Consider the following 105,832-nt stretch of genomic DNA (forward strand, 5'->3'; position numbering starts at 1 on the left):
GATACAGTAGTAACTTCCCGAATTGGGACTTCCACAAAATTTTTATGATTCTGAGTCATACCCTTGGTCGGTTCACTTTTGCTTGAATTCAACTAATTCTGCAGTTTGGTCTTTGTTTATTTATTAGGAAAAAGGGATTGAACTTTCCCTGGTTGGCATTGGTAATATTTGGTCAACTGGGCTAATCTGTTGTGTTGCTAAAACGCGTTATACCTAAATGCGTCACGGCATATCTTTGTTGACAGAGAGTATATTTGTTTATCAGAAAATCTTATATATACTGACAGTGTATACACTATCATAGTTGAATATATGATATATATGTAAAATTTGAGTTTCAATTTTAAATTCGGATTATACTATCACGGTTAGATATACGATACATGTGTAAAATTTGAGTTTCAAACTCAAATTCGGATTATGTGTTTTGTATCTAATGGTGAAAGTGTATACACTGTCAGTATATATTTATTGTGATTTTTTTTTTGTGTGTGTGTGAATGTAATTTAAAATTAATGACAGGCACATCAAATATTTGTTCTTTCTTTTTGGTTATAGAAGACAAGACATCATCAAGTTTAAGCCCTGTGGTCTGTTTGGCTTTGGAACTTTATACGTATGACGCAGTCAAGCATTAACCACACAGGTGTCCCTTTTCTTGCGAAACTATCAAGGAGGATCCAGAAACCATTGGCTGATTAATGAAATCATCTAATTGAAAGCCTATATCAAAGGAGGATTGAGTGTCTGATGAGTTTTGGTTTGGTAGGTGTGACTCATACTACGATTAAGGAGGGCAACGGGGCCGGGTTGGGGCGGGAGACCCGTTGCCTACAAATTCCCCCCGGCCGCGCCTCGTCCCCGTCCCATCCCCACCCCGCCCCACTTCTCCCGTGATTGTACCCGTCGAACTAATAAAAATTTGTTATATAATTTTATTATAATTAAATTTTAACAAATAATCAAGTACTAAAATATCAACACATCATCAAATTATTATTCGTTGTAATTTCACAATTGAAACTTATAAAAACAAACAAACAGAAGTTATTTGAATACAATCCAACATGATGAAATAAATACAACTAAAGTAGTCGAGTTTTCACTTTTGGCACAAATTCAATCACTAATTCATTATTGTGCTTGTGCTTTTTTTTTTTGAGAAAAAAATGTTATTGTATTAAGTATAATTAGAGATTTAGTATAAATGTATTAGTAAATTTAGTATAACCAATTAATAATTTGTATTAGTATATATATATAATTATTAGTATAATTGATAATATCAATTACATTACATATACTAATATACATTATATAATATATATAACTAATAATATCATTATCATAAGTTTGTAACTAATTAAATTATATATTATATTTATTTTTTTTAAAGCGGGTGGCGTTTCTAAGCGGCGGGGAAAAAATTTCCCTTGCCCCCTCCCCATTAGCCCTCCATGGGGCGGGTGGCCGTGCCATTGCCATCCTTAACTACGATAAAGGACCTATATCTATCATTATGAAGATCAATAAAGATGCATTCATTTTTTTTTTCTTGATGGTCGGTTGCTGGATTATTTGGTAGTTGACCGTTTGTGTATTATAAGAATAGACAAAATTTTGTGTATTAATAAATAAACAATATCTCGATGATCGATTGCTGTATTAATAAACAACATTTGTGTACTGCAAAAAAATAGATATGTGGAAAATTCAGAAAAAAAAAATGCAAATGCAGCCTCATTTATATTCTTATAATTGGCTTAACACTCGTGTACAAAAGAATAACAATCAACTCCTGAGATTACTAGTCTTATATTGCTGAGACAACATAATGCAGAGCAAAATAGTCTACATGCTTCCATGATCATTGTACTCAGAGAAGTATGAGAGAAAAAAACCCTTTTTTTCCTTCACGAAATTATAAATTTGCTCCGAGTCTGAGCATAATGGTGTTTACAAACATCGCATGCATGCCAACAATTAGTTACAAATTCCATATGTATGGGAGCTGTTGGCAAAGCAACTGATTTGAATGGTTCTTCTTTCACTTAACGGTTCATTGGTGCATCAATTTGTAAGTATATGTGTACTGAAAATGGGCCTGGCGTATGCCATTACCAAACTTGTTTGTTAAAGAGCAGTAGTGCTAATGATCAACTCAAATCCACCGGGCTATACTCAGCCAGCCCAGTGGGTAACTACACCAGAGAGACCGACGAGAGGGCCATTAAGGAGCTCAATGGCCTCCAATAAGAAATAAACCCTTTTAGAGTCCATCCAGTGATAGGGTAGAAAGCTCAAGCCTCCAAGCAGATCTAGCCTTCCTCTTCTTTCACTTAAAACAAGAGGAAAGAAATTTGGTAGTCGGGCCTTTCAGATGAGATTTTGGGCAGGGTTGTCAAATTCAAACTGTGCATGGTAATGGTAAAGTTTTTTTAATGCGAAAGTAAGTGTGTGTGTGTGTGTGTATATATATATATATATATTCAAGTAAGAACGTTTTAACAGATTATAAACTGATCAATTCTTAAGGTTCTTTTCAGCTTATGGTTCGTTAGTGTAACAAATTTTTGATCGAGTAGCTAATAAATGTTCCAAAACGTTGTATGGTATGTTTGTCTTTCTCAAAAGAACATTGCTGTTGCACTAAATTTCTAGCTATTATATTGTCTTTCACAAGGAACAAGTAATTCCCAGGGCCTTTTTTTTAAAAATTTTTCTGTAAGGTGAACTAAGAAGGAGAAAATTCGTAATTATGAAGCAAATTCGTCTATTATATTTGTCATTTGAAATAATGCCATGATTTAACCCAAAAAAAAAAAATTATGGGTGACTAGTATGCAATGAATGCTATATTTTTCACGTAGTATACAACTACCATCGAGGTTTGTAGTGGCATGCATCGAGTTGTACATGACTAGACTACGTGAGATGGTAACGAGAACAATTCATGAGTTCTTTATTTATTTATTTATTTTGGTATAAACCACAGGTGCTCGCATCCGTTTTACGGTCTGCGATTAATCCTGTTCGAACCGGGTCGAACCCCATAGGAGGGTAGCTCTCCCAACGTCATTTTTTCCATTCCCATGGAAGTTCTTTATTAGCTTGCTTTAAACAATTAACTAATATATAAGCATCTAAAGAATAAATTTATCAGGTATGGATACGGAATCAATCCATCTGAAACGATCTATTGAGTAGAAGCATGTTCTGAATTGGAAGGAGATTGAGCATTGAAAGTTAAATGTCATCACTTTCGGGTTAGGTGTCCAATGACGACGCTCGTTAATATACCCATATTACATATAACTTACTATTGAAAAAACGTACAAGTAATTATTAATTATTATATTTATACATTTTTTCTTTTTTCAATCAGCAAATTAGCAATAATTGCAAGATAAAGTGGCAGTAGAAGTCACTAATTCAATCTTCAGAAAGGTGAAAGATAAACGAAGAACGCCTTTGGAGAAGAAGGAATTCTGGTATTATTCAGTAATGATCAAGAATGATCAAGAGTGCAGACTGATCAAGGACTGATAGCAACAGCGAACTCGCATCTTTTTTGAACTTATTTTACACGGGGAGGACAGATAACAGGCTTTGCCACTCGCTGAAGCCTAACTAGCACAGTAACTCTCTTGTCACTGACTTTTTTTTTTTGACTAATTAACTTGTAACAATCAATCAAGAAAATGAAGATCACTGACATAATGTAACATTGCATGAGTTAGTTCATCTATCTTACTTATTTCATAAGGACTAGCTGATGCATTTAAGTATTTTACATGATTTTTTTTGAGCAATTGCCAATATACACCACACACACGGATATATATATATATGTATGTATTGCGATTGATCTTTTTGACTTATAGATGATGATCAGGCAATGAAATAATGATACTATGCATTACCATTACTGTGCTTGATTTTAGGAAGACTAAACTTGACTCAACTTTTTTGCAGGGTCTCACTACAATGATAGTTTATATACAATAAGAATAGAAAGGAAAAAAAAAATCAATTACTTAAACCTGAAATCAATATAACCAATGAAAAAATTTCAAATCGAACCGATGACCGATTTTTTTCATTATATACGCGTTTAGAACATTTATATATACTCTGGGAATTTGTAGATTACTTTGCCTGATAATTTAGATTAAACTTCTTGCAAAACTAACATTAATGTTCTAAAGCTCCATATGATCATACACTACACGAAAATTGATCATTAGTATGAAATAACACAAAGCATGCAATATTGCTATTGGTATGAAATAACTCCTTTTTATGGAGTATGTATAATGCAATGAAATGATACAAGGAAGGAATGGCCACTGGCCATTTGGTCCAGTGGTCATCACCTTCCCTGCCTCCCACAAATTTGCCACAATTTGTGGTGGTCTTAATTGACCTTCATCGATGGAGTCTGTACTCACATCGAACCCCCTTCCCTTCCCCTTAGACTAGGCTAAATTAGGTTATAGGACATCTATCGTTGCGACAAAAAAAAAAAAAAAGATACAAGGAAGGAATGGATACAATGGGGTTTCTGTAATTTGCATGTGCTTTTGGTCTCTTGCCTTCAAGGGCTACCACTTATCACCCAGACCTGTGACGGAGGCAGAGAGACCGTCAGCGACGGAGCTTGGATTTGTTGCTGTGGGGTGGAGAAAATTATCATTTTCCGTGTAATTCAAAGCTATGACTTTTATATTATTTTGTCTAATGGATAACTATCTAATCTTGATATGTGATTGCATCTCAAAGTAATGAATATTAAATCAAATTTCTGTCACAACAAGTTTTTTGTATCGATATATTATTTTCAAAAACTAATTTAATTTAGCTGCATGAAACACAAGAACAAAGCTGCTTATTCATTATTAGTTCTAGACCTGCACAAGTTATTTGTTGATGTAGATAGCTACTATGTCCCTGTCCTCACATTCTTACAATCTATAGGGAAACAATTACAAACTTTGAAAAGCAATCATCTTTCAAAAAACAAATTGAAAATACACAAAAAAAATGCAAATTTTGATTATTTTCTAATTTCAGACTTTCAAAAACAGTCATATCCCAAAATGTAAATTGAAAATTTAGAGATAATATTGCTCAGTAGATGTACATGTTGGTTTTGTGTTTTTGGAAGAGAACTCTAGCAAATATACAAATTTTTTAGTTTCAACTTCGTATACACAGCATAATTAATCTTATAGACATTAACAACATATAGAATATCATGGCTAGATACACAATACATATACAAAAGTATATTTCAAATTTAAATTCAAATTAGTTGTCATCATCCAATAATGATACTGTATACGCTGTTAGTATATAAAAGATTAATCCTATGTATTTGAAACTAAGTACTTAAATTTGAAATTTTGTAAATAAAAGGTGAAGATTTAAATGAAATAATTAACTAATAGGTGGATGGATGCAGTTTAGCTTTAAACAAATTTTTTTCTTGATGTAATGTACAAAGCTTAACATGTCAATATGGGACCAACTCTACTTTGCATGTTTGAATTTATATCATTTTTTAACTTTACACCCTAAAATTTAATTTTGGACACCTTGTTCCTTAAACTCTCAATTTTGGACACTTTGCACCCTACATTCTTAAATTTGTCCCATTTAAATCCAATCAATAACAATTTTAACAAAATTAACAGCATAGAGGACCCAACAAATCAATGTCAATTTATAGAAAGTGGTCAAAATTGCCAAGCTATTGCAGGAAAAATAAAACAATATATTTCATTAATTTGGACCATCTTTTATCTCATTAATTTTACCAATAATATTAGTGATTATGATCATATAAATCAATAAAAATGTATTTAAAATGGTTAAAAAGCCAAGGAATCGTGCTTGGGTCATGACATTATCATTAATTTTCACCTTCCTTTATTTTGTTAATTTTGGGAATGTAATTATTGATTGTACTTAAATATGAAAAATTTGAGAGTAGAAGGTGGAAAATGTCTAAAATTGAAATTTAGGGTGCAAAGTAAGAGAGTAATACAAGTTTAGGGGTGCAAAGTGGAGTTAGACTTGTCAATATATAATGCTAATGCAATTAATGACATTAACTTTATGGATTAATTGGTGAAATGGCTAGGTCAAAAATATCAAAGAAAATTAAAAGTTTATATTTTCCATAGAGAAAAGCCAGGTCAAAAAAAATATCAAAGAAAACTTGCAGTTAATACTTAATAACACTTTTAATGACATTAACCTTATGGAAGGGGGCAAATGAAATTTTATCAGGATCCCCCGTGGGTTGGAGGAGAGGGGGAGGGGGTGGAGGGAGTGAAAGACTTTCAAAGAAAATTCTTAAAATTTCTTAGGGACTAAAGAAAAATTCTCAAAACTTGGTTTAGGGGGCATAACCTAATAAGCTATTCCTATTATCTTTGACTCATATGTAGTACATATTCATTCGTAACGGATCTTCTGTCCCACATCCTATGGCATTCTCTGTCCCACTTTTTATTATATTGCTATTTCTCCTATATAAACATCATGCTTTAGTTCTTTTTTATTTCCTTAAGATTCAATAACTATTAATTGAGTAATACAAAAAATTTGACAAACTCAAAAAATCAAAATTCATAAAAAATGAGATTTTTTATTGGATTTTAAAGAAACAAAAAAGAACTAAAACATGATATTTATGTAGAAGAAATAGCAATCTAATAAAAAATGTGACAGAGAATGGCATAGGATGTGGGACGGAAGATCTGTATGCCTATTCATCATTCATTAGTAAAAAGGAAATCTACATGAATCGCGGTGTACCATTTGGTTTTTTGTTTTTATTTTGGGAAGATAATCCCCAATAGATTAATATCAAAAATAAAATTTTTAACAAGTGTTTTCGGTGCATTTGTTAAAACACATTAATTACTATGTTTTATTAGCCATTACATTAAGTTTATAGTTTAAACATCCAAAGAAAATTACTTATAGGTTAGGAGTTCATTGTTCAATGACACTTAGTAACATACACATATTACATATAACTTACTATTGAAAAAAACGCATAAGTAATTATTACCTTCTCCTTATATTTATACATTTTTTTTAATTTACTTTCTTAAAAAAAAAAAAAAAATCAACCACCTGAACTATTCCATCTCAACATGTATCCATTGGATACCTGTTGAACATTACCATTTTTTAAAAAATGAGGGAAATCTGTCAAAAAACTGCAGGATCATCTTAGCCCGTGGCGAAGCAAGGACCAGGAATGATGCTCTACTGCCCCATTAGCCCAGAAACCGGGCTACAAGAGTTGTAAATTACACTCAAGTCAGTCATTTTTCATCCACCAGACTTGGTTCCTGTATCCTTATAGAACTCAAGGACACACAAGTACAAGATTATGGAACAGATCATGTTCAATTAAATAAGGTCTGTAGGCAGACCCATCAATTATATAGGGTTTGCACGAGACGGTGTCAACTTTCGCTTGGACTACTATGATTGGTTCACTTTGTGTGGAATTTTTTGTTTCCAAATTGCAGGTTTCTTGACAGCAGGAGAGAAATACAAGCTAATTCCTTTCGTTGTGGTTTTTGCTGGTGTTACTTTTTACTGATATATATATCCTGGTCTCCTTCAGAGCTTCCTGATTCTCTCCCAGTTTCTGTAAAGGAGGGCAACAAGGAGCCACCTCCTGAGCTCCCTGGTTGTGCTAAGGAGTGTAACGAGAAGGCACCATGTTGAATCTGCTGATTAAAAAGCCTCATTGCTTGGATACACCTGCTCATAATACTCAGTTTTTTGTATTGTAAATTACATTTTTTTTTCTTTTTTTTTTGTTGCTGACGTATTTCGGAATTTATTGTTTAGCCTATCGTGAAGAAAAAGTTTATTTTTTTTATATATTCTCATACTCTTTTTGAATACTGAGTGAAAAAGTAGTTTATATATTAAATGAACATTTAGATTTTCAAAATTTGTGTTATAATTTTTAATTGTGCTATTGAATGCAAAATGACCCGTGCAAATGCACAGGAAGAAACTAGTTAAGCCATTAATTAAAGACCACCAATGGTGGACTGCCTACCTTCGGAGTCCTAGCTCACTTTGTTGTTTTTGTCGCAAAAGAAGAATAAAAGTCTTAATTAAACATTGAAATTGCATGATTAAACGACGCTGGCAAGACATCAGGACCAGCAATTTCAATTCCACTAGTTCTAAAGTGAAGCATGCAGAACCTCTGCATTCAAGCTTCGTATCACTTCAAAAATGCCTTGATAGAGTTTAAAAGTAATATGCTTTTTTGGGCTCATTTGGCAATATGTGCATCGGTTCCTTGTTGAATTCAACAATCTCTCACAAGATATTTTTGAGCTGTGTGGCAGTAGAATTAAGTTGACTCGAAATGAATGGTTGAACCATCATTTTTTGAGAAGTAGAATGCTCCTTCAGGGTTCCTAACAAACATCATGATGTGTAGTGATCATGTTGACGGCTTTTTCTATACTAAGAAAAAGTTTTGGGCCTTTTTGCGTTATCCCTTGTCAAGTTCTTCTGTAGCGGGTGTCACTCATGAGGTCTGTTCTTGCCAAATGAGACTGCATCGCATGGCAATGTAGCTAATTACGTAGACCAAGAACCCTTGCTGATTTTAAAAGGAAATTTTGTAGCTAACAAAAAAAGAACTTCAATGGAAATTATAGTTGTGCTATACATGATACTCTAAACATTTTCTAGTTCTTCTACGATATATGAAGGTGATCAAATTGACGGAAGAACCTATAAGTCACCTCCTGGCAACCTTTTTTGAATGAGGAAGACAGATTTTGCGATTTGATTTGTCAATTCTGTTCTATTGTTTTATGAAGCCTTGATGTTACGGGAGGATCATTCGGAACCTTAGAAATACAGAGGTAGGTTCTTTCTGACGTGTATGTCACGTAAAACTTACGTTGTTAGGAGCACTAAGATATTGGAAACTATTTTTTCAAATTTATGAATCATGAGGTTAGAGGGAATCATTTGGAACCTTAAATGAGAAGAAAGAAAAGAGTAGGGCACTTGGCCAATAATAATACTTCTAACTTCCCCCTTTTCTGTTGGTTTTAATTGGAGGTAGCAAAATGGACAGGATGAATGGGATTTGCTTAGATTTGAGATAGAACTGAGTAATATGAGTTTGGATCCAACCTTATTCATATGTGTTTTGGGACTAATTTGAGCGAAATCATTTTGAGATGGGCTTAGATTGATCTCACCTAATATCCAAGTCTATTTGCTATATTCTTTTTTCCTTTAATTCTTTTTTACATAACTTTAATATTTTTTATTTATTAAATTTCATTTAGTCTTATTGTGAATAAATATTTTCTTGAATTCTTTTTTCCCTCAAATTTTCTTTTATTTATTTTCTATGTGTATATATTTTTTAATCTTTGATTTCCAATGTTGCTAAATTTTAGTTGAGGAAAAAATAAATCCTATAAAAACTTAAAAGGACTTGTATTTATGAGTATAATGAAATGGCGTTTAGAATGAGCCATCATAAACTACCAAAAATGGACAAAGTATTTTAATAAAATTACAAATTAATGACTTCCATATTACTTCCAATATTCATTTTGATCAATATTCTACTAGAAAAGGAGTTCAAAACCATTTACAGGCCTAAAAGAGCCCCCAACAACTCCATTTAAGCCTTCTCCAACCTGACTACGCAACCATTGAATTCCCGTCTCAAAATAAGAAGTTTCTTTCAACATTTTTCAAAAAGCACTTATTTCTAAGGGACAAAAGAGTTCAGGAAACTAGATGGGGGTTTAAGCATAATTACAAGGAAAAAACTGAAGGACCTCACTTGGATCATTAAAAGATATACAACAATTGATGGAGTAAATTTTTGGTGAGACTCTCGAGCCCCAATGGGTACCCAAAAATTTCCATCAATTAATGGGTATAAATGGGGTTAGTCCCATTTCAAACCCAGACATGAAGATAAAAATATCCATCCAGTTCAAAGTCCCTTTAGGCATGATAGCCCATTGTGATTTGGAACATATTGTCACCTCTAGTTTTTATTCTTAAAAAAGAAAATTTCAAGATCAGCGTAATACTGTTTGATCCATCCGTCAATGATCTCAACCTCCAATTTCCTCTGAGCAACCAACCAGGACGGATCACTTTTTTGTGCTGCCAGTATGTCCAAGCAATGAGATCCTGCAAAAAATGACTTCGAAATGGCCATCACAAATCATTTAACGGAAGCCCACAAACTATAGATTCAAAAAATATGTGGCTCGTGTTTTTCTAGTACGTGTCATTAGCACTTATTTGGTTATGCTCGTGAGGGAAATAATCTTTGAGAAGACGCAAAAGGAAATAGTGGATCGAACTGAGTTTACTTGGAATGGAAAGAGCTGAAAAAACGAACCTTTAGCTGTGTAAACAGCAAGAAGGCTGTCGGATAAGTTCTCTCGCACCCTGCGATTAAGAAATTAAATGATTAATTAGTTTAAGAAGCCATGAGTATTAATTTCAATATAATATATAAAAAGAAATCAATAAAAAAAATGTCTTATTCAATTACCCGGCACTACTATAAGGATCCTTCAAGCCATTGGAGAATATGATATTGCTTCCAAATCTTTGGAAAATCAATTTTATGTCCTACAATTTGTTGGATTTACATATGAGGATCGGATCAACAATGGAAAAGTGAAAATGATCATATCAAAGACTGTGTTAGAAGTTTCTATTTGGAAAAATATGAAGACACGATAGAGAAAATAACCAAGAAAACATACATGGCCACCATAATAAGTTGTGATCCAATGAGGCCGAGGTGAGACCCCATATGAACTTTTGCAGCCCTTAATGAAATCCGGTAGGTTGAAAGGTGACGATGGGAATATTGTACCATTGCTGCCATGCCCCATGGGCATCACCATCTCGCTACAAGTCTATTGAAAAAAAGAAAAGAAGCCCTTTTCAATCGAAATTGATTTCAAACTCAAGTACAACAATTAATTATCTTTCTATCACCATTAATCAGGTCCTAGCTTAGTCCAAAAATAATAATAATAATAATAATACTAATAAGGGAAACATGAGACAGACTAGAGATCTGGATTGCCATTTTTTTCCTAAAAAAATTTTTACATTTTCGATGAACTTATTTTTTAATTATTTTTTTACTTCACGTGTATCAAATTATTATAATATATATTTTTTTTAACAAAAACTTCAGAAAATAATAATCCAAACGGGCTCTTACTTGCCATTGCCATCCGATATCTGTTTCACTGGGTATGGTATTTTCCAACACATCATAGCATGACTCGTCTTTCCTGAAAGAAACAACACCAGCAAAAATGCGGCCAAGAATATCAGTTCCTTCGGGTGCTTTGTCTATTCCACTACACAACTCAGCGACGGGATACATCGGCGGTGCGTTGTACTGAGCAGCCATTGTGAACATGGAAGCCAAGTAATCCGCAAGCTCAGACGGACTACTCAAAGGCCTGAAATAATTAAAAAGAAAAGATAGATAAAGGATGTTTCACTTAACAGTTCTTTGGCTGCGTCATCATCATATAACGTCCCAAATTTAATTCACTATTAGTTATGTTTTACTAGATTGATACTATATATGTAGGGTTGGGTACATAAATTAATGTACATGTGCAAAAGATTTACCTTTAAAATTTAAGTAATCTGCCTTAATAAAGTGTCTTAAAGTCGTGTTAAGTCTACCACTCAAAACTCAAAAGAGAAAAGAAAATAAAATTTATACTAGAAAATAGTACTTATAACCAAAGAAAATGGCTCTTAACTGGGGATCAAATGACCAAACTATCGACAGATATAAGTCAACTTAAGCTGGTGAGGTGACTGCTTGGACTAAAATGATTAATACACGAGTGAGAAGTTTCTTTTGAATCATCGGACTTTATATCTCGTAAATAAAGCCCATCATAAATGATCATCAACAAAGCAAATTAGTAGCACATATATATATATATATATGTTGATGACTAGGGCATTGACTTGACTTTTAAAAAAAATGACTAGTATATTGACTTGGCTATTTCTACTTTACACCCTAATTAAATAGAATAAATATTATATACACTGACAGTGTATACAGTATCACTGTTCGATTCATGATACATGTGTAAAAGTTGAATTTCAAATTCAAATTTTGCATAGTTGTCATTCGTCCAACATTGACAGTGACAGTGTATATACTGTCAGTGTAGGAAAAATTAATCCAATTAAATATCAGTACATCTTGATTGGTAAAATGAGAGAAAGCAAAGAGACAGAAGAATTGTTACGCGCAAGTCTTGAATCTTTTGCTGAGAATGGAGAGACCATTTGGTTTAGAAGCAACTTCGTCAATCTCAGACCATGATTTTCGTATAGTTTGGTAACAGTGCTCACTCTCCTCCTGTAATTTAACATAACAAAAATATTCTCAAATCTCTTTAACATTTAATAATTCCAATAATATATGATTAGAAAACATGAAACCATTAGCAGCTTTTTCATTACTTTATAGTCCTTGGTCACAATGGAATCGTAACCATTTTGTGGAGTGATGTCATCAAAGTAAAGAACGGGAGCTGATGATGCTACAGCACCAAGTGCAATATGAGGATATTTGAGGCGAAACCACGAAGCTAGCACTGTCAAGTTGAAGTATTTAGAGATATGTCACCACCAAAAGGGAAAAAAAATGGGTGAACAAAATTATAAGATAAAGAAAAAAAAACAGCGTGGAAAAGTACATACTTCCTCCATATGATCCACCAACAACGATAATCGGAGCATTTTTAGCAGAAAATTTATGTTTTACATGCATTAAAACTTCTGCGTAATCAGCTAAAGCTTGAGCCGAGTTGAAATAACCACGAATAGCTTTATTTTTCATTGCTTTTTCCATTGATCCATGCGGTACAGATTTTCCGTAAAACCTATGCTGCAAAAGAAAATTAAGATCCCCGGAAGATGGTTAGCATTTACAAGTTTGTTAAGTATGTAGTATAAATCAAGAAAGAAGAATAAAACGATGTTATGATAATCTTATACCTCTATGTAGACAAGGAGAGCTTTAAACCGAGGGGCATTATCAGGGAGAAAACCAATAGTCTCTATATCTCCAGCCAATGGAGCTTCGGCTCCAAGATATGCAAAGATTGGAGAGTTCGACTTGGCACCACCCCAGAATTTTGAATTGATCACATAACTTTGGTTGAATTTGGTATAGCTTTTTGGGTTATAATTGAAGTGGTCTAGTGTCTGTTCGTAAAAGTATGATTTGAAATCTTCTGAACGAGAAGCTTTAGTTAGAGTATCGTCAGGGTCTCGAAGATTTGTTCTCCGTATTGGACTGAGCCTTGGGATTTTGTGGGGGTGATATACAGCTGATGAAATGGAAGTTGAGAAGCACAGGAGAAGAAGGAGAGGCAACCATAGAGATAATAGACTGCCAAGAAGATCCATGGCCAATGAATTTGAGTTTCTTGGTCGAGGATTGGTTTTTTGTGCACTTCTTTTAGTTTATGATGTTCCAAGTTCCAGTGTGTGGATTTATATAGAGATATATGCTTAGAGCACATCATTTTCATTTGGTTTTATTAGGACTGCAAATTCAAGTTGATTGATTCTTAATTTGCTGCCATCATGCCATTGCTTGACCACATTTCCAGCCCCTATGTGCTCATGCTAATTCGGAAAATTAGCAGCTGCTGAAAGTAGGGTTACTATTTCTTAAGCATAATTGACTGAGACAAGTCACGATGGAGACTTTAGAATAAGATCGCCCCCCCCCCCCCTCTTATCATTAATTACTTGATTTTTTTTCACATACAACTTTATATTCTTGAATTTATACTCGTATATATTGTTTAATTACTACGAAATTCCTCATGATCTAAATATTTCGTCAATTAGGGATGTGGCAACATCACTCTAGTTCGACAAAAGATCAAAACAGGGGAAAAATTGTGGCTCTAACCAAATATTTTTTATTCGGCATAATTTCAGAAACCTTCCCTAAAGTTTTTGACAATTTCACTAAGTAGTTTTGAGGTTTAAAAAATTATACATACCTTTATTGTTCATTTAAAATCACAATACTAGTTATAATATTTTAATGAAACTTCCTTGTTTGGTATGCTTGTACCGACAATGGGTTTTAAACTACTTTTTTCATTTTTCATTTTTCCTTGTTATTCCTCCTGCAAAACCATGGAATGATCAACATTGCACATAGCTACTATTGCGACCAAATATCAAACTAGTGATTTTTTGGAACAAATCAACTTTGAATATCATTCAATGTGTTTCCCAATTTTTTTTCCTTTTTTTTGGGTAACAATAACTCAAAAAGAAACTATTCAAAACGACTACCAAATAATAGTAATTCCACTACTCCTAAACATCCACAAACTCTAAAAGTATGATGGCAATACTTTCTTTTCAATCTTAAAAATCTAAATCCCCAATAAAGTATTTTTAAAAATAGTCTATCATAGCGTGATAGAGTCATTGTTATATTTGCTTATCAAACAGTAAGTATATGCATTAAAATATTGGCTTCAACTCCCTATATTTGTGCTAAATTATGTTTCAATTCTTTAGGAAAGCAATTAAATTAAACTTCATTACGTTAGGACATTTTAGGGTATTTATCTAAATATTGGACCAACTAATGCTATTTTGAGGAACTATCTAATGTTATTTTAAGGTTTGGTTACTAAAACTATCAAATCAGGGGAGGTTGGTGTAATTTTTGAAATATAAAGATAAATCGATGAAATTGATAAAAACTTTGAGGTTTCTAAAACTGTTCCTTTGTATTATAACAAACTCTCAACCCACCATGCCATGAAACAAAGTTATTTTGGTTCTTAAAGTTGAACGGTTATCATATTTTGATTTTTGTCATTTCTGTGCCTTTTTTTTTTCCTTGGCTTAATTATTTTTTTTTTCTATAGGTATCCAATTAGAGAAAGATGTGCAATATTTTTGCCAAAATGATATCTGATAGAATTGGCTAGAAATACTTGGCCAATTGGACACCTAAATTATACATCTCTTCCCATTATATTGTTGTTCTTTTTGGTGATTTGCAAAGTGTGGATGTGGATATACATCAACTCTTCCAAGTCCTCGTACGAATGATAGCTTACTTCCTTTTTGAAATCTCGGTTTTCATCAAGAAATATGATTACCTTTCTAATAAAGATAATTTCTAGGGGATCAAATTTCAAACGTATAAGAATACAAATTGTACCTAGTTGCTTTTGTTTCTATCTTGGAGTCGTCAAAAGAGGTAATTGTGAAAAGAAAGCCACACCACTAGTACCATCAATCACACTGAAATTTGTCTACCACTCTTATATTATCTACGATGAATAATTTAAGTGATAGACGTTTTCTGAGACCAACACCCAAATGGGAGCTAATGGGTCTAATAGATCGTGTCTCACGGATTCTGATATTGAGTCAGTCCACGCGTCTTTTTTGTATATGTCCCCGGCTGCACTATATTTTTGCAGTTGAATCGCATATCATTCAGTTCCCAGGTAGAAAGCGTTTCTAGAAGATCTTAAGCGCAACTCACGAAGAAACGTGACACACGCTCGGGAAGAATATGGGTAAGTTTCGCTTTGAATCCTTAAACTATAGATGTACTCTCGCTTTAGTCCTAAAACTTTAATTGTTAACGTTTTATCCCTTAGAGTATGAAATTCATCTCATTTTAATGAGAGTGCGTATATAATTTAAGGGTCCAAAATGAAATTTAGTCACTCTGATACATCCTATATGTTCCTGTCATCCCACTCAACAAGCAACGATGATCACATGAAGTGATTATTTTGATCGAATATAATAGTATCGCAGACGCTGCAATTATAAAAATATAGATAAAAATTCTCCCAATCCTTATTTTGCATTGTTTTGAATTTTAAATATTCGTAAAGTGTCCAAAAATCAAGGATTAAAAATGTCTAAATATAGGAATAAAAAATAGAATAAAGATGAAATTGAGTGAATTAATAGTTACAAGTGGCCTGTAGCCTTTAAAATCACAGTATTAATTTTCCTATTTCGACTTTGATCACTCATCATTCAAAGAGCAAACCGTTTCATATAACGTTGCATGTGTTGCAGTGACTCAACACTGACAGACTACAAATGTCTCGCAAATGATAGGTTTAACATTAATTGATTATTGAGATTTTAGAACTTTTAATTCTTTGGATTTTTATCCTTTCTTGTTTCACCACTATAGAGTCCAAGACTTCATTGATGAAAAACAAACGGCTATGATCTATCATTTTTTTTTTATTTTTGCTTCTTGGGTTATTAACTTTGATTGATTGATTGATGAAATTGAGAAAAAACCACCAAACTAATTGAAAAATTTTGAAATGTTCTCCAACTAATCTGTGAAAATTAGAACACAAGAATCAAACAAGTTGGTCAGATTGCAAATACATATGAAGCAACAAATAACTCAATATTGAAACTTATGCAAATCTGAAAGCAAAAAAAAAAAATGTTCTACCCTAACTATAGGGGATTAGAATGAAAATTATGTCGTTGATTATGAAAGAAAAATGAATGTTAGAGATGGAAAGCTTATTGAAGGCTCATCATGTTATTTCTTCCCCAAATACACGGGGCCTTGCACTCACTTAGCGAACCTCTCTTCTTCTTGGACGTTTTGGCAACGATTGGTTGCCCTCCTTGGCCTAAGGCACTTTCCCCCAAGTTTAGGACAAAACCAATATTTCAGAGGTTAACACTGAATTGAACACAAACTTCTGACTGAAAACTACAAAGTGATTGCTGGTTTCACCATGATTAGTTAACTAATTAAATGGGGTGTTCTAATCTAACTGGGTGTGTGAGTTTCTACCACTTTGGGAGAAAAAAACTATTCATTTGGCGAGGGTGTGCTCGAGAGGGGGGAGGGGCATCCCTCCCACATCGGTTGGATGTGGGTCAGTTAACCTGGGTTTAAGGTCCATAGGGGTCTCGTTCAGACACCAATTGGGTGGACGTGAGTTCTTTGTGGGTCCTCCTTAGATTAATACTCTTTACTGGATCGTTTGGCCGCTGCCTTCCTGAATGTTTTTAATCTAACTGGGTGTGTGAGTTTCTACCACTTTGGGAGAAAAAAAATTAAATAGGGTGTTCAAGCTTAAATGAGTTCCATTGTTGTCAAATTATCTCTCTATAAACTTAAAATTTTTATGGTGAAGGCATTAATTAGTTATCATAGTTTAATTTGAATAGGTCTCGTGTCTAGATTCTATAGAGGACTTAGATAATAACTTGACAAAGTAGAGATTGAACACAATTTTCAATATTCACACAAGTGTTCATGGGTGGAGGCCATAATTTGTGTATGAGAAAACATTCATGCCTTGAAATGACACAACAACCATTCCAACTCCTCCTCCACTCCGAGCGCTGGTGCTACCATGGACCATGGTCACTATCTCCTCCTCTTCTTTTTCTCATACAAATTCGATTAAAAAATTGACCAACTCAGAACTTATTTACCATGTTTTGCACTAAAAGCCCCTATATATGCACCAAATCCTTTTCAAGTTTAGTCTTCTTTATCAAAAGACAATTGAGCCCAATATAATCAATCTATATATAGCAACTCTAGAAAATTGAAGGACCATCTCCACAGTCCACTCAAGGGCAGTCTTATAAATTTTTTTTTTTTTACCTTCCACTCCTCCCCGCACCCTTTCCACCACTACAAGAAATTTGGCATTTCATGACTTGCCAGATTAATGCAAGTCACAAAAAAAAAAAAAAAAACTTACTTTTTATGACATGACATTGGTGCATGTAGCAATAAGTTGGTTTTAATTAAGTCACAAAATACATGACCTAAATTCATTTACGAATCACAATTGGTCTTTCAAGTCACAAGATCAATTGTGACTAGTGAAATTTAAAAACTCTCTCCCAGCCAATGGACAATCCCATAATTTCTTTATGGTTGGCTTTTACAAGTGATATAGCCTTACTAGTCAACTTCAAGCAAAGCTGAGAAGCGCGCATGCGTCAAGATTCAATGCTGCACGTTTAGGTCTCTCCTTCATACGTGCTTTCGGCCGCCAGCGACAATGAAGTAGTAGTCTGTATGCTTAAGCATCAGTCAGATACAGACCCATACATGCTTAACTAACCAGCCACGAGACCCTGCAAATTGACAACTCATGATTTGCAAAACAATCCAGGATAAAATATACTTGCTTCTCAAGACAATATGAATATCAATTCTTACTAAATTTACAAAATTTTTCGCAATAACAAAATTAAACGGAGACCATTGGTTGTGTAGATTGCACGAACGGTGTCCCATAGGTCTTCAAGAGCCCTTAAATTGAAGAATGAAAACCATTGGAAAACTCTATATATGTATAACTTGATGGAAGATAATAAAGAATATTCTTAAATTATTTGTTACTGGCCATTACTATATCGAATTCTTACACCATTGTAAAGTATGATTTTGCTTGCGAATCTGCTAGGAACCAATCTTATATCCTGCAACATTTGCACGAAATATCAATTGATGGAACTGGAAGCTTTTTTTTTTTTCCCTCAAAAAACCGGAAGTCATGTTAATGTCTCAGCCATGAAGAAACACCTTTTTTGTAGTAATCTGGTGCTTATGTCGAGGATATTAGATAAGAGTTGTAACCTGTCCAATCAGGGCACCATATATATATATATATATATCTGCTAGTGCAGTTCTTCATAAATTGCTTTAAGTCCAAGGATTGAGGAGGGCTATGATCGGCAGATGATGATTGACGGCTAAGCATTTCTGTGCAAGACTAACAGGTAATCTGACTTGATACATATAATTTTAATCATTAATATTGTATGAGAAAAAAAAAAAAAGAGAAACAAGTAATAAGTACGAAAAATGCATGAAAAAGTTTAAAGTGGCCAAATTTCAATTTAACAATCTATTATGGGCAAGTCAAAGTTACCGAAGAATATCGCGTCGTTGTCACGAACTTTGTCACGATTCAATACCACGCCTCAGTCAAGAATGAAGGCCAAGTAAACGATGAAGAAGAGATATAATGCTGCCGTAATTCATTAGAGAACAAAATTGGAGATGAGAATTTAGAAATAAAGGACATTTCCATTTACTTGATCATCTTCCAGTAACAAAACATTGCATGCAATGCAAGTTATTTCAAATCGGACTTGGATACATAGCCTTGCTCATGCATTCTGTCTTTTTGGAAAAATTATAGGCTCTTTTCAATTGATTTTCTGTCTTTAATTAATGGAAGAAAGATCAGCATAATACGCTTTGATCCATCCTTCGATGATTCGAACCTCCATCTTCCGTTGCATGACTAACCACTCTGGATCCGTACTTTGGTTTGCTGGATATAAGTCTAAGCCATGACACCCTGAAAAGTGAAAATAATATGTTTTTGAACTTATAAACTAGTAAATGTAAGACGACAAGTGTTAGATAACATACAGGAGAAAAACTCTGTACAAACCATTTGTCAAATGCTCCAAGAAATGTATCTAATCTTTTTTCTTGTTTCAAACTGAGACGTTGTCCAACGGATTGTAGGTCAGGCCCTGTCTCTGAAATATTTAAATTTTTTTTGGGAATTTATTTTCCATTTTTTTTGGGTAGATTGAGAATGTATCTATATATGTCCTTTCTAGGAATAGTAATAAAATTTTCTACAATAAAATGGTGAAAATAATGAAGGAAAAATTAATAGCCAAACCAATTTTTAACTTCAAAAGAAAAAGGGCGCAGAATGGAACGAGAACATGCTTGAGCTTCAATGTTGCTGCCATTAATTGATTTCTACTGTTTTATTCTCTTTTTCTTTTCTTTTTTTTATTTTCTCTTTGATTCTCAGAAAAAAAAAGGAAAAAAAAAAGAATTGATAATGTCCAGTCCAAACCATGAGCGGTAGATATAGCCAAAAGACTGTCAGATAAGTCCTCGAGCACCCTATAAATAAGCCAGAAAACCATTACAAGATGATCCAGTACAGGCATGACTTCAAAGCTCAAACAAAAGACAATAATTTTTTTGATAGTAAATATGACATACCCGCCACTGCTATAAGGATCTTTTCGACCATTAGAAAAAATGATGTTGCTGGCAAACTTCTGAAGGGTAAGTTTTATGTCCTGCACAATATTGCAAACATCACGTGCAACTATACTGTTAGGCATGTAGTGGCTACATCGAGGAAGATAGAAAGGATACGAAGGAATTTGGAACTGTGCATGTTATGGGACTTTACTCAACAAATTTTTACTTTTACATAGGTTACTATATAGTCAGGTATTTCTGATTTTATAGACATATTTGGCATTTTGTATAGAGCAGATTCCTTCTGTTTGAGAAATTTCTATTCTGATTGATAAAAGTTTATATTTCACGTAAAAAAAAAAATCATATGCCACCCCTTTCTCGAATTTTGTGTGTGTGTGGAGTTTTTTTTTTTTTTTTTGGGGGGGGGTTTGTGGTGGTGTGTTGTCATCTTATGTGTATTTTGGACATGATTTAAATGTTCAAGATTCTGTCGGCTTCGAATCTTCTGTCTCCAAATTAGTCTCTATCCCCTTTGTCCCTTCTTTATACTGTTGCCACGTGTCTCTAAATTTTTAATGACCCAAACAAATCGATAATAATTGATTGACAAGTTTACTCAAAACCAATTAAAACAGATAGGTCAAAACTTTTTTTTTATTTTTATTTTAACAAAAAAGAGTCTTGTTGATCTTAAATGTAGAAATCAACTAAAACTCTTCTTTAATTTTTACCCCAAATCAACTAAAATTAAATGTAGAAATCAACTAAAATTCTTCAATTATTATTGGTTTTGAGTTTAGGTTATCAAAGAGTTAGAGACACTTGGAAACTGTACAAAGAAAGGATAGAGAGGATAGAGACTAATTTGAAGACAGAAGATTCGAAGCGGATTCTGTGAAAGCAATAAAGAAGAATTGCCTACTAGCATAATTTGGACTCGTGAAATGCAGGGTATAAAATGAAAAACATACATGGCCTCCGTAGTAGGTTGTGATCCAATGAGGTCGAGGCGGGACGCCATAAACAAGTTTACAGTATTGGGTGAACTCCGTCAAATTAAAAGGGGCTGGCTGGAACATATGAGCTTCAACAGTCCGTCCAATGGGCATTACCATTTCACTACATCTCTAAGAACCAAGACATTAATGTTATCCCAATCCAGAGAAAATAAGAAAAGGAAATTAAAGGGCCATTTTGACCTGAAGAGCCAAAATCCAAACACTAGTGTACTGTCATGAAAATCCAAATTTAGAAAAAATTGTTTTCAAAAGCATATATACTTGCCAACCCCATCCCTCGTTTGTTTCAGTGGGACGATGAAAGTAGTTGACATCATAGCAGGATGAATTCTTTCCAAATGCAGACTCAACACCAGCAAATATTTGGCCAATAATATCAGTCTGGCTTCCAGCTCGATCAATGGCTTCACAGAGCACTGTAAGAGGATAATCAGGCGGATGATTATATTGAGCATGGGATGCATACATTGACACTAAAAAATTCTTGAGCTCAACGCCACTGTTCAAGTGCCTGAAAATACAAAAAGGGTTTTATTATACAAGCTGTTCTATTTTGCTTCAAGGTCACATGCCAAAGAGAAGTCCTCAAGGAAGCATGAAGGGCTTACGAGCAAGTCTTGAATCTCTGACTCAGAATGGAGAGACCACCTGGTTGAGAGGCGATATTGTCAACTATATCCCACGAATCTTTGATTGTCCGGTAACAACTTGCGCTAGTCGCCTGCAAGATCAATCATCAAGGGTGAGAATGTCTGAATTTTTTCCACGCAAGGTGATTTGAGATACTTTGAAAGACCATTATGTAAATACATTAGATAGATAGATTAAAACATATTAATTTTTCTTGGATAAATGAATACATTATTATTCCAAGTTGCTTCTGCTTGTTCTCTTGCTTTTCTCGATGCAAACAAGAATGTACTACTTGAAATCTTGTTAAATTAGTAGTACATTACAAGAAAATCTTTGGTCACGATCCAGTAATATCCATCTTGCGGAGTGATGTTGTCGAAATAAAGAACGGGTGCTGATGAGGCTAAAGCTCCAATAGCAATGTGTGGATACTTGAGCCGGAACCATGCTGCTGCTGCCAGCACTGGAAATTTTGTGAAGAAGAAACTGCTGTAAGATAATAATAACAATAATAATAGCAAGTTGATACAATCTATAAAAGAAAAAGTATACACATGGAATTTAGGAAAGGCATTATTCTACTCTTCTTACTTCCTCCATATGACCCCCCAAAGACAATAACTGGAGAATTTGGAGAAGAAAATCTCTCCTTCACGTATAGCAAGACCTCTGCATAATCAGCTATAGCCTGAGCTGAGTTAAAGAATCCGCGAGTGGTCTCATTTTTTAATGCTTCTTCCATTGAACCAAATGGAACTGATTCTCCATAATATCGATGCTGGAAAAATCAAGAATTAACCAAGTCCTGACACCAGACAACGTCAAACCATGAAGAATAATTTTAATCTTAACTTAGGGCACCTCTACATAAACAACAAGAGCATTAAAGAAGGGAGCATGATCAACAGGAAAACCAACACGGAGGAAATCATGATCAAGTGGGCTTTCTGCTCCAAGATGTGCAAATATTGGTGAGCTTGAATTTGCACCACCCCAGTACTTAGTGTTGATGGCATATTTCTGCTTGAAAGTGGCATAACTTGGAGGTCTATAATTAAAGTGGTCTAGAGTTTGTTCGTAAAAGTACGTTTCGAAATCATGTAGTGATACAGGAGATGATGATGGAGAGATGGATTCAAGATATTGGGGAATTGATCCGTGAAGAGTTAGCCTCGGAATATTATATGGTGCTCCTGAATTGGAATAAATTGAGAAGAGCAAGAGAATAAGAGGGACTCCATAAGATTTTGGTGTTGGAGGTTTCATGGCAAAGGATTTTGAAACTTTGAATTACTTCGTTCAACTATGACTCTACTCTTTTTAAATATAAAAGCTTTCGACAAAGTAAGGTCATTTTCTTTCCCTTCTCCTTGGAGTACGATTTTTGTATCCATCAGATTAACTCGTGCACATGCTTAAACACGAAAATTACTTTAGAGACGTCAACAAAAAAGAAAAAAAATTACTTCTCCGAAGAAGTTCTAATCAAGCCAGTCAAGGCGGCCAAAATAACATTGCATCCAATTCCCATATGTTGTAAAGGAATATTCGATACCCAAAGCTTGTTTTTTTGTGTACTCCGAGGCTTCATTGTGGTTTCCACTTTTGGAGTATTTGCTTAGGAGTTTGCTCTCAACGATTAAATGCCCCTTGATAATATCTAAAGAAACGCGGAAAATCCATGTAAAAGGAATAAACAAGATTTCTTCAACTGGTTCAAAGCTTCAGTCCAGATTTTTTTTTTTTTCTTTTTCTCTTTGGTTTTTGTGCAGAAGACAATTTTAAGTACAGCTGGTGTTTTAGTATAACAAACTCCTAATCAACACCAAAATGTATCATCTGTCTGAATTATTTCGTAAAAATGTTCTGATCTACACAAATAAAACGTCTACCAGTAACGTAATTGTAATAATGTATCCTGAACCCATGGATTCTGTTCTACGGGCTTCTAACCGTGAAAGCCCCCTCTTCCTTCTCGTTTACAGCTTGGTCATACCATCCCTCTTCCCCTCTTTCAATTTTTATACAGAGAATTCGCAATTGTTAAATATTTTCTCTTTGTGATTTTTTCCTCTATTATGCCATGCAGAAAGGATTCAAAACTTCAGCCATCAGTCCTATTTCCTTTTCAATATGTAAAACATCAAAGCGGATAGTTCCAATTCGTGAAACTGGAAGAACTCTGAAAATTAATCGAACAACAAAAATTGCTTTGCCGTGTGCAGCGGAAGGAACTCTGACACCAACAAAATAAAAATATACAAAAGAGAGAGGAAGAAATTTGTATGTATTTGGGTTCCCAAACTTCCAACTGAATGACTGATGCCAAAGAGCCAACTAATATACAAGATCAGCATGACAATATATGAATATATTCAGTACATGCAATGCAAGTTAATGCGCTTGTTACCCCAGGTTGTTCAATAGCATGAAATTCCAACATTGGTCAACCAATGCCTTTCAACCTTCCCCAGTTGCATTATTCAACACAACTGCAAGCGGCGCCCCGAAATCCGTCTATACTACATCCATTCCCACTCCACCCTCATCTCAAGGGCCACTAAAACAGCCCCAAAAAATTGATAACTATTGTACAGAAAGAAGGGGAAAAAAAAAAGAACAGAATTGATGAAGAAAGTATACTCATGCTATATGCACACAAACCGCAGCAAAAACAATCACAGACACACAACAAGGAGAATTGGAACTCGCTACCTATTCAACCTGCTGCTGTGGTACACAAGATACATCGCATTTGAGGAGCACCTGAAGAAGATGCGTCATCTTCGTCCTCATCTACATCACCATTCTCATATTCATAGTATGCTAACACCTCCTTGGGACTTGTTTTTGGCTCTTTCTTGCTAGTGACGGAATTTAGGGATTCCATGAGACAAGTAGTATGATAGGCATGACAACAAAAAAATGCAACAATGGATGCTTCCTGTATTGGGAAGGGATCAAAACACATGCAACACCTTGCACCTCCCCTGGTTTTTGACTTAACCTCCATGGATTTCATGCCCGCAACTCTCTCTCCCAAGTAAGAAGCTTTAGTCTCATCCCTTTTAGCACGGATTTCATTTTCTTCATTGCTGAAGTATATGGCACGCCTTGCTTCCTTGTAATACTTGATTAAGAGGTTGACACAATCAGCCTGTCAGTTCACAGTCACAATATAGCATCAAGAGGAGTCAGAGATTGACACCACTGCAAAAGAGAGATGCAGTTAATTTGCAAACCTTCAGGATATCATTACAACCATGTCTGAGAGAAGTTTCTGTCCGGTAGTCCGTGATGATTTTAACAAGACGGTCCCTCAGCCTGAAAAGAAGGGCAGAACACAAGATCCCATGGACATTACACTAAAGGAATGTGAAATTTTTGGCTACAAGGATGAATAGTTTTGACACAGTCAGCATTGGAAAAAGATGTGATAATTTCTTTTAGGAAAAAAAAGAGTCCGTTAAATACTACTGTAAAAATAAGGAACCATCAAGTCTGCTTCAATAGGTCCCACTATTGTATGTTACGGCGTATAAAGAGAATTATCTTGATAACAATCGTTAGGTTAGAGGAAAAGGAAAAGCTTTAAAATTTCTTGTAGAATTGGAACTTCAGAGGAACATCCAGTGTCATTCCAGAACACAGGGAAGAGAAAATGAAGAATGTTAGCTGCATATATCAGTGTCCTTAATGGAGTATCACCCAATCAACTATGACACAGTAGCTGCATAAATAGCAGCTGAGAACATTAATGAAGTTCTATTAATCTCCTTTCAGCATGTGGAAATCATGCTGCATCACATCACGTCCTCCAAATGCACCTACTAATTTTGACTATGAAATTCATAGAATGTGAAAAACCAAGAAGCATGGAAAGGTATCTCCAAGTAACAAGGTTTAAAATGAAAACCAGCTCATGTTATCAGGAGGTCTCTAACTTGTGTCATGGAAGCAAATAATTCCTCCACGATGGTAGGAAGGTTGCAATATGAAGTGATTAGCTGGTAGTCAAGCAACTATAAACAATTCTGCTGGTATTTTAGTCCAGCTGTTCACCATATATTTCATACAAAGGAAAAATTAATACAGGGAAAAGTTAAAGAACAAGAAAAACTAATCCATAAGAAGCTCACCTAGGAATCTCCAACCCATCCGGTAACATGCTAACTATATGCAGAGGATCAAGATTGCCAACTGTATGCTCCAAAAGAACACCTACCTGCCGAGAAAAATATTAAATGCTTAAAAATGCAAGCATGGAACTACAATACATAATGAGGCATCAACAAACACTTTGATTAGCCCAAAAATAAAATAAAGTAAAAAAAAAATATATACCATTTCTGGTTTATCGAGACATTGCTTTATTAGCTCTTCCCAAAGTTCATCATCATGCTGCATACTCACAAATTCTACAGCCTGCAGAAATCATGAAGTTAATCCCATGACTAAAAACTTTCAAAGTAGTATTAACAAATTCATAAATTAGCTGGAAGAATTGATAATTACCTCTTCAATGTCACCAAGGTTATTTATGATAAGTGCAAGAGCTTGCTTTGAATTTCCCATTCTTCCAAGAATGAAAACTTGCTGTCGTAACAACCCTCTTTGGGCACAAATTTCATAAGCCTAACAGAAATTTCACTACTGTCACAGAAAAGAAACATCACAAAAAGATTGTGAGATATGAGGCATATTTAGTCAAACCTTTTCAAGTGTATAATGCTGACTACTGCGTAGAAAGGGAAGCAGCATCTTTGGATCATAATCTGCATAGAGCTCAACCTATTAAAAGCATCAAGGAAATAATGATGTTAGGAGCCGCTGCAAACAAGCAATTACATATATCCACATGTAAGAACAACCTGAACAGAAGAAATAATATGTAGAGCAAACTTAGAAATAGTATGTAAAGCAAACTTAAACTGAAGTCCCCAAATAGAAGAAAGCATCTGAAAACTGACCAAAGAGCTCATCTAGAAGATTCATACAAATAAAAAAGACAGCATTGAAAATGGTACTCGTGATTTCCCAAGGCCAAAATAATGGATTATGAGGCTATTCGCAGAAGAAGAAGACAAAAAGGTTCTCAATGCCAGCTAAGATCATCTAGTGATACCATAGGATTCCCATATTCAATAATACTCATCACATTCATTCAGGAAATAAGCATGAACAGAAAACTAGAAAAGGGGAAAGAAATGAAAGAGTAGTCCTAGTAGACTCGAGACATCTTAAGGTACTTATGGCAAAAATATCGAAACTAGCAGGAAATGAAGGGGAGCACACTTGAATCAGAAGAGGATCTCAAGGTATTAAAGTTGATCAATTTACACCAACCTGCATGTCATGGTAATCTCTTCCAGCAACAGGATTTGCCACAAATAGTGCATCAAGATACAGATGCAAAAAGTATCGCCAATCACACTTGTCCCTTGCAGCTATAAGCTGTGAGACAACGTCTGGAGGAGGTATTAGGTTGATGTGTTGTATCAACAATGAAGTTGCACGTTTGCAGTCTATCATCATAAGTTGGGCAACCTGAGACCATCGTTGAGGACAGTGTTAGGAAAAATGTAATAGAGAAACGAAAGCAGGCTTCAATTAAGCTGCTCAATGTGACTTCACTAAGACCTTCATCTTCCTTTTCCATAGACTACCATAATATGAGGAAACAACAAGGTCAACAGAAATTCTTGTTTTATCAGGAGAATATTAAATCTCATTGAGTGGGGATGTTATTTAAACATACCTTTTCACGAATTGAATCATGTAAATTGTGCTTCTCAATGAAATCAAATATGTCCGGCTTCATAGTCTGAAATGATGGAAGGACAAATCAATATGGAATAAAACAGCAGCTCAAAGCATGCTTCTACAGAGCAAAACTTCTTTAATCAAAATCTGCAGCATTTAGTAGCAACAACTAGATGTTTTTATCAAAAAGACCAGACATATAAATAGAAACAGCAGTAGCAAATCCTGAATGGGCACTTACATCAGCATAAAGCGAACAAGCTTTCTCATACTGCCCGTCTATCACGTACAACTCAGCCAACGCCTAATACAGTAAAATAGCATATCTTAGCAAGAAGCATAATTTAAAGTAAAAGAAAAGACCTTCAGAACTAACCTCTTTGAGAGGATCAGTTGCTGATGAAGTGTTAAGTTGAGATTCTATGGCAGAGATAACAGGCGATGCAGAATATATTACAGGCGGCCAAGATTTAACAGTTGACAGAAGGTCCTTGTGGAAAGACGGATTTGTTGCCAGAGCTACTAAAGCAACCTATATTACAATAACTACTACTATGACTGAATTTAAAAAAAAATAATAATTTACTAAGCAAAACCAAATTCTAGCCACTATATGTGCAGACCTCATAAACAGTATCACGTAATCTTGGATTTTCTGTTGGTATATATGGCACCAATACAGGAAGCTGACGGAGATGAGCAAAATGGAAAACCCATCTGTGTCAAGTAACCAAGCTCAGTAATCAAAGATGAAAATTCAAGAAATTCAAGATTACCATCAGTGTTATCAAGTACCTTTCCCATGCTGATGCTGATCCCCTCAATAATTTGGGACATAAAGATGCAGCTTCGGCATACTTTCTTTCCACAATTAGATGGTCGAGATATCTTGTACCTACCTGATAAGGGGTAACAAAAGCAGAAAAAAGAAAAAAAACAACAACAACAACAAAAGTTCTGTTAATACAATCCTACAAGTAGGGCTACATTTTGAACATGTGAATAGCTATTCAATTCAATGTCAACAAAATACAAATAAGTACAATGCACAAACTGCAGTAAATTGACCTGAAACACAAGCACAACCCATAGTAAACATCTCCCTATTCCTTTTCTTCAATCTTAGACTTCATTCATAGATCAGAAAAGCCTTTAAACTATCAATACTAGTTTTTAACCTTTAACTTCAATTAAAGAAACAAATATTATGGCTATATAATCACTAGTTGCAGTAGATTCATCATATTATTCATGATAAACTAAAGAAGCTTCCTTGACAGGAAGGACCAGATGGAACAAAGGAAAGCTACAGTAGTGGGAATCTAAACTCAAGGATGAAGAAAATGAGATATCAAATAGTATGTGATAGCCAACAATACCAACAGATGCACAGAGAGGTCAAACTGCCTATTGGTCCTATCTGAAACAGTTGGTGATAGGTATAATAGAAGGATAGGGGCAACAAAACCCACAAATTCTTAATTGCAAACACTACTTCTCCAACAAATGTTCTATAATCAAACTCGTTAACTGTTTTGTTGTCATAGTAGTCAACTGGTTCTTGCAATACCCAAAAAAAGTCTACCATTTATGAAGAAACAATTACCCAAAAAACTAAAGTGGAGGACAAAAGCACAATGAAACAATTGTTTCTTAAAAATCTATTAAATGAAATCCATTTTCCATGTAGAGTTGCAGTTAATTTGGCATGAATATATATATTCAAGAGTAACATTGGCAAAACATGGCATTCCTAAAGGTGTGGAACATATAATGTCAAGATTATTTCATTGCTGACTAAATCACAATAAAAAAAGATAACTCAGAAGACTATGTTGAACCAGTCAGCACAGGACAAGGTTTTGAAGTGTGATATCATCAGAGGAGCAAGGGAGAAACTATTCAAACATAATACCTCATCAAGAAGTTCACTACGACCCTGACCAGCTTCAACAGCAGCCAAGGCTTTTTCATGCCATCCATGTTGAAGAAGCCAAGAAATGTGATCTTCAGTATCCCTGTAACCCACCAATGGAACAAATTTGCAAATTGAGTTGAGAACATCTACATATATAACCCAACAAGCTATCACATACAACCTACAGTATATAATCTAACAGCCCAAGATCAAAGCAAAGAAAAAGAAAGAAGACATGTAGGAACGGCATCGCACAACACTTGTTTCTAATTATTCTATTTCTTTTCCAAAAACAACCGAGAGTGGGGAGGTAGAGGTGCCATCACATTCGAACTAACAAACAGAATGGTAAGAACAAATCCAAAAGGACTAGCTTGAGAAAACAACAAAAATAAGAACAGTAAGACAATCTCCAGAGGCCTCTATTAAATGATGGCGCTGCTCATAGAATTGACACAATCAATATGTTCCCTGTTCTAAAGTAGTGTTTCAAACAGCGTGATAAAAACAATGCAAAATCCATGACCTCAAGCAACTTATTTGGTTGTTTAATGATGAAAGCTAGTACACGTATAACAATCACTAAAAGGCACTTAGCAACAACCTTATCGGGTCTGTTGGAAATTGCGGGTCTGTTGGAAATTGCAAAAGAACATAACAAATAATTGATCAAAAAAAGAATATTAATATGCTTTTCTTTAGCTATTATAGCAATTAAATGGCAAGCAGATCGATTTATGTCTTCTACTTGGAGCTGGAAAAGTCATATAGACTGTGAAAAGAAATTCCATCTCGGAAGCTCAAATAGTTTCTGAAGTCCACTTGACAGATAACCATAGAGAGAAGAAAGCTAATTAGACAATATAAATTCGCTCAACTTTGTTATTTGGTTTGTACGTTGTTAGGCCAATGGCTTGTTACTTTATTTTTGGACTCATTATGAAGCTGTCTTTATGAAACTAATTAAAATTCATCATCAACAGATGGTAACAGGGGCTAAAATCTGTCCATACATGCCAGGATGCTATAGCTGATGGTCTGACAAAGACAAATGCCACAATTACCCGAAGAAACCAAAAAGGTTATTTATGTAACATCTCTTGGTCACCTAATCATAAATACATTATAAAATGTCTTCACATGAAACATGCCCCTCTAAAATAGAAAATGCAGACAGAATAGCTTTGTCTTCTTTTCAATCTGGTTGTATACATCAGTTTGATGGATGTTTTGATGTGAAACCATTTTGAAGGAAAAATGGTAACATAAACACTAACCTAGGCTTTGCAATAACAACATCCTTTGGGGACACAATATAGTACAATGGTTCATCACCAGCAGCCCATTGACCCCCGGCATAGCTGCTACCTTTGGTCAAAAGCACAAATGTCATCTCAATTCAACCACAAATTTCATAAATACATATAACATACAAAAATATGGTGCAAGAAAACTAGTCTACAATGTGTATGGCAAATAAAATTTACCTGAGAAAGGAGCATGAGCAAGAGAATAGTCTTTTGCCTTGTAATGTTCATAGCCATGTACAGGTAAAGCATCTGTTGCAAGCTCATCATTATTCCATGTCACAACTCGCACTTCAGGTCTCTGAGCATTTCCCTGATTGTAAAAGTTCAGAAATCTTAGAGAATGCCATGTATCTTGAACAGGATTCTATATCATATGGTTCAAGTCATTTAAGAAGCTTATAACCACATGCCGGAACAAATACTGGAAAGCAGGAAGAAAAGGGGTACAGATGTCATTAAAAGAAAAACAAAAAGCTTAAAAGACAAGCAACAAAATGCTTGAGGATTATGCTTCTAAGGATATTTGACATAATAACACAATAACCTGTGCCCTCGGACACTGTTGGCAGAACAGTAAATCAAAACAATGCTAAGGTAATAACATGTTGGCCAATTATTGCTCAAAACAAAACATTGGACAATTATAATTGGTTAGGACCAATCAAATCTTCCAGGATGAAATGAACTTTACAATACTTAACTGTCAGTTAATCCTCTTAAGTGGGTCATACTGTCCATTTTTTAGGACAGAGCAACATGTAATTGACTTATAACTCTGCCACATAACCTTAAGGCATTCCACCAAACAATTTTGTATCCATCATAATTAGTTTCTAGAGTGCTTATCTATAACTAGAAATTTGCTTTGCAACAGCTGTCTAATAATCACCATAAAAGGGGTAATGCAAAGATCTACATTGCTAAATATAGAAAAGCATATACAAAGGTCGATAATAGAACACCAAAGCTATGCTGGCAAAAGGCGGACTAAGTTAACTCAAATGGCTTAGAATGAGTTAACTAGAACATTGGAGATTGTGAGACTTTAAAAAAAAGGATAAAGTCACACCATTTAGAGAAGCAGAATGGTCAACAATTACCTGGCGAGATGGAACACTGCTACTAAACTCATTCTCTCCATCTTCTTTTCCAGGAATATATGCAAGAACGACCAAAGTATCACCAAATGGAGCAAGTCCTGAAATGAAATAGGTGGTCTGGAAAGAAGCGACAATATCCACCTGATTAATACTGGACATAGTGATATGCCTATATGCCCCATTAATTCCCTTGTTTTCATTTGCCCTTATGGATGCAATTTTTACATAAGTTCCCCAACCAATCACCAGGAGTGTATCATCCTGAAAGCAACCAACCAACTATAAGGTACTGGATTTTGTAACAAATAGCACCACATTACCAGAATATGTAAGAATTAGCATAGACATAGCAGAAAATAGACAGGATAATTCTTTCTTCTCTTTTTCCTGCTCTTCCCTCAGAGAAAGCAAAGTTTAAAGTGGAGGCAGTGGAACAACCTCAAAGTGTATTGTTCTTTACTGACCTGCCATACTAAGTGGGGGCGCAGAATCTCAGCGCGAGGACTTCCTCGTGGTCTTTCAATAAATGTGATACGTTGATCATTAGCAGCATCATAGACTTTTACACCAGCATCATTAGCCCAGGCAATAAGACTACTTCTCCACTTCACTGCGTGAATAGGACCCTCACCAGAGTGTAGAACCTACAAAAGAAAAGCAAATTTTAGTAAAGAAATCAAAAACCTTGGAAATAATTTTAAATCATTTGAACCATGAGAGATACTTCAATGCATAAGGAAAGCGCACCTGGTCACGAAAACCAATCCACTTTTTCACATTAAAATACAAATGACCTGCTAGCCCACCAGCTACAAATCTTCTTGATGATTTTCTTGAATAATCTGGATCTAAAGCAATGGCCTTCATGGGGCGATGATAGTCAAACTTCAATCTCTCATCAGAGAATAGGCTATTTATTACAACTGACCCATCATCTGAGCAGCTTCCAACAAATTCACCTTCTATATCAAAGCAAAGGTCATTGACAGCAGCTGTGTGAGCAGGGAATTCCTTTACCTGTCCATGAGAGATATAACTCTTCAGTACAAACTTCAAGCAGTTGACATCTCAACATTCACCAGGGTCTCAATAAGTAGATAATTGCATCTTCCAAGGTGGAAGCAATTTCCCAGATTTAGCTCAATTTGAGGCCACAAAAATTAATTCAAGTATTTAGAAACACATTTCTTTTGACAGCAAGTCATATGCTAGCTAATCAAAAGCAAGTCCCTACATAAGACCAAAGACCAAATTCTTAGACAAAGTAGATTTTTGAGAACATGGTGATCTCTGAAAGCTTTTCCTTGCGTTGAGAAAAATGACCCTGCACGGACTTAGATTTGATTAATCACAGAAAAGGATTTGTACCTCCACTGAACTCCTCTAAGTTTCAATCACAGGACAATCAGTTTTTCATGCCAGTGATTTAGAAGCTGAAAGCAGAAGAATATTTTCACCAAGCATTAACTCAGTCAGCTCAATAAAGATTGTTTTCTCTATAATTTGGTTATAAAGCATTCTACAGCTAAAGCCACAAAGTACCAACTAATTATCAGCTCTGATCTAAAAGCCATGAGCACACCGCCGGGAGGACATTATAATATCCAAAAGAAATTCAAATTGCACGAATTATACCACCATCTAACTAAATTCTCCAAAAAGTTCAGCTGAATTTTAGCTCAAACAACAAAAATAAAACTCAAATAAATCAATTCAGCAGAAGAGAAAGAGAAATAACCAAAATTAAACGACATATTTACTTGATTGCCAAGAAAATCAAGAATGTAAACTAATCCAGCATGAGTGCCGAGGGCGATCATACGCTCAGCGACAGCGATACAAGAAGCGGCGTCGCTGGAGAGAAGCGACGGCACACTACCTCCCATTCTCTGATACTTTAACCTAGGCTCCTCCTCCTCCTCCTCCTCTTCTCCATCTTCAACCTCTTCCGAATCCTCCTCTTCTTCTTCCTCTTCCTCTCTCTCATCATCACCTTCGACTCCATTCTCCGACGGTTTGGCAGCCATACCTACACCAAATCAATGGAGTTTAACTAAGTAATCGCGGCGGGGGAGAACGGAGGACAGCAGATGACAACGGTGGTGAAAGGTGAAAGAAATGAGAAAGGCAAGATTTTCTGGCGAGGCAAGAGTGGTTTAATTTAATTTAATTAATTTAAATGGGGGGTAATAATGAAAATAAAGAAAATTTATGAGCTAAAAAACAAAAGAGCCGAGACGCCTACTGTAGGACTGAGTGACACTTGGCTTTGGGTTCTTGTGTTTGGCTTGGGACTGGGGATTGGGGAGTGGGGAATGGGTTTTCAATTGTTTTCTTCATCTTTTTTTGTTGGCAAATAGTTATTGGCTTTTATGTCATTATCCCTTTATTGTCAAATTATTATTCGAGTGGGGTAAGATTAATTTTTTATGTAGGGTTTCAATAATTTGAATTTGTTGTGACGAGGTGATACTTTTCTTCTTTTTTTTTTCAAAGGAAAGGAGAAAAAAATGCGACTATGGCGTAAAGGGAGAAAATTAACAAATAAATATTATTAAAAACAATCAAATAAGTATAATGTACCTGAGTCCTACAACCTGAAGACTGTACAACCCCAACCGAAAGAATGCTTTTTGAAATATTATTTGGAATAATTACTGTAGCACTTTTTGTGATTTGATGTATGTGAGATAAAAAAGTAAATTGAGAAATGAGCTTATGATGCAAGCGAAATATTATATAAAATAATTCAGCAATCCAAACACACTCCGTGATTTTATGCCTAAAAGCAAAGTGCTACCAATAGATTATGCATTTCCGTACATAGATGCACAGAGAAAAATCTGAAATATGCTAAAATAGATCATCATCATTTACCAAAAGAGGCAGTTAAAATAATCAAAGTCAAAAGATTGACAAAAACTGAAAGAAGAAAGATGAGAAGAACTGTACTGATGCAATGAGCTTTGGATAGAAAAGGGATCTGGAATGGATTAGGAGGTAAGAGGGAAAGACTATGAATTCATTTAGATTGCTATTTTAAAGTGTTTTTACAGAAAATATACTGCAGCGATTTGATGCATATAAAGTAAAGAATAATTAAAAAATATGTTTACGGGAAATGTAAAATTTTTCTTATAGAAAACAGCAATGCAAACAAGAAATTGATGTCCTTGGACTTTCTGTGGTTCAATCTTAACGCTTTTGGAACCTTGAATATGAAGTTCACAAAGGGCTAAGTAGTAAGACTAGTACATAAATGCTGCAATGCTGCTAAGTACCAAGGACTGAAGTCTTGGAAGGGAAAACGAAGCTTCGCATAAAAATACAAAAATATCAAAGCAGACGAACTGAATATTAATTTAGTATGTTTGGATGGTGGATTATTTGGAATATTATTTGAAATAATTATAATAATATTTTTTATGATGTGGTTATCTCTCCACATCTCTCTTGTTTTTTTTTTCTCTATTTTCTAGAATTCATCACAAAGCCCAGTTTATCCAATTTCTCCAGAAGCTCAAACAGTTTCCCTCCTATCCTTGCCTCTTCATGTCTTGAGCCCAGCTGAAACTTCTAATTGATACCCAGAAATGGAGTGAAGGATACTGACAGGCCATAAGATAGCAAGAAACTTCGAAATTCCAACAAAGCTCAGTAGAAAGGAAATATGATACTATATTAACCGCAGACTGATTCCGCTAATGTTTGGATTGCTGTTCTCTACCAAAAAAAAAAAAAAAAATCACAAATTCATTTCCGAATCACTTTTTTACTTCATATATATCAAATCGTTACGATATATTTCTTTTACAAAAGCTCTTAAAGATTCTAAGTAATTATCAAACTATGCACCCAGATTTTGTAAACCGGAAAGCAACTAATATTGTCAAGTTTGCAACTAATGTCGTCACTAAATGGATTTCTAGTGACGCAAATTGCACCTTGAACCTTAACACTCCCTCTGATTTCGGGCATGTCTTCCAAGTAAGATTGATACACGTACACTCTGCAAGAAAAACTCAAAATCAGTCACATCAATTGCTTTTCTTAGGGGTTAATTCCACTTTGTCCCCCCAAACTTTGGACGATTACCCACTTAAGTCCCTAAACTTCAAAATGGGACACTTAAGTCCCTAAACTTATAAATACCTCCCACTTAAGAAAAATTGTTAACAAATCCTGAATGCCATTGGTGGTCGAAGTGTCCCATTTTATAAGGGTTTAGGAATTAAAGTGTCCCATTTTATAAGTTCAGGGACTTAAGTGGGAGGTATTTATAAGTTTAGGGACTTAAGTGTCCCATTTTGAAGTTTAGGGACTTAAGTGGATAATCGTCCAAAGTTTGGGGGGACAAAGTGGAATTAACCCTTTTCTTAGTGGCTAGTTTGCGAGTTTGGGATATAAAAAGAAAAGATAGAAAATGTTAAATTACGAAAGAAAAAAGATAAGAGAAAACAAGAGAACAGTGTGTTATTTGAGAGTTTAAAAAAGAAATAGAAGGATTTTAGATACACACGCCATTAAAATTTTATTCACTATACATTTAAGGACGGGAGTGATATTTTGGAAAATGTTATGAAGCTTTATTCAGCTTTCTTTCATTTTCTGCCCAAAGTTTTTTTACATTGCTGTAGAATAGATTCTTACCTAATTTTTCGATTTCGTTCTTTTGTGTCCCTTACAAACTCTCATACAGCAGCAACCACTTGCTTCTCTCAATTTCTCTTCTTTTCCCATCAAATCTCAACTCCCAAAATGGACTATAAAAGCAATGACATATGTTTGGATAGCAAGTTATTTGGAAAGATTTTTTTTATTACATCATAAATACATCTTCTTTTTTAATTTTCAAAGCACCAATGTAATAAGCTACCTATTAGAAGCGTTTTTGATAGTTTAAATCCATAAACTTGAGATTGATTGACACATTTTATTACATTTTCTAGAAGAATTTGATCATATCTTGTCAATTTATAATGAAAGATTAGAAATGTTTTCGATAGTTTATAATTTATAAACTTGAGTTTGATTGACACGTTATATTATACTTGCTAGAAGAACTTGATCATATCTTTGTCAATTTATAATGAAATATCACATTCAACCTAACTTAAGATGTATTTTAACACCATCGTCACTATTTTCTTTCTTCATGTAACATTGTGGAATGTAGAAATTTTGATTTTTTAAACAGTTTCTTTCGTTAATTTTTAAACAGTTTTCTTAGTAACTGTTGGATCATTCAGTTTTTCAAAAACTAGTTTTTCAAATATTATAAAATTTTTTTAAAAATATACTAAAAAGTAGTCTAAATTTTTTTAATGTTTAAAAAAATCTCAAAATATATTTTAAAAATTCTCCTACTCTTAAATATTTCAAATTTATCCAAAATATACTCCAAAAACTCTGGTATAGTAAACTTTTTCAAAAGCACCCCAAAAAACAGTTAATCCAAACGGAGACATACAAGTCAATGTTTCATGGGGAAGGGAACAGGATGGATTGAATAGGATGAGTGAGAGGGAGTCTAAGTGAAAAATTAAAAGAATTATAAACCTCGCACTTATCAAAAAAAAAAAAAGTAAATGTTTTTTAAATAGAGAAAAATAAGGTAAATTGTCAGAAAATAAATGCGAACAAAAAGCGTAGAACCAGAACAACCAAAAGCGTAAAAACCAAAACAAGCCGACTGAATATCCTTCTCAGGCGCAGAGCCCAAAAGTCCACTCCCCTGCCACTTTTCCACTGAACAATCAACCAAACAGCCTCCAAACGGACTGCAATTACATTCACTGCGGATTACTAAACACCAAATCGTTGATCTGCACAATTTACGCACACGCACCACACACACTGAATACTCCAGCATCTCGATCACTTGCGAACTGGCAATCCGTCGGCGGCAACCGGATCGGATCTAGCTTCCACAGGGGATCCGCAATGCTGGATTATTTTGGGGCCCCGAATTGAGATGCAGTCGAACTCACTGCCATTCCCCTTGAGTCCATTCATACTATTCAATGGCGGCGAATTGAGCGAAGAAGGATTCGAATTATCTAGATTTTTGTTCTTGGGCTCGCTGCTCTTCTCCCAAGGAGGCAGCATGGATTTTTCCAAAGTCGGAGAGAAGTTTCTCAGCTCCGTCCGCTCTGCTCGATCCCTCGGCCTCCTCCCTTCCTCCTCCGATCGCCCCGAGGTATTTTTCCCACCTAGACCGAATATTCAATTGCTTATAATTACGAGATGTGTATATGTTTATACTCATATGATGTTCGTGTAGTTGATGGAATGGAGTTAGCTACTCTTTTCCGATTGTGCAATGTATGATGCTTTATAGGTTTAATTTTAAGTATTTAAATTTTCTTTGTATGGGCTATCAGGTTTGTTTTTTCGAAGTACAGGGTAGGCAGTGGTAGTATTGAGCAATTTTGGTGATTCTTTATTTTGTGTTGCAATGTATACTTGTTGAACGGATAAGCATTTGATTGATGTTTACTGTGCTGCGGAAGTGAGGAGATATAAAAGTGGGTGATGAGTATCTTTCTAACTGAGCAACTTTCACATTTGTCTGTTGCTTATATATAAAAGTGGGTGTTAGGTTGACAATCGCGTACTATGATTGTTTTGTAGGTCAATGCTCTTTGTGTTTGGCTTACTTGGTTATGCTAGAACATGTGACAAACCTGTTTCCCTGCTGGTGAAAACCTATTTAATTGGTTATGCTAGACTGGGATGACAATGAGACTAGAAACGTTGGGATGTGGTTCATTAAGCTTTAAGCATATGGAGATTAAGAATTAAGTGAGTTTCATTAGTTAGAATTCCCTTTAGAAACTTGAGCATTAGTTTGTGTTCCTACTAGTTTTCCCCGTGGATTTAAAGAAGTTAAATTGATTTGGACTTCCTGAGTATGAGTATATGTGTTTGCATGATTCTGATATTTTCCATCTTTGACATGATTAGGAATATGAATTGCAAGATGATGAAAAAGATCAGATAATGGAGTAGTAGGTTTATGCTGCCGTACGTGAAATTTATATTTGTTAGTGTCTCATGTGAAACCACCCATATACACATTATTTCTACTTGTTTGAAGAGATTAGTTTTTTTTTTTTGGCGTAATGGAATGAAACAAAATTTTGCTATATCTCAATAGAATGATTCATCATGGTCAACTGAAATTGAAAATCCCCGTCAGTTAAATCGACACCTATAGCAGTCTTGCTCTTCATGTGATGTGGTTTAGAGTTCTAGAAATGTGTATACAAATGAGCATGTCTATCTGCATCAGCATTGACATGTGCTTGTGTTTGTATCTATAGCCTAAGAACACCTTACTATTTAGACAACGAGTGTTGTTTTTCATCATTTTGGTATGGTAGGGTCACTGTAGTTTTGACCTGGGAATGAAGGGTCCTAGACAGAAAGTACTGTGCCCGTTTCTTTTCTTTTTTTGTTTTTTGGTTTTTGTTCTTTTTTGGGTCTTTATACGCATTGTATTTTACAAGTGTGGATTCGCATGGCTTATAGGTTCCTGAACGAGCTGCAGCAGCAGCTGTTGCTGCTCGAGTTCTTGCTTCACTTCCCCCGCACCAGAGATATAGTCTTGCATCTAGTTCTGAAGAATTGAGTTCAATCTATGGAAGTAAACCTGATGGTCAAGTTATTGAGGAACTTGAAGAAGAATTCTACGAAGAGGTAGATTCTATTGTTTTAGCTAGATCTGAATTCTGTTATGTATCTTAGAAATTTAATCTGATGCAAGAGATATCCATCATTGTATTACATTTATCAATTTGATCTGGTTGACTTTTAGTTTGGGGTTGTGACATGGTTTTCTTTCTGTAGCAAAACAACAGTACAATAGGAGCTTATTTCTATAGATCATTTAAAATTTTGGTAGATTAATAGTGTAGATGTGGATTACAACAGTACATGAAGGAAAAAGAGTCGTTTGGCTTGTAATTTGCTACAAATTTGAAATTCATTGCCTCAGGCCCTCAATATTTGTGGAGTACCAAACTGCTTCATCTGTTGAATTGGTCTCTTTATGTGGATTTTTGTCAAAACGTCTTTTGAATCCTCTCTCTTTATTTGGAAAGATTTTGTCTATTGCTTGAATATTTTGTTATCACCAGAATCAATTTTGAGTAGAAAGTAACTGTTGCTCCTCAGCCTCGAGTTACATCCTTCAGTTGTATTTTTTATGGACAATGTTAATGCTAATGAGAGGTAGGACCTACTGGACAACATGAATGGTAATGAAAGGTTGGACCTAACTGGCTTAAAGAAAATGAATGGCATGACTAACCAATGAATGAGGGATAACTCTATGTATGGAGAACAGGAAAGGTTCACTTCAATGTCAAAAAGTCATTGTTGCCTAATCCTTTTTCTTTACTGCACTGTTGAAAAGTGAAAGCAATTTCATAAATCACGTTGTATTCTGAAAATTGCCTTGGACATTCAAATTTGGCCGTGGTTTACATCAAAGACTGGTATTACTGGAGTTTAATTGTTCAAAGTGCCTAGAAATTTCTCATATTCCTTTTTCACGCTCAATGTTCCGAATATGATGCAATCGCATTTGTTCATCATGTTTAGCAATATGTTACTGACTGCACTTGTTCTTGTGGACGCTAGGAGTTTGATCCAGTAAGATATGTATTAGAGCATATTCCCTGTGAAGAGAATGAGCTTGCATATTTCGAGGAAAAGGTGACACCTGCATCTCTCTCACCATATTGAGCTTGTATTGCAATTTGCATTTCCTTCTTTCAAGAATTGATATGTTGAATGCTGACGAAAATACAGTTGTTCAAAGCATAACAATCATGATCACACAACAAAAATCATAATAATTGCATTGTTAGTTATCGTCATTATCATGACAGTGGTCGAGAATTACCTGATCCTTGAGTTCGTGCTTTGACTTGCCCTACTTTCCAATGCCATTAATATGATCATAACTTCTTTTGGGCCAGTTTCAAATTATTGTACTTACCATGTATTTAGTGGTGCATAGGGTAGAATTTTTGTTTATTAATTGGTTATGAGTCTAGTGTAAGTAGTGTGCCCTTGCGAGCGTTAAATGCAATGATGCTTAATGTTGGAACTTAGGTGTGTTTTACCTCTTTATGGAGTCCTGATTTTAACACCCTTGCTTCTTGGAAATATTATTCTTTTAGCTCTTGAAAAATGATACTTGTAGAGACGAACTGAATTGAGCCATCATATTATCTTAAAAAAGCAATAAGCCCAAATCGGCAGGGCATGGGAAGCTTCATTTCTGACAGAATGCTGACTAGCTAAGCTTGTTAATTTTATGAAACCCGTTTTAATGTACAATTTGAACAACAGACTGCTCAATGCCACTAATTTTAGCATATGGTCTTCTTGTGATTAAAAACTCTTTTGCAATCACTCTCGTTTATCACCATCTTTCTTGTCATTAGCTGCCCTTGTGTTTCTGGCCTTGTTGATGCTTTCTGGTTTTTAAACCACCGTTGCAGATGTGCTAACAATTTTTAGAATATCTGCATATCTTTATGTTGACTATTAACTTTTGTGTATGCTTTTCTTACGTATAGGCTGCTCTTAGATTAGCACAGTTGGATAGAATTTCTGAGCGTTTATCACGCCATGTAATGGAGCATCATGAAGAAATGGGTATGTTTATTCTTGCTTTCTGGATAATTATGAAAAGAAGTGGATAATTTGAGTGTGCTATTGTTGTATAGACTATAAGCTATGGCATTTTTAAGGTGCTTTCTTAATGCATGTTATTTGTGAGTATCAGAATCTATGCTTCTAACTTTAGTTAGGTTTATACAACCCATTCAATATCATTACCTGTAATTTTTTTCTCATGTTTATTTTTATCGTTGAAGATTCCATCTCATTACGCTATCTCCCCTTTTATTAATTTTCTTTGACAGTGGCATGGAACATCTGCTTCCTGACTTTTTGTGTGCTTTGTTTCCAGCCTTACCTGTTAAATACTTTACTTTGTACTTGCAAAATTTGTCCGCTAAATCTGATAGCTTAACATTGTGTGATGCATTTCCTAGTGAAGGGAATGAATTTGGTACGAGAATTGGAGAAAGATTTAAAGGTTGCAAATGTTATTTGCATGGTAAGCAGGTGATATTGTTGCCTTTAACTCTGTCTTATCTAAATAGCTCAGAATAGTGCAACATCTTGAAGTTGTTATGCATATAAGGTGCTTCTAGTCTGGGTTAGTAATGTGTTCTTGAATTTTATATCTTTCATGGTACTTTATCCTTTGTAATCCCTGCAGAATGGGCGAAGGCACCTTGTTTCATCAAGGAATGAGGTATCCAGAGATCTCATTGTTACCAAAAGTTCGAGGAAGAAACAAGCACTTCTGGTACCTCCTACATTTTAGTTTTGACACAATCAGTTGATCTCGTTCTTTCCTTTTACACACGGAGATACATGTAGAATGAGTTGATTTATTTGGCCAAGGTTTCTACTTTCTACTCTTTTTCTGTCAGTGTCCTTTATGAAATGCTTTTTTTTTCCATTATTTTTTCAGGAGGTTTATTCTGTATCTATGATACAATTGTAACCATTTTCAGTTTCATCAAAAGGAATGTGTGATTTTCTGTATGTTTCTCCATGTTTATGCATTTTCTGTTGTTTTTGACAAGTGCATATCAAGTGCATGCATATGCACTTTTCACATGGTTGCCTAGCAATTTTTCCTTATGCTTGTTTATTGGGAAATTAATTGTATGGTTGACTTGTGCGGTAGAAGTTGGTCTAGGATGTGAAATGTTCACATAAGGGGCATGTAATGAGCTTTACATGCATCAAAAAGATTTAATTTCTGAATTTCATGATTGAGACACGAAGCAAGTGGACATGCTTTTTCTTTGGATTTTTATCTCCTTTGCAACTAATGCTTACTAAGAGGTTGTTGCATTCTTATCCTTGTTGTTGCTATTGCATCTCTCTCTCTCTCTCTCTCTCTCTCTCTCTCTCAGTTCTCTCTGGCACATTTTGCACATGTGAAGCTTATAACTACAGCTGCTACCTGCAGGACATGCTTCCGATTGTGACTGAGCTTCGCCATGCATTAGACATGCAAGTTGTTCTTGAAACTCTTGTTGAGGAGGGGAACTTCTCTAAGGTGTCATTCCTGCTTCTAACACACTTTTGTGGTATCCTACCTTAGTTTTGAAGTAACTCTTTTTACTTCTTCTCAAGGAATGTGTCATTTTATCTAAATCCATCTAGAAAACTGCTGAATGTTTTACATGTGTGGACAGGCTTTCCAAGTGTTATCAGAGTATTTGCAACTTCTAGATAGTTTGTCAGAGCTTTCAGCTGTACAAGAGATGAGCCGTGGTGTTGAGGTGAATTGGCTAACTGCACTGGAACTCTTAGAAAATCCAGTCATGAACAGCTTGAGCCACAAATTTTTTTATTGGTTCAATTCGGAAAGTAGTTAAACATCTGCTTGCTTCCTTTCTTCTTTTTGCTAAGTACGGCTATATGATGTTCTTACGGTCAGCATTTCTCATGTATTTGTGATTTCTCTGCGAGTTTATTGCAGGTTTGGCTGGGAAAAACACTTCAAAAGCTGGATTCACTCCTAATAGAAGTTTGCCAGGACTTCAAAGAGGATTCCTATATCACTGTAAGTACCTCAGATTTGCTTATAAATGGAATATCAATTAAATTTTGTGTGCTATCGAGTACGTCAATCTTGTTCAAGGTTTTTTCATTCAGTTCAATTTCTTACTTTATAATTCTAACATCTTTATCTCTTCCATAAGTTATTTTCTCACTTTTCAAGTAGTATTTGTCATAGTTTAGTCTGTAAGTCAATTTCTTATTTTATGTTTCTCATAACTTGAACACTTGAGATTTGGAAACACTAGTTTTATGTTAAAATTGTGTTTGCTTTAATTAATTCTCATCCTTGGCTTATTTTCCTTTTCCATGTAATTTGATTGCTTGTAAGCGTGAGGCGGGCGCTGGGATTTCTTAATGCCCCATTATCTTTTTTTTTTTTTAAATTTTTTGGGTGCAGGTGCTTGATGCTTATGCTTTGATCGGGGATGTTGCTGGGCTTGCCGAGAAAATACAAAGCTTTTTTATGCAGGAGGTTATCTCTGAAACACATTCCGTATTGAAGACTATTGTGAAAGGGGTATATCCATGTGATTATAATTTTTAGATGGTGTTTTTTCTTTTTACATTTACATGGTGAACTTATGCATCTAAAATTACGTGCTCTGCTCATCATTCTAGATTGGAGTTGTATTAATATCAAAGCTACCATTTACATTGAAACAACCTTATATATGCCTACTTTGTATATGATGATGGAAATTCGGCCAACTGTTGTAAGCCTCCAGAACCAATGCATGCTATGCTACTCTCAACAACTCTGTACTATGAGTTAAATGCTGCTATGCTAGTTTAAAAAAAAAAAAAAAATTCTTGGTATTCTGAAAATTGTGATGCTATTCTTCATGATTCTTTTTAAGATTTGAATTGTCTGGAAATGAAAGAATTCTAGAAGAGGATAAGTTCAGTAAGGCTTGAGTTGTAGTCATACCTGTTGTCCTTTTTCGTCATTGCTTTCTCTCAAATCGCTGCTGTATCTATCTATCCGTCTATATATCTATCTATCTCTGTTGCTCCTTCCCTTTAATCTATCTCCATCTCTATCTCTTCCTCCTCTTTGATCTATCTCCATCTCTATCTCTTCCTCCTTCCCTTGTTAACTTTTGTGGGACTGTTTCTTCAACTAGGATTTCAATAAAGTTGATTGTGCTTTAATAGACACAAATGTGCATACACAGTTTTGACCGATGTCAGCATAGGAAACTTTGATAAAAGACCTTTGGATGCAAATGTATGTCATAAGCTCTTCTGAATTGCATCTAGTTTTTTGCCGATTGCTTTCTTACATCTGAATAACTGCTTTTGATTTTTTCAGGATCTAGACAATCACGATGCACAAAGTTCTAGGTACAAGTAACATTCCCTGCTAGCTCTTGTTTAATTCATATAGCTGCTGCATTGGTTGTGGATGTCTTTATAACAGTTACAATACTCATTTCCAGGCTTACCTACAGCGACCTATGTATGCAAATACCTGAATCCAAATTCAGGGAGTGTTTACTAGCAACACTAGCTGTCCTGTTCAAGTTGATGTGTTTGTATTATGATGTTTTGCGCTTCCAGCTGGAGGATGCGGTAAAGATTTCTAATTTCCCTTGAGTTATGTAATGAGTATTCTTGAGCTATTGCGTTTGACTTTCTCTGCCTTCTAGTCTTCAGTGCTCTATGCATATGTGCTGTCTCTTGTACAAGTCTAGAAATTCTCCTTTTGGTGACACAATATTTAGGGTTGCGGGTGGGAGTGGGGAATTTAGTTTGCAATCTATGTCAAGATGTGTTAATGGATGGTAAAGGTATGGAAGAACCAGAATGCACTTCAAATAGTTATCAGAAGCAGCAAAGGAAGCTATTAGGATTTAGCTCTTAAACTTCCAAAGCAGATTAAGAAACTATTTTTTTTTTCCAGAATTTATCCATCTTTTGTATTCAGTGACATCACTTCTCAGTGCATGTGATGAAAGCTATGTCGTGTGTATGAGGTTTTATAAATTTTCCTTCAGCGAGAACCTAACCTTTGATTTACTGTAATTGGTTACCATTACAACATATAAGACAAACTTCAGAGATTGTGTCCAATTATGTTTCCTTGCAGAATAACTGTTTGTACAAAATTTCTGACATCAGCATCATTAGAAACCTTTAAGTAATTTTGCTTCCAGAACTATTTCCAAATTTTTATTACCACCAGAATGCCTATCCCGACCAACAGTTCATCACCCTCTATAGGCCATGGCAAACCGAATTTCTTCTAGGCTCAATGTCAGTGCTTAATGATTTTCCTTTTTGGTTAGTATTCTATAAAAATGTATTTTTATGTTGTCTCAAGGACTTTCAGCTCATATATTTACTTATGAAATGCTTGTACTTTTGAAGTTGGATATGCACCTCTACATTTTGATGCTATTGAGTTGCAGTTACTTTGCTTACCTGTATTCTAAAGGATCTTTTTCAGTCTTTTGATCTTACATGCAGTTTTTAACCTCAGAAACTTATTTGCTATCGTGTTGTATCCCGGTTGTAGCTATATGAGTTTGTTTTGAGTGTGTAGGAGTTTCTTTAGTTCCAGTAGGAATGTATATTGTCAGAAGAGGACTTTGCATACCTCTGAAAGTCATGGCATCCTTCAGTACTGGATCATGATTTTTTTTTTTTTTTGGGTTTCTGTCTCAGGTTTCTGCACATAAAATGTCAATTTCGGAGCAGAAACCAGATGATGTTCATGGACTTTCAAGTGACTTTCATTATGGGGATCCAAAATCATCATGTTCTTCAGATTCCTTGAAATATGATGAGAAGCTTTCTACAACAAACGATGACACAGAAATTTTGTCCTCTGTTCAAGAGCCAGCAATTACTTCTCCGACTCTGCCTGATACTGATGGAAGCAATGGCTTCAGGCATGCAGATTATGCAAATAATGAAAGGGATGATGGAAGTGCAGCTTCGAGCAGTGGATCTCCGTGGTTTCAGCTACGGAAAGATGCTACAACCTTGGTTTCACATACCTTACGAAGAGGTCGGAGGAATCTTTGGCAGCTTGCAACAAGCCGTGTCGCAGTTTTGCTTTCTTCTTCAGCTGTTTGTTCTACTAGCACTTATCAATTTTTGAAAAATTATGAAGATTTGAACACCTTTGTCTTGTCTGGGGAAGCTTTCTGTGGGATTGAAGCAGTTGAGTTCAGGCAGAAAGTCAAAACTGTTTGTGAAAATTACTTTGTTTCTTTCCATCGGCAAAGCATACATGTAAGTTTGACTCAGTTATAAACTCAGTTATACCAATTCTAGGCATGGGTTGTGAAATTTTCAAAGGGTAGCTTACCAAAGAGCCACAATTTGACCCAGATTTGAGAAATATTCCTACTATAAACTAAGAGACCCGTCAAATTGAAATCTCCCCTAATATTTACTTGTGTCAAAGCTTGCGTAATCAATAGTTGTTCAATTTCCTTTTACTGAAATGGGCCACAAAGGATGTTTATTATAGATTTCTTTTGAGTCCAAGATTAAGATGATGGTGGATGTTGCATATGGTAATGGCAAAAATTCTCATTACTTGATTTATATAGGTATCTGCTTTGCTGTCCACTGAAGAGTCTGATATCCATTATCACTAATTGTTGTCAACTACAAAGTTTTTTCCTATGTTTCCAATCGTACATGCTTCTGTATTTGAAATTTTTTACATTCATAGTTTGTATTAGCATATACATGTATTGCATGCTAGTAGGGCCTGATAATCATAGAGGCATATGTGACAGAAACAGTAGTAACTGCAATTATCTATGAGCTGGTTATGCAAAACTCCTTTTAATCTTTTATCATCCAAAATATATTTGTCGTTGATATCTAAATCCGCAGTGGCTCAATATGGAACCATTTAAGTGCACCTCAAATATATGAATATTAGATTTTATCTTGTTTCTTTTGGAAAAGCACAGGTTGATTCGACTTTTTACAGAAAGTTCTTCCGCTTTTTGTTTTCCTCGTGTGTTTTTGCACGTGTTAAAAATTTTTCATTTTCTCTTGCAGGCTTTGAAAATGGTGATGGAAAAAGAGAATTGGTTGACAATGCCACCTGAAACTATACAAGTAGTAAGCTTTGCTGGCCTTTTCGGTGATGGAGCAGCTCTTATTGTTTCATCCAATAGGACTTCCAATGTTCAATTGCTACGTGCTAATAAATCAGTAAATGAAGGTGAAACTGGTTCAAAGAGGAGTGGATTTGAGAATTGGCTTAAAAGTGGAAATCCATTTTCTCCAGAACTAAGTAATAGTCCTAAGGAGTACTCTGACTCCTTTTTACCTAATGGATCATCAGTGCCTGGAGAAGCTGGAACCACTCTTGAAAAATCTTTCCTCAATAAAGCTACATCAAAAACTGCTGGTGGACAAAATTTTAATGGGAATGCAGCCTTCTCAGAAGACGAAAATGAAGACCTTCTTGCTGATTTTATTGATGAAGATAGTCAACTCCCAAGCCGGATTTCCAAGCCCAATCATTCAAGAAGCCATTCTTCGCATTGGAACGATGAAGAAATGAGAGCACAAACTGGATCATCACTTAGTCTTCTAAGGTGTTATATTTGATTCAATGTTTTATAACTTTCACAGTCATGGGCCCGTTAACCTTAATGTGGTTTACTAAATAGGTCACAAACTGGATCATCACTTAAGTCTTCTAAGGTTAATTGATTCTATTCAGTGTTATATAACTTACACATTCCTGGATATGTTAACCTTAATGTGGTTTACTAAATAGGTTGATGGATAAATATGCAAGACTAATGCAGAAGTTAGAGGTAGTCAATGTTGAGTTTTTCAAGGTATCTTCATGGTTCACATTTACATCTGCTGCTTGTTTCTTTTTGCTTTTCTTTACATTTTTTTGTTGGTACATTTATCGGAAATTTTTACTTGTTAACAGGGAATCTGCCAATTGTTTGGGATCTTTTTCCACTGTATATTTGAGAACTTCTGTCAGATGAATATTCACCATAGCGGAAAAGGCCTGAATGACTTCCTATCTCGTAAGTTTCTTCTAATGCTAGTTCCTCCATACTGTTATCAAAGAATTTTTATTCCTTTTTTGTTCTTTGGTGAGCATTTATGTCATTAAGTTTTATTCCCCATTTATTTTCAATCTCGCGCGTTTAAAGTGTCTGTGAGGCTTCTTCTTATGAGGACCTTCGTCTCTTATTCCTCAGAGAGGTTAAAAACCGCTTTGTCCAGAATAACACAAGAGTGTGATCAGTGGATAAAACCACAGCCTGCGTCAGCTTCCTCCTCTTCTCCCACGTCGCCCAATACTGCATTCAGTCTTTCAGATGTTATGCCAGCTAGTCCACCCAGTAGCTTGCCAAGCACCTCATTTAGTCTCAAGGTATTTTTGTAGATTCTGGAGTAAGCCTTGGTAGCATTTCATGTTCAACTAATTGGTTTCTCATATAGAAAAAATGATTTTTTTAAAGGTACGTGTGCTAGCTGTTTTATCTGCACTTTATTTAATTGAGTCACATTTGAGGTCATGGGACCGCAATTGGGGATTTAGAACCAATCTAGGCTGTGTAACCAGTAACATTTGTAAATGCTAAAAGCTTATGTTGATTGCTGTAAATTGAAATATCTGATGGGGTGTAAATGCTAAAAGTGTAGGTTGATTACTGTAAAGTGGATTATTTGATGTAATGGTGGGACCAATATTTAGTACTCCGTCCCATTAAAGTGTCATGCTTTCCATTTTGGTCTGTCCCAAACTGTGTGTCATTGCCAAAAATGATTGTAACTTTATCAATAATTTCCATTGCTTACCCATGTCTCACCTAACTAAAAAGTAAGTATTATTGGGACCAGAAAGTCTTCCATCAAGACATGCAACTTTGGTGTTCAGTTGATTGATATGCACACACCAACCATTTTGAAATGATTGCCTTGCATGTCTTCACGCTCTAATTCTAACTGGAGTAACATATGCCAACCAATAAATATGTGGACCCCGCTGTCATGTTTTGTCCATTCATTGTCCACCTTTTGTATTCAAATGAAGGGCAAAATGGAAAATGAAGATGAATTCTTCAAAAGTTGGGCCCTGTTGATAACAAGTTGGAGTCTTGAAAGGCATCAAACTTTTCGGGATGGAGGGAGTATAAAATTAAAGTTCACATTTTAGGTTTCAAGCATTTGTGTAACAGCACTTGATATCCCGTATGTATGTCTGTCCATGTTTGTGATACACATACCCAGAGACATAGGAAAAATTACTGTTTCTTTTGTGAAATTGTTGTGACATGGATATGATATTTAAGTCCTAGTTCAAACAAAAGACTTATACTCTAATCTGTTTGTTACATTGTTTTTCTAATCCTTCCTTCGTAGTTTCCTTTTTTCGCACTCATCAACATGCTATCACCATTGCATATCTCATCTTGCTGATAGTGGATGTACTGTTTTACTGCTTGCTTACTGACTGAGTGCAACATCTGATTAGACCTGTGCATAATTTATATTTTTATCATGATGCAGGAAAGATGTACAGCTGCTGACACTATATCTCTTGTTGCTCATTTACTGCATAGATCAAAGACCCATCTTCAGTCAATGCTTCTGCAAAGAAATCCGGCAATTATCGAAGATTTCTATGCGCATCTGGTATATACGCAACTACATTAAATTGATGTACTACATGATCAGAATCACACAAAAGGAACATGTTATTGTGTTTGACGTAATGAGAAATATATGTGTTAAGAGTTTGAGTTGTATACAACTGACTGCTATGAATAAATGGAGAAACTCATTGCTAGTAGTTGCAATATCTGTATGAACTTTTTGCGCTTTTATCAGCTACATAAGCTGAAAAAATTATGAGCTGGGTCTAACATAGTTACTGATTTTTGTCAAAATTTACTTTTGGGTGGCTGGTAGCAGCCTTCCCTAATACCCAGAGTTGTTATCACCAACTTTTTGGTCACTTGAAAATTGTATGATGTGCATTGAAGAGGTTATGATTGGCTTTTCTCTTTTCAGGTGGATGCTGTGCCAGACCTCACGCAGCATGTTCACAAAACAACTGCAAGACTACTACTACACATAAATGGGTGAGTCATAGGGTAGATATTGCTTGTGCAGTTAGCCCTTGTTAAAAAGCTACATTCTGAAGCACAAATGACATCAATATAACAGCTCCATCATTGTTTTTCAGTTGCTAGTGGCATTGCATCTATAATTATTGTCACTTCACGAACAGGCAATTAAACATTTGAAAACTTTACAAAATGAAATAGTCTCCAATGTGTGTGACTTTTTTAAGTGTTAAAGCAGGTACATTGATAGGATAACCAATGCCAAATGGGAGGTGAGAGAGCTTGGAATGGAGCACAACGGGTATGTCATTGTAGACTCATCTATCATGAAATTTGACACAAAGGCAAGAGGGGGATGCATCAATCAGCATGAAGAATATACGGGCCATAAATTATTCAATTGTCATGGTTATCATACCAATCTTCTTGTTTCAGTGAACTAAATAACAATAATCAAAATGACAGTAATTTAGTTTGTTTGTGCAATGTTGAAATTCTGATGCTATAACAATATCTTGGGAAAACACATGTATTCAGTTGAATTTGTTTTATGCTTTGATTAAATATGACATGACAACTGGTGATTTCACATTTATAATGGCAGGAGTTTATGTATTGCTTAAAGAATTAGAATCTGTATAATTAAGTTCAGTGGGGGATAATCGTGTAGATTCTGTATTGCAAAAGAGAAATGTAGTTTAGTTGAGTCATTTTTTTCTTTTGAATTTTGTTGTTGTTTGGATAAGTCCTTCCATGGAAGGTCTAAGCTTTATCATATCATGGTTAGCGCGTAAGATGCATACTTGAGCAAATGTCTAATTTTGTGAAGGGCTGGAGTAAAGATGATAGGTTGCTTCTCAATGTTTCACTTCTTGACATTCAACTTACAAAAGTCATCTGTAAAAGATAAAATGAGAAAAAAAAATGTAAAGTAAGAATTACCATATTCTTCCTACCAAGTTTAAAGTCGAACTTCTGAGTGAATAAATATCCATATGATGCTTTTACATGATAAAATTATGGTATAGTTGCTTGTTAAAGGAGAGACTGAAAAGGATTAACCAGCAACTCAACTTGGCAAAGGTCTTGTTCCATGTGATACATAACTAGTGATGAGGTAAATAAAGCTCTTTGCACCAATTTATAATAGAAATGAAATCGATAGGTGAATGGTATACATCTCCTCAACCCAAGTAGTCTTAGTTTCTTTCTAATATGCATGCATGACATATTGAATTCTGTGCTGAAAAAGATTTGATTGTTAACATGTCTTTTGCCCATAGTTATGTTGATTTACTGCTGGGAGAGTTTAAGCACTACACGACACGACTTGCCCATGGCGGCATCCGGAAGGAGGTAAGAGCTAGTTCAATGTAGTCAAACATTTGCACGCTCTTTGTTTAGCTACAGGATATTTGCATTATAGTATAGAGGATTTTATTTTTATTTTTTTTTTGTTGGCATTAGTTCTAATTGTATTATATTGTTACTTAGAACTTAAATGCTACTGCATCCTTCTTAGATCACTGTATTCTTTAGAAATTTCTCCTAGAAGTATTGGGGATAAAGATCAGATGAATTGCATCCCTGCCAAGCATATTTGTGCAGCAGGAGTTTTTATTTATTTGATTCAATTATCAATAACTAATGTAATGAAATAAAATATCCTCTTTGTTCTATCTAGCTCTTCGTAAAACTCTGATGTCTACTTGATTTGTCTGTTTGGCTTGCCTCTGCCGGTTATCTGAAGTTTTGAATTGTATGGATGTATTTATGGTTAGAGAACTAAATATCTAGGTTTTTTTTTTCATAAAAAAAAAGTAACTAGTTTTCCTTGCATGAGAGGGAAACAAATAAATTGACTATATATTAATAACCGTATAATACTCAGGTTCAGGACCTTCTCTTAGAGTATGGAGTTGAAATTGTTGCTGAAGCTCTCATTGAAGGTCTTTCAAGGGTGAAGAAGTGTACTAATGAGGGACGGGCACTAATGTCGCTGGATCTTCAGGTTTACTTTTAGCCTGATGCATATCTGGTCGACTTGAAGTTTTTAATCTTCTTCCCTATGAAGTGAAGTGTGGTGATCTTCATTTTGTTTCAGGTTTTGATTAATGGCTTAAAGCATATAGTCTCTTTTGACGTGAGGCCAAAACTGCAGATAGTCGAAGCTTTTATCAAGGTAAGTATAAGATGGTTCTCACACTACTAAGATTTCTTGCGCTTGTATTTGTCACATATATCATATTCTATAGGTTGCGGTTACTAAGTATTATCTTGTCCCTCCACCCTTTGGGCAGGCCTTTTACCTTCCAGAAACTGAATATGTTCATTGGGCGCGTGCTCATCCGGTAAGAAGATTTTAACCACCTAAGCTAAATAATGAACCTCTCTAAAGGTCTACATACTTTTATTTCATGCCTTGGGTTTTTTGAACTTTTAGGAATACACGAAAAGTCAAATTGTGGGGCTAATCAACCTCGTTGCCACCATGAATGGCTGGAGGAGGAGGGCCAGATTAGAAGTGTTGGAAAGGATAGATTCACTGCCATGAGATTTCCATCACATGAAGCTTCAAAGCTTCTTTCATCAGCTTACATTTTTCCCCTGTATAATTGATGTAAAGGTGGATTTATTTTTTTATTTCCATTCTTACTTCGAGGTTGATGGTGTATATTTTACATCAATTATAAGTGTAATATATCCTTTTTCTAAAGGGAATAGCGAGTGTAATTTTGAGCTGCGAGATGTGTACCTTGCCCTGCTGTTCCACCCACTATTTATGGTCATGAATTTTGTCATTCAGAAGAAAGTGCATCACTTTATCTTTTTTATTTTGTATTGAATATACTTGTTCATGGTCTGCAAATAATGTGGCTGAAGTATAATAATGGTTAAGACTGACAAATATGCTCAAATGAAATGTACATATAATATATGATCAACCAACAACGCACCATACCCAATTATATATATGGTAGAGTCAAGAGTGGATTAATACATGGAGTACTTCTTATACACAAACAATTCAAGTCATGTAATTCGAAGGCCCATTTCCCGGCCGAATGCGCAATTTGTCTGCACAATTTATTTTGCAAAATGTAAAATAAACTATAAAATCTAACCCAAAAAAATAAAAAAAAAAGTAAAATAAACTGTTCAATGCTATGACCAGAGTCATTCAATAATAGCTAGTAACGTGAAATGTGAAATGGTACGCGTTGATCAGATGCAAAACTATGTCATAAATCGAAAACTGGAGCAATGACCAGATGGAAGAAGATAAAATCGAAATAATTTCTTTCTTTTTCACAATGAATATAGACATTATTGCTCTTCTTCTTTGGGGTTTTTTCTTTTCTTTTTTTGCCCTTTTTCTGGGTGGGCTTTTGGCTATCTCCTCTGTTCATATAGCTTCAGTGTCTGTGTTGTGTATGTGTTCTGTCAATGGTTGAAGGGATTTTTAAAACTGGGAAAGTATAAAAGTCTCTACTTCGAAGCAACAGGCGATTGCGTGATGTTTCCTATCATCGATAATGCTACACAAGGCTGCTCGGCAGGTACCTGCAAAAGAATACAACCAGGGAAACATATTATTTATTATTGAACATTTCAGGACATATAAGAAGAAAATTTTCTTGTAACTCTTAACAAATAATATGAAGTTTCTGCCAAAGAAATTTTTGAAGCTCTGGTGCTACATTGTCGGCCAGCCAATAATGGCAGTAAATGCTAGTCATATCATTTCAAGAACTCTCACACATCAAGTTTGTGTGGTTAATCAACTATGAAAAATTTGAATTTGAAAGTTAACTTTTGCACACATATCATGAATCAAACGGTGATAATGTATACACTGTTAGCGTATATAAAATTTACTCTAATCTATATATCATAACTTTACTTATTCACTTCCTTCATAAAACAAACAAAAATATATATATAAAGAAGAAAAATTAAGAGAAAGAATTATAGTTTGCCCTTTTTTTGGTTTTTTTTTGGGGAGTGGGATGGGGCGGGGGGTTAGGTACGAAGAGATTCGCTATGATATAAGGTACTAATATTATAGCGATTCAAGTCAATAGTGTGAGTTGTCAAGACTCATAATTTTATAACAGAGACAAAAGTTAGCAATAAATATGAGAATAGACAGTTTGACTTACAAAGTGGCCAGCTTTAAGAATCCAGTAGAAATGTAGATTTCTGTATGACTTGGTGAAACCCTTTGTGCTCTTTTCACCTCCACAATACAGAGGCGTTCTATCCGTGTTCAAGAAATTTGTGATCCCATCCCACCTGTGAAGATAACATAGAGAATTACTGACCAGAATGAAGAACCAAAAAACCTTTAACCCCTTTTTTTTTTGGGGTGAGGAGTTATGAGTTATGACTTCTTCTTACTTGAGCTTTTCAACCCATGCGTTGGTTCCCTTGGTTGCACAGATGAGGTCAAGCTACAAGCAAACAACAAAATAGTTGTAATACCTTTAATTGGACTACTTACCTTAATAAAAAAAAAAAGAGAGAAATGGACCAAGTTAAATGGTACTACTAGCATAGATGATCATAACACATCCCTGATCAAGATTGTGTTTCTTATTCTATTGGCACTGCTGCATAATTCAATTGCAGTCAATAAATCTCTCTCCCGCAAATATCTTTTACTTAGACTGAAGGTATGTACTTCTTTTGTTTAAATCTGATAGGAATCTTACTTGTCCGTTGTAGATAGACACATTCACTCCTTTTGCTAAGAGTTCATCCACCTGCAAAATACGGTTGAACAAATAAAAGTAAAATCAATGCATAAAAGTGACAATAATATTGGTCCTATCCTGTGTCAATTCGGATGCCAAAGGATGCTCTGCTTAGATTGGAAGGCAAGTACAATAATTAAGAAAGCAACAACTCATTTGTAAACTGTTCAGACAAAATATCAGCAGATCATCCTGAATTTATTGATCATGTTTTGTCCCGGAAAAGAAAAAAACAATCTGATTTAGTACCTCACTGATCCGTGGACTCATGAAATCACCTTGCAGTGCTGCAAAAACCTGATTGGACTGCTCTCCCCACCTGTTAAAACCCTTTTACAACGTTAATGACTATCCAGTACTGGAGCTCGGAGGGGATGTGTGAAGATTTTCGAATGATCAGAAAACTCACGTGAGATTTTGTGGTATGATCTTTAACTTCTTTTTAATCGGACCATTCATCAACTTATCAAGATCAGCTTCACCTCCAGGAGTGGACCTCAAGGTCTGAAGGTACCTTGAGTACCTTTTTAGAGAAATTTCTTGTTTTAGTTCTACTGATGCAGCTGTCAATGATAAAGGGTCCTCGTCTGAATCCAAGAGGAAATTGTAGAAATCCTGAATGTGATAGATAATCAACTTAGACAGGCATAAAAGTACAAATCTTTTTTTGATTGACTCTGAACTTGATTAAACTATGGAAACATTTACAACACACAGTCCCATACCACATTGTTACTATAGTGGGAAATCAAGCCTTCCAATGCGCTCCATGTGTCTGTGGCCTCTGACATCTTACCAGCTGCAATTTGCTGTTTGATTTGAAGAGCCAAACTGCATTATGAAATAGGCCTATTAGACAACTGAAAATTCTTCTAGCTCGATCCTGTTAAACAGTTCTAGCTGATAAAAGTATATGAAGGACCTGTCTGATTTTTGCAAACCATTGTTGTCAAGCCTCGAGACATCTCTCAAGAGAGGACCCCAAGAAGACTGCACGTTGATCACAGAGCTTGGTCAGCCGTTTTTAACTTCATAAACAAGCAAAATTGAGGGATCAGGAGATGAATGTAGAACTGAAACATGGTCAGTTACAGATTACTGAAACTGCTTACAGTGAAGTCTTCAGGTGAGATCCAGCTATCGCCCAATGCAACTCCTATATAAAAAAAAGGTAACAACTCAGAACTTTAGGATTGTTGAGAAAAGCAGTAGTAATCCTCAGTTTCAAGTATAGAAAAGCAATAATCACCTCCAAGATTTAGGTTTAACTTTCCAGCCTGAATAGCATTTAAAGCAGATAAAGCTAGAGTAACAGCAAATTTGCCACCATAAGACTCTGCTACAATATACAGAGGACTCTTTTGGAGGGTCTCATTCTTATTGAATACTTCAATCAACAATGTAGTTCCATCAGTTGCAGCCTCGACATCACTCTTCACAAATAATGTGGTGTCTTCCACAAAGCTGTATCCTGTCCCAACTGGATAGTCCTATAGACATTGTATTCGCGAAAACAAAATCAGATAAGAATGTAAAACAAATCCCTCCAGAAAAATCCCATTAAATTTGTAAAACAGCAATAATACTCGTGATAATTTACGGACATTATACTTCCCAGTACGTACCACAAACAGGAGATCAGCTTTCTGCAACCATGTTGAGTTTCTCGGCTTTAGGAACTCATCTAGAGGCCCAACCTCTTGAAAGTTACCAATTCCAACTCCTGAAGCGCCCTTGAGTTCGCAAGATACAGATAATTGTATCAGAAAAACAAAAGGCAGTAAAGATTGAAACTTGAGAGCATCGCACAAGTATTTTGATACTCACAGGACCACCCTGTAACCAAAGAATTATTGGCCAAGGCTTTTGTGGATCTTCAATCCTGTTTGGACTTCTGTAGTACCACCAGAACATGTGAGCCTCTGAAAGAAACGCAAGAATTCAAGATCAGCATTCTGAGATAAATCCAAATAATTCAGCACTACTAAATATCTGAATTGGGATGAAGATTGCAGCTGGGATTTAGCTTACTTGGCCTGACTTGAACATAGCCCCACGCTTCGGATCCATCTTGAGTTCTAACTGCGCTGTCTACTCCCTCATGAAACAGTAGAACCAGAAGAAGAGAAACAACAACGTGGGACTTTTTCATATCAGACACAAAAAAGAGAGAGAACCAATCCCCACAAAATCAGGCTATGAAAAGTTTTTATGTGCAGAGATTGATGAAAGCTGAAGGACTAAAGATAGTTTGATTATATGTGCAAAAAGAATGACCATATATATATGTTGTACCAGTCGCTATCTGCAACAGACACAACTAAAATAGTGGCAACAGCTAACAAAGGGAGCCAATAACTTTGACTTAACAGATCAATCTTCAAGATGAACGATTAGGGAAACTATTTGTTTAGAGCATCTGTCAACTGTCAATTCACAGGGTGAATAGATAAAAATAGGTTAATTTACAAGTCACTGAAGCTTGCAAGACATGCCAATCTAGGACCACCATTGGCCCATGTCATGCTGCAAGTCAATAATTGGATGCTCCAGTAACAAAACCTTCCCCATGTGAGATTAATTAAAACATGGGGTAATATTCCAAATTTGCAAAGATTACTTTATGTAAAAGGTAGGTGAATCTTGGATATATATATATTAAACTGGGTAATTTATGGATTATTAAAAGGTAGTAGTATTTGTTAATGATTTTTCTAACCGTTAAGACACATAAATCTCATTCGCACTATCATGGACACAGAACTAACAATTATTATTCTCTCTTACATTCATTTATATACTTTTCCAATCTAATACCTAAATATATCTTAATAAGTACTCAATGAACATTCGTCAGACAGGCTCTTTGTTAATTATGCAATTAGTGTACAAAAGGGCTAAGCGTAGTGTTACACATACTACTAATAGCTACCAGAAGGACATCCCATGTCTCCAAAAACTGGCACATACCATACCCAATTGATTTGATCCAAAGCAACAAGCCCAATTGCATTCAGAGTCGTTGATTGCCAAATTAATCGATCAAGATTAGGTTAAGTTTACGTATAAAGTGCATTCATGCAGAGATCTTTAATATTTCACTGTACAGTTGCTGTTTCTAAATGGATTGTCATACAAAAATTATAATTTATTTTCCTAAGGAAGCACAAAGAGTCAAGTTATTTTATAATTTGATTGGAATGAATTATAATCTTTATGAGTGTTTTCCACTCAAGATCAAACCGAAAATCACTGATTGGACCGGACCACTCGTTTTTTAGTTTTCATCATTTGGTGTGGTGAATTCAACATCAGAATACACACGCAAACCAAACTTGAATTAAATATTTCTAAATTCATTGGACTCCTCAATCAATCATACGCGCCAAACGAAGAGGATTAAAAGAAGAAGAAAATCCAAATCAACTACTCCTTGAAGACCACTTTTTGCAGGATATTTGACTGGGGACCATGAAGTCAACTGAATGCAAGCTGCTATTCGAGCACCTAAATATGACGAAAATTTATACGCTTCTTAATGCTGTTAATATCATTTATGTCCCATTTGTGTTAGTATAGACTTTTGTTCATTGTTGTCAATCACTGTAATTGGTAGGTATAATCCAAATTTGAATTTGAAATTTAAAGTTTGCATATGTGTCGTGTGTCTAATCATACTAATGTATATACTGTCAGTGTATATAAAATTTACTCTAAACATTATTGGTGTAAATTAGTTTTTGTCTACTTTGAAAATTTTATTTGTGAACATCAACTCAGTCTGAAATGTTTTGAATCTTGGGAAAATTGCACTAAACCAAAATTTAATTGTCCATTCCCCCCCCCCCCCGGGGAAACTGAATGCATTTTTTTTATGTCATTTTTGTTGTACTCCTACATGTCATTTTTGTCAATCACTCTAACTTTCTTGTTACTTAAAAATGTTTTCAACCAGTATGTATTTCTTAATCAAGGACAGAATTAATCTTGCTACTCTTTTTTCTTAATTAATTTACTGTTTAAAAACTTTAATTTGTATATTAATTACCACAACATATGCTGTACTATACTGATATCCTCCCTTATTAGGACTAACCAATTTATTTACCCTCATAATTTTATGTGTTGAACTGGTTATTTAATAGGACAACTCATGTCTTAAGTGCTAAGCTTAGCACTAACGTGTAAAATAAAAGAAAACTCACATCCAAGTGCTAAGCTGTATTAGATATGGGAATTCAAACATAATTATGAACGCCCCAAAAAGGACATAAATCGTAGATAATTTGTGAAATCGTTTGAAAAAAAAAAAAAGTTTGAAAATTAGGAACTCAAAAACGTCATTACCTCCGAATGGTTTGAAACCCAACATTTGAACCGAATCTTGTAATTTGTAAATGAACTATTCATAAACCTGGTCTGGTCTCTTTCTCCCAAAGAATAACAACATGGAATACAACAATAGGAGAGAATATATGGATTCTTCTTTTCTCTTTCTCTTTCCCCCTTCCACCTGTCCTCTTAGTTTCACTGCCAAATAGCTTTCCATACTTTTTTTTTTCTGTTCTAAATAATGATCATGCTGTTGTCCACTTTTTTTTTTTTTTTGGCTTCCTTTATCTTTTTCTACTTCTATTATTTTGGGAAACGTGCTAAATAGGTTGTCAACAGAAGTTCCACAGCTAACGTATACGCACAAGATGTATACCACTCTTTGGACAACATGGAATTTCTAGATTTATGATGTCCCATGTTCCATGCTGCAGTTTCCTGCTTTTCTTGCCTCCATAATATGCTATATAGACTCGACCCCACTATTTTATGATTGAATTGGTAACAACGAATTATTTCCTTTCAAAAGATCGCGTAATCTTGTAAATGACCTGTGATGCGAACAATAATTAATGTGTTTTGACTTATTTACGATAGCGATCGAAATCGAATTCACTCATACTCGGGTCTTGCAGAAAAAAAAATTTTTTGATAACTTTTTGATGATGCAATATATTACTCTGATCAAATAATAGAGAGTGAAATTATTATTGTGACATTTGTGATAACTCTTGGTGGTGGATGGAAGTGTTGATGGAAGTGCCCCATAAATCATTTCAACTAAAACGACAGACCAAACTACACGAGTGTTTTTCACTCCTTTCCTGCATTTTTTTTATTATCAATTGACCAACACTTTTTCCCCTCCTAATTTTCTTCTACATTTCTAGTCCATGAGTTTCTTTTCCCTTTCTTTCAATATGTTAGGTGCATGTGGTCCAAATTATTTGTTACAACATGGCAACGATGCAATGGAGAATGCAATATTCAACGATAATAATGTATATACAGGATTTTCTTAATAAAAAGAATTATTGAGATTAGAATCATATATTGGAAAAGTAATTTTACACGAGTTTATCATGAAAATACAGAGCTACTAATTGAAAAACAATTAAAATCATAATTGACTTTGTGAAGTTAACCAAAATGGTATCTTCGAATAAAGAATATCTACAGTTAGTTAATCAATCTCCATATGCATTACTAAGTTATATTTTTTGCATCAACAATCCAGTATAAAAATGACTAGTATAAAATCAGTGAAAAGATGTCGTGCTATTGTAAATCATGTCCTTTTTTTTTTTTGGTTTTCCCATTTCACAAACTACAACTCCTATGCTATCTTCCTCTAAAGGGAAAGGTGGACCGAACTGAGTCATGGGGTTAATTACTACTTGAGATCGCTACCTAAGGAAGAGCGAGTAGTATATATCTTTCTTGATTGATTTCATGTAAATTACCAAAACCAAAGGGCACCTGTATATTAACCATATTTTCGATACACATGTTACAAAAAAAAAAAAAAAAGCCGAAAAAGAATCCATAGGTAAATTTTTCAAGCATTAAGTGATCGATTATGCCATATTTTTATGAACATTTTCCACCAGAAGGGAGAGACAAGGAGAGATGACAGGGCAACCAACCCCCATCTGGGCTACTTATACAAGTGTAGTCAATGAGCATCATGTTTTGTGGGCATTGCCCACGATACTGTTTAAGAAAAATGGTAAGTGATGTTGTTATCTCTTGATATTGATTGCTCTACATCATGGCTTCATGTAGAGCAATAAATATCTTTTGGCAAAAAGTGGTCCAGTTAATTATCTTATCACAAGTATATGAATGGGAAGGAAGAGAGAATAATTTGTTTCGTTAGGTAAAAATTATGCACCTAAAGCAATGAATTGGCAGTAAACACAGTTAAGAGAAATGTATAACTGACTGATTATGATTTTAGTTTTCTATTTTTTATCCTAAATAGAAAAAGACGGTTCTTCTACATATTTTAACTTTTGACAATCTTTAGTATTTTCTGAGAAAGAAAAATGAAAGAGGAGTGTGGGAATATTAATCTTCGTGATAATTTTAGAAACCTCCTTTGAGGTTTCTGATAATTTTATCAAGTATTTTTGGGGTTTTCAATATTATACTTACTTCCCTTGATCCTATAAAATGACCATAATGATCTTAACATATTAATATTTTTCATGCAATTAAACAATCTATTTCTAAGTTTGCACATATGAATACATTTCACATAATTAGACATTTAATCGAAACAAAAACAACTTTCAAACATGGAATAATCAATTGTGTCCTAAACATAATTTTAACATATTACAAATCAATTTTAGCTTTACTTAGAGGATTTGGAGATGAATAGAAGAAGATGTAAGCTAAAAATTTTAAAAGGATAGAGCTAGTGTTAGTACTCTAACAGTTGAGGGATAGGATGTTATATTAATGTAGTTGGTGAAATTTTTTGAGCTTAACGGTGCTGATTTTTTTTTTCGGTTGAGGTGATGATGGTAGTAATTTGAGATGTGGGAACATGAAAGATTTAAAATAGTAAATATATGGTTGAAAATGAGTTTGAGATTTTGTGTATGTTCTAAATTTTTTAAAGAATTTTATAAGAAGGTAAAATAAACTTCATAATTTCATGAGGGCATTTTCTGTTATTCATTCATAAATTTGATTATTGAATAGTTTTTGTTACCAAAATGATAAACTCAAGGAAGATATGTATAATTTTTAAAATCTCAAGCAAATTAAGTGAAATTGTTAAAAATCTCAAGGGAGGTTCTAAAATTAACCCCTAATCTTGTCATTCTGTTGATATTTTTTGTGCAATGCACTGCCTGACACCTTGGGCTTTAGCTCGAACTCTGATAGAAGTGCAAAACCTAATTGGGCGCAGAAAGAAGATGAGGAAGCTCCATTATGAGCAATGATTGACATCAAAACAAACTATTTCTACTTTCTTTGTCATGTTAACTGTACCGGAGCTTAGAAATGGGCTTCTTTCAATAAGCCCAAGATAAAATTTTGCAAAATGTACGTTGGTGACGGGTCATTTTCCGAGTCAAACGACGCCCCAAGACCAACCTTGATGCTTCCTCAAATAATAGGCTTTTTCCCGAAAAGTTCTATTCATTCTGGCGTGGAGCATGGAATGTGGATAGCACAGGCAGCCTATATTTCTTAGTTTTAATAGAATTCCTTATGAGCGTTGCTTTGTCGTTAAGAGTAGGCAAAGCCGTTCCTTGTCTTTGCATTCTACCTCATCATATCACATCCTTCTATCTCATTGTCGTATCACACCCCACAAGATGTGAAAATCATCCCTATGTCTTAAAGAAAAAAAAGAGAATGGGAGGGAACCTACAATCTGAGCCACATAATGCGTATGTGCCCTAAAATTAGGTTAGGTTCCTCTCCTCTTAGGCTTTATTGTCCCAAAAAAATTTAAAAAATAAAAATAAAAAAGTACAAAGACAAATAGAAAGGATTAATCTTTTACTCCTTCCGTCTCACTTTGATAGTCCTGTTTTCCTTTTTCGTCTGTCCCAAATTGTAGTCCACTTTCCAATTGAAGAATATAGTTAACTTTTAATTTCTCTAAAATACCCTTATTCAATGTAAGTTGTTATTAGTATAAACTATCCTATTTCATGTAGATTGTTTCTTGACCATCAATTCAAGTTCTCATAAACCATTAATTCAAGTTTTCATGAATAATTAATATAAAGTTGTACTCTATTTAATGTAAGAGTATTTTAGGAAAATAGCAACTTAAATTTGTTTTTGTAGCAAAGTTAATTACTTTTTCTTAAACTGTGTGAAAAAAATTAGGACTATCAAAATGGGACAAAGCTGTTCCTTGTCTTTGCATTCTACCTCATCATATCACATCCTTCTATCTCATTATCGTATCACATCCCGCAAGATTTGAAAGTCATCCCTATGTCTTAAAGAAAAAAAAAAGAGAATGGGAGGGAACCTACAATCTGAGCCACATAATGTGTATGTGCCCTAAAATCAGGTTAGGTTCCTCTCCTCTTAGGCTTTATTGGCCCAAAAAATTTTAAAAATAAAAATAAAAAAGTACAAAGACAAATAGAAGGATTAATCTTTTACTCCTTCCGTACCACTTTGATAGTCCTGTTTTCCTTTTTCATGTGTTCCAAATTGTAATCCACTTTCCAATTGAAAAATATAGTTATCTTTTAATTTCTCTAAAATACCCTTATACAATATAAGTTGTTATTAGTATAAACTACCCTATTTAATGTACATTGTTTCTTGACCATTAATTCAAGTTCTTATAAACCATCAATTCGAGTTTCCATGAATAATTAATATAAAATTGTACTCTATTTAATGTAAGGGTATTTTAGAAAATTAGCAACTTAAATTTGTTTTTCTAACAAAGTTAACTACTTTTTCTTAAACTATGTGAAAAAAAAATTAGAACTATCAAAATGGGACAGAGGGGGTATATACTAACGAACAACGGTTAGTTTTAGATGAATGATAATTATGAAAAATTTGAATTTCAAATTCAATTTTTACACATGATCATAGATAGAACGGTCATAATGGATAAACTATCAGTACTGCATATAAAATTTACACAAATAGAAAACAATTTGTGAAAGCATTATGCATGAAAAATTTGTAGTAAATGATTTGAATAGCCTTGTAGTGATCATATGAACAAATAAATTTCATAACACAAATGTTTTTTATGAGATTCAATCAAAATTAGGTAGTGCTAACTTAGATCGACTTCCATAATTATGAACAACTGTTTCCAACAATTAATTACATATTGATACCAAAGAAAACCGTTATCCGGTAATTCAGATCAATCTTTACTAGGCTGCCTGAAACGTCTCCAGCAAAGGAAGGTTGATGCCCCATATCCGTATAACTACCAACCCAAGGATTTATATATTTTTATATGGATCCGTGCAACCAGTGCTGAATTAATTGATGGGACCTGGTAGCAGGGTATATTAGGTTAGATCAGGTGACTATCCCAAGGGGGGTTAGCATTGTTGGAGGTATCAATCTCAAAGGCTATCTATCTAAAAAATGTGTCAAATTTGTGCACGAAACAGCTGCAATTGCTAGTTAAGTCCGAAAACTGCAGCAAGGAAAATGATGGCAGCCTGGTGAGCTAACAACCGAACGTGGAATGTGGGGAGGAAAGTATGGTGGCTGCTAGCCCAAATAAAAGTCTTCAAATTCCTTTGTCCACATCAGACTTGGGATTTTCATTATACTCCAATTTCAAAACGGTATCCAATGCAGCTTTTTTTGTATTGCAATAACAATACAGACAAGTGTGAGAGAGATATGACTATGACAGGTGAAATGAGAGAGAGAGAGAGAAGATAAGGGTACATACAAACCAGACCATCGCTGCTACAGTTCCCGTGTGACCCGGAGGAGCCGAGGAGGAGGAGCAGGACTGCAGGGGCAGGAAGCGCAAGGTTTAATGTCAAGCAGGAGTGAACATCAAAGTCATTAATATATTGATATTAATGATTCGCTAATTATCGAAAAGACCAACGGGGCTTGGGTTGGAGGATGGCTTTCCACCACGTGCATTTCTCTTTCTCCCTTCAAATCATTCATTCTTCGACCACGTATTGATCGATTATTTGTATTGTTTTGTTTTCAAGTGTGAATTATTTTTGCGTAATAGACATGTAATTGCACATTTTTTGTGCTTTAGTTGAAGTAAGGGTACGTACACTGAATTGAGATGGAGGAACTATTTTTTTTTTCTTGTTGTCTTGCTTAGAAATTGCATATACACGGTACAATTTAAGAAAGAGAGCGAGTTTTGCGCTAATTACTGTGAAATTATTTAGCCCGTTTTAGCTCGCAATATATCAGCCTTGTTTGAATTATCATTTTTTTCAAAAAATTTTTTTTATATTTTTTATGAATATATTTTTCAATAATTTTTTTATTTTACATGTATCAAATTACTATAATATTATTTTTTTTTTGTGCAAAAATTTCAAAAAATAACAACCCAAATGAATTTCACACTTTTAATGCATTTTCCTATATTGTTAGTATGGAAACTCGTACCACGAGCACAAATGAGTTTTTTTTTTGGGGTACGACGTCATCCTTTTGTCTAAAAGGATTTGCATAACAAGAAGTGTCCTTGCACCGGTAATTAAGCTGCAATTTGACGTGGTTTCGGAATTCCAACGAATGACCCCTAAAGTGGGTGATATAATGTTCATTGGATGAAGTCAAAGTAAAAACCAAATGAAAGCAGATTAGGATGTAAAGTCAATAATGTCCAGATGTGCTTTTTGGCGAGCATTAAATACTATTAATCAAGGGTTTCCAAGGAGGTTTATCATTTAACTATTTGGATACTTCTACACCTTGGACTTATCAATTTTTTTTTTTTAATTATCATAGTCAACCAGCAAGGAAATTGTACCTGAGATAATCCCATCATCTAGAAACGTCTTTGATTAGCTACCTATGCAAATATAGTCAACATATATTGTAATCCACTTTCAAAGTCTGGAACGTACTATATGGTGGCCTAAAAGGGTTTTTCTTGTAAAATTTACCCCAGTGTTTCTTTCCACAAAGGAAACAATTACCAAAAAAAAAAAAAAAACCTAAGAATGGTAAAAAAAAAAAATTTATTACTGGTGAAAAATAGCTGTTACACTTTCTTTGTATTGCTTAGAAATTTTTTTTCACCAGGTAAAAGAAAGAAGAATGACCACTATAAATATGTTTACCTTGGTACCTCTGGTAATTGTTTTATGTCGTCATATTGAGAGCGATCCATAACGTTATCTTCTTGCATAGAATTATAGAAGGGAACAATAACTCAAATCGGCGTAGAACAAATTGTGTCGACGAAGAAAACCAAAGAATCCAACAGAAGAAAAGAAAGGAAGGGATCGAAGACAACATACTCAAACGTATATGTCTCCTCTTTCTTCTCCACATATGTGACGCTTCTTTCCCTCTTCCTTCATATTTCTCCTTCACTTCGTCGGTCCCAAACAAAGCCGCGCCTAAATATTCTCGAACTATACATGTCCAAAGCTCATGCTGTAGAGGAAAGTTCGTCAAAGAATTTGAGCGAAGAAGATGAGAAGAAGCCAAAGAAGTCGGGGACCAATCATGAAGAAGATCAGTGTAAAACGCCTGTATCTCAAGACCAAAAAATCCCAGCTCCTCAAACCTGCCCACCAGCACCGAAGAAACCAAAAAGAAGAGGGATTTCACGTAAGAGGAAATTGTCCAAGTTGCAGTTCTTTGAAAAAACTGGACAAGAAGAGGTAGAATCCTTTTTCCAATCTTCTTCTTCTGAGATGTCTTCTACTACTAGTAGCCATGTTGCACCGGAAACCGCCGCAGAAACTCAAACTACAAGTAGTAAGAATAAGAAGAGACGCAAAAGTTCATGAATTCCCTCTTGGGTTTTTGATTTCCTGTAAATTTATTAGGATAAAATTTGTATGCTCAATAGAGAGAAAAAAATCTTTGTATCATTTGTCATAGTCATAGATATAAATGCTAGAACAACGGTGATCCATAAGTTCTTTATCCGGATTAGATTCTTCCGTTCAATTTTTGTCTTGGTTCTTTTAGTACCTGAATTTGTAGTTTTTTCTTGTAAATTACTGTGCGAATTATTCGGAGATGGTAAGTTTATGGAGAAGTTATTTATTAAAATAATTTACTAATATATTACTGTTGTTGTTGTTGTTGTTGTCTTTATGAGAAGTACTTCTTTTTTCCCCTTTTTATGGACAACACGCTTGCTTAGATCGCGGAAAGCTTTGCTTAATTAGGTCAGTCCTTGTAACTAAATTTTTTATGGAATAGAGGCTAGCTAAAGAGCAAGGGTTGAGGTAGTTACAGTGTATCTGAAGGCAAAATCTTTTGTTTGTCTTTTCGATTAAGTATTCTTACATTAACTGTATAAAATTTGAATTTAAACTCTAAAATTTGCATATGCGATGTGTATGTATATATGTACAGTTGTTAGTGTATATATTATCAAAATAAAAAGAATTAATCTTTTTATTTTTTTTTCACTTCTTTGATCGATCCTTGCTTAGCTCCCGTTGTGTCTGATATAGTAAGATAAGAAGCTCTAATAGGCTGCATGAATGCACCTTTAAACTCTTACCATTTTTTTATAACTCAGGGATTGTCATTGTTGAGGAGTGAACGAAGATGTTAAATAATTTCAATTGAAACGAAAGCAAACTTTTCAAAGATCCACACAATAATTCAAGCAGGAAAACCTGATCAACATACATGTATGAATTTGTCACAAGTTGTCTTTAATTTTGTCATACCTCAAGATTAATGAGCTAGCGGGGAAGGTATGTCTTATGTGGTACACAATGAAGGTCATTCAGAATGGGCAGCAAGTCCCCAAGTAGGGATGGTGGTGGGCTTAGGGTACCCTGCCTCGATTTTCAAAGATTCCATGTAGTACACTTAAATATTTTTTGCTTCATTATTGTAAGAAGACCCACGAATTTACCCAGCTCTGTCTTTCCCATACCTGTACATGCATGTTTCCTTGGTAATAGATACATCTATCCAGATCAAGATGTCTAGAGCTGTGGATTCATGGCATCCTAGGAGAATGGTATACTTACTTTGAACATGACGGTGCTCTTTCTCCTGAGTTTGGGACTCTAATCCCTTGAGTAATGATTCAATACCTAAGAAATTATAAGACTATGAAGAGTTTATTTCAGGTCTCAAGATTCTTCCCTAGGCAAAACCGGTTCTTGTGCTTCGCCTTTCACAAAGGTCCTTTGACTTTCAAGGCTTAGAATTAGTCTGAGTTTGACTTTGGGAATGGTCATTTAGAGACTTTAACATTTCGCTTACGGGTCCTTAATAATAAAATATGGTATCAATGTCAAGGTAAATTCATGTTGTCCATAGTGCACTACATTCTCAAATTAAACTTTCTTTTTTCTTTTTTGTGACCAGTAAGAGTATTGGATATTTGTATATACATACATTGAAATACGAAAATCTGTCATGTTTTGATTCATCTGTTTACCCTTTTTTTTTTTACCGAGAAAGACTACCTATATTAAACTACTGTAAGGGCAAAGGAGACTCCACCCAGCTACAAGAAAATTACTTATTAGTAAAAGCTGGAGCCCCGTGGGTAGCTCGATTGGGATTGATCGTCTGTAGTTACAGTAAGATTCCAAATTTGACCCTTACGTGTTACTATTATTGAGTATCTTTGGAACAAAACTTTGCCTAACTTGGGGGATTAGTCTCCAGACCTGAAAAAAAATTTAGTAAAAGCTGGAGAGAATATTTGAATGTAGAGCAAAGTCGTGCAACTTGCGGGGTGAAAGGATGACAATTTGACCTGTAGTAAACTCTGGTGTTTTTCTTTGTTGTCGCGTTTCCATTTCAGTGTTCACTGTGTTCATTTGCATGGCTGTGGTACATTCACCTGTCAAGATAGGATCCATATCTACTGCCACAGATACAGAACTTGGTTTTAAAAGACAAAAGCATAGGGCAATAAGTAGTTCTGTGTGACGAAAGGTATAGTGGTTCTGCTGGCTAGTGATGGTTGGGACAATGGCATCTTTTCAATGTCCCTGCCCTCTTAAAACAATAGACATGAATGTTGAGCATTGGATCCTGAGGCGTACCAATTTGTCTATGTAAGGCAATGTTTGGATTGCTATTTTTTAAAGTAAATTTTTACATTTTTATGAATATATTTTTAATTTTTTTTTATTTCACATATATTAAATTGGTATAACATATTTTTTTTATAAAAACTCTAAAAAGTAAAATCCAAACGGGACCTAAAGTTTCACAAATTGGTGAATACATGCCTATACATGCATGCGCCAATTTATGTAGGAAAAATAGCAATATAATAAAAAGTGGTACAGAGAGTGGCACAGGGTGTGGGACAGAAGATCCGTTGTGGACCAATAATGGTGCGGGAATGAGCATTCAGAACAATATTGACAAATTTCAATCATAAAATTTTCAACAGCAATTGATGATAAATTCTTTTTTTCTAGTACAAGTGAGAGGTGTTCGAGACCTCTTACCTATATTCCCTCTCACGTATTCATTAATTCTTTGCACCAACATTTGGTCTAAGCCATTAGTCCTTGAATATCATGACAAAACACCCAAGTCTGGCAAAAGTTGAAATGCTTGATTCGCTTAATTTTCAAAGTAGATGCTTGATTCGCTTCCATTGGTGATGATGAATTCATGCTTTATTCCTCATACGATTAAAAAGGTGAACTAGTAATATTCTCTGATGGAGATAAATATACACCTTATTCACATCCATTTTGAATGGATTTGATTTTAGAATTTACTTAGTCAAAAACTCTATATTACCTCACCGATCTATGAACACACCTCTTCCTTTTTCTTTCAAATACATTCATGCTTCATTGCAAGCACTTAGCGTGAAGATTTTGGTGAAGTTTGAACTTCGAATCTTCGTAAACATAAAACATGGCTTGAGCAAATATTTATTGCTCATATTCGTAGATCAGAGTTAGATAACTTAAACAAGAAAGTAAAACTACAGTGCAAATTTTTAGCTTAGAAGAATATTGAAGGGTAAAATTGTTGAAAAATCAATGAATTAGACAAGTTATCAAGAAAATGGTCGGATGAAGCTTTGGCAAATTTTTCAAGAACATTTCGAGCCCAAATGTACTTTTCGCTCATTTAGCATGCATCTGATAAAGAGTTGTTACAGTCCTAAACGCTAAATGCATCAAATTAACAAGTCAAAAAAAATATTACACCACGCTACTATTTCTTCCAACCCTATCAGTTAATTTTCAAATAAAATTCAGCCACCTTTCTCTAGACGAGAACAAGCTTTGGATGTCACAGGCCCACAACCGTCGTCTTCCAAGAATTCCCCCGCGGCAGCCGGGTTTCACTCCGGAAGAAGATTGCCAAAGCCATAAATGCAAGGATTATAAGAATAGTATAGGAGACAAATATATGTCTTTCATGGTTTTCTTTTTTCCATTTTTTGTATGTTGAGTAAAATATGTATGCTGGTTGTTGCCATTCCTTCTCTCTTTCGTATCCTGTCCAAATCAATAATACTGTATGCATTCAAGAAGCCACGCCAAATATTTCAAATCGGCATTTCCTCCTTACAAGAGTTGTTCCATGTCGTCTTCTAGACATGATCCAAGGGACAATAAATGAATTAATTAGTTTTTGTTATATATGAACTAATTAGTTTTTGTCCACACTATATCTAATCAGACCTACCATTTTTCCCTATGAATACTGCAAGTTGAACTGTTGAAGTAACTCGTGAATACGAGTCTTACTATATTTTACCAGGATAGTAGAATCCTATTTCATGGTTTGTGGTTTTTTTTTCTTTCTTTTTACACCCTTTCTCCCCACGTCCTTCCCACCCCATGGTTTGTGATTCACATAACGCAGTATGGTCAATGTATTTTAAATTTTAATTCATCCGTTGCTGTTCTCAAAATTCATATGCAGAGCGAGAACTTGGAACTTTTGGATCCCCATTGTACAACAAAACGGGGGGCTTGATGAAATTATAGATTTTCAGTTAGAAGTTTTCGTATGTGCATGAAAACCATGGGTAAGCATTTTAAACACAAGTTATCTTAATTTGTATTGGAGAAATGTGTTGTAACAATTTTTGTCAAGAAGTCAAGAATTATCGCCATTGATATAGAGAGAGATATTATGCGGCAAATACTTAGAAATCGTTTGGATTGATATTTTCTGAAATTTTATAGGAAAATGTATGGTAATAATTTGATGTATGTGAGTTAAAGGTAAAAATTTTTATCTTGTTTGAATTGTTATTTTTTCTCAAAAAAATTTTACTTTTACCTCCCATATATCAAATCCTCACAATACATTTTTCTATAAAAACTCTAAAAAAATAACAATTCAAATGGACTCCGGGTATTTGCCACATAATATTTCTAGCTCATACACTGTACTGTTTCTGTATATGATGGTCAGTTGATAATGTCGAGAGATGGTGGTAATAATTAGGTAAAATGTTTAAATCACAAATTAGTTTAGCTGCTGCAAATACAAGGACATCCCACAAATCACCAGAACAATCTTTACTTCGAAACTCTAAAAGGTTTTTAATTCTGACACTTGTCTCTAAACCATATCGCTGTCGAGTAGCAGAAAACATCAGACAAATAGTAGAAGTTTTCAGCTGTACTAGATGAGTTAACCAACAAACGACTCAAGGCTTTGTTTCTGTGTTTTCTTTTCCCTTTTTCTTTTCTCAGCCAAGAAAGTACCAGCAGCTCTCAAAACCGAAATCAAATGGTACTAGTTAGCGGAATAAAATTGGATGAATAAAATCTACCGTTAACCAACTACTTTTTAGAGTAGCTGATCACTAAAAGCTAGTTTGGGAGTTTAGGAAAGAAAAGAAAAGAACAGAAACCTTAAGTTAGAAAAGAAAAGAAAAGATTATAATATCTTTTCATGTTATTTGGGAGTTTTGGAGAAGAAAGGAGATGAAATAACTTTCCTTTGTTTGGAAGAGAGAGAATTGAAAAGACAAGATTCAATTTTACGTAAAAACCCTTAAATCTTAAGATACCATGAGAATTTTATTAGGTTATATAGTTATATTTTAATCTTTTAAGGGTAAAAATGGCATATGGTATAATTCATTTAACTCACTCCACTTTCTCACGTTTTCCGCCGATTTTGGGCAGAAAGTTTTTCTGACGTGGAAGGGAGCTGACATCCTTCCGTTTCTTTTCAATTCTTTCCTATCCAAAGTCCCAAATGTGAGAAAGATTCAACTTTCCTTTGTAATCTTTTCTTTTCTCACCAAATCTGCTCTTCCAAACTAGCTATAAAAGAGTTTTAAAACTGTATTTGAATATAAGTTCAGAAATCTAATATCGCGATCTGCATTCTAAAAATCTAGAGTTTCAATATTTTTCCAACGGATGCGTAGCATAGGCACTCATTAGGACTGCTCCTATGCCCTTGTCTGGATCGCCCCTCCCCATAGGGTCACCCCCTGGATTTCTCTCTTGGCCCTGTTGGATAACCCCTTACGTACAAAATCTAGAGTTTTAATGTTTCACCGGCAAGTGCATAGGCACCCGTTTGGACCACCCCTACACACCCTTTTGGACCGCCTCTCCCCATAGGGTCACCCTCGAATTCCCCTTTTGGCCTTGTTGGGTCATCCCCTACGCACTCGTCTGGACCGAATTCCCTCATCCGGATTTTCCTTTTGGCCCCGTTGAGTCATCCCCTACATATCCGTCTGGACCGGAGTCCTCCCTCCCCATAGGGATTCCCCCCTTGGCCTCGTTGGATCACCTCCCCCATAGGGTCACCCCCAAATTCTCCTCTTGGCTCCGTTGGATTACCCCGCGACGCACCCGTCTAGATCGGATTCCCCCCTCCTGATAGGGATTCCCCTCTTAGCCTTGTAGGATCACCTCCCTCCTCATAGGGTTTCCTGGGATGTTTCCCTCCCCATAGGGTCACCCCCGGATTCCCCCCTTGGCCCCCCATTGGATTTCCTGGAATGTTTCCCTCCACATAGGGTCACCCTCAATTCCCTCCTTGGCTCCGTTGGATCATCCCCTACACACCGGTCTGGATTGGATTCCCCCATCCCTATAGGGTCACCCCCCACCGATAGAGATTCTCCCTTGGCCCCGTTGGGTCACCTCCCTCTCCATAGGGTTTCTTGGAATATTTCGCCAGATGGTGTATAAACACTTGTTTGGATCGGTGATGGTTCAGTCTCCTTGAAGGTCTATCGTATCCGACAAAAAATAAAAAATAAAATCTACCGTCATTTATTCTATGCTACAGAAAAATTTATTACAGTACTATGTATTGTCGTAAAATTTTTACTACATTTCGAATGTCCAGAAACCTCTCGCCCTTTACTTTTAACCCACGTAGCCGTTTAACTCAAAATCACTCGACACCTGTTGCCCAATGTGCCACCTTCTCAAATCTTCCAACACAAATTTTGATGCATCCCAGAAAAGGCACAGACCTTTTCAGTCTCAATCATGGTTCAAAGTCACGGTCGCGGCCCGGAACGTTCCACATTGGTCTCGGCATATCGGTCGCGGTCTCGGTGAGACGCAAATTTTAAAGTATTTAATATTTTAAAAATTGTTATTAATATTTTAAAAATTGTTAATAATATAAAAAAGTATGCTAAATAAAAATAATTAAAAAATAGCAAAAGAAACGGCCAAGTCAATCCGTCGCGGTGTGATTCGGCTGATTTCTCGTCTTGATTCGGGATAACTCTGAGTGACTCGGTGTGACTCGGCCGAGTCAATCCGTCGCGGTGACGACTCGGCTGATTTCTCGGCGAGTCAAGTATTTCGGTATCGTTTCGTCACGATATCGTATCGGTAGGGGCCGAAACGGTGACGACTCGGCCGAGTCGTCTCGGTCTCGGCCGAGACTTCGAACCATGGTCTCAATATAATTTGTTAATTGGCAAGATCAGGCCATAAATTTTAAACAGCTTCAAAGAGGGAAATTTTTAGTTCTTTGCTGAAGTTTGATTCTCTGAGAAGGAAGCTAAGAAAAATATGGCACCTAAGACACGTTCAGGCAAATTGTTTGGCACAGTGGTGACTAAAAAAGTTATAGAAGAAACCGTGCAAGTTGTGATTTCTCCAAAGCCTACTGAATTGGAGACTAATTGTGAGAATAATGATGAGAGAGTAGTAACGGTTGCTGCTTCATCCACGAAAGAGAATGAGAAAATTGAAGTTATCTCTTCACCTCTGAAAGAGCCTGTTCGGAGGACCATTGTTGTTGAAGACAGAGCAAAAGGAGCAGAACAAGAAGAGCAGCAGCCAGCTCAGGAGCAGCAGCAAAAGGGTCAAGAAGCTGTCCCTAAAGACCTAGAAGAGCAGGAAAAGGCCCATGAAGCTGTCCCGAAGGGCCAAGAAAAGCAGCAAGGAGATGATCAAGATGAAACTCAACAAGCCTCAGAGCCTGAGACTCCTCCCACCCCACCACCATATTATGAAGCAGCGCCTAACATAGAGCAGCAAAGGGATGATCAAGAACGTCAGCCAAGGCAGGAAGATGTAGATGTCGGTGAAGAAGAGCTGCAGGAGGATGAACAACAAGAGTTACTGAAGGAAGATGTTGATGTAGGTGAAGAAGAGCTGCAGGAGGATGATAAAGATGTAGATGAACAAGAGCTGCAGAAGGAAGAAGTAGGTGTAGGTGAAGAAGAGCTGCAGATGGAAGATGAAGAAGCAGATGTAGATAAAGATGCAGTAGAGCTGCAGAAGATAGATAAAGATGTAGATGAAGGAGAGGAAGAGAAGAGAGACAGACAAGAAGAAATATTTGTATCAGCCTCAGAATCAGAGATCACCACTATTCCTACTCCACCACCACAATCTGAAGCCCCATCAAATAAGGAACAAGAGCAGCAGCAGCAAGGAGATGAAGAAGAAATGCAGCCAGATGTGGCTTTAGCTCCAACACCACCAGCAAGAGAGCGAACCAAGAAAAGGAAGACAAGCCCAGGTATAGAAGATAGTGCTAATGGGAAAAAGGAGAAGAAGGCTGCTGCTACCCAGAGGAGGAGGAAGAGAGCCAAAATGGGGAGTGATGGGGGTACTAGTGTGGGATACAAAAGACACGTGTTTAGGGTGATGAAGCAAGTTCATCCTGAATGTGCTATATCATCAAAGGCTATGACCATTGTTAATAATCTGATGAGTGACATGTTTGAGAGGATTGCTGAGGAGGCTTCAAGGCTTTCTAGGTACAGTGGGAAGAGGACCCTCTCATCATGGGAAATCCAGGATGCTGTGAAGTTGGTTTTGCCTGGTGAACTTGGGAAGCATGCAATTGCTGAGGGTTCTAAGGCTGTTAGAACTTATGCCTCCAGTGTCAGTGGGCAGTCCAAGAAATCAAAGTCCTAGGGCCAACTAGTTAGTTGCATTTTCCACATTAAATTGCCTTAGTTTGTGTTTAATTTGAATTCTAGGAGGATTTATAGTTATGTAAATTAGGTTAGGATCTGACAAGGGATACATGTACAACATGCAATGTGCCTTTTTTTGCTGTCATCTGAAGCATGTTATATTGCCAAATTTTGTGAACATGAAGCATGTTACATGCAATCTGGCTGTTGCCCGTTGGTTCGCTGGATGCAATATGAAGTTTTAGTTTATGCATTCTGTTGATTTGGTTTATGGTTTATAGCCTACTGCTGACAAAATGGGAATGATATTTATACTCCTTAAAAAACCCTCAAGCACTCTTTTCCCAATCCAAGTTTAAGGAGTGCCTGAAATTTCTTTTAGCTGTGCTCCCATCCCCGGTCGAATTCGTTCGAATTCATTGACAGAGGTCAGCCAGAGTAGACATCCGGTTCGAGCCCGAAAACTCAGGTTTATGCATTTGTTGATTTGGTTTATACCCTACTGTGTTGCCATGTTAAGAATGGGAAAGACATTAATTTTCTTCTTCATAAAAAAACCTCTAGCATTCTTTTCCCAAGTTTAAGTTTTTTTTAGGAGTGTTAATATCATTTTCCAAGAAATCTATATTCATGTCTTATGCAAGTTTACAAGTAGAGTTTTCTGTTTGCAGCCTCGCCGGTGGGGACATTCTGCATATGCGTTGATATCTCATTAGTATTTCTCACGACTTTGGTGCTGTGGGAAGTATTGATCTACAAATTTAGTCATTTTCAGACTTCAGCTGAAGTTATTTGGTCAAGACACGTACTACTGATAATATAGAATGAGCTTTCCTTCAAGAACAAATTGCATTTTTTTTTTTTTTGGTTTGCAGCCTGCAGGATTTTAGGGTTATTCCAATTGCAAAAATTTGAGTATTCCCAATTCTACAACTTATCCGGACTAACGTCCATTAAAAATTTGAAACCCATAATTTGAAACCCGGAATAACTTGTCTTGCAAAAAGTAATGAACAGGAATTCATAAATTAAGAATAAAAAAAAAGAGAGACAAAACCATGAAATGCGAGGAAATAAGTTATTTCTATAATAGCAAGAAAAGAGCGAGGAAATAATGGCGGACGTGCAAAATGGCAAGAAAAGAAAAGAGCGAGGAAATAAGTTATTTCCATAATTGGGCCGCTCAAAGACAAAACCATGAAATGCACGTATTGCTGTTCGTCGCATTAGAAACTGGTACATGTGGAAATACCGAAGGCCCAAATAGAGTCTCACTAATCCTGTTTATTTTTCTGCCTTCAGCTTATTTTTTATGTCACATAATTTGATCTATAGTCTCTCGCAATCACAAAATAAATTTTTTCATTTATCACATTTTACAAAATGTATTTCATTCCTCACATTTCACATAATATATTTTTTTATCCTTTATTGATCATATGTACGAATAACTCTTTTTTTTAACCCGTATATATATGTCTATTTAATTTCATATAAACTATACGAATACACGATACATCACTATTTGATTTCACCCGAACAAGCTAATTATAGTTGTAGGTGAAATCAAATAGAGATATATTACATGCTATTCGTACGGTTCAAATGAAATCAAATAGGTATATACATGGATTTTAAAAAAAGAGTTATTCATGCACATGATCAATGAGAGATGAAAAATTTTATTTTATAAAATGTGAGGGATGGAAGAATTTATTTTGTCAAATGTGTTGAACGAAAAAAATTTATTTTATGAAATGTGAGGGACGAAAAAACTGGTACGTGTGGAATTACTAAAGGCCCAAATAGAGTGTCACTAATACTGTTTATTTTTCTACCTTACAGCTTATTTTTTTGTCTCACTAATTGATCTCACTAATAGCGTAGTGCCTATATAAGACTTGTTTTTTGATTGATTATTTTAACTGGTTATAGATTCTAATGAGTTTTTCCGACGATTTTTGTTGCTTTTATATTCTGATTATAGATTTTTTAATGACCAAAAAAGTAAATATTTATAATCACTTAGAGTAGTTTGTACTGATTCTGATTCTCCATAATCAGTTATTTTGTAAAATTTGAAGCAACTGAGAGCAATGCCATAATGATTTCTTTAAAACTTTGTGATGAATCATGACTCGTAAATGAACTTCCCAACTAAATTATTGAGATCTTAAAACCGTTTATCTTTCCTCAACCACTTTTCCTTTATTTCCCTTCCTTATATCAACTAGTAACAATTGCGAAACAACGAACATTTTGCCAAGAAATATACGCTTGGGATTCCCCTAACTGAACGTATTACAAATGCAGTCGTTATCATGTTCATAACTAGGTTCATGTGCCATATGACTTCAGCGTTCTGAAGAAAGCATACGGTATCTTGCAGGAATTTTCAGCCCACAAACGCCTTGGGTATGATGATGACATTGATGGGTCCTCCTGCGGACGGTTTCGAAGAATACGTATATCAGCAAAATCTGTAGATCAAATCCTGCAGGCGCCACCGCTAGCAATTAAGCAGTTGAGCCAGCTCTTGAATTGCTTCTTGCAATAGACGTTTCGTAGTTCTCAAGGCAATAGGCCAACATGAGCCCCCTTCGATTGCCCTTCCACTACGGCAATAGAAAAGATTATTTTGTTCAATAAATTTGCACAAATAGCAAACATTTAATTAAACATGATACGGATACGTATAAATCTGAAATTAATAGAAACGGCAAGTTTCAAAAATCAATACAAATAACGATAAGATAAATTCTAATATATCTTTCATTCAATTGAGTTATTGTAATCTCATAGATTTATGCATGATCAAAATAGTTTGAAGAACCGTTAAAATTAGAGAAAAACAAACAAAAAACCTAGAGAATCAATAGTAAGCGAAATCAAAAGTAACAAATGAATTCAACCCAAGAGCCCATGAAAACAATCTAGAGTTAGCGAAATGCCTTCAACTATCAAAATAATTTTTCATAACAGTTCGACACAAGAGCGAGATAAAATTGCAAAATCCCTTTACAACGAGCTACGATGTGGAACTTTTCAGATAGAAAGAACGGAGAAAAAAAATAAGAAATCAATATGTGAAACCATTAGCTTTATTTATTTACAGTTTGGTCGCATGTCGTAGTCACAAAATTAATCAGTTTTCTTCACATAAATTGCCAAATCTGTGGCTACTCTATCTTTTAATCAGTGACTATTTCTCTTCATTTTCTTGATTCCGGAACAGTACTGGCCGCTTGGACAGTTGTACTTTCAGGGCATCAGACTCGCGTTCTTATCATCTTTGATTGTTCACATGTGCCTTGGCAGCTTGGCTTGCATACACGGCTGCTGGACCATTGCAACATCACATACACTCAAAATTGCTAATAATTTATCGATTGAATTTATTGCTTTAGAAAGTTCTTTGAAGAGTTTCTAATCCATGGACGATTAAAAAATAAATAAAGTTCATTTATGGAGTAAAAGTTCTTTAACCCCAAACCTGAAGTACCATTTTTCAGCAATTGACTAATCCATGGTAATTTAGGACTTGGATTGGTAAAATAAAAGTTATAAATAGGTTCCTCTTCATCTCTTTGCACATGTCTTTTGGCAAGTGAGTTTTTTGGGTGTTTGTCTAAAACTTTACTGTAACTTACTGTAGAAGTTTTTTAAAAAAATTTTGAAGTGTGTTTTTTCTGAATATTTTGAAGTGTATAGTTTAAAATTTTTGAGAAGTTTTTTGAGGTTACTGTAGTTAAAGTTTTTTAAAAAACTTGTAGCAGATAAACTTAGCAAAAAACTTATCTGCCAAACAAGGCCATATAATCTTTGTCTAGCCTGGCAAAATAGACAAACAAATGCAAGAATAACAACGTGTAGTTAAACGCTTCATTTATCTGCGGAGTTAGAAGCGAATATGAACAGTGAATAAAGCACACGTGGTGTAGAAGTTCAAATTCCAATTTTTCCTCCTCCTTGATTAAGCAACAATGGCCGCCTTCTTTCGACATGAATTCTAGTGGTAAGCCTATTTTGTCAAGTTTATATGTTACTATGAGATAAGGAAAAATATTATTTACATTCCCGTTTTTGTTAATCACATTTTGACTATCATTTTAATCATATAATTTTTATTTATTAGGCTAGATAATAAAACTTAATCACACGCTCGTTATCATTTTAATCGTATAATTTTTATTCATTAGATTATATAATAAAACAAATGGTGGGAGTGCAAATAACAAAAATAATGAAGTGTAAATTTGTTTTGGACAAGAAAATTGCGTTGTTTTCTTTCATGTTGCTATCAAAACAGCTAGCTATTCATAACGGTGACAATTCCTATCACAATTACAGAATATATCTCATCCAAATCAAATTTTTCTTGCAATTTTAGTTGCAAAAGCCAGTTTGCACTTGCTAACGAAGACATAGTACTATCTTGTCCGAATCAAAATTTTCTTCCAACAGACAATTTTCACTCCGTAGAGAACCAACGACTTTTCCCACATCGGTCCCCTTAGATAACTTCCTTACCTCTTTGGTAGAAAGAGAACCAACGACTTTTCGAAGTTCATTCATATAGATAAAAATAAAAGAAATACGTACTAGTTTGTGAAAGGTTGGCCAAAACATTCAAGTAGACTCCTTGGTACTACGTAGGAAGACAAGAAACAAGAAATCATGGACAACTCTTGCCCCTCTTTTTCCTTCCTCCCACGTAGTATATATAACTGCTAATTCACCCCACTCCATTACGAACAAAAGATTTTACTATCATCTTAAAAAACCCCAAAACCTGGAGCCGGTGATCCGCTAACTGCTGCTGCTGCTGCTAGTTTTGTCCAAACCTCAAAAGATGCCACTTCTCTCTGCACATATACACAACATTCAAGTAAGATCAAGACATATTTGATATAGCTAATAGCCTCCACGCCCCCACCCCTTGTTTGTAGGCCCCATGCATGCATCCGCCAAACCCTTCATCTTCCCTCTCCCTCCTCTCTAGCAGTCTAGCTCACATCAAAATCAAATTAAGTACTCCAAGATTTTTTTATTTTTTGTCCTACTACCCTCTCATACTAAAAACTCAAGAAAGAATCTTTCACTGAAACTCATAAACCCACCCACCCTTATCCCATCCTCTCCATCCTTATCTTTCACTTGTCACTCTTTTCCGAAAAATCCCATCTTCCATTTCACCAGGTACTTCACAAAAACCATAAGAAAAACAAGGAGGACTGGTTTTTTTCGTTTATCACAACATGAAGAAAACTAGTCCAGATATTACTCGGAACGGAAGAATACTACTGCAGCAAGTTCCTGCAGTAGCATCAGGAGGTTTACAAGGCTCTGACTTATCACCAGACCCCATTTTCGAACCCATAAACGGCTCTCCTTCAGAAGCAACAAGTGTTAAAAGAAATCCCAGGCACCCCAGTACACCGTTCGACTCATCAATGGCCTTAACAATCTTAGTCCTCCTAACAGCGCTCTTCTTCATGGGCTTCTTCTCAATCTACATCCGCCGTTTTGCTGAAGAAGACTCCACCGACATCAGCCGCCGCCGGAGACACCCTCCGCGGTTGCGTGATGGCCATAATCAGAAGAACGGTGGTGTGGATCCTGCCACCGTCAAGTCATTGCCACTTGTTTCTTACCGTGGGGGCACGAAGCAGCTGATCACGGATTGTCCAATCTGCTTGAGTGAATTCGAGGAGACGGAAATTGTTAAATTAATCCCGCATTGTGCGCACGTGTTCCACCCCGAGTGCATCGACACGTGGCTGGCTTCACACTTGTCATGTCCACTGTGCAGGTCGACTCAGTTACTTAAGGTGGTCGATGATCATCAGGAGGTTCGATTGGATGTGGAGGAGGAAGAGAACGGTAATGGCGGGGGTGAGCTGGGTGGAAGATCAGCGGTTGATGATTGTGACACGTGTAGTAATCCTGGAATGAGAAGGGTCTGTAGTTGCACGAGCGTGGGAGATCGACTTGTTTTGCACAGAAGCATGAGTTTTTGATGATGATGATGTAAAAGGTAGATATTATAGATAGACACATCGGAAAGGAGGAAATAGAGAAAAAGGAGGGCTTTTCTTTTGCCCTCCTTTTTTGGTTGCTGGGAGGGGGGGGGGGGGGAGGGGGAGGGGGAAGAGGGAATAAAATAAAATAGGCTATTCTTTTGTAAATTTCTTGTATAACACTCAAAAATGACTTCATTAATTGCGTATCAAAGGGTTCTTAGTTATTTTATTTTTGTTATAGGAGTGTTGTGCGGTGAAGTCTGGATAGAGCCTCCAATTCTACAGAAATCTGATTTGATTGATTGCCTAATGGTGTGCTATGGTAGCTGCTAGACTCAATTATTCCTTCCAGTCTCAGTAGCATTTAATTTTGAGGGTAATTTTTTGTTGAACAACATCAATTCGTCCCTAGTTTCATTCATACTAATCTAGTACTAGCATATTTATTTCTCACATGAACAAGTGTGGCATTTGTACTTTTCTATCTTGTCTTGTGAACTTTAAAGTGTGATTAAGTTCGATTTTTTTTTTTTTTTACCCATATTTTGGTTTTACAAGATGACCGAGATTGGATTTGCTAGTTGAGTCAAATGGGAATGGACCTTTTCCTTTTGAGCAACATACGTAAACAGTAAAATCGCAGATCCAAAAGAAGGCCAGTAACCACCATTAAATCATTTGAGACTTGGTGGGTGGGAGGCAAGGTTTGCGAGGTGGAAGGCGTGCATTCAAACCTTACCTCCCACCAATTGTCACATTAAGTGACTTCTTAGAGGTTTAGTCTTCATCGGCCCACTTGATTCGGTTGAATCCTTCTTAGATTAAAATAATGTAAAATATTATAGATAAAGTGACAATTGATAAAAAAAAAAAAAAAAACTTTTCAGTCAGTTGGGAAGAAAATGTAGTGAAAGCTAAAGTTGTTCAGTATAAGAGAAGATCAGCTCTTAACCAATTGTTCCTCAAATTCAGGTGCTCATTTTCAACCACTTGAAACAGACCGTACAACAAGACAATTCCATTCACCAAACAAGGGAAAGGAAAAGGCATGAATTGGGGTAACCATTACACTCAGGCATGTTCAAGACGCAACTAACAAGATAATTGAGGAAATGAAAAGGTATCCACAGCCCACAAGATTCTGTTATTAGATGCAAACGTCATACCAATCCTCTTGATATTTACACAACTGTGTTCCAAGTTATCTGAATGAGAAGCCTAATCTTGGTTAAAAAGAAAAGCTAGTTTTTCCGGTTATGGAGCTCTACTATTCTGGTGCATATCAACAAACCAGAATGTAAAATATTCTGTAATCAAAGGTTCCTGAAAACAGAACAAAATGATGGCCATCTTCATTCAAACAAATAAATAATTCAATTACACAGAGCAAACCAGAGTTTTGGTCTCTGGGGTGTTAGAATACTGGTACAATGTAAACCATTCAGCAATAGTCATCAGAAAACAGTCTCCATGAATCTACAGCTGCATGAGGGTGGAGGATCCAGGTTTCTGCTTTTACTGGTATGACCAAGACTAATAAAACTGCTGCTGAATGTTGTACGATCTGGGGTTCTCAATGAGATCATTAACTTGGAAGTCAAGTCAGGCTTCTTTTCAGCAACTACTTTGGGACAGGCCACCTATTTCAAGCATCAAAATAACTTAATACTGATAAAGCCATCACAAAAACTCAATGACTTTCCTCCCTAGAAACTAGTTGGCTGGTGTATGAACTGGATCGAAGTCCACCTTCGAGCTAACATCTACCTGAAATAATGACAAACAAGTTGTTCTTGCTTATTTTTAGTTTGTACAATGACAGGGTACAAAATACATCTTCAGTCATCTGCTAAACAAACTAAAAGAAGGAAAAAGTTATATAGACTTGCTATATATGGGATTGATGATTTACCTGGTGAGACTACAAGAAGAAGAAAATTGAAAAGACTAGAGCTTGTTGGCATTATGTCCTATTTCAATTTGCATTCTATTTATTCTTGAGATTTTTTTTTTCTTCGGTTTTCCATTTATTTGGCACTCCTTCCATTACTGGACAGAATATGCTCGGACCATCTCAATCACTGGTGCCTGGCACATTGGACACTTCTCTTTTCCCTGGACCAATTTCTCTGCACATCTTGAACATGTGCACATGTGTCCGCACCTATATGGATGGATTCAGTAAGCAAAGAAGTGTCAGGATGCAAAAGGAAAAATACAGTTCCTATCTTTGTCAGAAGATCATCCTAGATGAAATTATACAAATACTAATTTGGAGGTTAATTTGAATAGATGCTGCAATAACACCCAGAGATCATGGTGGGTCACCTGTACAGCAAGGAATCAATGTTTTGTTCACAACACATGCAGCAAATTCCTTTCCTCACAAAATCCCATTTGGAATCATCCTTATGTTGTGCATCCTTGCAAGTATCTACTTCCAAGTAATGAAATCAGCAACGTTGAACCACATTTGTCATATAAAGAGAAGGTAAAGGAATAAACTAAAAACTCAGGACACTTGATAGCAAGAAACACCACACACACCCTGATGTTACCATTAATGATCTCTAACCTAAATCCTTTACCTGCTGAAACAGCTGACCTATTCAAAGCTGCAGAAACTTCTTGCCGAACTGAGCGTTGCAGTTCAAGTTGCATATCCATGCATGCCTCTAGCATCCTCTGCATATTGTCCATGCGCTGTTGAAGCCTAACCATGTCAAGCCTCAATTCATTAATGATCTCCCACTCCTGCTGTACACGGGCAAAAATAGGTTCAAGTTAGACCAAGCTGATTCCAGGGCAAGTTAAATCTTCAGTGTTAGCGCCCCATAAATGTCGGCATTCAGTACATCTTTTCCATGTCTTAAGAACTAACTTTGTGATATAAAAAATGTTATTAAGGCTAGATGTGCACACATGCAAGTGAATGGTAATAAACTGGAAAAATGTACAAGATCAAGCCAAAAGCATTCTGTACATGAGTACTGGCTGATATGACAACCGCAACGGATGAAAAAAATGACATCAAGTGCATACAATTCACATAATAGATCAATATGATATCCACAAGAGTTCAGTTACTAAACAAATGGACCTTGTAACTCTAAGTTGACAAGTTTAAGAACCAAGCAGAGGGATGCGTGCGCTCACAATTCCTAACTGATGATGAGGGCTGTTGTGAGACCAATTTAGTCTATGCAAATCCTGATCCCAGACTGGCTGAGAAGCTGTGTCCGATGGTGAGGTTCTATCAACACCACCTGATAATACACCATCCTGTACCTGATCATCATTCTGCTGTTCCTGATCTTGCTCAATGAAGGCAGGTGAAGATGATGTTCCATCTGCCTCCCAGTCCATAGAAGCATTGCCTTGACGTTCCACGTATGACTGTATCAGCTGGTCAAGGCTTGCTCTGAAACCGCTCCGAAGAAGACTAGAGACACGTCTCCTGAATCAGAAGTAAACAGATAAATACGAAAGAACCCTTTAAGAATCCATCACTTTGAAGAATTTTCCTAAATGTCAATGAGACTCTCACCTGCTAAGAAGTTCTCTTAGCTCCATACTGTAAACATTATCATCCTCTGGAAAATAAAATGCATCAACCCTGCCACTAGAACCACCGACTCCCTGCCCTGAAGGCACATCTAACCAACTATCTATAGCCTCTTGTAAACCATCATCATGCCAATCTTCATTTGGTTCTTGAGTATTATGGTGATCTCTAAAATCATTATCTGGTCTTTCCTGATCCCACTGATGGGCAATGTTTTCTTCCCACGTTTCAGTAAGCCCTTCTTCATTACCATGTGCCCATTCATCGGCTTCAGTACTGGTTGGTTGTTGCCATTCAATTTGTTCATGATCCAAAAACAATACCTGCTCCTCTTCAACTTGAGCTGAAGTTTCTTGCCAATTGGAATCTTCAGCTGCATTGGGTTCCCTATCTTCCACTTGCCCAGTTATCTCGCGTACATCACTTGCCCCACTGTTTGGTGCATTTTGTTCTTGAACAATTTCATCAGTATCTACCAAATAATCATGCACACTGGTTTCAATCTCCGAAGTTTCACTTAGCAATGGATTAGCTTGGACATCAGTCCTCAAGTTCCCAGAAACATCATTCTCCCCGCCTTGTTCCCTAGGCATGTAGTCAACATTGTTTAACAACTCTTGTCCTTCATCACCATGTCCTTCAGCTTCTTCGATAACAGAATGCTGCTGATTTTTGTAACCAATAGAGGGAAAATCATTCCTCTCACTTTCCTCATCAGACGGCTCAAAGAGATCATAGATGTCCTCTAGCACCTCTTGCTCCTCATCTGATTCTAATTGACCATTTCTAGTATGGACCTCACTAGAAGAAGCATATTCAGACTGATGATTGTTTGATGAACCACGAACAGAGTTGTCCAATCTGGACAGAAACCCTTCTCTGTTTCACAGACATGAGGTTAAGGTCTTTATAACTTATAACTGAAATTGGCTAAACTTCCTTGGAAGTAATTACAAGAAATATCTAGGCTACAAAGAAAACTCAGTACAACTTTCCATAACCATGCTAGATTTTTTCCACTTAAATATAGGACTTGACAAGTCAAATAGCAGCATATTCCAAAGTTTGTGACAAAAAAGAAAAAAGGAAAAAAAAAGAAAAGAAATAATGCTAGATACTGCTCAACAACTAAATAGTGGTAGAAAAGTAAGTCAGGGGATTATGGAATTTGGAATTGGACTAGATTTTTGTGTCAAATTTCTAAATTTATCTTAGGTTGATGAATAAGCTTCATTTCAGCTGAACGCTCAATGTCTCCAATGGCAATATCTTTATGGTGGGTAACGTAACATGAACCACACTTTGGGGTTCTTCATGAACAACATGTGTGTAGGAGAATAAAATTTGACAGTGTCTCTTGTTGCTGGTTAACTTTGGTGTTGAAAAAAAGCAGTAAACAACCAAATTTTTTTCCAGAGGAACAAAGGGCAGGCTGATTAAAAGATCACACCAACTGCATCTACCAAAGGAGAGGAAATTACATTTTGAAATCCCAAGAAACAGGAAGATAATAATACATAAAGCATCAAGAACAGCAAGAACAGGTAAGTAAACTATTGTTAGCTAATACACAAAAGATGCACTGACAAGAGCAGGAATGTGACAAAGTAAGTTCCTTACTTATATACTTGTTTGAAGTCCAATTACCTTAAATCAGAAACAGTATTTCTCTGCCTCAACAAACCCAGTTCACTTGCTGCTCTGGAAGTCTGTCTTTCATCACGAATCGTGCTTTCATTTCTCAAGAACCTGCCCCTGAGCAATGACTGCAAAAGTTTACTATTATTAGCACAGGCAAAGCTGAATAGTCATTTTGTCTAAATCATCTTTCTGGTGTTATGAACAGTTCCTCCTACATATTATCTAATGAAGGACCTCAATCACATTAATAGTTCAGTTGTAAGAATTAAATCAATGGAAGTCCTCAAAGTGACACTTAACCTGAATACGACTGCGATAAGTAAAGCTAGATACAGGCCTATGATCCAACAATTCTTCAATTTCTCTTTTCCGTTCACTCTGTGCTCGGGCAAGCAAATCAAGAAGAGCCTGCCTGCCACATAACCTTCGGATGGCCTTTCGCTCACAAATTTCACCATGATTTACCAGCAAGCCATCACGTACTAGCTCAATCTGAGGACCAATTTCAGAAGCTCCTTCATCTGTAGGAGAATCATAATTGCCTCTCTGTTGGCAGTTCACTTGCACCCACTCCATAATGATTCTGACCCTTTCGCGCTCATTTTCACCCAGCCACTGTGCCCTTGAATGATTATTTATATGTGAACCATTGGGTGGATGGCTCTTTGCACCGCTGTTCATCCATTCACGGAATATTTGTCTTACACGTTCCCGTTCTACTTCTCCAAGATCAGCTGACTGCTCTGATACGAGACTATTGCTGTCATCATGCTCATTTTCGGAACCAATATGGCTCTGTGAACAAGTGCCATATTCATTCTGAACATAACTGGCCTCCAAGCTCTCATTGCCATTAATGCTTTCTGGCCCGTCTGACAGAAAGGTACTCACAGAGTCAGTATTTGACTGGTCACTCCTTTGGTGCTGAATCCTCTCTCCAAGTCTCGCATTGGGATGATTCACCACATGCTCACCCTCAAGCTCCCGCCACATTTGCAGGAGAGAGGATGCCTGGGTGCTCTGCCTGCTTTGTTCACCCCATTGCCTTGACTGTGAAGAATGAGACTCCCTAAGAAATGAAGAATCAAACACAGAAACATTGTGTAAATCTGCAACAGCCATTGTACGGTCACAAATCAGAAATTTTAATTCTCAACCATGATAGTCATCACCCTGGATCTAAGACACCAGCCATCTTCTCATAATGCTTCCAAAAATTGTCTTGTTATCACAAGAACTCTCTTGAAACTTTGTACTCATCAATCGCCATCATCACCACAGTAGAAATGACAAGTTCAACTGATGCAAAAACAGAGGAACTTCAATACCTGCAAAAACTCATCACAGTTAAATCAAAAATCAAAACATTTTTGAATTATAGTAAAACAAGTTAGACTAACATCAGTACCTCCATCCCTTCTAACAAGTAACTTAAAGATATGATTTCCGGAAGAGAGAGAAAATTTCATCTGCATACAGATCCTTCTTTTTCTTTGAAAAGCAAATCCCACCACCAAAAGGAAAAAGCAAAACCTCTAACCATTGAACCATTCAAAATTGGAAAGGAAGAAAACATAACCTTGACCCGACAAGACTCACTGTTTCCATCAGAAAACCACTCTATCCATCAGAATAAATCATATTTTAACTCAAAACTTGGATTAAAGAACAGAGGAAAAAATCATGCCCGTGAACATACATGACATGTTAACAATTGACGACATACTCCATTAATATCTCATCTCAGGAATCTAAACTTAAAGAACACTCAAGCCCATTTGCATTTAGATCAAAGCGAATCAGATAAATGCACTAATCATTACTGAAACAAAAAGAAATAACCTTAAAAGATTGTTAAAAAAATTAAAAGACAAGAGCACATTATTCTTTTGTACGCAAGACTAAAAACAAGCTCACCTTTTTCTTTCTTTGCAGCTTGTGAAACCCCAGCTCAATGCTTTAACAAAAGGGTCACACGAATCAACCCTTGATGGCCAAAACAGTTACTTATAAGCAATTGTGAGCATTTCTTCTCTTGAGAGAAATGAGGCGGTGGGTTAGGGGAGAGAGGGAGGTGGGATTTATGAAAATAATAAATGAGGGCACGTCACCGTTCTTTTGATGAAATCTAAGTGGTAATTTCTGAAAAGATCCCTCACGTTTGCATTTATTCTTTTTCATCCGTTATATTTGGCATGATAGATTTTGGCTCCGAACATATACAACATATAACGATTTGCCCCACACCAATTTTATGAAAATCCTTGTCCGCACATCTAGTAATATTATTAATCTATTAGTAAACCAAGAGAAAAATTAGAATGGTATACGACTTTTTCTACATTAGTAAAGTGATTATACTTTTGGTTGAAAATATAGAAGAAAAGTTATATACTAATATATGATAATTGAATGTTTTTTCTTTTTAAGAAAAAGATTTCAATTGTACTATTTGTACAATTTATTTAGTAGTATGTGGTATATATGAATGCCATCTTTTCAAGTAAACAAATTTTTAGTAGTATTACAAGATTTGGAATCGCATGACAAAACTAATTATTGAATCAAATTTAAAGGTGCAAAATAATGAATTCAACTTATAAAGTTTATTGAAGTCGAATATGACATCGAAGATATGTACTTATGCACAATACTAGAAGATTTTTGCTCGAAGAATAAAAGTACTAATGCAATACACTTACAGAGGAGGAAATAAGTATGACAAATGAAAAAGTTAAATCCAATAACACGTGAACCTAATCTTTGTTGGATTATCTCCTTATCTGTCAACTGATTGTTGTTACCAAATACATCTCATTTATTTTTTTTTTTTTTGCTTTCTACCAGGAAAAACAAAAGAAAATGAAAGTACTATGTGATGACATGAGGGAACTGAAATGCATCTTTTTAAATGTCAAGGCCAAGAAGGTAAAACTACAAACATGAGAGACTATTGCTGCAAATTTCCCAAAGAAGTGTCCAAGTCTTACCCGGTAATTTTGCCTTAACTCTAACGTTAAAACTTTTGTTGTCGTCCAATAAGGTGGTTTAGACACGGGATGACGCGTGTTAATTGTCGTTTTCACTCAACGAGATTATGAAACTTCCTGCCCCCAACAACGAGAGTCTTGAATTTAACGGTAAGTTGAGGGGCGAGGCGGTAGCTACAGTTCAGTGACCTCCCACGCTGTCGTTTTAATGCGGTAGGTGAAATTGTATGACACTCGAAGAAGAAGGGACTTGGAAGGCTTGTTTGGCCGAATGGCTTTATAAATTCTTTTTGTTTTCAGGCATTTAGATGTATTCAGCAATGAATGATCATTTTCCTTTTCTTTTTTTTTTTTTGGTCTGTTGGTGATTATTAGTGGTATTTGGAGTATTGTATTTTGGATGTTTCTAGACAACTGTAGTAGAACAACAGGGGAAATATTGACTTTATAGTGAAATTATGATAGCCATGAGATTGACAGAGATTTTTTGCTGCTAAATCATCCAATCTTAGGCCTTATTTGGAATGCAATTTTTCTTCAAACAAAATTTTATGATTTTCATGAACACATTTTGTAATTATCTTTTTAGATCACATACATTAAATTATTACGATACAACTTTTCACAAAAATTTCAAAAAATAACAATCCAAACGAGCTCTGTTGGCCTTGTTTGGATTGCTATTTAAAAGAAAAAATTACGTTTTTCGTAAATACATTTTTTAACTAACTTTTTACTTTACACACATTAAATCAATATAATATATTTCTCTATAAAAAAAATTCAGAAAATAGCAATCCAAACGGGCTTGGACCTCCTACACTAAAGTCTTTGGCTAATTTTTTTTTTTCTATTTTTGAGCTTAGGTTTATGCAAAGTTATTAGCCTCCTAGTTATTAATCCTATAATAAGTATATTAGGAAATTCACGTAGCTATCATCTTCATCATGATACCGTCCACAGGCATTTGAAAATTGTGCCTTTTCCTATTAACGGCTAGGACGCATGTAACCTAAAAGCAACAGCCATTATTGACATCTATGCTCTGGGACTCAAAGCCGGTTGTAATTTATTAGGTTGTTAATACACACATCTAAACACCTTTTTCCACTTACAATTCAAAATGGTTAGCAATTGATTAAGTGATTAAATCCATGTAATGTTCTAATCTCTAAGGACTTCTAATCATGCACAAGTCACATGAACAAGACCAAATTTTCCTTAAAACAATGATCAAGAAAGTAGGAGGAGTCATTTGTTGTGATCTGCGCTGCATGTTCATTTCATCATATGACTTGGGAAAACAATCCGTTGACTAAAGATGAAGCACTAAATATCAATCTGGTCATGATCCTCTCTATTCTATACGTAGTATAATTGGATGAAAGAATTTTAAGGGGCACTGTCCCTTCAATCAACGACACATTGCTCCTTATCTAAAGGGTGTTAAAGTTATAGACAGCCACAGTCCCACAACTTAAATAGGAGAAGTCTCGTACCTAATCCATACTAATGCTATTGAGAAGTGTGATGCCCTATATTTGGGGCACAATTAACTGCCTTAATGGGCATAATTGCATGACTCAAGGTTTGTTTTACAGCCCTAAAAAAATACTTAATGTTAGTCAATGTTTGTTTGCGCTTGTTCGTTCTAATTTTGCCTTCGTGTATGTGATTTTGTTTGAAACTCGTGCTTTTTTCCATGGAATCATGTTCCAATTGTCTGTGGTCACATGGACAACATCTCAAGGAGGAACGAGGTGATGGCGTCACTGTAATGGTTAGCCTGTTTATAGTTTTCTTTCATATCCACAGTCATCAATAAATTGTACTTAACCATCAAATATCTCTCCTTTAATTTTTCGAGCAAATTATCCGGATGGCCACTGAACTTTTAAAATCGTCGAGTTTTGATCACTGAATTATTAAAAGTCTGATTTTGGTCACTGAACTATCTAAAATCTAGATTTCGGATCATTTCGTTAGATTTGATCGTTAACTATGCCAGATCTGAGTTTCCCGCACGATTCACGAGCCCAAAAAAAAGAGGCATAGTTAATGAATAAAATTTGACAGAATGACCTGAAACTTAAATTTCAAATAGTTCAGTGACCAAAATCAAATTTTTAATAGCTTAGTGATCAAAACTCGAAGATTTCAAAAGTTCAGTGACCATCCTGATAATTTGCTCTAATTTTTTTACGCCTATGGGTGAGCTGAATCATATAGTTACCCCAAGTTTCCCTTTTTGTGGCCACTTTCAAAGGACACTAACTCATTAGAGAATTACTTATTCACGTGAGAAGTAACAAATTCTTGTGAAATTTGTCTGACTGGTTTTTCTCTTGCATGATAAGACTTGACAATATCAAGAACTTTAAACAATATCTTTGACATGATTGTTTTGGAGGCTTTCGGTTAGCATGACTCTTAGAACCGTTCCTTACACCAAGTCAAGACTTCAAAACCTCATCTAATGCATTATAATGAAGTATTACGCTTCTTTATTCAAAAAATTCAAAGAATACAGTAATGGAATTGTCTGATTAGCAGGTTCACTCCCATATAGGCCCCAGTTGGACTCCTCTTTCCTCGTGAGATAGGAGTAATATAGATTGTTGTCGTTAAAAAAAAAAAAAAACTGTGGGAGACATTAATCCTGAATTTTGTCAATTAAATTTAACAAACCAACACCATAATTCAGAGCCTGAGTTGATTTTGCAGCTATTTGGACTAGTACGTAGCACTAATCACCGTCAACCATTCGATTCAACAACTAAATTAATAAGGTGAGAATTCGGGCCACTCATGTGCTTGAAACTTCTCGCAGGCTTCACTTTTGATCAAGTCCAGTTTACCTAAGCAATAAGACTCGTCAACAACCTTCTCGCCTGACAATCCAATATATGTTGACAGGCACGTACAATTTCTTGACATTGACTCAGGATTCGTCCCACCAAACTAATTATTTGGTTCCAGAAAATACAGGCAGTTTCCTTTTACATTTGGTCCCTAATAAAAGATGCAATGCAGATATTTTACTTGAGACATATGTTCTGGAGCTAGGATCTAGCCCGAGTGCTTTTTGCAGAGATATTTTGTTGGTGGGGGTCGAGGAAGTAGATGTTGTTTAAGATGAGCAATTGCATTGTTCTAGTTCTTGTGTTCGGATTCGAGGGCTGTCTTGTCGGTTGTCAGGTTCAATATGCCAACTTGAGACAATGCACGTTAGGCAAAATGGGAAATTGATCAGAGGAAAACTGTTATTTTCTACAAAATTAATTTGGAATCTCACTCTCGTCTATACGACTAGTCTTTAATCACTATAAAGTCGTGAATGCCGTTCATTCGCTTTTTGCTAAACGTCCGACAGAGCCACCTATAAGCTGGCTCCATTGGCCCAATTTTGGTAGTTTTGACGCTAATACGTGTTTTATGTGGAGAACAGAGAGAGACACACACACATATATAGCTTAGGGTTATTAGCTTAGTAAGTGTTTGTTGCCGATGAGACCTCGTTTAGTGATCAAGATTGAGGTCCCAATAACTAGAGGCGGTAGGCTTAAGTCTCATGTAATATGAGTTTATTCCAACTATCATAATATTAATTAGTCTATTTCAAATCATAAATCGCACCAGCAACCATTACTAAGAGACATCCCGCTATATATATATATTTAGTCATTTGAAAGTTAAGTTTCTTTGATTATTAATAATAAAAAAGAAAGAGGTATATTTTGTACTCTATTTGTGTATCCCTTCTAAGTACTCTATTTCATCTGGTATTTCGTAGGTATGAATAAAAGATTGCTCTCCCACAACCCCGTTTTCATGGTTTAGACTGCTCCCATTTCACTCGCCACTACTACGGGAATCGCTTTTGCTTTCTTTTCCTCTAGCTACTAAGATGTTTCAGTTTAATTATAATCCATATCTTTTGATCCAACTATGTGGGTTATCTGTAATCAGGTTTAAAAAAAAAAAAAGGAAATAATTTGCTCCATTTCACCACTAAATTTTTTTTGGTTGACAAAGGAATCCAGAACTACTACTCGAGAGTGTGCATTAGGTAAATCCTTCCTCGTACAATAGTCCTGTGCGCTAAAGTTTGTTTGCCACTAAACTTTATTGGCTGTTTTGTTGAATTGTACCTCATAACCACTCATCTATCGACCAAAACATCTGAGCAAGCTGGAAGGATATATATAGTCAGTAGTCAGACGCTTCTCAAATACAAAACGTTAATTCCAAACCAAAATAGAACAAAAGGGCAAAGGTTAGAAAATCAAAAAGGAACATTTTGATATCAGAGTTGAATATATGGCACCAATGTATTTCAAACCAGGCTACGAATGGTACATTAACAAAACGAACAAAATAGATACACTATGGGATTAACCAAATATAACAAATGACACCGAAGAAAACCAAACAATCAAAAAATGGAAAAAAAAAAAAAAAAAAACAAACCTCAATTCAAGAATAACATAAGACTTCAGAATCAGGGGCTGGGTATTAAGTTACTATATATATATATATATATTACAAATCAATATCACAGAAGGTCCTCTCGAAATTCCTGGATGAAGAGAAATGAACCACAAGAGGGCCACATAAAAGCCTTAAGGTACGATGAGATTTAATTGCTCCAACCTTGAACCTTATCTTCGCCTTCACTCGAAGCTCAACTTCGATCTCCCCGGTACTTCTTTCCATCCTCAGGTTTCTTGCAGTCCCTGGAAACAGCTCAGCGTTAGTGGCGACAAGATTTAGCCCCAGATGAGTCACATTTCGTCGAGGCTGATAAAAGGGCTGGACATTGTTGAATGCAACAGTCGAATCATCGTATAAAACTCTGGTCTCAATTCTGTCATAGTAAATTGAGACCTTGCTGTTGGGGTTGTACGCTCTCAGCCCAAAATTGAAGGTGGCATTGAGATGATCAGCGGTTAAATTGTAGTTATGAATTGAGCCAGACTCAATTGTATAGACAAGCTTTCGAGGCTTGACTGCTAACCAAATGACGATCACAGCTATGCCTACAAGGAGAATCAGAGCTAGTAAGATCATAGCAATGATTCTGAGTAGCGTTGAATGGGCGGGCCAGGCAGCAATTTGTCCGGGTGCTCGTGAATTGGCCATTTGCAAATTTGGTCGCGCAAGAAGAAATGCTCAGGGACTTGTGCTCTGGAGATGTCAGTTGTTTTATACAGATGAAAAGGTTGAGAATGTTTGCTTGGAGAAGCTACAATCAATCATCTTCTATCTGGTATTAAATTATCTTCTTTCCTCTATTCCAGGGGAGAAAGGTAAAGTGGATATGATGCCTCCATTACCTCTTCTTTTCTTTTTTACACTTTTTTCACTTTACATTTCTTGCTTGAAAATGAAGGTATCCTGCAGCTGCAGATTCCAATTTGCATGAACTGGACATGAATGTGCTTGTCTTGCATAGCTGAAAAAGGCATCATAAGCTACCAATCAACTGCATTTGAGGGACTATCTTTGACGAGAATGTTGGTATCTTCGTATCTCAGCTGGAAAATTCTTGCTTAAACTCCAAGATGTTCGAATGTATCATGCGATTATTTACCAATCCTAGATGGTCTGTGCTTAGTAAAAAGCATCTACATCACAGGTTTAACGACTCCAAAATGGGCATTTTTTTTGAATATATCTTAAATAGGGGCCTGAACAACTGAGCTTCCCGAACCAGTAATTCAATTTGGAACATCACAAATAGTTGCCATTGTTAGAACAGATTTCGGATATCAGAAATGGTTAGGATATGTTGCAACATTTCATACTTAAGAGCTTATACACCACTTGAGAAGAGAAAAAATTTGAAGAAAAAAAATGGCAGTCGAAACAGATAAACTAGGAAGTAAAATTCTTTGGGCTGCATCAAGGCATCGACAAACTGGCGCAAGAGCTTCCTTCGCCAATTATGATATGATGATAGCGGCTCTCATTCTTGTGGGAATAAGAAAATTTGAAAAGATGTAAGTTTTGGAAGTAAGTAACATCGCACTTTGATTTCAAGAAACAGTTTTTACCCAAATTGGTCAATTTGGTGCAGTTATACATGATCTCATTGCTTTAATTAGACAAACTTCAAAATAGCACATCCAATAAAATTGCGCCAAATTGAGAAATCAGGTTGAGAAATCAGGTGGAAAAAAATCCGGGTTCTAAAAAATTAGTTGGATAATGGAAATTAAAGCAAGTTACTGGCCAGAGACACTAACTTATCCACAAGTAAAAGGAATTATTGTATTCATTAAGGCTTAAAATTGATGATCTAGCAATTTAGGACCAATTTAGCTTCGTCATAATTGTAACAGCTCCTAACCTAAAAGACAAGGAAGAAAACCCACTTTAATGATAGCCCTTAATTCCTTAATTGGCAACTTAATGCAGCCTAAAAAACCTATGAATAAACGATAAGAAAGAAAGGAGGCCTAAACTTTAGGATGCACGTAAAAGTAAACAACCATCGTGTTAAATGATCATTATCTAATGGATATGAAAGCCGCACTCAGGTGCTTTGCTTCGGTCAACGGGCAATGATTCAAGTATAGACGAACAGCTAGCCCGGAGTCTTGAAATAAACGTGGGAGATATCATATGTGGGTGGAAGCAAGCAAGCATGGGAGTAGGAACTGACACTTAAGACTATACATGCCACACCAGAAATTCTAACCCTCTATGTGTCCGTGAATGGAGGACATAAGTAGGGTGTTCATTGGTCGGTAATCAAGAATTTGGCAATCAGTTTGTCAAGACTAATACTTGATTAATGTCCAAACTTTAATTTGGCAAACTGGGTATTGATAATTAGATTTTGGTCGGAGAGAGAGAGAGAGTAAAAATTTTGAAAATTCAACCGGTAATCGGAAATATGTTTTTAATATCCATTTTATCAAACAATTAAATTGGATGTATTTCGGATTTATCAAATTCTAAATTACCGAAATCCCAAAATCCAATCTACATTGTATTCGCCGATTTTTCAATTTTTTCCGAAATTTGAACACCCTAGATATAAGGGACTTTTTTAATTTTCATGAGGAAAAGAAAGACATTATTGTTATGCACTTGCTTGATTGATTGTCACAATTCGATCACACTTCCATCCTTTTTGAGGGTTAGAATTTTAAATTTGCGTTTAATTATCTGCTGGAGTCAGAAATTTTAGGTTAAAAAAAAAAAATTTCATTCTCTTTTCCTGGGAGGTAGAACCAATCTACTAGAAAAGAAAAACTTCGACTTGATTATTTATTCTGAACTGTTCAGATCAACAACCCTGGAATCTGGTAGGATTTTGTTTGGTGTGGTCGTGTAGGATTATCGTATTTAATACATATTTTCATAAACATCTCTATATATAAAGCATTACTATTTTTTGGTGTTAGAATTTCCTATCATTTAATAGATTATCTAACATACCATTCTTCTGTAAACTTTTACAATCTATTTCCCCTTATTTCTCTTACCCGCACTCCCTTCTTTCTCTCAATAATATGTGGTATAACTTCCTCCAAACTACCACTAATTCATACACTATTTCAAAAAAATGATAACCCTAAATTGTACAAAGTTTTCTCACCCCTTAATTTGTAGTTGATGTAGAAGAAATACAAGCCAAATTAGTGAGCTTAAAGTCAATACAAGCCAATACAACTGCACCAAACCATAGTTGCATCTCCCTGTGTCCATATTACACAATCGGCTGACTTTTTGGAGCTCTGTGGTGCGTTGATGTAGAAGAAATTTTATAGTACTTATTGATCCTTTTTGCCATATGCCCATCATATTACGTTACCCATTTTTTTTCTTTGCGGATAAAGTAAGTTATCATCTTCTATGTTAATTGAATATTTAATTTACCTTAGGCTTAAAATCAGTAGCAGAAGAATTTAGCTGGTATGATTCCCATGATCTCTAAGCGATTTTCTTCCCTTCCCTTAGTTGTTTGTTCCCTCTTTACTTTGAGACTGATTTGAAAAAGCCACCCTCAGGAGGTGTAATAACACGTCACTGGCCATTTGGTCCGGTGGTCATCCCCTTCTTTGGGGATGCTGGAAGTCAGGGGTTCAACTCCTGCCCCCACAACTTGCCACTCTACGTGGCTGGTCTTTTCCCCCTCCCTAGGGTATGGCGACCTTCCTGACTTGTCCAGGATTCGAATCCCGCTGTTAACGTAATCCCCGTAAGGATTGACCTGGACACTACCAAATTGCCAAGCCAAATTAGTGAGCTTAAAACCCATTACATCATTTGGATTTGCAAAGAATATTATTACATTAGAATTGCATTGGATGCTGAACTCAGATTACTAGAATTAGGTATTGTTGTCATCACCAAATTCTGGGGTTTTGGGCTTAAGTCATCTTCCAACTCATATGGGACAACTCAGGCACATGACGCATCAAATTTCTCTTCTTTTGTTTGAAATCTATTTGACAATTAAATTTCCATGTCTGGGAATTTACTTGTGCATACACTAAATTGCCTTATTTTTTTTTTTTTTTTTTCTCAAACGATAACACTTTCATTAGCCAAATCAAAAGTTACAAAACAGGAGCATGTGCTCCTACATCTTTACTAGCTAAACTACATAGCCAGTCAGGAAATGATTCCTGCCACACCTTCTCATCTACCACTCGTAAGGCATATTTAGCCAAATGGTGAGCTACAGAGTTCACTCCCCTTCTGACAAAGGAGAAGGAACATTCAATGAAGTCCATTCTGAGCTTTAAAATATCAAACAGAATGACTCCCACACTTAGATATTCTGCACTCTTTACGTTAAGTTTGTCAATTATTGCTTTGCAATCCGACTGTAACACAATCTTCCCCCAACCCTTCTGCTTTGCAATGATCAAGGCCTTCCTGATTGCCATAGCCTCTTCCACAGCCGGATCCCCAATTCTATTTTCACTCCCTGCCCAGGCCCCCACCAAGGCACCATCATCGTTCCTTGCCACTATCCCCCATCCAACTTTCCTCTCTTGCATGTGCAAACTAGCATCAGTATTCATACAAATAAAACCTTTGGGAGGAGGAGTCCATTTGCCACCTACCATAGCTGCACCATCCCCAGTTCCTCTGCTCATATTAGCTTCAGAACCAATATTCCTGTACTCCAACCATTCTTGCACTGCTTTATTTACAGTCTGACCCGGGCACCTTTTTTCTCTATTGAAAAGAACTCCATTCCTTGCCTTCCACACCTGCCACAGGATGTTTATAGTAAGAGCAATATGGTCTCTCCCCTCCACCCTTTTTTGAGCCTCCATAAGACCATTCCACCAATGCCAGAAATTGTGTCTGAATTCCTGCAAACCATCCCACCTAATAGGAGCAGCTTTCCATATAAATTCAGCATTCTTGCAAAAAAACAGCATGTGTTCCAATGTCTCTGTCTGTTCACTAAATTGCCTTATTTGACATACTTTTTTTTTCTTGTTGAAGAGGCGACGCATAGCAAGAAAAAGAGAGGAGCAATTAAAAAAAGTAAGTTGGTGAGACGTAAACTTAGTGCTATTGGTGGATTTTCCACAAGACGTCCTCTCCTCTCTATAGCTGTGAATTCCTTGATTGGGACACTTGTTATGAATTAGGAGGTGACCAATATTTTTCACGCCTGATTTTCAACAATTAATTGCATCTGTATTGAACCATTAAGTATCACAATTCCTAGCATTTGTGAATTACTTTGTTGACTGCATTATCAAGATCGTTTCTTATAATTTTAGCAGAAAAACAAATTTCAACTCATCAAATATTTATCCTTATTTATTAAAAAAAATGCATAAATTACCGCAAAAATACATGAAAACAGATGAAAAAAGTTTAAAAATCACGAATTGAGGCCCTCATTTATCATCGTTCCCAAGCAAGAAATCTCACCTTGTGCAGCAGAGACCGTAATTGTCGAAATTCAAGCCTGACAAAGATTAATTGTGCAAACCTAAGTCAGCAATCCCAAACACAACAAGCACATTAATTCTTCAACTATTCTCCTTAACACAAACAAATATCCCGAAATTTGCATATGGATACTAGATAATTAAAACAGAGGGTGGCCTGTGGAATTTCCAGTTGTTACAAGCTAGGAGGAGGGAAAAAAATTGTGGGCAGGCAAAAGCAAATGTAGTACGTGCTAAAAAAAGCGAAAAAGTGTGGGAATCAAATGTGGAGCAATGGAAGTGGTCGCGCATATCCCTTAGAAGATGCCATCCTTAGGAAAACCGTGGCAGAAGGAAGCATATTCTACCTACACTATAAGCTTCTCCACATGCACATATGCATATATAAATTGACCTTTAAACTATAACACTAACTATTACTCTCCTCAGCTAGCAACCCTTTTCAGTTGCATAAGATTTTTCTGTATCCCTAGCTAAGCTAGCTGGCTAGCTCTTATATATATATATATATATACAGATGTTACTTTTGCTTTTACGATCAAAAAATCCCGGCTGCTGCTGGGCTGTGCCTGGCAGCAGTTACAGGACTGCTTGTACTTTTTAGGCCATCGAGCCTTGATCACTGTTGAATGGGAGAAATGGGATGATCAGTTGGTTTGAAGATTTCTTCTTTTCTTCCTCAGGGCAACTTCAATCCTTTGGCATTTTCTTCTCTCCTGCTTTCATCTTGCTGTGTAATATTCCGTTGGCTTTAAAGGGTCTTGGGAATATGATGGTGGCAAGTTTGATTCAACTTGTTTTGCTATGAATATCACGTCTTAAATTCCTAATGTTGTTTCTTCTGTTCTCGTAGTGGTGTGTGAAATAAAAGATCACTGTATTAACTATTATGGTGATTGAACATATGGGTTTTCCCACAATATTCCAGGCTATGTATGTATTTGCTGAAGGTGTTAAAACTAAGTGAAAAATCAGTTGCAATATGATTAGCAGTACAACATCTTGTTTCTGGCTTGTACGTTGCATCTTTGGTTCTGTACTATATTCCTTATTTTCTTCGTCTCTTTGTATTTGTCCAAGAAGTTGAAGCCAATAGCATCTTAGTGATATATATGGTAGGGAAATGCAGATTTGCTGTTGGACAAACCAATCCAAATGAGCAGTTGTGGCACTACGAATCTCCACCTTCGGACATGGATAATTTGAACCCCACTTAATTGGCATCCTAAGAACACAGCATGCCTTTACATGTATGTGAACATTAATAAAGTTTGCATGATAATTGGCTAATAAGGAAAAGATCATTGATTGTCATTATCTCCACCAAAACTGTCAGCTGTCTGTGCCTTTTAAATGGCTTGGCCCTGTTTACTTATCATCCAACAGTTCAAATGGTATTGTGGATGAAGCCCTGATTTGTTGTTTTCAAGAAGGGAGGAGAACAGGATTCTACTTTTCCAGGATATAAAAGTAATGATAATAATTTTATTTTAAAGCTTTTATAGTTATAACCATCTGATATCATATTTTGTCAAGGTACAACAACTCACTAATCATCAATATCAACGGACTGGCCGAGGAATTCAAAGTTTTTATGTTCGTCATCCAAGTAATTTGAGTTCTGTTCTACCTAGTTCAAAGCTTCAAATCCCATCAACCTTTGACTTCTTGGTTCTATGACTGAAATTTACGTCATTTTCTGTTACATACTCTCTTGTCCATTAAATCAAAAACGTGGAAAACCAAATTGATTGGATTGCTTCAATTTTATGCCAAGAAAAAAAAAAGTTAGTCTTTCTGCGCCATATCCGCTCCACATATATAAGGGAACAGTCTAATAATTTTCACCTACAGGATGACAAATTATATTTGATTTCACGGGTTCGAGTCATCAAGGAGTAAGTAGAAAATCACAACTATTGATACTCTTTGAAAAAAAAGTCATATTTGATATAAAAAAAAATTATCAATTTTAATAGGGTATCTTGATTCTCCTTTCTTACTAGTCCATAAATTATTGTAATGAACACCAAAGGCCATAAAAATTAAGCCCTCTCTCACCTTATCTGATATGCAAAGGGAATCCCACATTTTTTCTAAGATAATGCCTGAACAGACTGTTAAGGGGTAAATCTCAATTAATGTGTTAGAAAGAAAAGGTGGGAGGCCTAACAAAGTTTTGCATCTTCAAAGTGATCTGGACTTGAGCTATATAAATAGGCGTGAGCTTAAACGCACTCGGCCCACAGAAAAGCCCAAAGCAGAGAGCCTTACGACCCCAAGTCCTATGCACCTCCCAAAATTTTTGCTATTGGTAGATTATCACAATTCCCCGGGGATGGGGCCCATTGAATCGGAGCCGCGAAGATACAGTTCAGTTGACGCCCAAAAAACCAAAATTAAGAATTTCAAAATTGTGAGATCGATATTGAGGTTTAACTCCTAACGGTGTGTATATACCAAAATGCCCATCATAGTTCTTTTAACATCCAAGTTGTTCATTTAATGGAGAACTCAATTTTACAGCCTTGCATCGTTTGCCCCTCTTCATCACGTTATTTGCTTGTTTGCACGTTAAATGTTTTATTTACAACTAGTGGGTAAGGTATACACCGTGTGTGTATATTATAGAAGAAAATAATGAGTAAATAAATTTTGAAAAGACAAAGAATATCCAATTAATTAAAGGAACAAAGGGGTGAGAAAACTTTGAACAACTTACAGTTATCATTTTTTTTTTTTTGAAATATTGTATGAGTGTCAAGAATTAGTCATAGTTTAGAAGAAATTATACTAAATACCATTGAGACAAAAAAGGGGGATTCGGGATGAGAATGAAGAGAAAGTGTGCTGTAAAAGTTTAAAAGAAGAAGTGTTTGTTAGGCAGTCTATTAAATGACAAAATGTTTAACATTAAAAGTGCTCACACTTTATATATAAGGAGATATGCCATCCTTTTTCTAGTTAATCTAATAAAACACAAGGAAACTTACTACTACTCATTAAAAAAACAAAATAAGCACATTGAAAGTTCAAAATTTCTTTATAATTTATATTTTGTTACTTGTTTTTTCCTTAATCATTATTTCGTTTCCTTCTTATATTTTATCATCAAACAATACATAAGCTCACCATTAAATATGCACGAATCAATTTGAATGTGAGGTATATGTTTAGGAAATTGATGAAAAGTTGAGGGAAAGCGAATAGGGAAATAATGCCACATGATAGAGATAGTATAGCGACATCCAATGAAGAAGTAAAGTAAAAATATTTTTAAAATAGGAAAATCGTTCAAAATGTCCCTCACATTTTGTAAAATAACTTTTTTCGTCTCTTACAAATTCATATTGGTCAAATTTAATCCCTACTTAGATTTTCAACTAGTTTTTTGTCAAAATTCACGACATGTCTTGTACGTGATCATTTTTGAAAAGGCAAAATTATAAAATCAAAATTTACATAATCTGATCCATAGTCCCTCAGATTTTACAAAATGCATTTTTCGTTGCTTACATTTCACAAAATGAATTATTTTGTATCTCATATTTCACAAAATGAATTTTTTCATCCCTCATTGATCATGTGTACAAATAATTTAAAAAAAGACTTATGTATATATCTATTTGATTTCACATGAACAATACGAATAGCATATAATATATCTTTATTTGATTTCACTTTAACGTATTGTTCAAGTAAAATTAAATAGATATATATAGGGGTTTAATATATTAATTTTTTACTCATGTTTATTTTCTTTTATTCAAAAATTGAAAACAAATAAGAAATTTAATCCTAAGCATTATCAAATATTTATATCAAATTAAATTTGGATAGAAAAAATGAACAAAAGAAAAGTATGCTAAAAAGAAGTAAATGATTGCCACTTTTAAATTTTAAAACAATTACAAGGTAAATAATTCAACTATTGGTCTTAAAGGTAGCGAGTAGAAATTTTAAATTTAAATTGTAATTTGTTAGCATGACTATAGAATTTAAATTATGATCGATTAATTAGATGATCTTATTACATAATTCAATAAATAAATTATTACCAAAAGAGAAAAGGCTACAAATACTGAATCAATTCACATTGTGAAATCAAATAGATATATATATATGAGTTTAAAATAAAATTGTTCGTTTTAAACCCATATATATATATATCTATTGAATAGTATATATACGACTACAATTAGTCTATTTAGATTAAATCAAATAGAAATATATTACATGCTATTCGTTCTGTTTAGGTAAAATCAAATAGATATACATAGGTTTAAAAAAAATTATTCATACATATGGTCAATGAGAAATGAAAAAATTCATTTTGTGAAATGTAAAAGAAGAAAAATTCATTTTATGAAATATAAGGAACGAAACAATTCATTTTATAAAATATAAGAGATTATAAATCGGATTATGTAAAACTTGAATAATTTTGCTCCTAAAAAATGATCATATGCAACGCACGTAGTGAATTTTGACCAAAAACTAGTCCAAAATCTAAACAGAGATTACATTTGACCAATATGAATTTGTAAAGGATATAAAATTACACTTTTAAAAATAAAAAATGAAAAAAATCATTTTACAAAATGTGATGGACGTTTTGAACGATTTTCCTTTTAAAATATATATAGGTCAAAAATAATATAATTACCATTCAATTTTGTTTTCAAATAATAAAATTAACATTCAAAAAGTTGAATGTAATATTAAGCTAGATTATGTAGTGTTTTCTTAAATTAAGAGTGTATCTTTTAATCTAACAGTCTTTGTGATAACCCCACCTCTCCTTAGGGCGTATCCCAAGATTTAACGGATAACCTGCCCAATTCTCGTCAGGACTCGCTTTCTTATTTTAAATAAAATAAGGTACAGCCTCCTGAATAAATGAAATAACAATTCTCAAACTTGGAACATATAAATATATTTATTTATATCTCAACCATTCATACAATCTCAAATATAATAAAAGATTTGAATTCCCGACGAATTCAATTCTAATCGAGCACTAGCGCGAGTACAATCTCCAAAATTCAAAAATTAGACTATGCTAGCTTGTACCAACCTCACGCCCTTGCTCGATTTTCCTGTAAGAAAAATAAAAACTAATAGAGTGAGTTAAAATTCAGTGAGATTCCAAATAGCAAGTTGATCATTATTTAAAAGTGCAAGTATCAAAGTAACAAAGTAGCGAGTATAACAAGTCAAGAAAATGGGTAATAACACTTCGTATAACCAATCATTAAGTATTCAACATTTCAAGTAAAAGGATACAGTCGCTTTTGCAAATTAGCTCCACCATAACTTGATCAAGTAGTAATTGATACTCCGTCAACTTTCAAGTAAAGTAACCAGTTCAGTAGTACACCACTTATCTCCAATCTCCGTCCACCAATCAAATCTCATACCAGACCCGAACTCCAAGATAAACACTAGTGATAATACTCAAGTATGTCGAGAAGATAATACTCCACTCGACAAAACTAGAGATCCATGGTTCGTTATCTAATCGGCCATGCCCTTGTCGACTCGACTCGATTAACTAACCACAGAGTTTTCTGGAATTTCAGACAGTATTTAAGTCATACACATGTATACCAAATCAATTACAACCAATGAACAAGAATCTATCACATTAGGACAAGTGCGATGTAAGTACACCCTTGACCGATCAAACTAATCAAATATTGTCCAATCACATTGGTAAAACATTTCAAGCAAGTATCAAGTTCAATCATGCACTTGGATTTAGAGGTGGCAATTTGGATTGAGATCCATTTATCCATCCATATAATCCATAATTAAATGGATTTGGATTATCCATTTATGGTATTGATTTTAAATGGTTGACCTAAGTAAAACCATTAAATTAAATGGATTTATATGAATTATCCACAAAAACCACATATATCCATTTCCCTAAAAAC

At 35.5% G+C, this 105,832-nt stretch overlaps 11 protein-coding genes and 1 non-coding gene across 16 annotated transcripts; 4 read left to right on the top strand and 8 right to left on the bottom strand.

The window, feature by feature from the left end:
• Positions 1–7,221: 7,221 nt before the first annotated feature.
• LOC113753001 lies at positions 7,222–7,441 on the bottom strand. Its single transcript, XR_003464949.1, has one exon. It is a non-coding gene; the product is annotated as a small nucleolar RNA U3 (small nucleolar RNA).
• Positions 7,442–9,809: 2,368 nt separating this feature from the next.
• LOC113776217 (lysosomal Pro-X carboxypeptidase-like) lies at positions 9,810–13,553 on the bottom strand. Its single transcript, XM_027321330.1, has 9 exons — positions 13,102–13,553; positions 12,805–12,991; positions 12,565–12,698; positions 12,348–12,460; positions 11,285–11,531; positions 10,815–10,970; positions 10,598–10,677; positions 10,442–10,491; positions 9,810–10,227 (listed from the first exon to the last, which is right to left on the bottom strand). Exons 1-9 carry the CDS (start codon positions 13,513–13,515, stop codon positions 10,079–10,081), a joined length of 1,530 nt encoding a protein of 509 aa, XP_027177131.1. The 5' UTR covers positions 13,516–13,553; the 3' UTR covers positions 9,810–10,078.
• A 5,794-nt stretch (positions 13,554–19,347) lies between these two features.
• LOC113773097 (lysosomal Pro-X carboxypeptidase-like) lies at positions 19,348–23,061 on the bottom strand. The gene is made up of 9 exons (XM_027317635.1): positions 22,657–23,061; positions 22,387–22,573; positions 22,119–22,258; positions 21,771–21,883; positions 21,424–21,673; positions 21,115–21,270; positions 20,156–20,235; positions 20,004–20,053; positions 19,348–19,484 (listed from the first exon to the last, which is right to left on the bottom strand). The coding sequence occupies exons 1-9, from the start codon at positions 23,059–23,061 to the stop codon at positions 19,348–19,350; spliced, it is 1,518 nt and encodes a 505-aa protein (XP_027173436.1).
• A 971-nt stretch (positions 23,062–24,032) lies between these two features.
• On the bottom strand, positions 24,033–34,018 carry LOC113776762 (vacuolar protein sorting-associated protein 41 homolog). The gene is made up of 19 exons (XM_027321826.1): positions 33,647–34,018; positions 32,634–32,903; positions 32,351–32,530; positions 31,887–32,147; positions 30,964–31,096; positions 30,754–30,844; positions 29,474–29,576; positions 28,354–28,457; positions 28,182–28,275; positions 27,935–28,090; positions 27,800–27,862; positions 27,554–27,619; positions 27,142–27,342; positions 26,509–26,586; positions 26,311–26,430; positions 26,140–26,220; positions 25,935–26,020; positions 25,038–25,119; positions 24,033–24,952 (listed from the first exon to the last, which is right to left on the bottom strand). The coding sequence occupies exons 1-19, from the start codon at positions 33,911–33,913 to the stop codon at positions 24,515–24,517; spliced, it is 2,874 nt and encodes a 957-aa protein (XP_027177627.1). The 5' UTR covers positions 33,914–34,018; the 3' UTR covers positions 24,033–24,514.
• A 3,593-nt stretch (positions 34,019–37,611) lies between these two features.
• On the top strand, positions 37,612–53,434 carry LOC113782092 (syndetin). Of its 2 annotated transcripts, none has more exons than XM_027328006.1 (25): positions 37,612–38,085; positions 39,420–39,587; positions 40,533–40,607; positions 41,480–41,558; positions 41,960–42,024; positions 42,190–42,279; positions 42,955–43,044; positions 43,184–43,270; positions 43,471–43,554; positions 43,951–44,070; positions 44,866–44,897; positions 44,993–45,125; positions 46,221–46,793; positions 47,580–48,124; positions 48,310–48,373; positions 48,475–48,577; positions 48,755–48,930; positions 50,070–50,195; positions 50,574–50,644; positions 50,865–50,930; positions 51,913–51,985; positions 52,521–52,640; positions 52,734–52,811; positions 52,930–52,980; positions 53,073–53,434. In XM_027328006.1, the coding sequence occupies exons 1-25, from the start codon at positions 37,861–37,863 to the stop codon at positions 53,181–53,183; spliced, it is 3,405 nt and encodes a 1,134-aa protein (XP_027183807.1). In that variant the 5' UTR covers positions 37,612–37,860; the 3' UTR covers positions 53,184–53,434. The 2 variants fall into 2 exon arrangements, with proteins under 2 accessions (XP_027183807.1, XP_027183814.1); XM_027328013.1 differs by having other exon boundaries at positions 50,868–50,930.
• A 573-nt stretch (positions 53,435–54,007) lies between these two features.
• LOC113765265 (serine carboxypeptidase-like 51) lies at positions 54,008–57,640 on the bottom strand. The gene is made up of 13 exons (XM_027309386.1): positions 57,418–57,640; positions 57,214–57,308; positions 57,012–57,119; positions 56,636–56,876; positions 56,499–56,542; positions 56,309–56,376; positions 56,112–56,217; positions 55,796–56,001; positions 55,636–55,705; positions 55,345–55,395; positions 55,031–55,083; positions 54,793–54,925; positions 54,008–54,193 (listed from the first exon to the last, which is right to left on the bottom strand). The coding sequence occupies exons 1-13, from the start codon at positions 57,536–57,538 to the stop codon at positions 54,119–54,121; spliced, it is 1,371 nt and encodes a 456-aa protein (XP_027165187.1). The 5' UTR covers positions 57,539–57,640; the 3' UTR covers positions 54,008–54,118.
• Positions 57,641–66,815: 9,175 nt separating this feature from the next.
• Positions 66,816–67,190, top strand: LOC113773105 (cyclin-dependent protein kinase inhibitor SMR2). Its single transcript, XM_027317646.1, has one exon. It carries the CDS (start codon positions 66,816–66,818, stop codon positions 67,188–67,190), a length of 375 nt encoding a protein of 124 aa, XP_027173447.1.
• Positions 67,191–74,378: 7,188 nt separating this feature from the next.
• On the top strand, positions 74,379–75,737 carry LOC113773112 (cilia- and flagella-associated protein 251-like). Its single transcript, XM_027317657.1, has one exon. It carries the CDS (start codon positions 74,379–74,381, stop codon positions 75,735–75,737), a length of 1,359 nt encoding a protein of 452 aa, XP_027173458.1.
• A 5,092-nt stretch (positions 75,738–80,829) lies between these two features.
• LOC113779559 (RING-H2 finger protein ATL57) lies at positions 80,830–81,856 on the top strand. Its single transcript, XM_027325169.1, has one exon. The coding sequence runs from the start codon at positions 80,998–81,000 to the stop codon at positions 81,757–81,759; it is 762 nt and encodes a 253-aa protein (XP_027180970.1). The 5' UTR covers positions 80,830–80,997; the 3' UTR covers positions 81,760–81,856.
• Positions 81,857–83,086: 1,230 nt separating this feature from the next.
• On the bottom strand, positions 83,087–89,017 carry LOC113780945. Of its 4 annotated transcripts, XM_027326753.1 has the most exons (10): positions 88,886–89,017; positions 88,141–88,296; positions 87,269–88,037; positions 86,975–87,093; positions 85,310–86,206; positions 84,919–85,219; positions 84,351–84,519; positions 84,091–84,196; positions 83,675–83,926; positions 83,087–83,529 (listed from the first exon to the last, which is right to left on the bottom strand). In XM_027326753.1, the coding sequence occupies exons 2-9, from the start codon at positions 88,161–88,163 to the stop codon at positions 83,809–83,811; spliced, it is 2,502 nt and encodes an 833-aa protein (XP_027182554.1). In that variant the 5' UTR covers positions 88,164–88,296; positions 88,886–89,017; the 3' UTR covers positions 83,087–83,529; positions 83,675–83,808. The 4 variants fall into 4 exon arrangements, with proteins under 4 accessions (XP_027182554.1, XP_027182546.1, XP_027182538.1 ...); XM_027326745.1 differs by having other exon boundaries at positions 84,351–84,516; positions 87,269–88,296; XM_027326737.1 differs by having other exon boundaries at positions 87,269–88,296.
• A 5,253-nt stretch (positions 89,018–94,270) lies between these two features.
• On the bottom strand, positions 94,271–95,220 carry LOC113779212 (uncharacterized protein At1g08160-like). Its single transcript, XM_027324731.1, has one exon. The coding sequence runs from the start codon at positions 95,098–95,100 to the stop codon at positions 94,501–94,503; it is 600 nt and encodes a 199-aa protein (XP_027180532.1). The 5' UTR covers positions 95,101–95,220; the 3' UTR covers positions 94,271–94,500.
• Positions 95,221–98,531: 3,311 nt separating this feature from the next.
• Positions 98,532–99,368, bottom strand: LOC113773121. Its single transcript, XM_027317669.1, has one exon. The coding sequence runs from the start codon at positions 99,366–99,368 to the stop codon at positions 98,532–98,534; it is 837 nt and encodes a 278-aa protein (XP_027173470.1).
• Positions 99,369–105,832: the final 6,464 nt, after the last annotated feature.

This window comes from Coffea eugenioides, chromosome 1, assembly GCF_003713205.1.
Source record: "Coffea eugenioides isolate CCC68of chromosome 1, Ceug_1.0, whole genome shotgun sequence".
Taxonomy (NCBI): Eukaryota; Viridiplantae; Streptophyta; class Magnoliopsida; order Gentianales; family Rubiaceae; genus Coffea; species Coffea eugenioides.

Bases quoted from the DNA above. Each gene is read 5' to 3' on its own strand.
- LOC113773097 (XM_027317635.1), bottom strand. From the start codon at position 23,061: ATGAAACCTCCAACACCAAAATCTTATGGAGTCCCTCTTATTCTCTTG. The intron at 21,674-21,770 runs GTAAGCCCTTCA...TTGTATTTTCAG, and splicing joins CAGAGATTCAAGACTTGCTC to GCACTTGAACAGTGGCGTTG. The intron at 19,485-20,003 runs GTTTGGACTGGA...TTCACTTTTCAG, and splicing joins GGCTATATCTACCGCTCATG to GGTGTCATGGCTTAGACTTA.
- LOC113776217 (XM_027321330.1), bottom strand. From the start codon at position 13,515: ATGGATCTTCTTGGCAGTCTATTATCTCTATGGTTGCCTCTCCTTCTT. The intron at 12,461-12,564 runs GTAATGAAAAAG...GTTAAATTACAG, and splicing joins TTGTGACCAAGGACTATAAA to GAGGAGAGTGAGCACTGTTA. The intron at 10,228-10,441 runs GTTCGTTTTTTC...CATTTTTTGCAG, and splicing joins TGCTGTTTACACAGCTAAAG to GATCTCATTGCTTGGACATA.
- LOC113773121 (XM_027317669.1), bottom strand. From the start codon at position 99,368: ATGCTGTTTTTTTGCAAGAATGCTGAATTTATATGGAAAGCTGCTCCT.
- LOC113773112 (XM_027317657.1), top strand. From the start codon at position 74,379: ATGGCACCTAAGACACGTTCAGGCAAATTGTTTGGCACAGTGGTGACT.
- LOC113773105 (XM_027317646.1), top strand. From the start codon at position 66,816: ATGTCCAAAGCTCATGCTGTAGAGGAAAGTTCGTCAAAGAATTTGAGC.
- LOC113779559 (XM_027325169.1), top strand. From the start codon at position 80,998: ATGAAGAAAACTAGTCCAGATATTACTCGGAACGGAAGAATACTACTG.
- LOC113779212 (XM_027324731.1), bottom strand. From the start codon at position 95,100: ATGGCCAATTCACGAGCACCCGGACAAATTGCTGCCTGGCCCGCCCAT.
- LOC113776762 (XM_027321826.1), bottom strand. From the start codon at position 33,913: ATGGCTGCCAAACCGTCGGAGAATGGAGTCGAAGGTGATGATGAGAGA. The intron at 28,458-29,473 runs GTATTATGTTTG...ACCCCTTATCAG, and splicing joins GTAGTGAACTTCTTGATGAG to GTAGGTACAAGATATCTCGA. The intron at 27,620-27,799 runs GTAAGTGCCCAT...CCATCATTTCAG, and splicing joins CTTGTTCGCTTTATGCTGAT to ACTATGAAGCCGGACATATT.
- LOC113782092 (XM_027328006.1), top strand. From the start codon at position 37,861: ATGCAGTCGAACTCACTGCCATTCCCCTTGAGTCCATTCATACTATTC. The intron at 39,588-40,532 runs GTAGATTCTATT...TGTGGACGCTAG, and splicing joins AAGAAGAATTCTACGAAGAG to GAGTTTGATCCAGTAAGATA. The intron at 41,559-41,959 runs GTATGTTTATTC...TGCATTTCCTAG, and splicing joins GGAGCATCATGAAGAAATGG to TGAAGGGAATGAATTTGGTA.
- LOC113780945 (XM_027326737.1), bottom strand. From the start codon at position 88,090: ATGGCTGTTGCAGATTTACACAATGTTTCTGTGTTTGATTCTTCATTT. The intron at 86,207-86,974 runs GTAATTGGACTT...TCTGTGAAACAG, and splicing joins AATACTGTTTCTGATTTAAG to AGAAGGGTTTCTGTCCAGAT. The intron at 84,520-84,918 runs GTGAGCGCACGC...GCCCGTGTACAG, and splicing joins CTCATCATCAGTTAGGAATT to CAGGAGTGGGAGATCATTAA.
- LOC113765265 (XM_027309386.1), bottom strand. From the start codon at position 57,538: ATGAAAAAGTCCCACGTTGTTGTTTCTCTTCTTCTGGTTCTACTGTTT. The intron at 57,120-57,213 runs GTGAGTATCAAA...TGCGAACTCAAG, and splicing joins TTTGGTTACAGGGTGGTCCT to GGCGCTTCAGGAGTTGGAAT. The intron at 56,377-56,498 runs GTAAGCAGTTTC...ATCAACGTGCAG, and splicing joins TCTCACCTGAAGACTTCACT to TCTTCTTGGGGTCCTCTCTT.